The 144,179-nt window shown below is 43.7% G+C and overlaps 4 protein-coding genes and 1 non-coding gene across 8 annotated transcripts in view; 2 read left to right on the forward strand and 3 right to left on the reverse strand.

Moving 5' to 3' along the window:
- The window catches only part of cry2 (cryptochrome circadian regulator 2), a 27,543-nt gene extending 12,113 nt beyond the window's left edge, over window positions 1-15,430 (reverse strand). The window contains exons 1-6 of the mRNA XM_061772886.1: window positions 15,089-15,430; window positions 14,173-14,281; window positions 6,854-6,996; window positions 878-1,062; window positions 552-640; window positions 84-224 (exon numbers count right to left, since the gene is read on the reverse strand). Of these exons, the coding sequence (XP_061628870.1) occupies window positions 84-224; window positions 552-640; window positions 878-1,062; window positions 6,854-6,996; window positions 14,173-14,281; window positions 15,089-15,246 (825 nt within the window). The 5' untranslated portion in view covers window positions 15,247-15,430. The remainder of the gene's footprint in view (window positions 1-83; window positions 225-551; window positions 641-877; window positions 1,063-6,853; window positions 6,997-14,172; window positions 14,282-15,088) is intronic.
- A 2,903-nt stretch (window positions 15,431-18,333) lies between these two features.
- Window positions 18,334-18,405, reverse strand: trnad-guc (transfer RNA aspartic acid (anticodon GUC)). Its single transcript has one exon. It is a non-coding gene; the product is annotated as a tRNA-Asp (tRNA).
- Window positions 18,406-25,588: 7,183 nt separating this feature from the next.
- On the forward strand, window positions 25,589-66,629 carry LOC133478265 (C-Jun-amino-terminal kinase-interacting protein 1-like). 2 transcript variants are annotated; one of them, XM_061774123.1, is made up of 13 exons: window positions 25,589-25,844; window positions 46,305-46,380; window positions 48,192-48,776; window positions 50,032-50,613; window positions 51,177-51,425; window positions 51,919-51,994; window positions 52,070-52,236; window positions 53,328-53,431; window positions 55,826-55,936; window positions 56,694-56,764; window positions 56,886-56,984; window positions 57,406-57,487; window positions 65,396-66,629. In XM_061774123.1, exons 1-12 carry the CDS (start codon window positions 25,773-25,775, stop codon window positions 57,476-57,478), a joined length of 2,265 nt encoding a protein of 754 aa, XP_061630107.1. In that variant the 5' UTR covers window positions 25,589-25,772; the 3' UTR covers window positions 57,479-57,487; window positions 65,396-66,629. The 2 variants fall into 2 exon arrangements, with proteins under 2 accessions (XP_061630107.1, XP_061630108.1); XM_061774124.1 differs by lacking the exon at window positions 46,305-46,380 and having other exon boundaries at window positions 25,590-25,844.
- A 4,810-nt stretch (window positions 66,630-71,439) lies between these two features.
- cstpp1 (centriolar satellite-associated tubulin polyglutamylase complex regulator 1) lies at window positions 71,440-87,814 on the reverse strand. The gene is made up of 9 exons (XM_061773691.1): window positions 87,572-87,814; window positions 87,339-87,441; window positions 87,090-87,220; window positions 86,868-86,952; window positions 83,456-83,541; window positions 79,411-79,612; window positions 73,432-73,541; window positions 72,035-72,098; window positions 71,440-71,917 (listed from the first exon to the last, which is right to left on the reverse strand). The coding sequence occupies exons 1-9, from the start codon at window positions 87,624-87,626 to the stop codon at window positions 71,749-71,751; spliced, it is 1,005 nt and encodes a 334-aa protein (XP_061629675.1). The 5' UTR covers window positions 87,627-87,814; the 3' UTR covers window positions 71,440-71,748.
- Window positions 87,815-97,665: 9,851 nt separating this feature from the next.
- The window catches only part of ckap5 (cytoskeleton associated protein 5), a 112,638-nt gene continuing 66,124 nt past the window's right edge, over window positions 97,666-144,179 (forward strand). For all 3 annotated transcript variants that reach the window (XM_061772615.1, XM_061772616.1, XM_061772617.1), the window contains exons 1-20: window positions 97,666-97,777; window positions 101,720-101,816; window positions 107,949-108,142; window positions 110,829-111,035; window positions 111,282-111,453; window positions 111,539-111,665; window positions 114,143-114,243; window positions 114,360-114,473; window positions 119,268-119,372; window positions 119,884-119,973; window positions 124,147-124,311; window positions 124,389-124,517; window positions 124,615-124,761; window positions 125,704-125,805; window positions 126,286-126,396; window positions 126,597-126,689; window positions 126,832-127,017; window positions 134,167-134,261; window positions 134,427-134,610; window positions 134,709-134,848. In XM_061772615.1, coding sequence (XP_061628599.1) covers window positions 101,760-101,816; window positions 107,949-108,142; window positions 110,829-111,035; window positions 111,282-111,453; window positions 111,539-111,665; window positions 114,143-114,243; window positions 114,360-114,473; window positions 119,268-119,372; window positions 119,884-119,973; window positions 124,147-124,311; window positions 124,389-124,517; window positions 124,615-124,761; window positions 125,704-125,805; window positions 126,286-126,396; window positions 126,597-126,689; window positions 126,832-127,017; window positions 134,167-134,261; window positions 134,427-134,610; window positions 134,709-134,848 — 2,519 coding nt within the window. In that variant the 5' untranslated portion in view covers window positions 97,666-97,777; window positions 101,720-101,759. The remainder of the gene's footprint in view (window positions 97,778-101,719; window positions 101,817-107,948; window positions 108,143-110,828; window positions 111,036-111,281; window positions 111,454-111,538; window positions 111,666-114,142; window positions 114,244-114,359; window positions 114,474-119,267; window positions 119,373-119,883; window positions 119,974-124,146; window positions 124,312-124,388; window positions 124,518-124,614; window positions 124,762-125,703; window positions 125,806-126,285; window positions 126,397-126,596; window positions 126,690-126,831; window positions 127,018-134,166; window positions 134,262-134,426; window positions 134,611-134,708; window positions 134,849-144,179) is intronic.

The following is a 144,179-nucleotide window of genomic DNA, read 5'->3' on the forward strand; positions in this document are numbered from 1 at the left end:
CAAACAAGGCAGAGTGGAGAGACCGCAAATGTGATGCAACAGGTAAGAAAGCAGACCAAACTAGGACCAGTTATGGGTGCTACCTTCATGTAGAGCTCTCTTAGGTTGTAGTAGAGGACCCTGCAGGACAGGCAACCAAAGCGCAAGTAAGGACTCAGTCCTGTTGGACTGGCATACAGTGAACACATGTTCCCCCGAGGATGCTCAAAGTGAGCCACCCACACCTGCACACAAAGAAACAGTCAAAAATTGAAACATTGAATTTATATTTTCTTCTAAGACACGAGAGCCAGTAGATTTACTAGCCGGAAATACAGACAGAAAAAAAGAGAATAGCCACCAGGGTTGCATGATAATAGATTAATTGAACGTTGAAAATTTAGTTGGTTGTGTGGAATTGATTTTTTAATGTGTTTTGATGCCATTCGAAGACAGATTCTCCCATCACATTAAAAATAATATTAGAAAGGTCAAGGGAATTTAGTCAAATTAGGGACTGGCTACTAGTCACAGCAGCAATCTGATGTGTAAAATGTATGCATATAGATCACCTTTTTGTCCAGATGTTTGTTGAGTCTGTCCAATGCTTCGGACTCTCCTCCATGCCACACTGCTGAGGGCAAACCTTCGGTCCTGAAGCCTGGAGACATTGATGGCGACAGTTTGCACAAAGAGCAAAAAGTACCCCTTTACCATTCTATTATGATTGACTCTACTTCCTATAAACAATTATTGCCTGTCATCAGTAAGAATATTTAATGCTTTGGTGCACAACTAATAAACACTAGTTCACTCTAGATTTGTGGTATGGTAATGGATAATGTCATCTCTATACAACAGAAGGAACTTTCATCACTAATGTAACACATCTGTTTACCCAATTCTTCCAGTGAAGGTATACTGTAAAGCTGGTCATGGTTGTCTGTTATTTTAGTGTGACATTTGTCCATCTGCTTTTGGTTGATGGAAGGCAGTGGTCTCCTGGGCAACTCCAGCCTGCTCACAATGGTCTGAAACCGTTTAAAGGTCAGAGGAGCGCTGTTATTGTTAATCTCTATTATCCTGCAAGCAATGGGAAAGGGAGATAGAAAGTAAAACACATTAGCAGTCTTGTCACAGATAAAATATCAAAATATAAACTCCACAGACCGAGACATGCCCTACCGACAAGGCTGACGAGCAGTCTTGGGAGTTAAAAGATAATATAAACATACTTTATATGAAAACTGCAGTTTCTTGAAATGATTTTTTACATCACAGCATATTGCTTGAATTCTTTATGTTTGAGTTCTTCAATATTTTTCATTCTATTTTAAATTCTATATTCTACATTTTAATCTCAGAATATGCAGAGTTTAAATTTCTGACAAGGCGAAGAGCTTGCTTACAAAATGGCAGAACGGACAAGGAAATACATACATGTAATTGAGCATAATTATTTATATTCATACTAATGACAGTCATATTTTTATGAACACAAATATTCATGTTCTGGGAATTGTTGGTAAATGTCTCATTATGACGAGCTCACACATCATTCATCTACCGTCAGACTATGGTGACAAATTCACATTAAACGTACTTCACTACAATGAACTGCATTTTATGAACGATTAGAAATAATTATTAGACAGCTAAGTCACATTCAGAAGCTATGCAGCTAATGCAGCGTGGCTAGTAATGTCTCCTCCGAGTATACTGTGTCATTCGCTTTCCGTATAGTTAAGGTGTAGCCTATAACCACTCATATGTAATGCAGCAGTTCATCACTGTGAAGATGTTAGCTTAGTGTTTAAACATCCTTGTACGACAGCGGGTTTACAAAACACACAGGAGGTCTCGTCAATCTTATAAATAACCAGACGCCTTTTCCTCCACAGGGACGTGAGACGACAAACGTTTTCCACAAAAGCACACAAAATTCCAGAAATACAAGCCCAGTGCCAAAATGACAACAGTCGCAAAATGCAATTATAAAGTTTCTTTTTGAGGAATATGGAAAAAAAAGAACGAAAGAAAAAAAATTCAAATTCAAATAAAAAATTTAAAATGTAGACACCGTTTAATTTTGTTGTTCAAAATTGAACATTTTTGTTCATTTCCCAAATGTCAATAACTTGCATGTTCTATAAATAAGTGTCTTTTTGATCATTGCGGGCTTCTGTTTTACCTCAATCCTGCAAATTATGAGACGCCTAACTGATCATCATTGTTCCTGTGACAGTGACAATACAGTCATTTTCTATTCTATTCTGTTTGAGATACTTTGTTCTGTGCGTGTTTACAAATGTTTGGTGAGGTGTTTTGTGATGGTTGTTGTTGGTGTTTTTTTTTATTGGTTGACGTTAGGGTCTAAAGTCACTTTGTCGAAATATGTTCCTTCTATAAAACTGTTTCTAGATTAGATAAAGATGAAATATAGAAATGTATGCACCCTGTCACGTGGTCGGAAACATTTATTATAAAAATTTTTTAAATACCAGTCACCTTTAGAAACTGCAAAAACAGACATTTAAATAAAAAAGCAATTTATAATAGTAACATTCTTTTGACACAAGATGGCATCTTAGGAATGTAAATTGTCACGTCACCCTACGACACAACCAGCAGGAGCTCAGACGTGTTGCAATGTCGTCCTAGTTCCTAGGGCCATTTACCCCTCCAAATGAAGGGCTAAGGGGAAGGGCTGATTGGGATTGGCCCTTGGTCTGCACCAAATTATGAGATTCTCCCATTTTTCAATGTATTACTATAACACAATAATATAATTCATAAAAATGTTGTAAGTGAAGTTCCTGTTATTTGCATTTTAACTTCATTTCTTATTTATGTATTTCCACTGGGGCTGATGACAAAGCTGTGTATTTTTACCTTCCATCTTATACAACCTGTGTATATCTGCCAGTACTGGATCCAGGGTTGGGGGATTTGCATCAGACATGGCTTCCTATTGGTCACTTCACTGTGACTGCTCAGAATGATCACAGTAAGCACATGTGCACAAGCACTCAACCCCCACCAACCTGGTGCGCACACACACACACACAGTAAGCTTCCTTCAGTCTCATCCACATGTACGGTATATACCAAATCATTATGTAATAAAGAGCTTAACTGAGTGCTCTTCATGTAGCAGACAAGGCATGAGGAGAGAACCTGCATAAGGGCCATTTTCTCACTTTCACACACGCACTGTCTTCAATCTAGTGTCAGCATTTAAAGAGCAGTGTGACCTAACAGGAGCATGACATATTTCTTACAGGTACTTTATACTTCTAGGTTCTCAGAATTCTGTGCAGGTGTCAATAACCAAACAAAAAGAGAGCGAGTGGAATTACACCAATATGATTGTTGGCACACCAGCGACAATGTTGTGTTTTAGAGTGCAGTTTTGTGTTATCTCTTCAGCACACTTCATCTCTAGCTGATCCACCAATTTGTTTCACCAGATCAAACTGTTCAACCACTTTCCTCTATTTTTTTCCACACTCAACAATATTTGGTCCTTTTGTCAAGCACTCGAACATGCTTTACATCAACGGATATCGTGTGTGGCAGGACGGTGGACTACAGGAGGGCACATCTGTCTCACAGTCGAGAGGGCCATGGTTTGACTGGTTTACTGGTTTGCATGGTTTACATGTGCTTCCTGTGGTTTTCTTCAGGTACTTCAGCTTTCTCCAACATTAAAAAAAAAGCAATGCATGTTAGGTCAATTGATAGGTATAAATGTAAGTGTGAGTGGTTGTTTGTCTACAGTATTGTATGTGCCCTACGATTGACTGGCGACCTGTCCCCCCTGCCTCCTCCAAAGTCAGAGAGGATAGGCGCCAGCTCACCTGCAACACTAATGAGGCCATACAAAAATGGATGGACTGATGTCGTTTTTACTATTGTAAAACCACTATGCTCCGCTTCTGATTGGAGCACTAGATTCTAAAATGTTTTATCCATAACTCCCGTACCACTGAGGTTATGCTAAATAAACAGTTAATGTTCCCGTGTTTGTGTTAATTGGGAACTAACACACACAACTTGGAGAGGCGCTGACGTTTTAGGCAACTTCGCTGCGGTGGAGCGAGCTTTTTAATTCAACTTGCTAGCTCAATAGCTCGCAGACGAACTTGTTAGCTCAAAGGCCGGTTAATGACACAGCTGTCCAACCCTTGTCATCTCACTGGTTGATCCGCACACCGGCTAAACACAACAATTGCAAATTTATCAAGTCGAGAAAAACTATCGTGTCCATTTTATTTATTGAACGACAAGTCGATATAGTAATTATCAAGACAGGCCTACGGAACACGTTGACGGCCGGCACACAGTGTGTGTGACAGTTCAGAGTAAATAATTATTTACCATTAACAAGCAATGCCATATAGAGCACTGCTGAATATCCAGTTGAATTGACTGGGAGGTCATTTTCTTTCACACAGCCTACACTAATGGTGTGATAATCACATAGTATCATCAAACAACCATAAATATGAACTAATCAGAAATGTCAAAAAATACAGTGGGTACAGAAAGTATTCAGACCCCCTTAAGTGTTTCACTCTGTTATATTGCAGCCATTTGCAAAAATCCTTTTTCATTTTTTTCTTCAATATACACACAGCACCCCATATTGATATAAAACGGAATTCTTGAAATTTTTGCAGATTTATTAAAAAAGAAAAACTGAAATATCACACAGCCATAAATATTAAGAGCCTTTGCTCAGTATTTAGTCCAAGCACCCTTTTGAGCTGATACAGCCATGAGTGTTTTTGGGAATGATGCAACAAGTTTTACACACGCGGATTTGGGGATCCTCTGCCATTCCTCCTTACAGATCCTCTCCATTTCTGACAGGTTGGATGGTGAACATTTGTGGACAGCCATTTTCAGGTGTCTCCAGAGATGCTCAATTGGGTTTAAGTCAGGGCTCTGGCGGGGCCATTCAAGAACAGTCATGGAGTTGTATTTTAGCTGTGTGCTTAGGGTCATTGTCTTGTTGGAAGGTGAACCTTCGGCCCAGTCTGCGGTCCTTAGCACTCTGGAGAAGGTTTAGGTCCAGGATATCCTTGTACTTGGCCGCATTCATCTTTCCTTCATTTGCAACCCGTCGTCCTGTCCCTGTAGCTGAAAAACACCCCTACAGCATGATGCTGCCACCACCATGCTTCACTGTTGGGACTGTATTGGACAGGATGATGAGGAGTGCCTGGTTTTCTCCACACATACCGCTTAGAATTAAGGCCAAAACATTATATCTTGGTCTCATCAGACCAGAGAATCTTATTTCTCACCATCTTGGAGTCCTTCAGGTGTTTTTTGTTTTTTTAGCAAACTCCATGTGGACTTTCATGTGTCTTGCACTGAGGAGAGGCTTCTGTTGGGCCACTTTGCTATAAAGCCCCGACTGGTGGAGGGTTGCAGTGAAGGTTGACTTTCTAGAACTTTGTCCCATCTCCCGACTGCATCTCTGGAGCTCAGCCACAGTGATCTTTGGGTTCTTCTTTACGTCTCTCACCAAGGCTCTTCTCCCCCAATTGCTCTGTTTGGCCGGACAGCCAGCTCGAGGAAGGGTTCTGGTTGTCCCAAACGTCTTCCATTTAAGGATTATGGAGGCAACTGTGCTCTTAGGAACCTTAAATGCAGCAGAATTTTGTCTGTAACCTTGGCCAGATCTGTGTCTTGCCACAATTCTGTCTCTGATCTCTTCAGGCAGTTCCTTTGACCTCATGATTCTGATTTGCTCTGACATGCGCTGTGAGCTGTAAGGTCTTATATAGACAGGTGTGTGGCTTTCCTAATTAAGTATAATCAGTCCAATTAAACACAGCTGGACTCCAATGAAGGTATAGAACCATCTCAAGGATGATCAGAAGAAATGGACAGCACCAGAGTTAAATATATGAGTGTCACAGCAAAGGGTCTGAATGATTATGGCTGTGTGATATATCAGTTTTTTCACTAAAAGTATGAGTCCCCTTTAGGTGATTTGAATAATTTGACATGATGCACATGGTATCCAACGACTACCGGCATACAGTACCCACCCTAACTCAGAGGCCCCGGTAATTATGCCTGTTGCAGATTTTGCAAAATGTTCACAGAATCCTTTAGAATAGGGCAAAAGATAGTGTTTTGTCAGAACTGTCATCAATTTGCATAAAACAATAAAAATGGCGGAAAACTATTTCTTGAAGTTTTTTTCCTTTTGTTGATGGTGTGCGATACTGCATATTTTGTATCGATCCGGACTAGTATCGCCGACACTGATACTTTTCAATCATTAAAGTCGCTGGATTATCAAACTGTTAAATCTCAATTAACAGTAACAAAACAATTTTTCCCCGTGTCTGGATTATTTTCTTAAAAATTTCCAGTAAATGTATTCATTTAAATAACATTTCAATGGGATGAATATATTAGATCAAGGTTGTAACATAATTTATACTTTTTGAGTGGGTTAAAGTAACAAATGTACAGCTTCACTTTAAAAATTAATTGCTGGTGGGTTGGCGGAACCAAGCCGGCAGGTTGCTTGCTTGTTTGTTTTGTTCTGCTAAATCATGTGCCGGCAAAACATCGAAACACACGAGGCAGGAGGAAGAGCAAGTTGTGCCTGCTCCGTGGTGATACAGAAACGGCGAGTTTAACACTCTTTCAATATTTTCACACGAGTATCAATCGGATACAGATCCTGACTTGATATCAATATTTGCAGCAATCCGCCCACCACTACTTTTTGTGTCATTTCTAACCCGTAGACACCCACTCCACATATACAATTTGCTTCAACATAAAATTTGGCCTGGGTATGAATCAATATGGGCTTAACTGTATATGTGCTTGTGTCACAAACCTGTCCAAGTTGTAGAGGGTATGAGAGTTTCTGACGATAGTCTCCACCCCAAACTCTTGGGCCATCTTGATAATTGCGCTGTCCTTCTCCTTCCCATACGGCTCTGGGTCGTACTCGAACGTTAACCTTGTCATTTTCCATTCCTGTAGAGAGACAAGGATTTTTTTTTAGTATTTGTGTAATTCACATTAAAACTTATAAGAATAATGGGGGGGAAATGAGGTGATGTAGCTACAGCTGTTGACAGATGAGAAAAAATATATAATATTGATTGAAAGCATTCATTCTAACTATGAAGGTTGGACAAATGAGATACAGTACTCACAGTGTAGAATGGAATATGACTCTAAATGCGTGTTAATGTTGTTAATGTTTCTGTTTCTATCAAAGATTGTACCTGAGCATGTCGTTTCCATAATCATGCCATGTGAAAGTATCATATTTAATATAGACTCAATAAAAAGGAACAGTTAATTTTGGCACGGACACATTTTTTGATGGCCAAGTTATCTGACGTTAAAATAAATAAATAAATAAATAAAAGTGACATGGCCTTGTAGGACATGCAGTACTAACCTTGTGCCTGCAGCAATGCCTCACAGCTCTGGCTGACTACATTACCAAAATAATGTATCTATTCTTACATTACAAAACAAAATCCATTTCATCACAGTGTGATCATACGGTTGTTTTACAAACCCAATTCCAATGAAGTTGGGATGTTGTGTTAAACATAAATAAAAACAGAATACAATGATTTGCAAATCATGTTCAGCCTATATTTAATTGAATACACTACAAAGACAAGATATTTAATTTTCAAACTGATAAACTTTATTGTTTTTCGCAAATAATCATTAACTTAGATTTTTATGGCTGCAACTTGTTCCAAAAAAAGCTGTGACAGGTAGCAAAAAAGACTGAGAAAGTTGAGGAATGCTCAAACACCTGTTTGGAACATGCCACAGGTGAACAGGCTAATTGGGAACAGGTGGGTGCCATGATTGGGTATAAAAGGAGCTTCCCTGAATTGCTCAGTCACTCAGAAGCAAAGATGGGGCGAGGTTCACCTCTTTGTGAATAAGTGTGTGAGAAAATAGTCTAACAGTTTAAGGACAATGTTCCTCAACGTACAATTGCAAGGAATTTAGGGATTTCATCATCTACGGTCCATAATATCATCAAAAGCTTCAGAGAATCTGGAGAAATCATTGCATATCAGCGGCAAGGCCGAAAACCAACATTGAATGCCCATGACCTTCAATCCCTCAGGCGGCACTGCGCCAAAAACAGACATCAATGTGTAAAGGATATCACCACATGAGCTCAGGAGTACTTTAGAAAACCAATGTCAGTAAATACAGTTCGGCGCTACATCCGTAAGTGCAAATTAAAACTCTACTATGCAAAGCAAAAGCCATTTATCAACAACACCCAGAAACACCGCCGGCTTCTCTGGGCCCGAGCTCATCTAAGATGGACTGATGCGAAGTGGAAAAGTGTTCTGTGGTCCGACGAGTCCACATTTCAAATTGTTTTTGGAAATTGTGGACGTCGTGTCCTCCAGGCCAAAGAGGAAAAGAACCATCCGGACTGTTATGGACGCAAAGTTCAAAAGCCTGCATCTGTGATGGTATGGGGCTGTGTTAGTGCCAATGGCATGGGTAACTTACACATCTGTGAAGGCACCATTAATGCTGAAAGGTACATACAGCTTTTGGAGAAACCATCTGCCATCCAAGCAACGTATTTTTCATGGACGCCCCTGCTTATTTCAGCAAGACAATGCCAAACCACATTTTGCACATGTTACAACAGCGTGACTTTGTAGTAAAAGAGTGCGGGTACTTGACTGGCCTGCCTGCAATCCAGACCTGTCTCCCATTGAAAATGTGTGGCGCATTACGAAGCGTAAAATACGGCAACGGAGAACCCGGACTGTTGAACAGCTGAAGCTGTACATTAAGCAAGAATGGAAAAGAATTCCACCTATAAAGCTTCAACAATTAGTGTCCTCAGTTCCCAAATGTTTATTGAATCTGATGTAACACAGTGGTAAACATGACCCTGTCCCAGCTTTTTTGGAAGGTGTTGAAGCCATACAATTCTAAGTTAATTATTATTTGCTAAAAATAATCAAGTTTATCAGTTTGAACATTAAATATCTTGTCTTTGTAGTGTAGTCAATTAAATATAGGTTGAAAATGATTTGCAAATCATTGTATTCTGTTTTTATTTGTTTAACACAACGTCCCAACTTCATTGGAATTGGGTTTGTAACTGAAGCATCCTGATAGAAATAATTCTCCTAGTAATCCACTTTTACAATTATGTACTGTATTACAAAAGAACACACTCTCATTTACGCAGTGTCTCTGAATGTACCTCGCGCATTCATGCAGTTGCCGCATGTTGGGCGAGTTTCATTCTAAAGAGCGAAATAGGAAATGCAGCAGGGCTGCATGATATTTTGTTTGAGCATTGTCATCGCGATGTACATGTGCGCAACAGTCACATCGCAGAGTCTACTGCGATGTTGATGTACTCTAATACTGTGGAACCCCAATAAAATCGACCCGATAACGGATTTTGGATAAAACGGACCGTCGGTACTGAACAATATGTCCAAAAATAGTTTCCATTTGTCAATTAATATGCCATTGACAAAGTCTGTTATTTCCAAAATTGTCCGCTGTTGTTTACTAGCTTTATGGCGCAATGCAGGCAGAGAATGGGACTGACGTAAACTATATTGCCAAAAGTATTCGCTCACCTGCCTTGCCTCACATATGATATCATGTGATATCTCTTTCCAAATCTATATGGTTTAATATGATGTTGGTCTACCCTTTGCAGATGTAACACCTTAAACTCTTGTGGGAAGCCCATGTTGATAAATTGTGTAAAAATATCAAATTAAACTTCGCAAATTTTCATGCAATTTGGAATGAAATGTCAACTGAAGCTGCAAAAATTTACCTGCATTCAATGATTCTTAGTCACTTTAACTATTGCATAACCAGTTGGTCCCAAGCTGGTCAGAATGCAAAAAAACCATTGGAAGTTTTGTACAAACAAGTAATTAAAGTGATGGATAAAAAACCAAGGCACAATCATGACTGTGCAATTTAAAAAAAAATACAGTCTTTTAAACTGGGACAGTATCACATATTTGCAGATTTAAATTTGATTTATAAAGTACTGCATGATTTGGCCCCAGCTCCTCTGGCTGAGTTCATCAGCCAAAGAAACAGCTCTGAGCGTGTCACTCGAGGCTCTGTCAGAGGTGACTGTCTCATTCCTCTGCGCAGGAGCACTTTCAGTAAGTCAGTCTGGTCAGTGAGGAGCGCTGGTGAGTGGAACTCAGTACCTGAGGAGGTTAAACTGCTTAAAACATACAAGACCTTCACAAAAAAACTGAAAATGTGGCTAGTTAACACCTATAGCGGCCAACACTAAAAGAAAAGTATGTTATGTTGTTTTTTTGTTATGATCAAAAAAATTATGGTTTTATTCTCTCTTAATAGTATAGTTTGATTATTTATCCTGTATTATATTGTCTTGTAGATGTATTTTACTGCTTTTTTACATCATGGCCAGGGGACTACAGATGAAAACTAGCCTTCTGGCTAATTCTGGCTTTTTTAACCATGTGTACTTCATGCGTTTTATGAAATTGCATTGTCCCCTTTCAAAAATAAACTGATAAACTGAAGGGTTTCAACAACATTTAGAAGTGATGATACTGCATTATTTTTTGAGGTCACAGACTGATGGATTGGATGAGAGGGCCTGGCTCATTCTCCACTCGAAATCAACCAAAAGGTGTTCTATCGGGTTGATAGAAGTTTGATGTGGATAAACTTGACTGGCCTGCACAATCCTGACCTCAAACCTATGGAACAATTTTGAATTAATTAGAGCGGAGACTGAGAGTCAAGTCTTCTCTTCCAACATCAGTGTGTAACCTCATAAATTCCCATCGACCCTCCTAAACCACGTGGAAAGCCTTGCCAGAAGACTAAGATGTTATCATTGCAGAGGGTGGACCGATGACATATTAAAACCGATGGATTAAGAAAAAGATGTCACTTAAATTCATATCTGAGTCAAGGCAGGTGAGTGCATACTTTTGGCAATATTTCCGGGTCACAGATATACGAAGAAAATATATCCAATTCCAAAAGACGTGCCTCCCGTGCCTAACATGTTGAATTTGGGGCATTGACATGGAATGGAATGGACGATGTATCGGTCTGTCGTGGTGAAGAGGGAGCGAAGCTGAGCAAAGCTTTCAATTTACCGGTGGATCTATGCTGCTACCCACACCTATGGTCACGACCCACAGCTGGTGACCAGATCATGGATACAAGTGGCCGAAAGTAGTTTCCTCCACAGGGTGCCCAGGGACTCCCTTAAAGATAAGGTGAGAAGTTCGGCCATCCGGGAGGGCTCAGAGTCATTTTGACTGCTCAAACATTATTTGTATATAATTTGGATTATCATTAAAAAGATCTAAGAATAAATTGGTGGAATAGTTAAAAACACATCAGGACACTAAATGAAAACTATAATGATGGAGTTTTTTATTTATTTAATTGACGCAACATAACTTTTCTGCAATTACACATGCAAAGTTGCAAACTCGAACTGCATACATTTTTCTGTGGGGGGAAAAAAGTATCCCGCTTTCAAAATAGGTTGGTGTCATCATTAGACCTTGACAATGAAAATTATTAAATTGCATGAACATTCAAAATGCTGCGATGGCTGCCAGCCAGCTGAAGACACTGCTGTTACGATGCGAAGTTGTTTTGCATATGGCTCACAATCACTCACTGTCAACACAGGTAACCTGTACCTTCCATGTGCAGCTCCCACACATACTACCTTGTGACATTTGACACAAGTATCCTTTGCTTTGTTTTTCTTACACTTTCTTTGCACTTGGCACTGCCTTCTCCTCTCCATCTTCTGCTGCTCCAACTACGACTCTCGCACCATCATTTGTCTGGCTTTTGCTCTCATGTGTCCTGAGCAAAGTTCATTTGCGAGTCGCATTATGAAGTTCCTCCGTGACATCATCTCATTGATGCATTTCGGGAACAGCTGACCAAAAGCTGGCCAAGTCCAGGCCTTTTCCACCATGTGCACCATGAATGTAGATGAGCAATGAAGGCCTTTAGCTCATCGACAGTCATATCCCATGAACTTTCCTCTCTGACTCTGTGTGCCTCAGCAACGGTGCACGCCCTTATGTGTTTCAGCATAGCATCAGCAACCAAACACAGAAAAGAGGTGAGGGCATCTTCAGTGGTGCGTTTGGCATGTGCTGTGGGGCCTGCAGCTACTTGTAAAGTCACTGTGACTGACGCCTTCCGCTGTTTTCACCTGACTGTATTACAGTCCGCACTGTGCCATCTTTTGTGGTTTCCTGCCTAATAATAATAATGATGATAATAAGTTGTCAGATTCTTCCTCATCAAGTCTCTGAAGTAAGGCCAAAGCCTCCATAGCTGTGATTTTTCTTTTATTTATCATTTTTGTCTCTCTTGGGTTGAGAGTGAAGCTACTGTATAGCTAGCTTTTAGCATCAGAGAGCATGAAAAAAAAAAAAACAAGAGCAGGTGAAAGAGCGGGAAAATGTAAGTGAAAGAAATATGACACCCCCTGTAAAAAGCATGCAGACAATTTAACTGCTATGGTCATTTGAGGTAGTAATACTCAGATCTCCTTTGTGTTTTGACATTTTAATGATAAAACAATGTTAGAATAAAATATACACACATTTAGGAAAAGTCAGGGTCCTATTGGTACATTGGTTGTTGTTTTTTTTAAAGTTATGACGTTGCAAAATTTGAAAGCAGTCAAAATGACTGCCTTGGTAGTTCAAGTAAGGACAAAAGTCCTGTTATTTTTTTAATTCCTCATTTTAAAAAAAACACACCATTAAAGCAACAAATATTTCATGTTTTTGAGATTGTAGGGTGAAAGTTGCAGCTGCCAGAATTTTGAGGGTAATAACACATCATCAACATCCATCCATCAATCCATTTTCTGAGCCGCTTCTCCTCACTAGGGTCGCGGGAGTGCTGTAGCCTATCCCAGCTATCATCCGGCAGGAGGCGGTGTACACCCTGAACTGGTTGACAGCCAATCGCAGGGCACATACAAACAAACAACCATTCGCACTCACATTCAGACCTATGGGCAATTTAGAGTTGTCAATTAACCTACCATGCATGTTTTTGGGATGTGGGAGGAAACCGGAGTGCCCGGAGAAAACCCACAGAGGAACGAGGAGAACATGCAAACTCCACACAGGCGGGGCCGGGATTGAACCCCGGTCTTCGGAACTGTGAGGCAGACGCTCTAACCACCGTGGCGCCAATAAATAGATCAATAAATTTAAAAAAAGGAAAAATAAATAAAAATCGCAATGTCTTTTTTTTTTTTTTTCAAATATCATGCAGCCCTAAAAGCAGTTGTACAATCTTTTAATCTTTCGAACATTTGGACATGTTCGAAAGATTTTAATATTACTGTTAATTCACTGTACATTACAGTACACCAACTTGGCAGCAGACACTGCGATGTGACTGTTGCGCACATGTACAAGGCGATGACGATGCTCAAAGGAAATATCGTACAGCCCTAGTTAGCACAATATTTTCTGGTTTACAACGAATGACAAAGATGTTAGGGTTGGATGGATAGGACTCTACCATCCCCCCAAAAAAGAGAGAATAAAATATTCCACAATTTAGTATAAAGTTCAATGGAAGTTCTTTGTCAGTTTGTGGAATCTAACTTACTACCAAAAAAAAAAAAAACCCTAACAAGTTGCAATCAAAACAACAGCGCTCACACTCTTGCTTTCCATTATGGTGGCAGTAACTCAATGTATTTTTGAACTAACTTGAAATGCATAAAGACATTGCCAGTGGGATCAACATACTACCCAAAAAACTAACTAACAAATTGTGATCAAAACAATAGCACTCACACTCTTGCTTTTGGGGTTGGTGGCAGTAATTCATAATCTATTTTTGTACTAATATGAAATGTAAAGAAATTGTCAGTGGATAATTTTGGGGTATAACGCATACTTAAAGAGTAAATATTTGGATGAATAACACTTCAAAGCCATAAAAATTGACAATGAAATGAACATCATTATGTATGGCAGAAACTGAGCATGCTTTCTTTTGCCGCACAATGAGGTACTGTATTATTATGCCACTGCCACAAACAAATTCATTGCATGCCATATTATGGTACCATGGTGAGCACAATGCTGACATGAGTACAGAACAGACCTTAAAAAGTCTTGGAAAAACCTCCGCAGGCTGCCCTCTGACAACAAACAATCTGGAGTTGAGCTTCTTCAGACTGCAATCCAAGTCCTGCAGGGCCTCCAACAAAAACCTTCAGGCACAAAAAAGCCATTAGACAGGAATTGAATAAAACTAACCCCAATCATGTCAACTGAACTGAGACGTGATGGTAATATAACACGGCATAATAACATATTTTTACAAAATGATAGTTACTTCAGTTGTGCCGAATTAATTTATGTGAATCTGACAACAATAAAAGGGAGTGAAATGCAAATCTTTAAAAAAACAAAACGAAACACATTTACTGCGGTCTTTTACATCATTAAGAAGGCACAATTAAAATAATTGCAGCAAAGGTATTATATGTGTAATTTACGGTGCATGCAATGTTTATTTCATTAGGTCACACATTAATTACGCCGATGAGGCGGTTACTAAGCGCGATGAGGCGGTTACTAAGCGCGTCGACGGAATTCATTACATAAATCTAAAATGACATCATTTACACCAAATTCCAACCTCCACTACACGTTATCTGCTTTATATAACACAGTCACCGTAAACCATTCACGTAAAATGTGATTACCACAACAACAACAACAACTATATATATATATATATATATATATATATATATATATATATATATATATATAAACAAATCGAGTGCCAGTGAGACTTGTTCGATCAGTAATTTAAGACATCAGTGGAAAGAATATCTGTCAATATCTAGCCCCATTCTGAATTAGCATTAGCTACCTGACGTAAGGGGGGGGAGGCCCGAGCCTCAAATCCACACGTCCCATATCCAAACCACAACGCGGTGAAGCATACAAACTCCGGTGTGATACTTGACATGAATATATGCGTTGTAATCAACGAATACATAGCAAACCTCCATCGGTTGATTCCCACGTTGGCGGCGCCAGCAAACCACGGGTCTAGGATATAAACACAACGTACTGTATCAGCTCCATTGAGGGCCTCCTGCAACGCCGGATTATCGTGTAAACGAAGACATTTGCGAAACCAGTGCACTGAATTCACCACCATGATTCCTTCTCATTCTATCATAAGAGTAAATCGAGACGGTTCAGTCGAGAAGTAACCGTGAAAATAAATCAGTCAATAACGAAGATGACTGGTCTAAATCGGTCCTAGATGACGAGTCCTCGAAAGTTTACTCGCTTGTCAAGAGTTGACTGTCACCAGAGGCGACGCAGCAGCACAACGCAGGAGGAGGAGCCCGATTTCTGTCGGCTTCGTTGGTTGGCTGGTAGGATCGTGCACATCCATGTCATCACTGGATTGGTTCGTTGCGAGACATTGAGACATTGGCTAACTGTCGGGGAAAGCAGCATCATATAGTATTTTGAAATATCAAAATATTCACGCGAAAGTGCACACTGTAAACTACGGAATTACGGAAGCGTATTGCATTCAATTGGATTAAAAAAAAAAATTTACGATAAAGTTTAGCCAAAGGGGGAAAAAAAAAACGTTTTCTTTCTCTCCTCGTACGGGTCACAGTTGATTCCGACCAGCTGTTTCTAGTTAGCAATCAAGTAGTGTGAGGCCATACCCCTTAAAAGAGGCTCCCGGGGCTTGCCATTCTATTGCAGACAGGCTCCTGCGCAAGTTACTTGGTGGGCTCCTCGCAGGTATGCAAACATCTTTGTTGGGTCTTTTTTTTACTTTGCCTTAAAATGCTATTGTTTTCAATGTGGCTCTACATACTGTTTGCAGTCATATCCTGACATCATCACGCCTCCTCCAACATCATGATGTAAGTGATTTTTGCTTGTGACTTTTTTTTTTTTTAAAGGAAATGCTTGCATGTTGCTATCTATCTATCTCAACAGGATGTGGATTTCATGTCTGCTGATTGGAAGCATAATCTGTAATCTTTTGCAACCTGGTAAATTCTACCCTTTCTTTACATCAAAGGCAAAGTCACGTTGGGTCTCTCTTAATGATGGTGCTTTTTGTTTTAGATTATGGCTCTTATGCTGCTGCTCCTCCTCTGGTAGCTGACTCTGGATATTTGACAAGAGGCTACTTTAATCCATCCCAGTCACATGTTCCTCTAAGGGGCACTTTGAATGCGGAGCCTGCCAGTGATGATAGCCAAAATGTGGCTCAAGAATATGAGCTTCATAGTCCTAGTTTTGGGGAGGTTCCTTATTGGGGCCGTGACTATGAGGCTGGTGGATACGATGGTGTGTTCCCAGACAAGACTGTATTTGTGCCACCTCATTCGGATGAACAGTGGCGTAGTGCTACTGGCTATGGTGACAGAGATGAGCTGTACAAGCCAGTCTTTAGTCATTTGTCACCTCTGGAGCCAGTCTATACCTTTGACTCTGGCTCAAGATACAAACGAGGAAGAGTTGTGTTTGCTCAAACGCGTTACATCCCTGGGGAGCCCCGTTATCCCTTTTGGCCAGTCTACAGGCGTTTTGGCAGAACTAATTGGAGGAGACCTGCTAAAACGGCAAGCCCTGGTGGCTATTGAAAAGAGGCTGCCGGTAAGACTTGAAACCACTTGTCCAATGTGTTGCTGTCAGTGTGAATTTTCTTTCTTTCCCCGCTCTCTTCAGGTCTGGCATTCAGTGGACTGACTGCAGCTTCTGTTCCTTGGTGTACCAGTAAAAGACTAAATAAAAAAAAATCTATATATAAAAGTGAAACTTGACTTTCTTTCTCTTCCACACTGTGTTCTTCAAATGGAACCTTTGAGCTAATGGCTGTTAAGAGTGTGAACTGAGCAGTACTGTTTCCCCCTTCTCGTGTTCCTTTTTTGTTTTGTGAGCACCTGCACATTAAAAAAATAGACTGTATTTAATGCTCGTGTTGTGTACACTGACCAGGACATCTACTCATAATGGTGAGTCTCTTCCCTGGATCCAAAGGTCCGTTATGCTACCAACATTGTCGTTTTGACAAGCGGCACTGTTGCCACAGCAGGGCAAAGTGGTAGAAATGAAAGAAGCTAGGGGCTGACTCTTTACATTGTGAAGTCTTGTTTCCTTGTCATTTTGTGGTGGATGAAGGGATGCTTTGAAGAAAACTCATTCGATTTTCAAGACTACAATGCCAGTAAGGCTGTATTAAGGTGACTTGACTTCTCAAGGGACAGAAGTTGTGAAATGACTTCAATTGCATGTTCCTTGATCCTGTTTGTACTTTTTCAAACTATACTTTATTCATCCTGAAACTAAACTGGTTATATTTGGTCATTGTTATGGAGAAACTTTTCAGATAAACTTCCACAAATAGTCTAGTCTGACCTCAGATGTTGATTAAGCAGTGTCCTTGTATAAAGTTTGAACTGGGTGTCAAATACTACACTAGATGTACCTGTATCTATTCTGTGTGTACTTTATTGGGAACTATGTGTTGATATGCAGGCGTGTTGTCTGCTTATATATTCAATGTCAAGTGGGGGTGTAGCCAATCATTTCAGAAGTGGAGGGGGTAAGTTATTCAGTAAGATTTCATGAACAAGTGATCCTCCCCTTGGATTCAAACTGCTCCTCTCCCGAGTGTCCAAAGGAGTGTGTGTGTGCGAGATATATACACACACACACCATGAATTTATGGGTCCAGTAGAAATTCTGACAGGGCCACCACAATTTGGCTTATGGTCGACCTGCGGGACCACCACTCAAAAAAGGCTTAATGTCAGACTCTAAATGTGCAGAAACCTTTTTGCCAAATTCAATTTGTTTAAAAATGATGTAAACAAATAGAACTGCAATGATTACTGCGATTGGTTTGTGTTCACCATTAGTCCATTTTCAGATAAAAGTAAAATTACTTTTGATCTAAGTAGTGACACTGTCACATTGCAATGCCGATAGCAGATGCTGTCCACTGTACTAATAAGGAATGGTTTATTTAAAATTTTAACATTGAACTACAGACGTTCTGGTAACAGAACCGTTTTGGTTACGGTTACTGGTAGCAGTAACCGTTTTCATAGTGTATTGGTTATGTTTGCTTCACATGCGAAAACTACCCGGTTTGAACCTGGGTGGTAACCAGGCCTGTGGGCTGTTTTTTTTTTTTTCTTTTTCTTTTTTTCTCCTAAAAAAATTACTCCACGAAAAGCTGAAACTGACAAAAAAAAAAAAACACCTCCCCGTCGGGGAATCGAACCCCGGTCTTCCGCGTGACAGGCGGAGATACTGTCCACTATACTAACGAGGAATACATAACAAATTACAATGAAAGTATTGTGTTGTTGTCACGTATTGTAAACTAGGAAAGGCAGGGAGATGATTGCACGCGCAATTATTTTTGAGACAAACATATAACGCAGATTAGAGTCACACGTATAAGAAGCCCCTCCCTGCATCCGCCGAAGCCCCTCCCTCCATCCGAATCCAACAGTCTATGGTCCGACCCATCTGAATTCCCCAATAAATTGAACAAAGTGGACAACCAGCAGCCCCGTCATTAGTAAGTAAAATATAAGGAAATCACCTTCATCTCTCAGCAAGATACAACAAACAGCTCATGATTACAGAGATTGCGGAGACAGCAACACTGCCGCCTAGCGGATGGAGGGAGGACCTTCCCACTTGTGTTTTTTTTTTTTTTGTTCCCCTCAACTTGAAACTGCGCTACGTTTGTGACTTTGTCTCAAAAATAAATGCACGTGCCCGCTGATCCACAAACGCACCTTCAACAATTCACAAGCAAAATTTATTTTTGATTCTCACGTTCACCTCACGTGTGAAAAGTCCCCGGGTGGAAACAAGGCCAGTGGGTTATTTTATTTTTAATTTTTTGCCATTATTTTGGGGGTTTTATGGCACGTGCCCCTTTCCCCCTTGATGCCCAGAGCACCCTATTGTCAAAAAGAGGGAAAAAAGCATGTTTTTGTGTGAACGCCTGTCTATGGCCTTTCAACGCAAAAATGTTATTTAACGCAGAAAAAAAACAACACAATTTACATCCCGATTTAACATGTCGTTATACGCATTTCCGAGCAGCTCTTGAACATATCACCAATTGCGCGTACACAAGCAGGTTGCCAATGTACACGGTGACTGGTCGTGGTAGCAGAGCTGTTCTAATCTTTCACAAACAAGTCATGTAGAGCCGTTGATAAGGTAGACAATTTATGACAAATTGGTGTGAATGTTAAGGGACCACATGGATTGTGGGGTGAGTAGGTCATGAGGGTGAAGCTTACGCATGTCAAATAGAACATAAAGTAATATGGAATCAGCTACATTATTCTCATGATCAAGTTTGACATCTGGGTAAGCAAATGACATGCACCTTTGCTGGAAACCTCAACACCTGGTGTCCTCAAAGGGAAGTGTCATTTAGTCTGATCTGGTCAATCGCCTGCAATGCAAGGTTTTTCAGAATGTCTTTGCAGTTTATTCCCAGCCTAAAAGAAAATGAAAATCTTACCACGGTATCCCTCGCCGTCCATTCTCTTTAGCCGGCCTCGATACCTCTGCTTTACCGTTTCCAAAAAAAGGATCTGTCATGGGTGTGTGTTATTGTTGTTGTCTTCCCCCTGCCTTGTACACACCTGCTCCTGAGAGCATCTTCCCATGCCTCATTTACCCTAACTACCCCATGCATTTAACCTCGTGTCTCATTCTTTCTGGTCGCCAGTTCATTGTGCCTTGTTGTCACATTCCAGCGTTCCTTATTTCCATGTCACTGACTCATAGCAAGCCAAGACCCTGTTTTGATTATTGACCTTGCCTTTTGCCTCATGTTTTTGGATACTGTTGCCTTTGCGGATTGCCTGTCTAGGTACCGACCCCTGCCTATTTATTAAACTACTGTTTTTGAAACAGTCCATAGAATTGGAGTCTTGCATTTTGGGTCCTGTCCTTTGTTCCGTTCATGACAGAACGAATTGGCCAAAACATGGACCCAGCAGACTCAGATCCGGTGCGTAAAGCCATTCAAGCACAGGGTAAACGCATCTCGAAGCAGGATGACCAGCTTGCTGCCCTCCACCTTCATCTAAAGGAACTGTCGGAGCATCAGGACGCTATGATGAGACAGGTGGCCTCACAGTTTGAAGTTCTAATGAATATGGTTCAAAAGAGGGAATCAGCTGCCACAGTACCCGATGCCGCCACAGTACCACCATTTCCATGTGAACCAGTTACCATCCCGCCACCTGTCACCTCCGCTGCAGTCTGCCCACAGCTCTCGACTGGAGAGGTTCTATGGAGATTCCGGGAACATTAAGCCTTGCATCACCCAGCTGGCAGCCGTCGCCCAATGGTTAAGATCATCACCTACCATCGTGGGGGACCGAGGTTCAAGTCCCTGACTGGACCATCTGCCAACATCCCCTGGACTCATGGCTGTGGTGTCCTTGAGCAAGACGCTGATACCCTGAAATGCTCCCTGTGTGCTTCAGCTGCCCCCTCCTCCAGTGTGTTCCACTAACATGTGTTCACTGTGATGGGTAAAATTAAGAGAACAAATTTTGTGTGCATGCATGCATGTACATGACAATAAAAAAAAGGTCATTCTCCACTTTGAGCTGCAGGCAGCTGCCTTCCCCACTGAGCGGGCAAAGATCACCTTTGTCATTTCCCACCTGACTGGTCGTGCGGATGCGTGGGCTATTGCTGAATGGAGCCGCAATTCTGCCGCGCGTCATTCTTGGGCTTCTTTTGTAAAGACTGGAGCAAGTTTTTCAGTATTCCACACCAGATCGTGAGGCAGCTCGCTCCCTTGTCACCTTACAACAAGGCAAGTGCAGGGTGTCAGATTATGCATTTGCATCTTCCTAAAGTGACACTATGCTCTCCAGTTGAAGAGATTTATACTTCTGTATTTATTGACTCTGGTTCTGACGCAAATTTACTCCTCTCTCCTCATTAGAATGCACCTTTCAAATAAAATGCCATCGCAACGCTTATACTGCAGACGGCGCAGTTTTATGGGCAAGATCACTCACCGCACACAAACTCTCACATTGACATTTCCTGACTCTCACTCAGAACGCATTCGTTTTCATGTTTTTGACGCTATAAATTATGACCTTATTTTAGGAATGTTAAGGGATATGTTTCAAAGGAAATTTCACAGACCCCATCTGGGGATCCTGACTTGTCTCAAGTGCCCTCCTGTTACCATGACATAAAAGGTTTTTTTCCAAGACCAAAGCCAAATCCCTTCCATCCCACAGACCCTATGACTGTGCACTTGACTTGTTGCCTGGAACCACACCTCCATGGGGGAGGTTGTTCTATCTTTCAGGGCCGGAACACAAGGCTATGAAGGAGTATGTGGAGGAATCACTGGCAGCCGGGATCATTCTCCCATCTTCATCCCCTGTGGGAGCGGGCTTATTCTTTGTGGACAAGAAGGACAAGACCCTGTGACCCTGTATCGATTACCGGGGTCTCAATGAAATAACTGTGAAAAACGGGTACTCTCTTCCACTCATCTCCACTGCCTTTGAGTTCCTGGATGGAGCCAAGGTTTTCACCAAACTAGACTTAAGAAATGCGTATCACCTCGTCAGGATAAGGGAGGGGGATGAATGGAAAACAGCATTCAACACACCCACGGGACCTTATCAGTATTTGGTAATGCCTTTTGGACTAACTAACGCTCCAACTGTTTTCCAAAACTTTGTCAATGATGTCTTGTGTGACATGTTGAATGTGTAGGTTTTTGTATATTTGGACGATATTCTCCCCAGACGAGGAGACTCACATTATTTATGTTCGCTCTGTGTTGCAGCGGTTAGTTCAGAATGAACTATATGTCAAGGCTGAGTTCCAATGCGAGTTCCACAAGGGATCCGTTTCTTTTCTGGGATTTGTGCTTGCTCAAGGTGAAATCAAAATGGACCCTTGCAAAGTTGATGCTGTGATTAATTGGCCCACCCCCACGTCACGCAAGGACCTACAAAGGTTATTAGGGTTTGCAAATTTCTACAGAAAATTCATTACAAACTTCAGTTCAGTAGCCTCGCCTTTGCATGATCTTACCTCACCACACAGACACTTTGTGTGGAACTCGGCTTGTCAGTTAGCTTTTCAGAAACTAAAATCTAGCTTTACCTCCACCCCAGTCCTCACTCTGCCAGATCCCAAACAGCAGTTTGTTGTGGAAGCTGATGCATCTGATGCTGGAATAGGAGCAGTGCTCTCCCAGAAATGCCTCAAGGATGGTAAGTTACATTTGTGTGCTTATCGCTCTAAGAAACGTACTCCAGCCGAGAGAAATTATGACATAGGTGACTATGAACTGCTGGCTGTCCAGGTGGCTTTGGTGGCATAGAGGCATTAGCTAGAAGGGGCTCAGACCCCATTTTTGGTATGGACAGACACAAGAACCTTGAGTATCTTAAGTCTGCTAGAAGATTAAATGCGAGGCAGGCTAGATGGGCTCTGTTCTTCACTAGATTTAATTTCACGTTATCCTACCGACCTGGTTCTAGATGGTAAACCAGATGCTCTATCGCGTATTTTCTGTGAGGAAAGATCTGTGTCTGACCCTAAAACTATTTTGCCCAAGTCATGTTTTATTTCTGTTTTTGTTTGGGAAATAGAAACTGTGGTCAAAGAGGCTCTGAATAATAACCTTAGCCCTGCAGATTGCCCTGAAAACAGGCTTTATGTGGGCCCTTCCTTAAGGGGAAGGGTTATCCACAGGGCTCACACTAACAGGACTGTATGTTACCCAGGCATTGCCAAAACACAATCAGTCGTCAAACAGCACTTTTGGTGGCCCAATGTTAGAAGCGATGTTATCAATTATGTCAATGCTTGCCAGGTATGCGTTGCGAACAAGCCTTCTTGTCAACGTCTTTCTGGGGAGTTGCGACCCCTGCCAATACCACCACAATAACGTCATTGGTCAGACATTTCCATAGACTTTGTGACTGGATTGCCGCCCTCTAAAGGGAATACCACTGTTCTCACTGTTGTTGACAAGTTGTCTAAGATGGCACACTTCATTGTACTGCCTAAACTCCCCTCAGCAAAAGAAACTGCTTAGTTGATGATAAACATGTGTTCAAGTTTCATGGTTTTCCCAAGAATGTGGTATCAGATAGGGGCCCCCAATTTGTTTCACAATTTTGGAAGGAGTTTTGCAGCTTAGTAGGCGCAACCGTCAGTCTGTCATCTGGGTTTCATCCCGAAACCAACGGAAAAATGGAGAGGCTGAACCAGGACCTGGAGACTGGGCTCCGATGTCTCGCTTCACAAGAGCCACAATCCTGGACTCAGAAGCTGGTTTGGGTCGAGTTCTCTCACAATTCTCTCCCCTCTGCATCCACTGGTCTATCACCTTTTCACATCGTGCATGGTTACCAACCATCTCTGTTTCCTGCCATAACCCCCGAGTCCACGGTTCCATATGCATTGACCTTGGTGAGATGCTGCAGGAGGACCTGGGAGCGAGCCCACCAAATGCTGCTACGCAAAGGATAGTCCTACAACACTGCAGCTGACCGTAAGAGGACACCAGCCCCAAACTACAAGGTGGGTCAGCGGGTTTGGTTCTCCACCAAGCATCTTCCACTTTGGGTAGAGTCCTGGAAGCTCCCTCCCAGGTCCGTTGGGCCCTTCCCCATCACAAAAGGTCATCAACCCGGTCACCATGAAGCTTAGGCTCTCGAGGTCGATGCGGGTCAGCCTGCTCAAGCCTGCCCAGGAGTCCCCTCTGGTCCTGCCTTCCAGGCCCCCTCCTCCCCCCCGTTTCGTGGACTGGGAGCCCCGTCTTCACGGTCAGGCGGCTGTTGTCTCGTCGGGGGGAGAGGGGGTTGCAATATCTGGTGGACTGGGAGGGATACGGGCCTGAGGAACGTTTTTGGGTGCCTTCGAGGTTTGTCGTTGATGACTCGCTCATTCGGGACTTCCACATTACACAGGCTGAGGCTTCGGGGACATCTGGAGACATCCGTTAAGGGGGGGGGGGGTTACTGTCATGGGTGTGTGTGTTACTGTTACTGTCATGGGTGTGTGTGTTATTGTTGTTGTCTCCCCCCTGCCTTGTACACACCTGCTCCTGAGAGCATCTTCCCCACCTGTGCCTCATTTATCCTTTTACCCAATGCATTTAACCTCGTGTCTCATTCTTTCTGGTCGCCAGTTTGTTGTACCTTGTTGTCACGTTCCAGCATTCCTTATTTCCACGTCACTGACTCATAGTAAGCCTAGACCCTGTTTTGATTATTGACCTTGCCTTTTGCCTCACGTTTTTGGATACTGTTGTCTTTGCGGATTGTGTACCGATCCCTGTGTACCGATCCCTGCCCATTTATTAAACTACTCTTTTTGAAACATAGTTTCCACAATAACATTTTTTTCCATGTGCCCCCTTTTTACTTCAAGCACCTGCCCCTCCAAAGCTCTTTGCACGATCTGCAAGATGTCCATCGCATACGAGCTCCGTCGGGAGCCGCCATATTTACGCCGTGCGTAAACGACGACATCACCGTGCATTTACATTGAGACGAAGCATTCCTGTAAAACCGAATGAAATTCCATTTGGATTCGGCCTGTTTGTTTTGGTGGAGCATTTTTATTCCGTTTGGGCATCTAAACCAATTACATCCATCCATCCATCCATCCATCCATTTTCTGAGCCACTTCTCCTCACTTGGGTTGCGGGCGTGCTGGAGCCTATCCCAGCTGTCATCGGGCAGGAGGCGGGGTACACCCTGAACTGGTTGTAAACCAATTACAGTATAATTGAAATAGAAGGCTTCATATGAACCAGGCTGATCTTGCAGCTCTTTTATTTATTATTTGAGATTCAAGGGGATCCATATCACAGAGCAAAGAAAAACTATTTCGTAGACAAAACGAGGAAATTATAATAACAATACTGATTTAAAGTGGTCATGCTGTGGAGGGCACTACATCCTTGGAGTGGCTTGCTCTTCAACCATCCTGGACATGCACACCTTTGTAGTTCTGCAGTGGTGCCAAGCGGTTTTCCATTTTTCCATCACCTTCAGCCTGTTTGTTGCTCAACATCCTTACTAAGCCATATGAAAGTTATCAATTTGCGTAGGGAATTTTTCTATTAACACATTCTTTACGGTGTACGCTTGTTCAGTAGAGCAACTAATGCACACTCTTAGTGCTTTCTGCGAACAGGATGCCTGATAAACAGGGCAAAACCAGAGGAGCTGATGATGTCATGCCTTGTGATGATTGGTTGGTGACGACTTCCTTTCCTCCCCCTGTCTGCCTTCTTTGAAGCGTCCATCCTCATTCACCCCATCCATTTACGACATCATCCACCCACTCTTTCTCTCTCATCTCTCTCATATTACTGCTGTCTCTCTGTCTCTCCTCTCTGCTTTGCTCCTGCCAGGAAGATGATGGTGACGATGATGATGTGACAATGAGCCTGGCCAATGATCAAGCATAAAGGGAGTGCGATGGGTGTGTCCACAGTCTAGCTTGGGGCTGATTCAGGAGTCAGAGAAGGAGGAAGGACAGAAAGAGGGAGGTAGAGGAGACGGAGAACCTACACTGGTTTAAAAAGGGGTATACGAGGAGGAGGAGGGAGGGTGGAGGCTGTCACCACTCCACGGGGGCTCTATCTGTGCTGTCATGGAGAAATATCGGCCAAAGAGGCCCACAACGCTAGCTCTAATGCCACAGCGACCACAACCTGGCACCCAGGTAGGGATTATGGATGGCCCACCCTGGTGATCTGTATGTCATTGAAATGAGCGGTGGGAATGTGTGGCTGTTTTTTGTGTTTGAGAGAGTATGGGTGGATACTGTACTTAGAAGCACGCATCATTTGCCTATTCTTTACGTGTGTGTTTGTGTGTCCTGGGATCCTTTCTTCAGCATGATACAGCAATGGGTGTGTGTTTGTGTCTGTCTTTGCGGTCAGGTGGATGTGTGCACAGTTTCTGAAAAACATTCTAAATTTACCAGCAGTGTCCATTTAATAGGCATTGTACCTGTTTTGCGTCTGTTAGTATTTGTTAGCAAATTCACACAAATATAAATACATACCCTATCATCTCTGTAGCAGATCGGCGCACAATAGATGATTGGTTTGACACTGAATATGCTGTTTTGGTATCGTCAACAGAAATATATACAGCACAGTACAGTACAAGATACATACACGCAAAGCCAGATGAATCACAATTTCATGAAAGATATATAAACAAGCTTAGCATTTCTTAGTGTTCAGTAATGAGTCGTGTTAGGAGGCCAGACATTGCAGGAGCAGTATCCCTTTAAATGAGCTGCATCCTGTTTACGGTCTCAGTTCGTATCGGAGCCGAGTCATCTCACAACAGCATCCCTTTAGCATCAACATTCAAGTTTCTTAATAGATCATGTTCTGTCACTTCATGCAAAAACAGGAATAATAGACAGAATAACTTGTTTAGATCATGTACAAGAATGCAAAAGGCAGCGGTGGTTGTTCAATCTGTAAGGACTTGCCTTTAGACCAGTGGGCTTAAACCTGACACTATTGATTGACTTTTTTTGGTCAGTGGACACAGACTATTATTCATGCTAACATAGATAAACTAAAGTCTTGCATAAGTTGAAAAACTTTCACTTACATGTTAAGCTTGACATTTTCTTTTAGGCTACTTTTGCAGCATTATTATTTGTCCTGCAGATATACATGGAAACACAAAAGTACATAAATGTGTAGCTGGAGTGTTATGTTTATGTTTCCTCAATTTGTACATGGATAAATAGAGTTGTGTGTAAAAAAATATACAGATTTTGTATTGGTGGATGGAAACGATAAAAATTAAGGTCAACGGTTCAGTTGAGTGTCCCTTGACAAGAACTATAGGATGATGATGTGAGAGTAGATTCAGAAGGAGACTGTGATTTGACTTCATTACTGCAGCCCTGTTGAGAAACTGAGATCAATAGACCGCAAGGACAAAAGTATTGCCGAAACTACTGATATTATCTGTGACACAAAGAAAATTAAATACAGTAGTGACAAAGTAGTGCTGTACAACTGCAGAACAGTAGACTTTTAATGTAAAAAGATCCTTGTGAACAATATGGGTGAAAAATTGAGAGAGTGCAGTGCAACAATTATTTTGACCCCTGCTATTTTAAGCATCTTGGATTGAATGTCGTCAGTCGGGGTTTATATCATTCAAAATCAATAATGTTTTTGCACTGCCATGCAATAATCCCAGATTTTTTCGACCTTTGCTTTAAGAAAAAATGGAAAACCTGATTTACGTACATTAAGTACAAATACTGGGATTTACGTTTTAACAAATACATTTTTCACAACCTGATTATTGTCAGTGTCGTTGCAGTAGTGTAGAACTGCACTGCATCGTATTGGGGTGTGCTAATACCGTATTACAAACAATGATTTACTACCTATGTATTGGTTTATTTCGTAATTTAATCATTGGTCTTTTTAAATGTAGAAATGCATATTCTAAAAACAAATCTTTACATGCATTAACGATTTTATGCTAGACATGTTTATTTACACCATAATAACCCAATTAAGTGGTATATTACGCAGTTACTTCAGGGCTTTCTACTGGATAGAGTCCACCTCCAACTTCCTACTTGGCTGAAAGCTGTTTGACTGGCTGCTATAAACTTTTTCCTTTCTAAGCAATGAGCCAGCTGGACTGACACCAGGACCTGCATGAGCTAGATCACATGCAATACCACTTAACACTAACCAATGTAATACAGTACAGACTTCTTTGCAGACTGACAGTTTAATTTTGTGTGTAAATTAATCTGCCCACAATTTTGTAAAATTTGTGAATATATATATCCCGTTCCATATATATATATATATATATATATATATATATATATATATATCCATCCATCCATTTTCTGAGCTGCTTCTCCTCACTAGGGTCGCGGGCGTGCTGGAGCCTATCCCAGCTGTCATCAGGCAGGAGGCGGGGTACACCCTGAACTGGTTGTCAGCCAATCGCAGGGCACATAGGAACAAACAACCATTCGCACTCATGCCTACGGGCAATTTAGAGTCTCCAATTCATGCATGTTTTTGGGATGTGGGAGGAAACCGGAGTGCCCGGAGAAAACCCTCGCAGGCACGGGGAGAACATGCAAACTCCACACTGGCGGGACCGGGGATTGAACCCGGGTCCTCAGAACTGTGAGGCTATATATATATATATATATATATTGAGAGAGAGAGAGACGGCACGGTGACGACTGGTTAGAGCGTCAGCCTCACAGTTCTGAGGACCCAGGTTCAATCCCCGGTCCCGCCTGTGTGGAGTTTGCATGTTCTCCCCGTGCCTGCGAGGGTTTTCTCCGGGCACTCCGGTTTCCTCCCACATCCCCAAAACATGTATTAATTGGAGACATGTATTAATTGGAGACATGTATTAATTGGAGACTTTGTGAATTTGTTTGTGTGTGCCCTGCGATTGGCTGGCAACCAGTTCAGGGTGTACCCCGCCTCCTGCCCGATGACAGCTGGGATTCACAAATTTTACAAAATTATGGGCAGATTAATTTACACACAAAATTAAACTGTCAGTCTGCAAAGAAGTCTGTACTGTATTACATTGGTTAGTGTTAAGTGGTATTGCATGTGATCTAGCTCATGCAGGTCCTGGGGTCAGTCCAGCTGGCTCATTGCTTAGAAAGGACAAAGTTTATAGCAGCCAGTCAAACAGCTTTCAGCCAAGTAGGAAGTTGGAGGTGGACTCTATCCAGTAGAAAGCCCTGAAGTAACTGTGTAATATACCACTTAATTGGGTTATTATGGTGTAAATAAACATGTCTAGCATAAAATCGTTAATGCATGTAAAGATTTGTTTTTAGAATATGCATTTCTACATTTAAAAAGACCAATGATTAAATTGAGACCACTGCTACACTACGGTAAAAAAACGCATACCGTGCTATACCTCGTGCAGCCCTGGGCTCGTCTGATCACTGCTTAATTCACTTAATACCGACGTACAGGCAGCAACTTAAATGCGCAAAGCCTACAGTGAAAACAGTGAAAAAGTGGACCAATGAAGCAAAGATGGAACTTCAGAGCTGCTTAGACTGCACAGACTGGAGTGTCTTTGAAAATTCAGCTGGCAGCCTGGATGAATATACGGACACTGTCACATCCTATATCAGTTTCTGTGAAGATGTGTGTGTACCAACAAAATCATTTCACACATTCAACATCAACAAGCCGTGGTTCACTGCTAAACTTAAGCAGCTTTGCCAAGCTAAGGAGGATGCATATCAGAGCGGGGACAGGGCCCTGTATAATCGAGCTAGAAACCAGCTGACTAAAGTAATTAACATTGCAAAGAGGAACTATGCAGCAAAGTTGGAAAAACAGTCTAGCGCTAACGACTCTAAATCAGTCTGGCATGCATTCCAATCGCTGATTAATTACAAACAACGATCCCACCAAGCTGAGAACAATAGCACACTAGCCAACGACTTGAATACCTTCTACTGCAGATTTGAGAAGGACAGTTTCACATCCCACACCCACCCGGCCGCACCCCCGACCACAATCACACCTCTGACTTCTGCGTTAACCATCCATGAACAGGATGTGAGACGCATCTTCAAACAACAAAAGATTAACAAAGTGGCAGGCCCAGACCATGTGTCCCCGTCCTGCCTCAAAGTCTGCGCGGACCAGCTCACGCCAGTCTTCACTCAGATCTTCAATAGATCTCTGGAACTGTGTGAAGTACCATCCTCTTTCAAACGCTCCACCATCATTCCATTCCCCAAGAAACCTGCAATCTCGGGTCTAAATGACTACAGGCCTGTCGCTTTGACATCTGTGGTCATGAAGTCCTTTGAACGTCTCGTGCTGGACCACCTCAAGAGTGTCACAGGTCCCCTGCTGGACCCCCCTGCAGTTTGCCTACCAAGCGAACAGGTCTGCGGATGATGCAGTCAACATGGGACTGCACTTCATCCAAGAACACCTCGACAGTGCAGGGACCTACGCGAGGATCCTGTTCGTGGACATCAGCTCAGCGTTCAACACCATCATCCCTGAACTCCTTTCATCCAAGCTTCTCCAGCTCAACGTCTCACCTGCCATCTGCCAGTGGATTTACAGCTTTCTGACGGGCAGGACACAGCAGGTGAGGCTGGGGGAGGCCACCTTATCCACACCCAGCATCAGCACTGGGTCGCTCCAAGGTTGTGTCCTCTCTCCGCTGCTCTTCTCTCTCTACACGAACGACTGCACCTCAGCGCACCCGACTGTCAAACTCCTGAAGTTTGCAGATGACACCACTGTCATCGGCCTCATCAAGGACGGTGACGAGTCTGCATATCGACAGGAAGCAGAGCGGCTGGAGCTGTGGTGCGGCCGACACAACCTTGAGCTGAACACGCTCAAGACTGTAGAGATGATCGTGGACTTCAGGAGGCATCCTTCGCCACAGCTGCCCCTCACGTTGTCCAGCTGCCTTGTGTCAACCGTCGAAACCTTCACGTTCCTGGGAATTACAGTCTCTCAGGACCTGAAGTGGGCGACCAACATCAACTCCATCCTCAAAAAGGCCCAGCAGAGGATGTACTTCCTGCGGCTTCTGAGAAAGAACGGCCTGCCACCGGAGCTGCTGAGACAGTTCGACACAGCAGTCATCGAATCAGTCCTGTGTTCTTCCATCACAGTCTGGTTTGGCGCTGCTACAAAAAAGGACAAACTCCGACTGCAACGGACAATCAAAACTGCTGAAAGGATTGTCGGTACCCCCCCTACCCACCATTGAGGACTTGCCCGCTGCCAGAACTAAGACAAGAGCGTGCAAAATCCTCTCGGACCCTCCGCACCCCGGTCACCGGCTCTTCCAGCTCCTTCCCTCAGGGAGGCGCTACCGATCAATGCAAACTAGAACTAGCAGACATTCCAACAGCTTCTTCCCTCTTGCGATCAACTTCTTAAAAACCTAACCTACAATTTTCATTACAACATGCTGGCAAACTTGGTTTGTTGTCACATTTCTGTGGGGCCAATTATGTATTACTCGTGCACTCACTGTAGTTGTCTCGCCATGCTGCACTATTTGCATATCTGCTCCATTTGCACACTGATTGAGGAGTATCTGCAACATTTGCACAACCAACATTGTCCCAGACTATCGCACTACTCGTCACTTTAAACCGCATACACTCCTTGAAGTCACGGCGCCCTTTGCACAATGGTCATTGCACCGGACTATTGCAATATTAGTCATTCGAACTGCTCTAAGTGACGGACTAGAGGACTCTGCATTTTTTTGCACAATTGTAAAAAAAATAAAAAAATAATAAAAAATAAAAATGTACCGCCATTACCAGATAACTAGCAACACGTTACTGCTCAGTGACTTTTTTTTTTGTCAATGTCTTTCTGTCTCCAAAGTGTTCTGTAAATTGACTGTCTGTTGTCGTACAAGAGCGGCTCCAACTACCGGAGACAAATTCCTTGTGTGTTTTTGGACATACTTGGCAAATAAAGATGATTCTGATTCTCCCCGTGCCTGGGTGGGTTTTCTCCGGGCACTCCAGTTTCCTCCCACATCCCAAAAACATGCGTGGTAAGTTGATTAAGGACTCTAAATTGCCCGTAGGTGTGTATGTGAGTGTGAATGGTTGTTTGTTTCTATGTGCTCTGTGGTTGGCTGGCGACCGGTTCAGGGTGTACCGCGCCTCCTGCACGAAGATAGCTGGGATAGGCTTCAGCAGCCCGCAACCCAAGTGAGGATAAGCGGTAAATAAAATGGATGGATAGAAGAGAGAGCGAGTTTAATTTGACTCTACACAGATTTTAAAATTTAATATCCATCCATTGTCTTCCGCTTATCCGAGGTCGGGTCGCGGGGCAGCAGCCTCAGCAGGGAAGCCCAGCCCCAGCCACTTCCTCTAGCTCTTCCGAGGGCAAGCTGAGAGACGTAGTCTCTCCAGCGTTTCCTGGGTCGTCCCCGGGGTCTCCTCCCGTTGAGACGACCATGATATCTTCTAGCCAGAAGTTGAGCTGCACTGTGTTTGTTTACAGACTAGTTGTATGGCTAGAGCCTGAGGCAGTTACACTTCACACCTACAAAGATTACCCAAAGAGAACGGCAACGACTCATTCAGGAGCCCATAAAGCAACTCTGGAGAACTTCTAAAGAACTCCAGGCCTCCTTTGCCTCAGTTAAGGTCATTGTTCATGACTCAACAATAAGGCCATCCATGGCAGAGTTCCAAAGCGAAAACCACTGCTGACCAAAAAGAACATAAAGGCTTGTCTTACTTTTGCAAAAAAAAAAAAAAAAAACATCTGAATGATTCCCAAGATGTTTGGGAGAATATTATATGGACTTACAAGATGAAAGTTGAGCTTTTTGGAAGGTGTGTGTCACGACTGGAGGTTTTTGAAGGCATGGAAATGGAAGACCGAAGTGCAAGGAAGCGGGGAGGCAAGACAGAAGTCTAAAAAATATTTAATTCCAAATCAAAGGCAAACAAGGATCATGGAAAATGCGAACTAACCGAAGTCCCAAAACCGATAATCAAAGAAACACTTGAATGATCCTAAAACTGCAAACAAGACATGACGACTGAAACTGCAGGTGACTATGACGTGACACAGACAGTGACAATGGCAATGAACCGACAAGGGCTGAAAGAAACCAAGGAACTAAACACACACAAATTGACGAGACAACAAGGTACACCTGGACAAGACACAAATGGCTGGAGGGAGCTGATTGGTCGACACAAGGTAGGTTGACGAGAACAGGTGGACACAATAACTGAATGAGCACAAAAGACATGAAAAACATGGGACACAGGAAAATATTAAACAAAACAAAACACAAACCAAAACACAGACCATGACAGTGTGTGTCTCATTACATCTGGCAAAAATGTAAACAGCATTTCAGAAAAAGAACATCATACCAACAGTCAAACATGGTGGTGGTTGTGTGATGTTCTTTGGCTGCTTCATTCCCTCAGGATCTGGAAAACTTGCTGTGATTGATGAGTCATGAGTTCTGCTCTAGAACAGAAAATCCTGAAGGAGAATGTTCAGCCATCAGTTTGTGACCTCAAGCTGAAGCGCACTTGGGTTCTGCAGCATGATAACGATCCAATACACACCAGCAAGTCAACTTGTGAAAGACTTCCATCCATCCACTTTCCGAGCCGCTTCTCCTCACTAGGGTCGCGGGCGTGCTGGAGCCTATCCCAGCTGTCATCGGGCAGGAGGCGGGGTACACCCTGAACTGGTTGCCAGCCAATCGCAGGGCACATACAAACAAACAACCATTCGCACTCACATTCACACCTACGGGCAATTTAGAATTTTCAATTCATGTGCATGTTTTTCGGATGTGGAAGGAAACCGGAGTGCCCGGAGAAAACCCACGCAGGCACGGGGAGAACATGCAAATTCCACTCAGGCGGGGCCGGGGATTGAACCCTGGTCCTCAGAACTGTGAGGCTGACGCTCTAACCAGTCGTCCACCGTGCCGCCTGTGAATGACTTAAAAAAGCAAAATGAATGTTTTGGAGTGGCCTAGTCAAAGTTCAGACTTGAATCCGATTGAAATGCAGTGGCATCACCTTAAAAAGACCATTCGTGCTCGAAAACACTCAATTTTTGCTGAATTCAAGCAATTCTGCAAGGAAGAATGGGCCAAAACATCTCCACAGAGATGTGAAAATCTCATTGCCAGTTATAGAAAATGCTTGATTTCAGTTGTTGCTGCTAAGGATGGCCCAACGACTTCTTTAGCATTTTAAGTTCACATGGGTTATATTTGTCTGATATTTACATTTGTTTGACGATCTTAAACATTAAAGTGGGGAAACGATGTAATATTATAAGAATTTGAGAAGGGGCCAATACTTTTTCACTGCACTGTAAGCATCTTGGATTAGATGGATGTTTCATGGGGGAACCCTAATAATCGCTTCATTATATTACATAATTTCCCTGACATTTATAATTTTTCTGACTAGATTTTGGCAAAATTGTGACAATCTACACTGGCCACACAAAATCACATGAACGGCTGGATTTGGCCCGTGGGCCTTGAGTTTGACACCTGTGCTTTAAGGATTACACAAACAGTAAAACCAAGTAAAACAGTGTTAAGGTTGACAATGGGTCATTTACACCTGATTTACCCAATTATTTTTTGTATTATTACATCTAGTAGTTTCAGTGTAATCATGTAAGCAGTTTTTCATAGGTGTTATATATCGCAGAATTCTAAAACAATTGTTTTTGTTTCATTTTGATTTACATTAGGGATGCCTTATGTAAAACGCACCTTTCAGGGCTCTAGACCAATGGTTCTCAACTGGTTAGGCTTCAAAACCAACCATCACTGCTTATCGACAAGCCGCGGCCCAGATTTCAACATTTAATTTTAATGCAAATTTGTTGCAGCTTGAACCTGACATATTACAAAATATGACAGTAGTGCCAATGGACACAATATTTAAATTTAAAGATTAAAATAAAAATAGAGCGATGACTGGTTAGAGCGTCAGCCTCGCAGTTCTGAGGACCGGGGTTCAATCCCCGGCCCCGCCTGTGTGGAGTTTGCATGTTCTCCCCCTGCCTGCGTGGGTTTTCTCCGGGCACTCCGATTTCCTCCCACATCCCAAAAACATGCATTAATTGGAGATTCTAAATTGCCCGTAGGTGTGACTCTGAGTGCGAATGTTTGTTTGTTTGTATGTGCCCTGCGATAGGCTGGCAACCAGTTCAGGGTGTTCCCCGCCTCCTGCCCAATGACAGCTGGGATAGGCTCCAGCACGCCCGCGACCCTAGTGAGGAGAAACGGTTCAGAAAATGGATGAATGGATGGAAAATAAAAATAGAAGCGCTAATACAGAGGAAAATATTCCCTTTAACACACAAGTGGCTGAATATCCCAGCCATCTTCGGGCGAGAGGCAGGGTACACCCTGAACTGGTTTCCAGCCAATCGCAGGGCACATATAAACAAACAACCATTCGCGCACACATTCACACCTAAGGGCTATTTAGGGTCTTCATTCAACCTACCATGCATGTTTTTGGGATGTGGGAGGAAACCGGAGTGCCTGGAGAAAACCCACGTCGGCACGGGCAGAACAAAACTCCACACAGGCGGGGCCGGGATTTGAACCCCTGCAAACCAGTCACCCACTGAGGCGCAGACGGATTAATCAGCGTCATCCAAAAAATCGGAGGAGCAAATGACAAATGAGATGAGCCAGCACTTTCAACCTCCCGCACCCCTCCCTGCCCCATTGGATCCAAGCCCAACGCAAAACTCACTCTCTACTAGCCTAAATGCCATGTTAGGTCTGACGGACAGGGTGAAGGCTATTGTCAATATTGGAGTCCAGCCCACACCACGCCAAGATCTTCCTCCCATCCCCCCTTGCCTGAAACCACAGTCCACTAAGATGCAAAGGGCCCCACCTGTCATATACTGCCCTGCAGTTCCATTATAGTACCCTGGAGGGCTCTTTGCGTCCTCTCTCTCTCTCCACCCTCCCCTCTCTGTTTTCAGCACCTGTCTCCAATCAGCCTAATCAACACCGGTATTTAAGCCTGCCTGTTCCAGGAAATCCTCACCAAAGTATTGCAGCCTCTCCTAGCGGTACCACGGGCCACCGGACTGAAGTAAGCCACTCAACTACTCGCTCCCTTGTTAACTCTTGTGTCTCCTCGTTCCCAGTGTTCTTGACCTACGTCATTCCTGCCAGCCGCCTGTTCTGTCCACTGCCTGCCACCTGTCCACGCCGCCGCCTGCCAACACATCCAGAACCACCTCCATAACCTCTGCTCAATAGACTGTTCATCATTTTACATCAGCCTGCGCCTGCTCTTGGGTCCAGCTACTTCCCACACTTGACACCACCTCCACCAATGAAGAATCTTATCTGCGAATCTGACTGATATCTGCGGGGTCTTTTCCAGAATAAGTCAGACCCCTATGGAGATCAGGCATTTTTCATCCCTGTAATTACAAGGGACAGAAAGTTGGTCAAAGAAATATGGCACAAAAATAGTAGAACTAAAAACTTAGTGAGGTTAAAATGTGAATCGATTAAACCATTGGCTCCAGTTATCTCTGTGAGACGAGCTCTTTTCAATATCAGTTCACTGGGTAATAAATCAATGTTGATTAATGATATCATTATAACCAATGATATAGACTTTTTGTTACTAAATGAAGCGTGGTTAACAGAAAGTAGCTGTAATACCATTTAAAATGAGGCAACACCAGCAAATTTTTGTTGAATAGGCGGAATGGTGGACGACTGGTTAGCACATCTGCTTCACAGTTCTGAGGACCGGGGTTCAAATCCCGGCCCCGCCTTTGTGGAGTTTGCATGTTCTCACCGTGCCTGCGTGGGTTTTCTCTGGGCATTCCGGTTTCCTCCCACATCTCAAAACATGCATGGTAGGTTAACTGAAAACTCTGAATTTGAGTGCAAATGGTTGTTTGTTGATATGTGCCCTGTGATTGGCTGACGACCTGTTCAGGGTGTACCCCGCCTCTCGCCTGAAGATAGCTGGAATAGGCTCCAGCACGCCCGCGACCCTAGTGAGGATAAGCTGTACAGAAAATGGATGGATGGATGGAAGTGTCTAATAGGGGGAAAAAGCGGTGGTATTGCTGTTATTTTTAAGTCATTATTTCAGTGTAAAGAAATTATACTGGGTGATTTTAGCTCTTTTGAATATCTCTGTTTTTTAAAGGTGACGCAAAGGTTATTGTTTTAATAATTTATAGATAACAATAGAAAACGTGGCGGCACGGTGCCGACTGGTTAGAGCGTCAGCCTCACAGTTCTGAGGACCCGGGTTCAATCCCCAGCCCCGCCTGTGTGGAGTTTGCATGTTCTCCCGTGCCTGCGTGGGTTTTCTCCGGGCACTCCGATTTCCTCCCACATCCCAAAAACATGCATTAATTGGAGACTCTAAATTGCCCGTAGGCATGACTGTGAGTGCGAATGGTTGTTTGTTTCTATGTGCCCTGCGATTGGCTGGCAACCAGTTCAGGGTGTTCCCCGCCTCCTGCCCAATGACAGCTGGGATAGGCTCCAGCACGCCCGCGACGCTAGTGAGGAGAAGCGGCTCAGAAAATGGATGGATGAATAGAAAATGTATGGAGGATTTTTCAGAACTGCTGTCAGTTATTTGTACTGACTATTTTGTCATAACGGGAGACTAACATTCATGTTGACAATAACATGGGGGAATTTTTTTTTAAAGAACTCTCTGCTATACTAGACACATTTGACCTCTCTCAACATATTAAGCGTCCAACCCACACTTAAGGTCACATCTTAGACCTAAGGATGTTGAAATTCTATCAATTGACATTAAGGATATGGCTATTTCTGACCATATTTATGTATTCTTTGAATTAGAGAGTCTTCCAAAAGTTCAGACAACCTCTATGTCTATTAAGAAAAGGTACATAAATGAGAGTACCGCCACTAAGTATATGGAGACCATTGCACAAACTGTGAATGTTGAGACAGTTGATGAACGTTTGGATAATTTCCCCGGGAAAATCTCAAATGTCATGAATGCTGTTGCTCCTATTAAAACTAAGACAATCTTGAGGCGAGCTAGAACACTGTGGAGGAGCACTACGATGGTAAAGACCTCTAAATCAAAGTATAGGAAAGCAGAACGTAAGTGGAGAAAAACTAAACTCCAAATTGACTATGACCTCTACAGACAAAATCCTTGTCATTTTAACCAAGAATTATTCAGGGTTAGACAGCAAGAATTTTCTGAAATCATCAGTAAGAACTTCAACAATACTGTTTGTTGTGGTTGACAAGCTCACAACCCCCCTGAATCATATAGCCCCAGAACTCCTAACAGCTGATAAATGCAATGAATTTGCTTATTTTAGTGAAAAAATACAATCCATCAGGTTAAATATCAGCAAAATGATACTACATCGGAAGCCACCCAGGAAAAACTCTATTACCATGTCAGAATTTGATACAGTTGACCAAAAAACTGGAGAGAAAACGCTTCAGCAGCTGAAACCATCAACGAGCTGTCTTGACTCAATACCATCTGACTTTTTCAAAGCTATTGCAAATGTCTGTGCGAGCTGATTTTGAGCAAATAATCAATTGCTAACTTCAGTCAGGCGAGTTTCCTAAAGCTCTTAAAGTAGCTGCCATTAAGCCTCTTCTAAAAAATAGAACACTAGACGCTTCCATGTTAGCAAGCTTATAGACCCATCTCAAATCTCCCTTTCATAGCAAAGATTGTTGAGAAAGTTATTTTTAATCAACTCAGCAATTTCTTGAACTTAAATTGACTTTTTGACAAATTTCAATCAGGTTTCTGAACTCATCACAGTACAGAATCTGCTCTTATCAAAGTACTAAATGATATAAGGTTGAATACTGACTCTGGAAAGGTGTCAATTCTGGTCTTGTTGGATCTCAGTGCGGCTTTTTATACGGTGGATCATAATATACTGCTGAACAGGCTGGAAACGTGGGTAAGACTACCTGGAACAGTCCTTAAATGGGTCAGGTCCTACCTGGAGGAAAGGAGTCATTTTGTAACCATTGGAAGTGTTCAATCTCATCGAATGGCAATGACCTATGGGGTCCCTCAAGGGTCAGTTCTTGGACCCCACCTGTTCAGCCTATATATGCTACGCTTGGGTCAAATTCTTCAGAACTTTAATTTTGACTATCATAGCTATGCAGATGACACACAGTTATATCTAGCTGTGTCTCCAGATGACAGCTGACAGTTCAATTGAGGTGTTGTGTCACTGTCTAAAACCGATAAATAACTGGATGAGCCAAAATTTTCTTAAATTCAACCACAATAAAACTGAGATAATTGTTTTTTGGCAATAAAGAAAAGAGGATTGCTGTTTGTAAATACCTGGTCACTCATTAAAAACCGAAGAAACCTTGGTGTTCTGATAGATTCCAACCCGACGATGGCCAACTGGTTAGAGTGTCTTCCTCACAGTTCTGAGGACCGGGGTTCAATTCCCAGCCCCCCTGTTAATTGCATACTCTAAATTGCCCATAGGTGTGTATGTGAGTGTGAATGGTTGTTTTGTTTATGTGTGCCCTATGATTGGCTGGCAACCGGTTCAAGGTGTACCCCGCCTCCTGCCTGATGATAGCTGGGATAGGCTCCGGCACTCCCGCAACCCTTGTGAGGATAAGCGGCTTAGGGAATGGCTGGATCGATGGTTTAGGGCATGAATACATGAAAGAAATGCTAATGGATGTAAACCAAGTAGGGCTCTGAGATCGATAGACTCATGTCAAATAGTGAAGCACAGAGTCCAAAGCAAACATGAAGTAGCATTTAGATTTTCACAAAATTGGATTTACGCAATGCATACCATCTCATCCGCATCAGCGAAGTGGACGAATGGAAAACGGCTTTCAATACCCCCTTGGACACTTGGAGTACCTGGTCATGCCGTTTGGATTAACCAACGCCCCTGCCGTTTTTCAAACCATCATCAATGACGTTCTCCATGAAATGCTGAACCGGTTCGTTTTTGTCCATCTTGACAACATACTCATCTTGTCCCGCTCTCTCGAAGAACATCACCAGCCTGTCCGTGCAAGTCCTCTGTCGCCTTCTTGAGAACCATCCTTTCGTGAAACCTGAAAAAATGCGAATTCCGCCTCTCCTCTGTTCACTTCTTGGGATACATAATCACAAAAGGACAGTGACAACCCGATCCAGCAAAGCATTCATCAACTGGCCCATTCCACCCGCAAGGAGCTTAAACGCTTTCTTGGTTTCGCCAGTTTCTATCAACGTTTCATCCATGACTACAGCAAGGTTGCCGTACCTGTCACCAGTCTCACCTCTATGAGCTCACCTTTCCACTGGACCCCCGCCACATCACAAGCATTCAAATGCCTCAAAGAACTGTTCACCAGTGATCCCATCCTGCGACACCCTGACCCCTCCCTCCAGTTCGTCGTTGAGGTTGACGCCTCTGACACGGAAGCGGGAGCCTTCCTCTCCCAGGCTCCGAAAAACTTCATCCTTGTGCCTTTTTCTCCTGTCGCCTGTCCACATCCGAGCGAAATTATGATGTCGGGAACCGTGAGCTGCTAGCCATCCTTTGGGCCCTAGAGGAGTGGAGACACTGGTTGGAGGGGACCGTTACACCCTTAATACTATGGACTGACCACAAGAACCTGGCTTATCTCCGTTCCGCCAAGCAGCTTAATCCCCGGCAAGATCATTTGGCTTTATTTCTTAGCCAGTTCAATTTCTGCCTTTCCTTCCGCCCTGGTTCGCGCAATGGCAAGCCTGACGCCCTCTCACGGATGTATGCACCCCTCTCCAGCCCAACTGAATCAGAACCCTTCCCCCCTTCCTCGTGCTTTGTTGGAGCAGCCACTTGGAAAATCAAACACGTGGTTAAAGAGGCTCAGAAGACTCACCCGGATCCCAAGACCAAACCTCCTAACCGACTGTTCGTACCCGATTCTGCACGCTCTGACGTCCTTCAGTGGGCACACAACTCCAAGCTCACCTGTCATCCCGGCATCACCCACACCATCCATTTCATCCAGCAACACTTCTGGTGGCCTAGCCTAGTCAAAGACACCCGAGAGTTTGTCCTAGCCTGCGCAGTCTGTGCCCGAGGCAAGGCTTCACATCAACCCCCAGCTGGTCTGCTGCGCCCCTTACCCATTCCGTGCTGCCCTTGGTCCCACATCTTCCTGGACTTTGTCACCAGCCTACCCCCATCTGAAGGTAACACTGTCATTCTCACCATTATTGACCAGTTCTGTGTCATGAACGGAACAGAGGATAGGGCCCAAAAATGCACGACTCCAAAACAAATGGACAGTTTCCAAAAAGAGAGGTTTAATGGAAGGGCATAGGTCGGTACACAGGCAGGCAATCCAAGAAAGGCAACAGTATCCAAAAACATGAGGCAAAGAGGCAAGGTCGATAATCGGAACAGGGTCAAGTCTTACTGTGAGTCTGTGACGTGGAAACAAGGAATGCGACGACAAGGTACAACGAACTGGCAACGAGAGGGAATGAGACACGAGGTTAAATACAAGGGGTAATTAGGGTGAACGAGGCACAGGTGGTGAAGATGCTCACAGGAGCAGGTGTGTGTGTGAAACGGGGGAGGACAAAACCCGGAACACACACATGACAGTACCCCCCCCCCCCTTAACGGCCGACCCCAGACGGCCCTGGAGCCCCTGGATGCGCAACGTGGAAGTGCCGAATGAGCGAATCATCCATGATAAACGCAGACGGCACCCATGAACGTTCCTCAGGCCCATAGCCCTCCCAGTCCACCAGATATTGAAACCCCCTCCCCCTCCGACGAGACGACAACAGCCGCTTCACAGAGAAGACAGGGCTGGCTTGAGTAGGCTGACGTGAAAAGCAAGGTGGACCCGCATTGACCTTGCTTCACGGTGACAGGGTTGATGATCTTTGTGATGGGGAAGGGCCCAACGAACCTGGGAGCGAGCTTCTTGGACTCCACCCGGAGTGGAATATGTTTGGTCGAGAGCCAAACTCGCTGACCCACTTTGTAGTTCGGGGCCGGTCTCCTCCGATGGTCAGCAGCGGCTTTGTAGGACCGTCCCTGGCGCAGCAGCATCTGGCGGGCTCGCTCCCAGGTCCTCCTGCAGCGTCTCACCAAGGTTAATGCCGCTGAAACTGTGGACTCTGGGGCTATGGCAGGAAAGAGAGATGGTTGGTAACCATGCACAACGTGAAAAGGCGATAGACCAGTGGATGCAGAGGGGAGGGAATTGTGGGAGAATTCGACCCAAACCAGTTTCTGAGACCAGGATCGCGGCTCCTGTGAAGCGAGACATCGCAGCCCAGTCTCCAGGTCCTGGTTCAGCTTCTCGGTTTGGCTGTTGGTTTCAGGATGAAACCCAGATGACAGACTGACGGTAGCACCTATGAGATTGCAAAACTCCTTCCAAAATTGCAAAATGAATTGGGGACCCCTATCAGACACCACATTCTTGGGGAAACCATGGAACTTGAAAACGTGATTAATCATTAGCTCGGCAGTGTCTTTAGCTGAGGGGAGTTTTGGAAGTGCAATGAAGTGTGCCATCTTAGAGAACCTGTCAACAACTGTAAGAATGGTGGTGTTGCCTTTAGAGGCCGGTAATCCTGTCACAAAGTCTACGGAAATGTCTGACCAAGGACGTTGTGGTATTGGCAGGGGTCGCAACTCCCCAGGAGGACGTTGATGAGGGCTTGTTAGCAGCACATACCTGGCAAGCATTGACGTAATCGATCCCTCCTAACATTAGGCCACCAAAAGCGCTGTTCGACCACTGATTGCGTCTTGGCAATGCCTGGGTGACATACAGTTCGGTTCGTGTGAGCCCAGTGGATGACTCTTCCCCTTAAGGTCGGAACCACATAAAGCCTGTTTTCAGGGCAATCTTCAGGGCTAGGAGTGTCTTTCAGAGCCCCTTTAACAGCAGTTGTAATGTCCCAAACAAAAGCGGAAATGAAACATGACTTAGGCAAAATAGTCTTAGGGTCGGACAAAGAATTGTCTTCGGAGAAAATACGTGACAAAGCATCTGGCTTACCATTTTTAGAACCAGGTCGGTAGGATAACGTGAAATTAAATCTAGTGAAGAACAGAGCCCATCTAGCCTGCCTCGCATTTAATCTTTTAGCAGTCTTAATATACTCAAGGTTCTTGTGATCTGTCCATACTAAAAACGGAGTCTGTGCCCCCTCTAGCCAGTGCCTCCACTCCATCAAAGCCACCTTGACTGCCAACAGTTCACGGTCACCAATGTCATAATTTTTCTCAGCTGGGGTCAGTTTTTTGGAGAGAAAAGCACAAGGATGTAATTTATCATCCTTGAGAGATTTCTGGGAGAGCACTGCTCCTATTCCGGCATCAGACGCATCGACTTCTATCACAAACTGCTGTTTCAGATCTAGCAAAGTAAGGATGGGAGCGGAGGTAAAGCTCGACTTAAGTTTTTGAAAAGCTGCCTGACAAAGCAGGTTCCATACAAAAGGTTTGTGTTGCGAGGTAAGATCATGCAAAGGAGAGGCTATAGAACTGAAATTTCTGATGAATTTTCTGTAGAAGTTTGCGAACCCTAAGAACCTTTGTACATCTTTGCGTGACGTGGGAGTAGGCCAATTAATAACTGCATCAACTTTGCAAGGGTCCATCTTGACTTCACCTTGACCCAGGACGAAACCCAGAAAAGAAACGGACGCCTTGTGGAACTCACATTTCTCAGCCTTGACATATAGTTGATTCTGCAGTAACTGCTGCAAAACAGAGCGGACATGAATAATGTGAGTCTCCTCATCCGGGGAGAATATCAAAATTTCATCCAAATAAACAAAAACATAAACATTCAACATGTCACGCAGGACATCATTGACAAGGTTCTGGAAAACAGCTGGAGCATTAGTAAGCCCAAAAGGCATTACCAAATATTCATAATGTCCCGTTGGTGTGTTGAATGGTGTTTTCCATTCATCCCCCTCCCTTATCCTGACTAGATGATATGCATTTCTTAAGTCCAGTTTGGTGAAAATCTTGGCTCCCTCCAGGAACTCAAAGGCGGTGGAGATGAAAGGAAGAGGGTACCTGTTTTTTACCGTGATCTCGTTGAGACCCCGGTAATCGATACAGGGTCGCAGGGTCTTGTCTTTCTTGTCCACAAAGAAAAATCCTGCTCCCGCAGGGGATGAAGATGGGCGAATGATCCCGGCTGCCAGTGATTCTTCCACGTACTCCTTCATGGCCTTGTGTTCTGGACCTGAAAGAGAGAACAACCTCCCTCGTGGGGGTGTGGTTCCAGGCAGCAAGTCAACAGCACAGTCATAAGGTCTGTGGGGTGGAAGGGATTTGGCCTTGGACTTGGAAAAAAAAGTCTTTAATATCCTGGTAACAGGTTGGCACTTGAGATAAATCAGGATCCCCAGATGGGGTCTGTGGATTGTCCTTAGAAACATGACCCTGAACATCACATGGCGGCTTGAAACAGTTCCGGGCGCAATTGCTGCCCCATGACATAACCTGCCAGAGGACCAGTCAATGTGGGGGTTATGTAATTTCAACCATGGGTTCCCTAAGATAAGGTCATAATTCATGGCGTCAAAAACATGAAAACTAATGCGTTCCGAGTGAGAATCAGCAAATGTCAATGTGAGTGTTTGGGTGCGGTGAGTGATCTTGCCCATAAAACTGCTGTCTGCAGCATAGGTGTTGCGTTGGAGTTTTATGTCAAAGGTTCTAAGGTGCATACGTCTAACGAGGATGGAGTTGAGTAAGTTTGCGTCAGAACCAGAGTCAATTAATACAGGTGTATGAATTTCTTGATCAGGAGAGCATAGTGTCACTTTAGGAAGAACCCGTGTAGGGTCTTCCTTAATGAAATTCAGACTCACCTCTCCCGTGCCCTTGCACCGGCAACTTTGACGTGACAGTTGCTCACGGAATGACCCAACTGACCGCAGTAGAAGCACCGCCCTTCCCTCAGCCGGCGTTGACGTTCCTCAGGGGAGAGACGGAACCTGCCCAGTTGCATGGGTTCATCCGTGGGGACGCTAGCCAGTGGGTTGAGACCGGAACCAGGGGATCTGCCGTGGTTTGGTTGGTCACCGAGGCTCGTCCTCCAAGTGCGCTGTGACGCAGCCGTCCGCCAATCTCCATCTAGCTCGCAATCCAAAAGCCTCTTGTCGATTTTTACGGCGAGAGCGATGAGAGTGTCCAAGTCGGTCGGCAGGTCTAGCGGGACTAAATGATCCTTGGCGGCGGGGGATAGTCCTTGAAAAAAGGCATCGAGTATCGCCCGATTATTCCAATGACTCTCAGCTGCTAGAATGCGAAACTCAATCGCGTAATCTGACACCCTGCGCTTGCCTTGTTGTAAGGTGACAAGGGAGCGAGCTGCCTCACGATCTGGAGTGGAAAATTGAAAAATTTGCTCCATAGTCTTTACGAAAAAAGACCATGAATGACATGCGGCGGAATTGCGGCTCCATTCAGCAGTAGCCCACGCCTCTGCACGACCAGTCAGGTGGGAAATGACGAAAGCGATTTTTGCCCGCTCGGTGGGGAAGGCAGCTGCCGGCAGCTCAAAGTGGAGTTCGCACTGCGTGATGAACGGCTTAATGTTCCCAGAATTTCCAGAGAACCTCTCCGGTCGAGAGAGCTGTGGGCAGACAGCAGCGGAGGTGGCAGGTGGCTGCATGGTGACTACTTCACATGGAAATACTGTGGCGGTATTGGGTGTGGTCCCAACTGGTTCCTTCTCTTGAATAATTTTCATAAGAAGTTCAAACTGCGAGGCCACCTGTCTCATCATATTGTCCTGATGCCTTGACAGTCCCTCTTGATGAAGGTGGAGGGCAGCAATCTGCTCATCCTGCTCCGAGAGGCGTTGACCCTGCGCTTGAAGGGCTTTGCGCACCGGGTCTGAGTCTGCTGGGTCAATGTTATGGCCAGTTTGTTCTGTCATGACCGGTACAGAGGATAGGGCCCAAAAATGCACGACTCCAAAACAAATGGACAGTTTCCAAAAAGAGAGGTTTAATAGACGGACATGGGTCGGTACACAGGCAGGCAATCCAAGAAAGGCAACAGTATCCAAAAACATGAGGCAAAGAGGCAAGGTCGATAATCGGAACAGGGTCAAGTCTTACTGTGAGTCTGGGACGTGGAAACAAGGAATGCTGGAACGTGACGACAAGGCACAACGAATGAGACACGAGGTTAAATACAATAGGTAATTAGGCTGAACGAGGCACAGGTGGTGAAGATGCTCACAGGAGCAGGTGTGTGTGAAACAGGGGGGAAGACAAAACCCGGAACACACACACGACAAATAATTCTCCTTGTAATCCATTTTTACAATTATGTACCGTAGTACAAAAATAACATTTTGTTTGCTATCTTTGACCCCTGAATACTCATGGTTTAGCACCCGCAGATTCACCTATTTGCTGAATTTTATTTATTTATTTTTTTTATATATTGGGGGGAAAACAACCACAAAAGCGCTTATTGGCAGTTAATCCCCGCTTATTCAAAAATCTTGGGTTTAAAAAAAAATAAAGTTTTCACTCTTACATTACTGCTAATTTCTCATCATCTCTACCCAGGACACTATCAACAACAATTCTTTAGGGAAAAAGGACAGCTGGAAGGAATCACGATCTTCATCCCCACACATTACAGGTATGGACACTACATATGTGGAAAAATGGAAAGGGAATAGAAAGCAATAGTGGCTGATTTGTAACTCATCAATCATGGTGAGCAGAAAATTATGCCCAATTCATCAACTGTGAGAAAATTATGAGCATTAATCTTACATTACATATCAGTCCTTCTTTTCCTTTCGGCTTGTCCCTTTCGGGGTCGCCACAGCGCGTCATCCGTTTCCATGTAAGCCTATCTCCTGCATCCTCCTCTTGAACACCAACTGCCCTCATGTCTTCCCTCACGACATCCATCAACCTTCTCTTTGGTCTTCCTCGAGCTCTCTTGCCTGGCAGCTCCATTCTCATCATCCTTCTACCAATATACTCACTATTTCTCCCCTGGACGTGTCCAAACCATCGAAGTCTGCTCTCTCTTACTTTGTCTCCAAAACATCAAACCTTGGCTGTCCCTCTGATGAGTTTATTTCTAATTTTATCCAACCTGGTCACTCCGAGAGCGAACATCAACATCTTCATTTCCGCCACCTCCAGCTCTGCTTCCTGTTGTCTCTTCAGTGCCACTGTCTCTAATCCATACATCATGGCTGGCCTCACCACTGTTTTATAAACTTTGCCCTTCATCCTAGCAGAGACTCTTCTGTCACATAACACACCTGACACCTTCCTCCACCCGTTCCAACCTGCTTGGACCCGTTTCTTCACTTCCTGACCATACTCACCATTGCTCTGGACGGTTGACATCAAGTATTTAAAGTCCTCCACCCTTGCTATCTCTTCTCCTTGTAACCTCACTCTTCCCTCACCACCCCTCTCATTCATGCACATATATTCTGTCTTACTTCGGCTAATCTTCATTCCTCTGCTTTCCAGTGCATGCCTCCATCTTTCTAACTGCTCCTCCACCTGCTCCCTGCTTTCACTGCAGATCACAATGTCATCTTCAAACATCATGGTCCACGGGGATTCCAGTCTAACCTCATCTGTCAGCCTATCCATCACCACTGCAAACAAGAAGACCTTCTGACCTTCTGTGTACTTTTCCATCAACATCCTCAAGTCAAATAATGCATCTGTGGTACTCTTTCTAGGCATGAAACCATACTGTTGCTCGCAAATACTCACTTCTGTCCTGAGTCTACCCTCCACTACTATTTCCCATAACTTCATTGTGTGGCTCATCAACTTTATTCCTCTATAGTTCCCACAGCTCTGCACATCACCCTTGTTCTTAAAAATGGGCACCAGCACTCCTCCATTCCTCAGGCATCTTCTCACCCGCTAGAATTCTATTGAACAAGCTGGTCAAAAACTCCACAGCCACCTCTCCTCGATGCTTCCATACCTCCACAGGAATGTCATCAGGACCAACTGCCTTTCCATTTTTAATCCTCTTTAATCCTCATCTAACTTTCCCCTGACTAATCATTGCCACTTCCTGGTCCACCACACTTGCCTCTTCTACTCTCCCTTCTCTCTCATTCTCCTCATTCATCAACTCCTCGAAGTATTCTTTCCATCTAGCTCGCACACTGCTGGCAGCAGTCAACACATTTCCATCTCTATCCTTAATCACCCTAACTTGCTGCACATCCTTCCCATCTCTATCCCTCTGCCTGGCCAACCTGTATAGATCATTTTTCCTTCTTTAGTGTCCAACCTGGCACACATGTCATCATATTACATTACATATCAGTCCAAGTTATAAAATTGATCATGACCTTTCTTAAAAAAGTAAGTGAAAACCTAAAGAAAAGTTTCCTGAGTTTCCCTATTTCAACATCAGGTTACCTAATTCCTAATCTGATATTTTTCTTTGTGTTTAAGGGGATCAAACACAACCTGATAGCCAACCAAAAGCAGAGGACAAAGTCCGACCCTACACCCGCCGCCCAGCCCCTAAACCTCCAACTGCCAATGGGGTCATTAGCAGAGCCAGCACTCAAGCTGCAGTAGGCGACACGAGGGCTCGAGCACGGGAACGACAGCCACTCGGGGCCACGCACACTCAGTCCTTAAGCATGCCTAGAAGCCAACGGAGAGGGGGAGCAGTGGGAGCAGGAAGAGGAAGAGGGGGAGGTAGAGGAGCAGATGCGATGAGAGAGAGGAGATTGGGGGACATCAGAGGGAAGGATGGAGTGACATCAGGGAAGGAAGAACGAAGAGGTGGAAGACTGTGTGAAGACTCCAAGGGGAAGGAGAAAGCGAAAACCATAAATCAAAGCACAAAAGAAGCAAACGGAATTAAAAGCTTGGGCTCAGATGGGAGGGGAAAACTATGTACCAGAAAGGATAACCCGGGTGGAAGGGGGAAACCCAGTAACTCACTTCCTAACCAGGTTTACCTGACAGCCATGGTGGTCCCACGCACACCTGTAGCACCCAGAAAAGAGGACAAGACCCAGGTCCAAGGTAATAAATCACCTTTGACCTCAAATTGAGGATTGGCTCTACTCATGTGTCCTTGCAGTGGGAGCAAAAGGTATGTGAACACTTTGGAATTTCTTAAATTTCTGCATAAATTGGTCATTAAAAACATGGGGGAAAATGGTGATAAAATGTAGACTGATCTTCATCTAAATGAAAATAAGCAGAGTGTTTGAACTAATACCACCCAAAAATGTATGTTTTCATATTTTTGTATAGAGCATAATGTAAACATTCACAGGACAGGTATGAGGGGAAATATGTGCCAACAGGAATTGAATTTCAATTTATGAACAGAATTTGAAAAACATAATTTGAATTTGTCTTAACTGAAGTCCAGTAAACTTGAAAGTGAATGTAAGAATTTTTTATCCACAATGGAATTTCACGATATATTTTCACATTCAGTTTGATCATTTCAGATTCAGTTCGACAAATTCTGTTTCAAATTAGCTCTGACAGACATCCGGGAACTGTAAGGAATAGCAATCGATCGGTGATACACAGATCTCGTCTTCGGCCAGTCACCGCCTTTATTTTTTATGACGTGACATAGGGATTCTCCGGGAAGTCAAATCTTCTAACCGGCGACACTACTTTAACCTTTTATTCTTATTTACCAATTTATGCAGAAATTTAAAAAAATCAGGGTTCAAATACTTTTTCCATCCACTGTATACAAGACAGTTGTCGACTTTTTTTTTAGACTTTAAGACAGTTTCACTAATAATAATCGCTATATAAATAACTTAATAACAATTCATATTGCAATTTATTGTTAATTTCAATTTAGTTTTATTATAAAAGGGTAGCTGTTGAATTAAAAGCAAATACCTGTCAATATTTTTATTTATTTTTTTTAATCAGAACATTTTTATAATTTTTTAGGGGTATAAAAGAAAATAGTCACACTATAAAAAGTCATATTAATGCAGCTGCTACTATGATATTATGACAAATGATCTCTCTCTCCACCAACTTGTTTACTGCCACGACAGGCACCGATCACCTTAACTCCGGTTGGCCACCTTCACAATGGAGGTACAGGAAATGGCCACCTCGGACTCATTGTCCCCTGCCTCCCCCAGGACGTGGTCCGAGTTCTGCCAAGTGCTCATATGGATAAACTTGTGCTCGAACATGGTGTTCGTTATGAACAATCTGTGACAAGCGTAGAAGTCCAATAATAAAGCACCACATGTACATTAACTAATCTTTGTTTATTTGTTTGTTTTCTCAGGCCAAAACCATGACAGGAAAAGTCAAAATCCCTCTGTTCGTTCTCAGTCTTGCCATGACCGGGCATCCAACAGAATGTCCCTCGGTTCAGACACTGAGGGACCTCCACCAGAACCTCAGCATCCACCTGTATCCCATCGAGCAAACCTTGACATCCGCGAAGAAGAAGGGGATGGAGCATCTTCCACCCTGAAAGCCCATCCAAGTACAGAATCCTGCCCTGAAAATAATGCAAAATCAGAGAAGACCCAGTCCAAAGTGAAAACAGTGCATAGAAAGGGTGATAATGTGACTGAGGCTGAGAGCACCAAATCTGTCTCGCAGGGAGCTCTTGTTGGCACACAAACTGTACCAAAGAGTAAAGAAGCATCTGCAGGGTTAAATTATGACTCTGTTAAAAACACTCTGGTGGTTGATGAAGACACGCAACTGGAACCAGTCAGCGGTAAGGACTGCTTGCACAGTAAGAGTGGACACAATGACGAGAGTGATGCAGAGACGGTCTATCAGTCAGCCAAAGAGGAGGAAGACCCTGAGTATGAGGAGGAGAGGAAAAGGAAAGAAGCAGCAGCAAGGAAGCAAGGTGAGACATTTTGAATTCAAACTCGCAAGAGGGAGTGCTCATCGAGGAATTTTCATTCATCCTTCATATTTTGTTTTAGAATGGTTGGGTTTGAATGTTTTATTGTGGGGCATCTCAGTGTTCTCGTGGTTATCACGACTGCCTTACACTTTTGAAGTTTGGGGTTCACATGGCTATTCTAGCAAACCTGTGTGGGATTTGCATGTTCTCCCTATGCTTGCGTGGGGTTTCTTCGGGTATTATGGCTTCCTCCCACATTCCAAAAATACATACGTGATAAGTTTATTAACACATTCACAGCTGAAGTCAGCTGGGCTAGGTTCCAGCTCACCTTTAACCCAAATAAAGACAAGCAGTAGAAAAAAGGGATGGATGGATGTTTTCATGTGCTCTCCGAGCCAAGTGTACCAACAGAAAGCACAATTCTTTTGAGTAGTGCTGTCCTAGAGAATGTAGCGTAAAGTCCCGCACAGCTCATCCAGAGTCCCATTATTAGGATTTTGAAATTAACAGACCAAATGTGTTAAGTAGATCTGAACAGTTGCCGTCTTTTGTGCTCCAAGGGCGGAGGAAAGAAGAAGAAATGAGAAGAAAGGAGGAGGAGAAGAGAAAGATGAGAGAAGAAGACTTGAGGCGGCAGCGGGAGGAGGAAGTGAAGAGGAGGAGGGAGGTTGTGGCGAGGGTTAGCAAGCAGCCTAAAATGTCAACCAAAACATTGGACCAAGAGGAATCTAATGGAGGGAGAGCAAGCGTTCCCAGAAGCAAGAAGTTCCTCAACCTGTTCTCGTCTGACAACAACTACAGTTCCACTGGTTTGTTATGGATTGTATTGTGCTATTTTCTTCTTCGTGAATAAAATATAGGAACAAACCACATATTGTGGGTATTAAGTCCATTGAGAAAGGAGATAGTACTCATTAAATGTAAAAAAAAAAAAAAAAAAAAAAAAAAACATGTCACTGAATGACACTGGTCTGAATAAGGGATGGAGGGGGCCACAGTTTTTCCATCAGCCCCCCTATCAGGGGGCCACGTAGGACCGAACACTTCCAAGCCAGATTTATGACAAAAATGCATTTTCAAATATGGCCATGCAGAATGGTGGATGTGTATGGTTTTTGTGCTGGAACAGTTTTGCTGTGGAACTCGGGAGTTTAAAATAAATTTTAATAAAAAAAATAATAATTCTTGGCTCTCAACACAATAATACACTGTTCACATCAAGACCCCATGCGGGTTCCTATAAAAGGATAAATGTGGAGAAACAGAGTGACGGTGTGTATGATACAGATCAAAATGTTTCAGGTGCTGGCTCCTTTGGTGTGTTTTCATGTGTCATGGATGGAGTGGAGCAACAGCAGAGCCACAGAGCTGTATACAGGTTAACACATGTACTTGCTGACTTGTGTCAATGAAAACATTGGACTGAAATGCGTTGCCCTTTATCCGTGTTTAGGTTTGTTCCCCGTCATTCTGATGAGCTGTACCTGGAGACAGATGACCCAGTCTTAATTTTCAACCAGTCCGAGGATCTGTGGTGTCAGGGTTACAACATGAGGACCGGAGCTACTGGAATCTTCCCTGCTTACTATGCTGTCAGACTAACCAAAAATACTAACAAAGGTGAATAATTCAATAGAAATGTCAGAATATCAGTGTTGACGTGAGACAAGTATGACATTGGTGCAATAAGCGGTAAAGTCGCCACTGGTTTGTACTGTAGCCTCAAAGCAAGCAAGTGGCTTGTTCAAATGTCTACGTTCTGTAGGGAATTTATGTTCTCTCTATGCTGTTTGGGTTCTTCCTCCCACAGTCCAAAAACATGCAGGCCTATGTAAGAACAGCCTTTCCAGAGCCAAAGGATATATTTTAGATTAAATAAATCTCACTGCACCTCACTCAACTAAAATGTCCTAGAAAGTATATATACTCAAATAATGATGACCTCTTCTCAGTTGATGCACAAATGTGAATACTCCTTGTGAAATTGAATTGAAACTGTTTAGTTGAACACAAAGCTGTTATTCTGTTTTATGAATGGAATGCTCAACAGCTAGTTAGGTTAATTGTACCTTCTGCTATCTAGTGGAAGATTAATTAATTGCTCTACTAATAATACTGTATATGTCACTGGCATAGCAGAAAAAAGATACATTATTTCTAGTAAATAATCATTTTGGGATTTTAATTAAGTGAAATTCAATCATTTCCCACGGCACCCCTGATGATCTCTCACGGCACACTAATGTGCCGCAGCACATTGGTTGGAAATCACTGTGCTGGAAAACAAAGTAGTCATGAGGTCTCAGAGGTCCGTACCACAGTACTTGTTTATTTTTTTCTGAGTGACGTTTGCATTATGTGTGTACGTAAAGAGTATTGCACAATACCAATGATATACACGTGGACGGGGACTGTTATGGCTCACTTCTACATTTCCAAACAAAAAGAAATATATTTGTGCCTTAGAGGGACATAAAGGCTTAATGCTGGACTGGTAGAAGATATCCTGTTACTGGTCCATGGCGAGGGGGCACAAATACCTGGGCGCTGGCAACCCATGCTCCATCACTGTTGTTCTCCTCAACTGACTAAAGTTTATAGGGTCCATTCAACTCATGCTTGTCTTGAGTCCAGCCTCTCCAATTTCCTTTGGCTTCATAGATTGAATGACAGAATGTATGATTGTCTTTCTTCATCTGTTGCTCTCTCAGGACAAAAGGATGGTTCGATAGAGCAATTCCTGGTGCGATTCTTAGGTTCCGTTCAAGTCCCCATCCACAAAGGCAGTGATGTGCTGTGTGCTGCTATGCGCAAGGTAAACAAACACAAGCATAATATAACAATCTGTGTTAGTGTCATGAATGTTGAGGCTAAAATATCATTTTAAACGTATTAATATTGTATTTAAATTAGGAGCAGTAATATCAAAGCCACTGTGCACATAGTTGTTGATTTGTATCGACAAACGTCTGTTAAAAATACAACCAAAACAGTGATTGTTTTCATAGTTAGTATTAGAGCTGTGTGTCAGCAGAGATGCAAAAAAAAAACCAAAGTAATACTACATTATCTCTCACCTCTTGATGTCATTTTGTTGTCCACACAGAAATTTACTTGAGATTTGATATGTTTTTCTGATTGAGTTCAATTATCACTGACAGTGATATCTGCAGGCTCATCATAGGGAAAATAGTTTGATTCAGCATGGAATAGATCAGAAGATTTGGGTCATCTGATGCAAATTCAAGGCGTATTTGGACAGCAGTACTTGTAGCCAAATCCTCATGAAGGACATTGCGCAGCGCTGGACTCTTGGACTAGAAATGGTTTCGTCTGCATCAAATATGGTTAATTTTCCATTTTATAAGTGAGTCCAATTCCTTTGTTTTTGCTGTAAACTGATCATGTTTGAGTTTGACATAAAAAAATGAATGAGACAAAAGATGAAAATTTTAGCTTTTATTTCCATGCATTTGCATCTGCATCTAATATACAAATTACAACCTATATTCAGTTGAATACACTACTAAGACAAGATATTTAATGTTCAAACTGATAAACGTTTTTTTCAAATATTCACTCATTTTGAATTTGATGACTGCAACATGTTCCAAATAAGCTGGACAGTGGCATGTTTACAGTGCCTCTGTGTTACATCATATTTCCTTTTAACAACGCTGAATAAGCGTTTGGGTTTTATTTGATGTACAACTTCAATTGCTCATCAGTTAGGGGTCTCTGTTGTCGTATTTTGCGCTTCATAACGCGCCACACATTTTCAGTGGGAGACATGTCTAGAATGTTGGCAGGCCAGTCTAGTACTCACTCTCTTTTACTAAAACGCCACACTGTTGTAACACATGCAAAATGTAGCTTCACATTGTCTCGCTAAAATAAGCAGGGACGTCCCTGAAAAGGTTGTCGCTTGGATGGCGTTGCTCCAAAATCTGTATGTACCTTTCAGCATTAATGGTGCCGAGCTCAGACTACACAATTTTTCTTGTCATTTACGACAGTCGCTATGTCAGATTACAAGACACCGGTGTCATAAATTTATGCTGTGTCTTGGACCGGACGAGTGGCCACATTACAAGTATACACTGACCAGTCCCCGACCGGTCATCGCATGTGGTTGCCAATAGTACAGTCCGACAACCCAGTTTGTGGGCATGCAGGACCACGGAACCCAAGTGTGGGTCGGCGGGGATTACCAGAGTTTGGCTCCAGAGGAACAACAAGCAAATGGCGCGAGCTCCCGGCATCTGTTCCCGACATTTGCATTCCGCAGAAAAGAGCGACAGCGAGCGTGCACGGGCATTTTGGCGCTCCTTCACACTATTGCCCAGTGTCTATATATATATATATGTATATGTATATATATATATATATATATGTATATATATATATATATATATATATATATATATATATATATATATATATATGTATATATGTATATATATATGTATATATATATATATATAATTCTGTTGTGTTTTGCCAAGAAGGTACTGCATACGTATGCTGGTTTGTTGTGGAAGTTCCAACTGAAAGCTTATATTTGCCTCAAAGATTCATTAAAGGCCAAAATACAATTTAAAATGCAGCTTCTGCTGTTTCTATCAAATTGCACAATTAGAATAGGGTGTTTGGAATGGATATTGGTCGAGTGTAGCTTACTATTCTTAATAGTTGTATCGAAATCCTATTCATCATCCATCCATTTTCTTTACCGCTTATCCTCTCCAGGGACATGGGAAGCTGGAGCCTGTCCCGGATGACATCGGGCGAAAGGAGACAGGGCACAGATATAAATCCTGTAACACACAACTGTAGAATTGTTGTTGTCATTCAAAAGTGAGGGTTGGATCTACACGGTAGATGTGGTAGTCACATTTAATGAGGCTAATACTGTATTTCTCTCACGTTGTGAATGATCTTGTCATTGTCTTGATCTGATCTTCAAATTAATTTTGTTCTCATAAATCAAAGGAATTCTGGATCTGTTTGAAACTTAAGCTATTAAAATCCTACGTCGTAGCCATGCACTTGCTTTACAATTTACAGGGAACAAAAGTTTCAGCCTTGGTGAATGCGTTTTAAAAAAAATCTTAAAGGCTGAATTTTTACATATAGTAGCTTGTGTGTTTGCAACGCTGCTGGTGCGGCTCCTCAGACAAGACTGACCTCAGAACTTGTGCGCCAACAGGTTGCATATAACAGCCGATTAGCAGGCCAGCCTCCCTCAGCCTGTGTGCTAGAAGTCAGTGTGAGGGGTGTGAAGATCAGCGTCCAGGACCAGTGTCACTCTGCTCACAGGGTACGTGCAGAACTACAACTACTCACTTTTTGTGCATGGGACTTTGGTACAAACACACTGCAGAGCGAGGTGGAGGAGGAGACGGCCAATCGCCAGCAAGATCCTGCCCACTGGCCGTCAATCTAAGAAAAGCCAGGCTCACCGTTAGCCCAGCAGTTTGAGGGCTGACAGATCTGCCCCTAAATGAGATGATTTCACCACAGCAAGAAATATGGTAGAACAATAGGTCTATAATTCCTGAGCCTTGGGGTACAAAAGGGTGCTGCTTTGCTGCCTGAAATTTTACCGTCCCAAAACTATGCGCTCTGTCCGTCATTGGCCAGTTTTTCAGTCACTGTTCTTTCAATTATTGGGCAGTCTACTGTACATGTCATTAAATTGTATGCAGTGGCACTGATTGGTCGGGAAATCACTTCCATCAAAGATTACCGTTGACAAAGGATTAGGTGTTTACAGCGCAGTCGCTGGTAAGCAAATATTAGTGATTGTTGTTTTTTTTCTTTTAAGGAAACACTTTGAATGGAATGAACGAATATGGTTTGGATTGCTAATATTGGTAGGGATGAATTAATATTGGTTTCGGAGTCATCTGCAGTCAAATCACAAGGGAAAGGTTGTCAGGTGTATGACACATCAGCAGCAGGGCTCAGAAATTACAAAGTACTCCACCGCTTTCATAGTATTTCCAATCGCAGAGCATAACCGCATTCAGTTGCATTCCTATTCTTTTACATATTTTCCCTGCTCTCTCTTTAAGGGAGACCAGTGTTTCCATTTCTTCCATCTGAAGAACATCTCGTTCTGTGGCTGCCATCCAAAACATAGCAAGTAAGTTGAACTCAGGAGTTACCAGACCTACGTGACAGAAGTCATCAAGTTTTAACATTGTCTCTTCAGTGTCAATTGATGCCTATGCTCAATGCAAGTGACCCTGATTATCGTACCGCAGGTACTTCGGTTTTATCACCAAACATCCTGACCAACAGCGCTTTGCCTGTCATGTGATGATGGCAGATACAACTTTACATCCTCTGGCCATGTCAGTAGGGTAGGCTCTCTTCTATTCTGTTCTGCTCTTCAAGGTACTGAGTACTGAGTATGGAGTACTGTATTGCAGTCTATTTAAAAATAAAAATAAAAAGGATTTAAAGGTAAGATGCTGATATAACTCTTGTTTCCAGCTATGAAACCAAATGAAGTCTAATGTATTACAATGTATTCATTTTTGATAGCTTTTTTACCCTGACAATCCAAAATGACTGAGTGAATGCCTCACTGACTGCAACGTACTATACACAAGCATATAGTGATTTATAAAAACTGACTTTCAAAAATAATAACTGTTTATTGTTGTTTTGCTGTCAATCGTATATCAATAAATGTGCTTGTACATTTTAGGCACGGGATCAGACTTTTCTTTAAATCTATTTTTGTCACTTATCTGAACTGTATTCCCTCATGTTTTACAGGAAGGCCTTCCAGGAGTATTACAAGGAACACATTGGCTACTCTTGTCCCACTGAAGACATCTTCATTGATTAACACTTCACAGTATGTCCTAAATATTATTGATGTGCACATGCAAGCCATCTGTTTGTGTAGATTCTCAATCATCTACTGATATCAATCAGATACATGTTTTGGATGAAAGATCCTATAAAAAAAAAAATTATACAACCCGGCGGCATGGTGGAAGACTGGTTAGCGCATCTGCCTCACAGTTCTGAGGACCGGGGTTCAAATCCCGGCCCCACCTGTGTGGAGTTTGCATGTGCTCCCCGTGCTTGCGTGGGTTTTTTCCGGGTACTCCGGTTTCCTCCCGCATCCCAAAAACATGCATGGTCGGTTAATTGAAGCCTCTAAATTGCCCTTAAGTGTGAATGTCTGCGCAAATGGTTGTTTGTTTATATGTGCCCTGCGATTGGCTGGCGACCGGTTCAGGGTGTACCCTGCCTCTCACCCGAAGATAGCTGGGATAGGCTCCAGCACGCCTGCGACCCTAGTGAGGATAAAGCGGTACAGAAAATGGATGGATGGATATTATACAACCCAATTCCAATGAAGTTGGGACATTGTGTTAAAAATAAATAAAAACAGAATACGATGATTTGCAAATCATGTTCGACCTATATTTAATTGAATACACTACAAAGACAAGATATTTAATGTTCAAACTGATAAACTTTGTTGTTTTTAGCAAATAATCATTAACTTAGAATTTTATGGCTGGCACAGGGTGTCATGAACAGAACCAAGGATAGGACCCAAAAATGCACGACTCCAAAACAAATGGACAGTTTCAAAAAAGAGAGGTTTAATATACGGGCAGAGGTCGGTAGACAGGCAGGCAATCCAAAAAAGGCAACAGTATCCAAAAACATGAGGCAACATGAGGGGACACCCGGGCTGGCTTGAGCAGGCTGACGGGAAAAGCAGGGTGGAGCCGCATCAACCTTGGGAGCCTAAGCTTCACGGTGACAGGGTTGATGATCTTTGTGATGGGGAAGGGCCCAACGAACCTGGGAGCGAGCTTCCGGGACTCCACCCGGAGTGGAATATGCTTGGTGGAGAGCCAAACTCACTGACCCACTTTGTAGCTCGGGGCCGGTGTCCACCGACGGTCAGCAGTGGTTTTGTAGGACCGTCCCTGGCGCAGCAGCATCTGGCGGGCTCGCTCCCAGGTCCTCCTGCAGCGTCTCACCAAGGTCAATGCCGCTGGAACTGTGGACTCTGGGGCTATGGCAGGAAATAGAGATGGTTGGTAACCATGCACAATGTGAAAAGGTGATAGACCAGTGGATGCAGAGGGGAGGGAATTGTGAGAGAATTCGACCCAAACCAGTTTCCGAGACCAGGATCGTGGCTCCTGTGAAGCAAGACATCAGAGCCCAGTCTCCAGGTCCTGGTTCAGCCTCTCGGTTTGGCCGTTCGTTTCAGGGTGAAACCCAGATGACAGACTGACGGTAGCGCCTATGAGATTACAAAACTCCTTCCAAAATTGCGAAATGAATTGGGGACCCCTATCGGATACCACATTCTTGGGGAAACCGTGTAACTTGAAAACCTGGTGTATCATTAACTCTGCAGTGTCTTTAGCTGAGGGGAGTTTCGGGAGTGCAATGAAGTGTGCCATTTTAGAGAACCTGTCCACGACTGTGAGAATGGTGGTATTTCCTTTCGAGGCCGGTAATCCCGTTACAAAGTCTATGGAGATGTCTGACCAAGGAAGTTGTGGTATTGGCAGGGGTCACAACTCCCCAGAAGGACGTTTACGAGAGGACTTGTTGGCAGCACATACCTGGCAAGCATTGACATAATTGGTGACATCCCTTCTAACATTGGGCTACCAAAAGCGCTGTTCGACCACAGATTGAGTCTTGGCAATGCCTGGGTGACATACAGTCCGGTTAGTGTGGGCCCAGTGGTTGACTCTTCCCCTTAAGGTCGGAACCACATAAAGCCTGTTGTCAGGGCAATTTTCAGGTTTAAGAGTGTTCTTCAGAGTCTCCTTTACCGCAGTGTCAATGTCCCAAACAAAAGCGGAAACGAAACTTGGGCAAAATTGTTTTAGGGTCGGACAAAGAATTATCTGCGCAGAAAATGCGCGATAAAGCATCTGGCTTACCATTTTTAGAACCAGGTCGGTAGAATAACGTCAAATTGAATCTAGTGAAAAACAGAGCCCATCTAGCCTGCCTCGCATTTCATCTCTTAGCAGATTTAAGATATTCCAGGTTCTTGTGATCTGTCCATACTAAAAATGGAGTATGTGCCCCCTCTAGCCAGTGTCCACTCCACCAAAGCCATCTTGACTGCCAGCAGTTCACGGTCACCAATGTCATAATTTCTCTTGTCTGGAGTCAGTTTTTTGGAGAGATAAGCACAAAGATGTAATTTACCATCCTTGAGACATTTCTGGGTGAGCACTGCTCCTATACCTATACCGGCATCAGACGCATCGACTTCTACCACAAACTGCTGTTTGAGATCTGGCAAAGTGAGGATGGGAGCGGAGGTAAAGCTCGATTTAAGTTTCTGAAAAGCTGCCTGACAAAGCGGGTTCCATACGAAAGGTCTGTGTGGCGAGGTAAGATCATGCAAAGGTGAGGCTATAGAACTGAAGTTTCTCATGAACTTTCTGTAGAAATTAGCAAACCCTAAGAACCTTTGTACGTCTTTGCGCGACGTGGGAGTGGGCCAATTAGTCACGCATCAACTTTGCAAGGGTGCATTTTGATTTCACCTGGAGCCAGCACGAACCCCAGAAAAGAAACGGACGCCTTGTGGAACTCACATTTCTCAGCCTTGACGTATAGTTCATTCTGCAGTAACTGCTGCAACACAGAGCGGAAATGAATGACGTGAGTCTCCTCATCCGGGGAGAATATCAAAATATCATCCAAATATACAAAAACATACACATTCAACATGTCACGCAGGACATCATTGACAAAGTTCTGGAACAGAGCTGGAGCGTTAGTTAGTCCAAAAGGCATCAACAAATACTCGTAATGTCCCGTTGGTGTGTTGAATGCTGTCTTCCATTCATCCCCCTCCCTTATCCTGACTAAATGATATGCACTTATTAAATTTTGGTGAAAACCTTGGCTCCCTCCAGGAACTCAACAGCGGTGGAGATGAGAGGAAGAGGGTACCTGTTCTTCACCGTTATGTCGTTGAGACCCCGGTAATAAATACAGGGTTGCAGAGTCTTGTCCTTCTTGTCCACAAAGAAAAATCCGGCTCCCCCAGGGGATGAAGATGGGCGAATAATCCCGGCTGCCAGTGATTCATCCACATACTCCTTCATAGCCTTGTGTTCCGGCCCTGAAAGAGAGAATAACCTCCCTCGTGGGGGTGTGGTTCCAGGCAGCAAATCAACAGCACAGTCATAAGGTCTGTGGGGTGGAAGGGATTTGGCCTTGGACTTGGAAAAAACATCTTTAATGTCCTGGTAACAGGAGGGCACTTGAGATAAATCAGGATCCCCAGATGGGGTCTGTGGATTGTCATTTGAAAAATAGCCCTGAACATCACATGGAGGCTTGAAACAGTTCTGGGTGCAATTGCTGCCCCATGACATAACCTGCCAGAGGACCAGTCAATGTGGGGATTATGTAATTTTAACCATGGGTTACCTAAAATAAGGTCATGATTCATGGCATCAAAAACATGAAAACTAATGCGTTCCGAGTGAGAATCAGGAAATGTCAATGTGAGTGTTTGGGTGCGGTGAGTGATCTTGCCCATAAAACTGCCATCTGCAGCATAGGTGTTGCGGTGGCGTTTTATTTGAAAGGTTCTAAGGTGCATACGTCTAACGAGGAGGGAGTTGAGTAAGTTTGCGTCAGAACCAGAGTCAGTTAATACAGGTGTATGAATTTCTTGATCATGGGAGCATAGTGTCACTTTAGGAAGAACCCATGCAGGGTCTTCCTTAATGTAATTCAGACTCACCTCTCCCATGCCCTTGCCAAAGGCACCGGCAACCTTGACGTGACAGTTGCTCACGGAATGATCTAAATGCCCGCAGTAGAAGCACCGTCCTTCCCTCAGCCGGCGTTGACGTTCCTCGGGGGAGAGACGTAATCTGCCAAGTTGCATGGGTTCATCTGTGGTGACGCTAGCCAGTGGGTTGAGACCGGAAACAGGGGATCTGCCTTGGTTTGGCTGGTCACCGAGGCTCGTCCTCCAAGTGCATGGTGACGCAGCCCTACGCCGAACTCCGTCCAGTTCGCGAGCCAAAAGCCTCTTGTCGATCCTTATGGCGAGAGCGATGAGAGTGTCCAAGTCAGTCGGCAGGTCTAGCGGGACCAAATGATCCTTCACGGCGGGGGATAATCCTTGAAAGGCATCGAGTCGCGCCCTATTATTCCACTGACTCTCAGCTGCGAGAATGCGAAACTCAATCGTGTAATCTGACACCCTGCGCTTGCCTTGTTGTAAGGTGACAAGGGAGCAAGCTGCCTCACGATCTGGTGTGGAAAACTGAAAAATTTGCTCCATAGTCTTTACGAACAAAGACCACGAATGACACGCGGCGGAATTGCAGCTCCATTCAGCAGTAGCCCACGCCTCCGCACGACCAGTCAGGTGGGAAATGAGGAAAGCGATATTTGCCCGCTCGGTGGGGAAGGCAGCTGCCTGCAACTCAAAGTGGAGTTCACACTGAGTGATGAACGGTTTAATAGTCCCAGAATCTCCAGAGAACCTCTCCGGTCGAGAGAGCTGTGGGCAGACAGCAGCAGAGGTGGCAGGTGGCTGCATGGTGACTGCTTCACCTGGAAACGATGGTACAGTGGCGGTATCAGCTGCTGCGCCAGCTGGTTCCTTCTTCAAAAGCATATTCCTTAGCACTTCAAACTGTGAGGCCACCTGTCTCATCATATTGTCCTGATGGTCTGACAGTCCCTCTAGATGAAGGTGGAGGGCAGCAAGCTGTTCAGCCTGCTTCGAGAGGCGTTGACCCTGCGCTTGAAGGGCTTTGCACACCGGGTCGGAGTCTGCTGGGTCCATGTTATGGCCAGTTCGTTCTGTCATGAACGGAACAGATAGGACCCAAAAATGCACGACTCCAAAACAAATGGACAGTTTCAAAAAAGAGAGGTTTAATATACGGGCAGAGGTCGGTACACAGGCAGGAAATCCCAAAAAAGGCAACAGTATCCAAAAACATGAGGCAAAAAGGCGAGGTCGATAATCGGAACAGGGTCTAGTCTTACCCTGAGTCTGTGACGTGGTACAAGGAATGCTGGAACGCGACGACAAGGTACAAGGAACTGGCGACGAGAAAGAATGAGACATGAGGTTAAATGCAAGGGGTAATTAGGGTGAACGAGGCACAGGTGGTGAAGATGCTATCAGGAGCAGGTATGTATGAAACAGGGGGAAGACAAAAACCGGAACACACACCCATGACACAGGGTCATGTTTACCACTGTGTTACATCACCTTTTCTTTTAACAACATTCAATAAACGTTTGGGAACTGAGGACACTTATTGTTGAAGCTTTGCAGGTGGAATGCTTTCCCATTCTTGCTTGATGTACAGCTTCAGCTGTTCAACAGTCCGGGGTCTTCGTTCTCGTATTTTACGCTTCATAATGCGCCACACATTTTCAATGGGAGACGGGTATGGACTGAAGGTAGGCCAGTCTAGTACCCGCACTCTTTTACTACGAAGCCACGCTGTTGTAACACGTCCAGAATGTGGTTTGGCATTGTCTTGCTGAAATAAGCAGGGGTGTCCATGAAAAAGACGTTGCTTGGATGGCAGCACATGTTTCTCCAAAACCTGTATGTACCTTTCAGCATTAATGGTGCCTTCACAGATGTGTAAGTTACCCATGCCATTGGCACTAATACAGCCCCATACCATCACAGATCCTGGCTTTTGAACTTTGCGTCCATAAAAGTCCGGATGGTTCTTTTCCTCTTTGGCCCGGAGGACACGACATCCACAATTTCCAAAAACAATTTGAAATGTGGACTCGTCGGACCACAGAACACTTTTCCACTTTGCATCAGTCCATCTTAGATGAGCTCAGGCCCAGAGAAGCCGGCGGCGTTTCTGGGTGTTGTTGATAAATGGCTTTTGCTTTGCACAGTAGAGTTTCAAGTTGCACTTAAGGATGTAGCGCCGAACTGTATTTACTGACATTGGTTTTCTGAAGTGTTCCTTTGCCCATGTGGTGATATCCTTTACACATTGATGTCGATTTTTGATGCAGTGCCGCCTGAGGGATCGAAGGTCACGGGCATTCAATGTTGGTTTTCAGCCTTGCCACTTACATGCAGTGATTTCTCCAGATTCTCTGAACTTTTTGATGATATTATGGACCGTAGATGATGAAATCCCGAAATTGCTTGCAATTGTACGTTGAGGAACATTTTCCTTAAACTGTTCGACTATTTTCTCACGCACTTCTTCACAAAGAGGTGAACCTCGCCTTTTGCTTGTGAGTGACTGAGCAATTCAGGGAAGCTCCTTTTTCTACCAAATCATGGCACCCACCTGTTCCCAATTAACCTCTTCACCTGTGGGATATTCCAGACAAGTGTTTGATGAGCATTCCTCAACTTTCTCAGTCGTTTTTGCCACCTGTCCCAGCTTTTTTGGAACGTGCTTCAGCCATAAAATTTTTAGTTAATGATTATTTGCTAAAAACAATCAAGTTTATCAGTTTGAACATTAAATATCTTGTCTTTGTCGTGTATTCAATTAAATATAGGTTGAACATGATTTGCAAATCATTGTATTCTGTTTTTATTTATGTTTAACACAACGTCCCAACTTCATTGGAATTGGGGTTGTACATGTTTGATGATAATTGCTGAAAACGTGCAAAGACTGAGAACTATATAGTACTCACTTGTATATAGCACAATTCTCCATCTCAGTTTTATGAATTTCTTGGTTGTGCCTAAAAAGGGGGCCAGTGACGCATTTGGGCCTCAGCATGAGTGGCCCCTCCCGCACTATATAAGAATTTGCGCGCCTTCGTTCGCATCAGGAGTAAGCAAGCCAGCTATGCCTACACCCAAAAATGCATCTTGCCTTCAGTTAGTCCGCTGGCGTGGCCGATTTAGAGTGCCTCGTTGTCAACCTTGTTTTTTTTGTTTTTTTTAAAGAGTCTGACTTGATAGCCAGCATGTGGATCGGGCTTCGGGCTAGCATAGCCACTTTAGAGCACCTCGTTGTCGTCGCTTGGAGAAGCCCTGTGACAACCTGGTGGGATATATTCCAGCTGCCTGAGGTTTTAAGCAGATATTTTGTTTGTTTGTGTAGGCATAAGAAAGATATTAAATGAAGTTGCCTCTATTTCTCCAAGTCGTAGTGGTTGTATTCGATTGACAGTTGAGTCGGGCGTAATTATAGTGCATTCAGCAGACACGCCCATGGCGTTTGAGAGCGGAGAGAACCACTTGATTTTACACCATTTTGAAGCCTAATTTTATACACTTTTTTTTTTTACACACGTTTTTTTTAATCATCCAATTTTCGCTGGGTTGTTAACAACACTTCTCAGTGGTGTCAAATTTAGAAGACATTTATCTTCACTTCACAGGGACATTAATTTTGCTATCATTCAGCAACGGAAGTCATCCGCATCCATCCCTCCATCCATTTTCTTCCGCTTATCCGAGGTCGGGTCGCGGGGGCAGTAGCTTTAGCAGGGACGCCCAGACTTCCCTCTCCCCAGCTACTTCATCCAGCTCGTCCAGGGGGATCACGTGGCGTTCACAGGCCAGCCGAAAGATGTAGTCTCTCCAGCGTGTCCTGGGTCGTCCCCGGGGTCTCCTCCCGTTGGGACGTGCCCGGAACACCTCACCAGGGATGCGTCCGGGAGGCGTCCGAATCAGATGCCCCAGCCACCTCATCTGGCTCCTTCAAAACAAAAAAGTACGTCATCGCTTGTCATCAGTTTACAACTGTGTCCAAACATCTGTTTGATTTAGGGACTCCGAGACAGTTTGAACAGAAGAAGCCTTTTGGAAAACAGGGGAAGCATCTTCAACCACAAAGAAGTCTCCAGTTGCCTTTGAAGCAGTCTTGGTGGAGGGTTATGCCACAAACTGAATCGCCGCTATGACCTACAGTATGTGAGACTGCTTGCATGTTTGATTTCCTTTCTTGTCTACATCCACATACAGGCGACCTCTCTCGCCTGTAGCTACGTCACATAGAGATGTTCAGATGGAAGGTTGGACCACATGTGAACTGTCCAGAATTGTAACGTAACAGCATATCTGCCCTGAACCACACGTACTCAAAACAGAATATACTTTATACCTATAAGGTTAAAAGGACAACAAAATCATGTTTAGACGATCAATAGAGACAATTTAGTGACAAGAAAGGATGGCAAGATTCATCATCTTTAGATCAATGTGTTCCTTTAGTCAGTAAGAGAGATTTGACCCTTTAATCATGTATAAATAAATGAGTGACAGCCACAATAGAAGCTCTGTGAGCCACCTTATACTTGCCTATTTGCATACATATTAAAACTTGTATGACCTTGTCATGCAATTGAACAAAACAACATGTACCTGTTCGCATATTCTATATTTGTCTTTGCTTTTCAGTAATAAGATTCTTGAAAGCACATAATCGCAGTTGATCTTTGTTCAGAAAGTGGTAAAACTCAGCAAAGTAAAGGCAGGTCAAAGGTAAAACTTCTCCAAATCCTTGTGCCTCTCCTGTCATTAAATTATCTTCTTCATTGACTCAGCACAGCAAAGAAGGGCTTCTTATAAACAACTCCCAGCTGCTGTTTTAAAGTTAGCGCTTTAAAGTAGTGTATCATAAACTAATGGCCCTGCTTGTTTCTTTGCACATACGGAAACAGTGTTTTAAAAGGACATATAGAAAAGTATAACTTTTTATCTTATGACCCCAAGACAATCTATTGTTGTCCAACTGTTTCCAGAAGACTTAATTGCTTTTTTTTTTTTTTCCCACTAAAGTAGTATTCCCTACCAGGAGTTCCACGACTTCATAGTTTTTTCATTTGATGCTAATGTGACTAAAGTCGAGTCGACGTTGACCAGTGGTTGGTGACGTCCTTGATATTTTTCGGTACAGTACTGTAATTAAAAAAATAAAATAAATAAAAGGAGCAGGGAATGCTTTGCAATCTATAGTCCCCAACAATGGACAGCTCCAGTGGCGTGCAGAGGAGGGGGCGGCACTGGGAATCCAAATTGGGGGGGGGGGGGGGGGTGGCGGGCAACTTTAAAAGTGGGTGGCACAGTACTTTCGGGGGCACTTTTTAGTACTTCGAGGGCATTTTTAGTCATTTTTACTACCCGCAAACCAATGGTCGTGCGGGGGGGGGGGGGGGCTGATTTAACATATTTATCCCGAAAGCCAATCGCCGATGGGGGAGTACGGGGACGGGGTGCTGATCGAACATTTTCGGCCATCATCATACCGTTGCACGCCAACGGACAGCTCATACACTGAATTTACGCTGAAGACGTTTGTTACAACACAAAAGCATTGACGTGGGCTGGGCGAAGGTGCACCGTTGTCGCATGGTATTTTCAGCCGGAGAAAAAATATCCTATCTCTCTGTGTGCTTGCCGCTGGAATGGCCAAGAACCTTTTGTGCAACTTGGCCAAATGGGGAAACCTGTCCTTATTCTGGGCCCACCACAGCAGCGGGTTCTGCATGGTGGGAATTTGCAAATAATCACAGACCTCTTTGTTTGCGATGGAATAATTTCCCGCTCTCCTTCCAATTTCCATCCATCCATTTTCTGAGCCGCTTCTCCTGACTAGGGTCGCGGGCCTCCTTCCAACTTGATAGTGCGAAAAAATCGTTTAGAATCCTGTGTGAGCCTGGGTTTTTTCCCTTTTACTGGTTCTTACTTAACAAAGCCGCACATTCAGCAATAGAAGAGAATTTAAATCAACTAAGGTGCTGGATTTATTTAATTCAGCACACTCATCTCAACTCAAGCAGCTCTGCCTCCTTCTCACACCAAAAACGTGATTTACAAATAGCCGATGTCACGCCTTAAACGTCATTGTGGAGTAGTAAAGTCAACAAATCGACTAATCTGTACAACCCCTATTCCCGACATGTTATTTTCTTTCAACTCTGTGCAGTGAAAAGGCCGAGGTGTTCTGTGCAATCTCGTGTAAAGTTAAACCCTGCAGGCTGTTGTCATATCAGTCAAAATCACCCTCAGCTCACATGATCTTAGTTTGTTGTTTCCTGCTTAAATCTGATCACATCAGTGTGGCACTCTCTCAATTAAATATGAAAACATTGACCTCAACTGAATATATAAACTCATCTTTTCAAGCATCTCAGCGTATGAAAATCATCTGGCGTTCACACTGACCAGATCTGTACCCACCAATGTGTAGTGCTGCCTTATCTACAGTGACGAATCCACCCATCAGAACATGAACTCCATCATCTACTGTTACTGAGAACACAAGCTGCTTAAATATCAGATTTAAGCAGGAAATGGACATTGAAGTGTTTTATGCAAAAAGAGTGCCTATTTATTTTTTATATGATTATTTCAGTCTGTCTGTATTTACTGTTGTCTTCAGATGAATATTTGTGCAGCTTGGTATTAAATTCGGTTATATGGGCTGACATGGCTATGTCATGTGGAAAACATAAGTGGTAATAAAGTCAGCAAACCTCAGGTCTTAAGCTCCAGATGGAATTTTGGAATAAAATGGAACAATTAGAACACCTAACAATAAAGCTACAGAATTGATGAATTCCAAACTTAATAAATAAATAAATAAATAAATAAAAATTTTGCTTTTCATCTTTTCTATGCCATGTCTAGCTGCAGTGAAGGTTGTTTTGTCCAACAGAAAGTCTTATTTAATCTCTTCAGTTAAACATACTAGGGATCAACTGTACATAATTAACAATATACATAGAGACTGTATGTTTGTATAGAAGTTCTTATTCAATACTGGAAGTTTAAAAAAAACTGCATGATATTGATGTTGACTTATGCACAGACTGGAGCTGATGATGGTTATTCTTGTCAATAAAACACATTCACAGCTGCAGATATGAGCTCTTCATTTGTATGATTATGACATGCACCGAATGGCCACATTATAACCATTTGCACAAGCTAATAAGGTCCAATACAAGACTTAAAAAAAACAAAAAACAAACAAAAAGATAAAGACTGCGTTGGGAAGATTACTTTGAAAAGTTACCCTGTTGAAAATGTAATAATGGTGCAACTATTTCAAGTACTTTATCAAGGTAGTATAACAATTTACATTTGATTACATTTTGATTACTTTTTCTTAATTTTGAATGAATGCATCAACAGGACCCTGAGATGTTTCCTCAAAAAAAAAAAAGTGGATTAAAACCATGCATAGATCATTATTTTGGAATTAACCACATATTTGTTCTTCACAAATAAACTGATGACAAAATCAATATACATACTAAAAAAAGGTTTGTTGCATTGTGTTCAGCATGTGCAAAACCACACCATACCATACCATGTTGACCTAATGACAAATGTGCACAATTTAGACGACCGCTTCATATGACAACCCAGATAAGTGAATATTGCCTAAAAAGTCAATTTATAAAAAAAATAAACTGTTCAAAAGTGTAACTATGTTCAAAATCGATTGCACAAGGCGTTTGCTTCGAGGTCATATTTGGAAAAATATGTCATGTTTGAGACTACAGGACATGACGAGAGAAGGCCGATCGTAAGCGTCAACTTTAGAGGAGGAAGTGAAATGAAAATAAAAATCTGAGCTTTTGCAGCTATTTTTAAAATGTAACTAAAATTGTAATGATGGAAATTTCCAAAAGCAACTAGTTTAATTACCAAATTTATCACAGTAATATAATAGGTTACAATTACATACATTTTGTAATTAAAGTTCATAATATCATTATATAAAGTTATTCCCCAACACTATAATACAATATAAAGTAATTTGGATTGATAGCATTTGTCTTAGTGGTAATAATTTACCTTTTATTGTGTACCTAACTGAAATATTTGAAACAAGCTTTCAGTATGACAGTGAAGTTCTACACCATTGCAAAGCACAACCACAATAATAAATATTGTACACTATATTTCCAAAAGTATTCGCTCACCTGTTTTGTCTCACATATGAATTTAAGTGACATCCCATTCCTAATCCATAGGGTTCAATATGACGTTGGTCCACCCTTTTTAGCCATAACAGCTTTAACTCTTCTGGGAAGGCTGTACACAAGGTTTAGGCATGTGTTTTTTGAAATTTTTGACAATTTTTCCAGAAGGCCATTTGTGAGGTCACACACTAATGTTGGACGAGAAGGCCTGGCTCTCAGTCTCCGTTCTAATTAATCCCAAAGGTGTTTTATCAGGTGGAGGTCAGGACTCTGTGCAGGGCAGTCAAGTTCATCCACACCAGATGGACCTTGCTTTGTGCACTGGTGCAGTCATGTTGGAAAAGGAAGAAGCCAGCTCCAAACGGTTCCCACAAAGTTGGGAACATGGAATTGTTCAAAATCTCTTGGTACGCTAAAACATTCAGAGTTCCTTTCAGTGGAACGAAGGGGCCAAGCCCAGCTCCTGAAAAGCAACCCCACACCATAATCCCCCCTCCACCAAACTTTACACTTGGCACAATGCAATCAGACAAGTACCGTTCCCCTGGCGACTGCCAAACACAGACGCGTCCATCAGATTGCCAGATGGAGAAGCATGACTCGTCACTCCAGAGAACGTGTCTCCACTGCTCTAGAGTCCAGTGGCGGCATCCTTTAACCCACTGGGTGCTTTGCATTGCACTTGATGTATGGTTTGGATGCAGGTGCTCGGCCATGGAAACCCATTACGTGAAGCTCTCTGCGCACTGTTCTTGAGCTAATCTGAAGGCCACATGAAATTTGGAAGTCTGTAGCGATTAAATCGACAGAAAGTTGGCAATCTCTTTGCGCTACACGCCTCAGCAGCCACTGACCCCACTCCATCAGTTTGTGGCCTAATACTTCGTGGCTGAGTTGCTGTCGTTCCCAAACGCTTCCAAATTCTTATAATACAGCTAACAGTCGACTGGATTATTTAGGAGCGAGGAAATTTCATGACTCGACTTGTTGCACAGGTGGCATCCTATCACAGTTCCACACTGGAATTCACTGAGCTCCTGAAAGCGAGCCATTCTTTCACAAATGTTTGTAAAAACAGTCTGCATGCCGAGCTGCTTGATTTTATAGGCCTCTGACCATGGAAGGGATCGGAACACCTGATTCCGATTATTTGGATGGGTGAGTGAATACGTTTGGCAATATAATGTATGTTGACAAATACCTCTCCAACAGTGTCAGAACTGAACATTATCTTTGTCAGCTCCAAGACTGATTCGTGGCAAATGTGTTGTGTGCCAGCCTAAAAACCACAAGCTTCTGGCATTCAAAATTCTCTGTCTAATGAGGGGGAAAAAAACAAGCACAATAAGCATATTTGTTTTCAGCTTTCATGAGCTAATTTAGCATTTTTTGTTATTTACTTTACAACTTTAGCAAATCTATGAGAAAATTTTTTGATAACATACAAGTTGAGCCAACGCTTAAAAAGAACAAACCGGCTATTTTGTGTGTAGTTTTTTTTTTCTTTATGCCACGTTATCATTGGACAGTTTTTAATTGACAGCAAAAAATATTTTTTTCCTTTAGTATATTTGAGTTTTGAGTCTTTACTTTTGAGTACATGATTTGAATTATGCAGGTAGTGATACATGTTGCTGCCTTTTGATTTGTGTGGGTTTGATTCTGCGTCAGTACCCCCATGACCTGCCGGTCTCAAGGTCAGATAGCGAATGGATGGGTTGCGTCAGGAGTTGAATCAGTACTTATACTTTTACAAGTATTTTTTGGGGGACACAAGTATCTGTACGTTGACTGAGAGAGTGTGAGTACTTTAGCCTTTACACATGTCAATACTGTAGTCAGTTGTATGGGTATGACAAATCTCAGTCGAAACCAGTCTCACAGTTACATCTTTAATAGCTTGATCAGTCCAATACCCCAAAATAAATATATGGCATGATGTAATTCAGTGTATTGTTAAAGGACAGCAGATAAGAGGATAAAACCTTGTAGTCACTGCTGTAAAACAATTTAACAATACACAACATTTGTTCAGTTAGCTCTTCTTGTCATACTTCTTTCTTAAATTAGAGGTTCGAGTATTTGCATGCCACCACGCTACATAGGAATGAAACTAACTGGTGTGAGTTTACGCAGGCAAGAAAGTTTGTCGTCTATCATAACAGAACCATGATGGAAGGTGAAAGGTCAGTTTTCAGAAGAGTCAGTCTCCTCTGTAGAGCCATCACTCTCAACCTCCATCTTCCTCCTGTGGTGGATGTTCCTTCTGGGGGAGGCCTTTCTTTGCACCTCCTTCACCATCCCCACTGCACTGCCACTGCTGTTGCTGCTGGGGCTGACTGAGATCTGGGCGATGCTGCAGGGAGAATTGGAAATTGTTTGTGGCAATTTAAGGAAACAGAGCAAGGAGAACAGAAGGGAAAAGCCATGAGAGAGGAGTCATGATACAGAATACGGTCTATGCAGATCTCACAGTTTGTCCAGTTCCTGGTCCATCTCTGGATCATTCAGTACTTCTGTCTTACTGGGTAAGGCTCCTGTGACCAACAGGCAAAGACAAAAGATTAGAATTTTGAACGCTCTACGTATCCATCTAACTCCTTTTCATTGGAGTCACTGCTGTATGAAAGTGATGAATCTTATTCTGTTTGGTTTATTTCCACTTTTAGGATTTGTCGCTAGACGGGATCAAATGAAAAAGACTATCTGAACCATAATGAGATAACTCTGGATATCTAAAGACATGAAAACCACAACATTACTCTTTAATGATTGAGATTGATGAGACTTTTTGATGATGGAGAGTCAATGAGAGATTTTTGTTTAAAACCAATTTTCTGGTTGTAATTTGGACTGGAGTAGAGATTATGGGCAAACAATGGGGTGCATGCTCGTCGTGTGAAATTTAATACAATAATCTTTAATCTCTGGTAGTGTATTTTTTTTTCTTTTGTTGATAAGATCGTGAAAGAAGTCAATGATCAGGCCGAGAATGAGTGAACTTGTGTATTGAAAAGATTAGCAAGAGATTTACAGCGCAGTCGAAACCGTTGAACGAGTCTCGCCAGATGATCTGGTCTTCTGCCGCAATCTGTCTACTTTTATCTGTCTCACTCTGCCCAGAGTGTGGAAGAATTTCCATATCGAGCGAATTGGCACTGACCTGACATGTTATTATAAAATGGTTCATAATCTACCTGTCAGAAGGTAGTTGAATCCTTTGATAGTACAAAATGTGACGATAAGTGCTCAAATGATATATAATAATGCTCAAGTGATGTTTGAAGCAAAAGCTAGATTATCCAACGATACAATTATAATAAATGAAAGAAACATGCCATCACCATTAAGTGCTTATACAATTAACTTACAATTCCATTGTAACATGCTGCCAATTTTACATCGTTTGTGCACTCACTGTAGTAGTCTCGGCAACAACATAGCCACTCGTGCTTGAGGAGTATCTGCACCATTTGCACAATTGACATTGTTCCAGTTTATCATACTGCTAGTCACTTTAAACTGTTTCAATTTCCTGAAGTCTCTGCCCCATTTGCACAATGGTCACTAGCAGACTACTGCTCTATTAGTCATTTCAAACTGCTCTAAATTGCTAGAGGACTCGGCATTATCACATTACTGGTAACCTTTTATTGCTCAGTGACTCTCCATACTGTGTTTATGTTTTTATGTCGAAACTATTCTCTGTCAAATGGCTGTCTGTTGTCGTACTAGAGCGGCTTCAACTACCAGAGACAAATTCCTTGTGTTTTTGACGTACTTTGCAAACAAATAGGTTTCTGATTGCCTTTTCTTCTCAACCAATGAGACATTTGAAATAAATGTTGTGGGCATAAAGAGAATATTTACCAATAGTTTGGTTTATGGTTTCATGTTTAGCCAGGCTCATCAGTAAGCTGTAGTATGACACCTTGCCATTCTCTTCTAGGGCTTCTTGTAAACAGGACCTGGGAGGATGGCTGCACAAACCGCACGCACAGGCGCACACACGCACACACAGACACAGGCAGAGAGTTTTCGGTTAAGTAAGGCCCTCTTCTTGTGCCGATTGTACCCCTTCCCGACCAAGCACGTCAAACTCCAGACAATCTTATCAGACAGTCTTATAAGATTATCCAAGAAGATTGTCCTTAGGTCTGATGTGTGTTAAGAGTGGATTTGTCCTGATTTTAGCGTCTGAAACGGGTCGGGACTGACAATCTTAAATAATGAACGTGTTCAATATTTTACAACCGAATCGGTTCATGTGTGTGGGGAACGCTGACTTCTCCCGAGTCATGATGATGAGATGGTGACGTGAAACACAATGTAGCCAGTAAAAGAAGCACCCAAGACTGACGAACACGGAAGCGACCGTAAATGAAAACAAAAACGTCTTACCCATGTCGTTTTATGTAGAAAAGTGGCTTCCCCAGACGGCAAGAGGTATTTTTCAAAACAAGTCATTTTTTGAGAACATCACCATTTTACAAGGCTCTCGAGACCATTTTATAAGGCCTTCGGGACCGTTCGGGAAACATCGGCGCAACGCCAGAAGTGTTTCTTCTTCTTCGGTCTTGTGAGAGCACGCATGATCATGCAAGACTTCGAGATCGGGGGTGCAACAGAATCTTTGTGTGTGTGTGTGGTCTTCTGTATTGAGATTCTCGGAGCAGACCAACACACATGATGACCAAAACTGTTGAATGCCCAATTTTTTACGTTTATGTGTTGGGTCTGTAGCAGATAATAAAAAAAAATCTTTTAAGAGTGGAAAAATCTTGATGTGTGTACCAGGCCAAAGTCATCAACTTCAGAAGGTGCTTTGATGAGGTAAACAATCAGAAGGGGTGAAAGTTTCAGAGCATCTGCAGAAAACAAAAGTAAGGATTTGTTGACAAGCACAAAATGGAGAAAAGAAGGTATTGTATAACAAAGCTTCTGAATCCACACTTATGTGAAAGCCTTTGGGCAAACATTTCAACATTGTTGTCCCCTCATCTTCACTCAGTACTGGCAGAGCAAATTCAAAAGGAAAAAATACATATCCCATGATAATGTCATTCAATAGCATATTCCGATCTCTCCACAACTCATGCTCAATTCAAGGACATGCCGTGTTGCTTCTTACCCACCACCGGTTTAGGTGAGTGGTGCCTGGTTTCTGTTAAACACCTGCTCGAATTGAGAATTTGACAGCTTTTGACATAGTGTCAGAGGCAGAACACCGTCAGCCGTCACCAGAGTGTGAAGTTTAACATCAGAGACTCACTGTCCACAGCCTATTGTGTTGAAAGTAATTGTCGGTGACACACTGGTGTCATCACGCATCTAATTATCTGAACGCAGGATTCTGTCTCGGCTGTGCGAAAGCACACACGTTCCTAGAAACAAGCTGCTTCGGTGGGTGCTGTTCAAAAGGAACACATGAATACATCAACCACCCGCTACACGACACAGAACGGGCAGAAATATGGCAGAGCACGTTCGGCGGCAGGCTGCTGTCGCTGTCCTGCACAACGAAAAGATGAACATTCCTTCTGCCATATGGGTCTACAACTCCTCCGAAGATGATGGGAAGGCAGCCAAAGGTCACTTATCTGTCTCACCCATATTGCACAGACTGTACATAATTCTTCTGTTTTCACCATTGTCACTTTTACAATAAGCATTTCAATTGCACTTGATTTTTATTGTTTTTTTTTTTTTTTAAACTGATCTCTTTTTTTAATTATTATTGTTGCATACGAGCCTTTTAACCAGGCACGTGCACAGACATTTTCAGAGGCAGGTGCTCGAGCCATTGCCAATAATTACGATCAGTGTTGGCGCCAGTGCACATCCGATGGGAGGACATTTGATCGGTGTAGGGGGCACATTTTACCGCTCAAAAAAAAAAAAAAACACAGCGCCCTGTGCTGTGGTCTGAAAACGTGTTTCTCACAGTGGAGAATGAATTGTCGCATATTGCTCTGGAGGTGCCAATATACCTTATCAGACTGTCTTGTAGCTCAACTTAAGACCTAACTTTAATTTCAAACTAGAAACCAAATTTTGGTAGAAGATAATAATTGGTGAGGTTAGATCTGGGGGTGTCGCCGATCTTGTGAGGCCCTTTTATACAAATCAACTTGACGGTCGGCCTAATATTATGCCAATAAAATCAAACAGACAGCTTTTCCTATTTCTTAATCATTCTTCTGTATGCTGCTCTATATCAGAGACGACATAGAGAGAGAGATGTTTTACAAAACTACTTGGAAATGTAGAGCTCAAATGTTTTACTGTAAATGTTTGCATGAAAATATCTCCTTGAGTACATGTGACTTGACCAGGGTGCTTCTCCTGGCTTCCACCTCAACATAATTAAGAATTTAAATGAAATAAAACTGGTGAAATTGTTTCATTTGCAAAACTGTCTTTAAATTTTCTGCCTGACGGGTCTGTCTTTCTGTTTTTCTGCTGCAGCTTCCTGTACCTTCTCTCTTCATTAACATGACATGACAATTTTAAATAACGGATTTCATTAGTACAAAACCTTAAATAAGTTCCGTGAAAGGGGCTATATAAGATAAGCATTATGCTAGCAATAGATGCCTGACGAGTGTTGTCTGACATGCCACGCCCCTCCGCTTTTTTGGGTGCGTTTAGAAAATGGTCTAGTAGCCATGTCATATTTTTCATGGTGCAACAATCTTTTGTGTAGTATTGTAGTTAAGTGACAAACATTCCTTCTCAACTGTGCGGTCAGAGTCGCGGGAACTGCGAGCATGAGAGCCAAAAGGAGAGTGGGGAGAGGGGCAAGGTGGGAGCATATATGTGGCGCAGATCAGTGAGTTGGACAAGTCTCTCAGGAGTCAAATAAGTCCATCCATCCATCCATTTTCTACCACTTATCCGGGTCGGGTCACGGGGGCAGTAGCTTTAGTAGGGACGCCCAGAGTTCCCTCTCCTCAGCCACTTCATCCAGCTCTTCCGGGGGGATCCCGAGGCGTTCCCAGGCCAGCCGAAGGGCGTAGTCTCTCCAGCGTGTCCTGGGTCGTCCCCGGGGTCTCCTCCCGGTGGGACGTGCCCGGAACACCTCACCAGGGAGGCGTGCGGGAGGCATCCGAATCAGATGCCCTAGCCACCTCATCTGGCTCCTGTGAAAGAGCAGCGGCTCTACTCCGAGATCCTCCCGGATGACCGAGCTTCTCACCCTATCTCTAAGGGAGAGCCCAGACACCCTGCGGAGAAAACTCATTTCGGCCGCTTGTATCCGGGATCTTGTTCTTTCGGTCACGACCCACAGCTCATGACCATAGGTGAGGGTAGGAACGAAGATCGACCAGTAAATTGAGAGCTTCGCCTTTCGGCTTAGCTCCTTCTTTACCACAACGGACCGATACAAAGTCCGCATCACTGCAGACGCTGCACCGATCTGCCTGTCGATCTCCCGTTCCATTCTTCCCTCAGTCGTGAACAAGACTCCAAGATACTTGAACTCCTCCACTTGGGGCAGGATCTCATCCCCGACCTGGAGAGGGCATGCCACCCTTTTCTGACTGAGGACCATGGTCTCAGATTTGGAACTGCGAACTGCTCCAGTGCGAGATGGAGGTCGCCTCGGCTGCGCCTAGAAATTCTGTCCATAAAAGTTATGAACAGAATCGGCGACAAAGGGCAGCCTTGGTGGAGTCCAACCCTCACCGGGAATGAGTCCGACTTACTGCCGGATATGCGGACCAAACTCTGACTCCGGTCGTAAAGGGACCGAACAGCCCGTATCAGGGGGTTCGGTACCCCATACTCCCGAAGCACCCTCCACAGGACTCCCCGAGGGACACGGTCGAACACCTTCTCCAAGTCCACAAAACACATGTAGACTGGTTTGGCGAACTCCCATGTACTCTCGAGGACCCTGCCGAGGGTGGAGAGCTGGTCCACTGTTCCACGGCCAGGACGAAAACCACACTGCTCCTCCTGAATCTGAGATTCGACTTCCCGACGGACCCTCCTCTCCAGCACCCCTGAATAGACCTTACCAGGGAGGCTGAGGAGTGTGGTCCCTCTGTAGTTGGAACACACCCTACGGTCCCCCTTCTTAAAAAGGGGGACCACCACCCCAGTCTGCCAATCCAGAGGCACTGTCCCCGATGTCCACGCGATGTTGCAGAGGCGTGTCAACCAGGACAGCCCTACAACATCCAGAGCCTTTAGGAACTCCGGGTGAATCTCATCCACCCCCGGGGCCCTGCCACCGAGGAGCTTTTTAACTACCTCGGTGACCTCAAACCCAGAGATAGGAGAGCCCGCCTCAGAGAACCCACACTCTGCTTCCACTGGAAGGCGTGTCTGTGGAATTGAGGAGGTCTTCGAAGTATTCTCCCCACCGACTCACAGCGTCCCGAGTCGAGGTCAACAGCGCCCCATCCCCACTATACACAGTGTTGGTGGTGCACTGCTTTCCTCTCCTGAGACGTCGGATGGTGGACCAGAATTTCCTCGAAGCCGTCCGGAAGTCTTTCTCCATGGCCTCACCGAACTCCTCCCATAACAGAGTTTTTGCTTCAGCGACCACCAGAGCTGCATTCCGCTTGGCCAGCCGGTACCCATCAGCTGCCTCAGGAGTCCCATAGGCCAAAAAGGCCCAATAGGACTCCTTCTGCTTGACGGCATCCCTCACCGTTGGTGTCCACCAACGGGTTCGGGGATTGCCGCCACGACAGGCGGTTGGCCGCCTCAGCAATGGAGGCGCGGAACATGGTCCACTCAGACTCGATGTCCCCCGCCTCCCCCGGAACATGAGCAAAGTTCTGTCGGAGGTGGGAGTTGAAACTCCTTCTGACAGAGGATTCTGCCAGATGTTCCCAGCAGACCCTCACAATACGTTTGGGCCTGCCACGTCGGACCGGGATCTTCCCCCACCATCGGAGCCAACTCACCACCAGGTGGTGATCAGTTGACAGCTCCGCCCCTCTCTTCACCCGAGTGTCCAAGACATGCGGCCGAAAGGGTAACGTGGGTCCCCCTTCCCATGGGCTGATGACTAATAATAATTTTTAAAAAGGGCTCCATGCAAAAGGGCACTTTTCTCATCCAGGGCAAGAGGGACAATGCGGAAGCACCAGTAAGGGTCTATCTGTGCACATCCCCGTTTTAAACTTTTGCTATGGACTGTACATATGTACATACAGTCTGTGTGTGGTCTCTAACTGTTTGCCTTCAATAGGTTTTCTTGCTGTAAAACAGTAAGTTGATGTTCTACAATTACGAGCACTGCTACTGGATACCAGAATTTCATATGGGATCAATAAAGTACTTACATACCTCCCGAAATCAACAGTCACCAAGGTTGTTGTTCCTCTATTGCACAGTTCTGCTGATTTTTTTGGGGTAGCCTTGCAGCCTGTCTGTCAACCCTGTCTGTCTTAATTAAATTTACTGGACTGCATGCCTTACTTTTGCATTGACACAGTCCGTCAACTATAAGGACTTGTATTAACAATGTGTAATACTTGGTACTTAACAGATGTTGACTATCAAGGTGTGCCAAACATACTTGTAAATCTAAACTATGATGAACTGAAATATGTGGTCAGGAGTGTCACAGCAGTGGGTCTGAACACTTAGGTCCAAATGACTTTTTCTTTTGTAATATTTCTAATATTCAAAATTTTCTTTGTCATTTTGGGTTGCTGAGTGTTGATTTAAAAAAATATATATCATAAGGCTACAACATAAAGTAAAAACAAATGGAAAGAGAGGGTGAATAAACTGTTACTGTACTGTACTGTATATTCTGATGTCTCTTGTAAGTGCCCATTTCTGGTGCGTAGTATTGGTGAATAAAGACTAAAATGAGTCTACCTGTTTTTAATGCGGTCAATGAGTGGATCTATACACTCAGCCAAAGTGGATGCCTCCACCGCTGTATCTTGCTCCTTTTTATTTTCCTCTGTGGCCAAGCAAGGAAGCTGTTCGACAGAAGCTGATGTGGGGACAATGACGGTGTTTGGACTCTTCCCAGCTAACAGATCCTGGTAGATCAGCAGCACACTATCCAGGAATTCTAGAAGCAGAATTGGGAGTAAGGCAATCAATGTAAGACTTGTGCTTGAGTACAGTAGCAACACAGAGAAGAGATTAAATAATCTAGAGTGTGAAATAACTTTGTATTGTATTGTCCTGATTTTTAAACAAAAAAGACTGATTGAAGATAAATCTATCAATAAGTAAGGCTGTGTGCTCCATCCATCCATTTTCAGCACCGCTTTATCCTTACAAGGGTCACGGGCGTGCTGGAGCCTAATGGCCTTAAAATAAAATCAGATTTTTTTTTTCCACAAAAATAAGATTTCTGATTTTAGAGATTCCCCCTTTTGCTTATAGAAAAAAATAAATGACAATGGCATACAGCGGACCAGTCCGGATAGCAGAAATCTGCAGATAATTGACGCATTGCACCGGACTATTGCATTATTAGTCATTCAAACTGCTCTAAGTGCTAGAGGACTCTGCATCTTTTGCACAATTGTCAAAAAAATAAATAAATAAATAAAATAATGTACCGGCATTACCAGATAACTATTAACCCTGTATTACTCAGTGACTGTTTTTTGTCAATGCCTTTATGTCTCAAAAGTGTTCTCTGTCAATTGACTATCTGTTGTCGTACGAGAGCGGCTCCAACTACCGGAGAGAAATTCCTTGTGTGTTTTTTTGGACATACTTGGCAAATAAACATGATTCTGACATTATTATTGCATTGGGGGGAAAAAAACAAAAAAAACTTTTTGGAATAAATGGAAATTTTTGGGGTAAGTTCTTCCTCAAAAAAAGTAAAAACAAAAAAGAAAAACATTTGAAAAAATTCCACTGCATTTAAAAACAAGTTTTTTTCATTCTCTTATTTGCTTTCTTTCTCTTGATACCAAATAAGCTTTTGTTTTTTCTTTTTTTCCCCAAGCATTATTTTGCAACAACTCCCACATAAATAAATGAAAGAAATATGTTTTTCCTTACAGATAATGTGAAAACCCCCTCCTTGAGCCGTCACCTTGTCATGGTGGAGGGGTTTGGGTTCCGAGTGATCCTGGGAGCTAAGTTGTCTGGGGCTTTATGCCCCTGGCAGGGTCACCCATGACAAACAGGTCCTAGGTGAGAGACCAGACAAAGCACGGCTCAAAGACCCCTAATGATGACGACAAACAATGGACTTCGTTTTCCCTTGCCCGGACACGGGTCACCGGGGCCCCCCCACTGGAGCCAGGCCTGGTGGAGGGGCTCGAAGGCGAGCGCCTGGTGGCCGGGCCTGCACCCATGGGGACTGGCCGGGCACAGCCCGAAAGGGTAACGTGGGTCCCCCTTCCCATGGGCTCACCACCCGTGGGAGGGGCCTTAGGGGTCGGGTGCAGTGTGAGCTGGGCGGTGGCCGAAGGCGGGGACCTTGGCGATCCGATCCCCGGCTACAGAAGCTGGCTCTAGGGACGTGGAATGTCACCTCTCTGGCAGGGAAAGAGCCCGAACTGGTGTGTGAGGTCGAGAAGTTCCGACTAGATATAGTCAGACTCGCCTCCACACACAGCGTGGGCTCTGGTACCAGTCCTCTCTAGAGGGGTTGGAGTCTCTTCCACTCTGGAGTTGCCCACGGTGAGAGGCGCTGAGCAGGTGTGGGTATACTTATTGCCCCCCGGCTTGGCGCCTGTATGTTGCGGTCCACCCCGGCGGACGAGAGGGTAGCCTTCCTCCGCCTTCTGGTGGCGGGACGGGTCCTGACTGTTGTTTGTGCCTCGGCACCAAACAGCATTTCAGAGTACCCACCCATTTTGGAGTCCTGGGAGGGGGTGCTGGAGAGCGCTCCCACTGGGGACTCCATAGTTCTGCTGGGGAACTTCAATGCTCACGTGGGCAATGACAGTGAGACCTGGAGGGGAGTGATTGGGATGAACGGCCCCGCCAATCAGAACCCGAGTGGTGTTCTGTTACTAGACTTCTGTGTTCACCACGGATTGTCCATAACGAACACCATGTTCAAGCATAAGGGTGTCCACACGTGCAATTGGCACCAGGGCACCGTAGGTCGCAGCTCAATGATCGACTTTGTGGTTGTGTCATCGGACTTGCAGCCACATGTCTTGGACACTCGGGTGAAGAGAGGGCCGGAGCTGTCAACTGATCACCACCTGGTGGTGAGTTGGTTCCGATGGTGGGGGAAGATGCCAATCTGACCTACCAGGCCCACGTGGCGGCAATCCCCGAACCCATGTCCTGGCCGTGGAACAGTGGACCAGCTCTCCACCCTCGGCAGGGTCCTCGAGAGTACATGGGAGTTCGCCCAACCAGTCTACATGTGTTTTGTGGACTTGGAGAAGGCGTTCGACCGTGTCCCTCGGGGAGTCCTGTGGAGGGTGCTTCGGGAGTATGGGGTACCGAACCCCCTGATACGGGCTGTTCGGTCCCTGTACGACCGGAGTCAGAGTTTGGTCCGAATATCCGGCAGTAAGTCGGACTCGTTCCCGGTGAGGGTTGGACTCCACCAAGGCTGCCCTTTGTCGCCGATTCTGTTCATAACTTTTATGGACAGAATTTCTAGGCGCAGCAGAGGCGACCTCCATCTCTCACTGGAGCAGTTCGCAGCCGAGTGTGAAGCGGCTGGGATGAGAATCAGCACCTCCAAATCTGAGACCATGGTCCTCAGTCAGAAAAGGGTGGCATGCCCTCTCCAGGTCGGGGATGAGATCCTGCCCCAAGTGGAGGAGTTCAAGTATCTTGGAGTCTTGTTCACGACTGAGGGAAGAATGGAACGGGAGATCGACAGGCGGATCGGTGCGGCGTCTGCAATGATGCAGACTTTGTATCGGTCCGTTGTGGTAAAGAAGGAGCTAAGCCAAAAGGCGAAGCTCTCTATTTACCGGTCGCTGTACTTTCCTACCCTCACCTATGGTCACGAGCTGTGGGTCGTGACCGAAAGAACAAGATCCTGGATACATGCAGCCGAAATGGGTTTCCTCTGCAGGGTGTCCGGGATCTCCCTTAGAGATAGGGTGAGAAGCTCAGTCAGCCGCGAGGATCTCAGAGTAGAGTCGCTGCTCCTCCACATCGAGAGGAGCCAGATGAGGTGGCTGGGGCATTTGATTCGGATGCCTCCCGGACGGCTCCCTGCCACCGGGAGGAGACCCCGGGATGACCCAGGACACGCTGGAGAGACTACGTCCTTCGGCTGGCCTGGGAACGCCTCGGGATCTCCACGGAAGAGCTGGATGAAGTGGCTGGGGAGAGGGAAGTCTGGGCGTCCCTGCTGAAGCTACTGCCCCCGCGACCCGACCCGGATAAGCGGTAGAAAATGGATGGATGGATGGATGGATGGATAATGTGAAAACGAGTTTTTCCTTTTGGAAAATTGTCCCTTTTACTGAAACGCATGTAAAAACAATCCTAAATAAATTACCGTGACATTTAAAGGGGAATGGATGCACGCACTGTTGTACAAAAGTAAAATAAATGTCAATGTTAACTACAAAATCAATTAAGTATTTTAAATGAAGATTAAATGACAAGACCTTTTACTCATGGCAGAATATCTGTCTTGATAACCTAAAGTGAATACATGGTTAGGTGATTATGGATCATCCGGTATCCGAAGGGTCGCTGGTTCGAATCCCGGCTTCGACTGTTCGCGTGTCCAAGCGTCCTTGGGGAAGAAGACACTGAACCCCTGGCAGCGCCTTGCATGGCAGCAGCTGCCCATTGGTGTATGAATGTGTGTGTGTGTGTGTGAATGTGAGGCTTTGTAAAGTGTGCACTGTGATCGTGTAGATAAAGCGCTATATAAGTGCAGTCCATTTGCCATTTTATCATTTACCATTACCCAAAAGGCCCTGTCTTGATCCATCCAGACAACATGAAACAGTACCTTGGTAGTAGAATTGCAGCTGGAAGGCGTAAAGGAAGTCAGAGAAAGACATCAAGCAGTCTGTACCATCATCCATCAAAACAATTCTGTAGGGAAAAAAGAAGAGCATTTTATCACACTGTACTGTTAATGAGCTGAATGTACTGTCCACAAATTGTGTTAAATAACATTAATTCATTCATTCATTTTGGGTACCGCTTATCATCACTAGGGTCGTGGGCATACTGGAGCCTATCCCAGCTATCTTTGGGCGAGAGGCGGGGTACACCCTGAACTGGTCGCCAGCCATTCGCAGGGCACATAGAAACAAACAACCCTTCACGCTCACATTCACACCTACGGGCAATTTAGAGTCTTCAATTGACCTACAATGCAAGTTTCTGGGGTGTGGGAGGAAACCGGAGGACCCGGAGAAAACCCACGCAGGCACGGACGGGGAGAACATGCAAATGCCACACAGCCGAGGCCGGATTTGAACCCCGGTCCTCAGAACAGTGAGGTTGATGTGCAACCCAGTCGTTCACCATGCCGCCGTGTTAAATAACCGTTATATAAAAATACTGTATAGTGTACACCTACTATATGCACAATCATTCATCATGTGTTAAAACCAGGAGTGCAACGATACACAAAATTTACAATTTGGTCCGATACTTTAGTTTCACAGTTTGATATTTTCTTGATACAAAAAAAGAGAACGTTTCATGCCTTTTTTTAAATTTGGGAGTTTATTGAAACTACAAACAATTGTTTCAACTCAAAAGTACAGTTTTTCAATTAAATGTGCAGCTATGCCTGCCTCATCTTTTGCTGCACATGCTTACAAGTTAGAACCATAAAAAAACCAAAACAGTATCCTGTAAACATGATAATAAAATAAATGCATCTGATAAATCACTAATTTTATGTGGTGCATTGTTACCATTAGAGTATATATTAAAAAGAAATAGCTCTCTAAAGATATTTTGAAACACCCATCCATGCATCCGTACCGCTTATCCTCACTGGGCACAATCATTAATACTTTGAAACATTATTACAACACCAAATGCCAAACCAAATGCACTACTATTTGGGGTCGTGAATTTTTTTAGATTAATTTATCCATCCATGCATTTTCTGAGCCGCTTATCCTCACAAGGGTCGCGGGAGTGCTGGAGCCTATCCCAGCTATCATCGGGCAGGCGGCGGGGTACACCCTGATCTGGTTGCCAGCCAATCGCAGGGCTAGATTAATTAATTTTTTTTATTTTAGTTTTATGGTATACACTTCTTTAATATCAAAAAATATCAGAATCAGAATCATCTTTATTTGCCAAGTATGTCCAAAACACACAAGGAATTTGTCTCCGGTAGTTGGAGCCGCTCTAGTACAACAGACAGTCAATTTACAGAACACTTTGGAGACATAAAGACATTGACAAAAAACAACAACAAACAACAATTGTGCAAAAAGATGCAGAGTCCTCTAGCACTTAAAGCAGTTCGAATGGCTAATATCACAATAGTCCGGTGCAATGACCATTGTGCAAAGGGCACTGAGACTTCAAGGAGTGTATGCGGTTTAAAGTGACGAGTAGTGCGATAATCTGGGACAATGGTTGTGCAAATGTTACAGATACTCCTCAATCAGTGTGCAAATGGAGCAGATGCTACTCTGGCAGGAGTGGCCACTATATGCAAATAGTGCAGCACGGCGAGACAACTACAGTATCACTACACTCCAACTACAGTATCAAATGCAAAAAAAAAAATTCAGGTGCTGCTATTATTAAGACATTTTCTGCTGTGCAGTTTGTACTGTGAAGTGTACTGTTTTTGTGTTTGCATTGTTTGCAGCACGCATACGTCTTGTTTTTTTCTAGTTCCATTATTTTTGCATCGGGTTTTGAAAATTTGTGGTCATGTTTGTTGTATTCCCACCAATGTAGTTTAGCATTGTGATACACTTTGACATACTGTTGGTACTTTTGTCCGTGACGCGCTTGCCATCATGGTCCTACTTAGCACGAAAACTAAAGTAGTTCCAAAAGCCAGATCTGAAGGATGGTGGAGGAACTTCAATTTCAGCCACATTTAAGGCATTAGCCATGTGTGCAATGGGTAGCTTTGCATTTTCATGTCCTCGCTAAAGCGCATATCGTGTGTCCCTGAGCAAGACCCTTCACCCACCTTGCCCATGAATGAATGAGGTAGGATGTTTGGTGGTGGTGGTCAGAGGGGATGTAGGCGCAGAATGGCAGCCATGCTTCCATCAGACTGCCCCAGGGCAGCTGTGGCTACACAAGTAGCTTACCACCACTATGGTGTAACTGTGGAATAAATGAATAGTGTGTGCTGTAGTAAAGCACTTTGACCTCCTTGAAAAAGTTATATATAAGTGTAATAAATCCATCAATTTTCTGTACCGCTTATCCTCACTAGAGCCGCAGATGCGCTGGAGCCTATCCCAGCTATCTTTGGGTAAGAGGCGGGGTACACCCTGAACTGGTCGCCAGCCAATCGCAGGCCACATATAAACAAACAACCGTTTGCATTATTATTTCTTTTTTATAAATTATTATTAAATAAATGCATAATCATTACGATAATAATAATATAAGCTCTGAATGAATGTGGGAGGGGCAGTTTAGTGGATCTGCACTCCACAATAATAATGCATTCCACTTATATAGCGCTTTTCAAGTGACTCAAAGACGCTTTCATGCATTATTCATTCACTCCTCAGTCACATCGTGGTGGTAACCTACTTGCATAGCCACAGCTGCCCTGGGGCAGTCTGACAGAAGCGTGGCTGCCATTCTGCAACTACGGCCCCTCCGACCACCACCCACCATCCAGCAACATTCCTTCGTAGACAATCCGGGTTAAGTGTCTTGCCCAGGGACAAGACGACGACATGCACTCGGGCAGGGATACGAACCAGCGATCCCTTTACCCTCGCCATGCCACCCACAATGAGTAGACGAGCGCAGATCCTCAGCGTCAGAAACTGACAAAGTTTAAGGTAAATTGCATATTGTTGGATACAGTGGTCACGGCGTTTTAGCTGTCTGTCGACATTTTGGGCTTAGCTGATTTCCAATACAAAATCCAAGTTTGTCCCACAAGCCCATTTAGAGGTTAATGAGTACAACGGAAAGACTTGAACTTAGTTAACAGCCACAATTGAAAGAAAATGGATTTGAACATCTCGTAAATCTATTGTTCCATTTCAAAATATTGGTCAACTCTACACCAAGATTGACGTGGGCTAAGCAGTCGGGCAAGTGCTGACCGCAGCTGGAGTGCCCCAAATAGTGGTTAATGGTTAGAATTGTGAATTGGAGTCTCACACTCCCAGTGTACATGTCCAAAAGGATGATGATGAGGTTTTGAAATTCTGTGATCGATGATGTTGCAATGAACAGACCTGGCTGCACTCTTTACGATCTCCACTGGGAAGTCTGGACATAGCAACTGGAGCAGGGAGCTGTACTCCAAAATCGACAGCAGATCTGGAAGCAACAAACACAAGGTTAACAGAGGACTTGAGTTGGGACAAGTGGCAAGAGAGCTGCCCAGTTCAGATGCTCATTATGTCGTGCATTTGTTTGTTTGGTCTGATTGTTTAAGTTTCAAACGTTTCTCTCACCTCCACTCTTGCCAATCTGTCGGTAGCATCTCCAGAAGACTCTGATGAATGAGGCTCTGTTATGGGGAGTGGCTTTGATGTAGTTAAACTCTCTGAAGAGGACGTGGTTGCTATTCTTCACGCTGCTGAAACTACAGATACAATCAATCAATCAATTAAATATTATAGATATAGACGTTTGATTCAATTCTAGCCAAATGAAAGAGATGATATTACATTTTCTGTGGATGAGTAATAAATATAACATACTATTCAGCGAAGTAGCGGATAATGCCAAAATTGGTGTATTCCTCTTTATGTTCCAGCAGCTGGATCAGTGCATCACTCAGGTAGAACAACACGTTACTCTCAGCTGTGAAGCAAATAAACTACAATTAAATACAGGGGAGCGTGTTTCCTTGCAGAAACTCGAAAAACGACTTTGGCTGCCCCAAAATGTTCTCGCATTGGAAGCGCGAAGTAGTCTCGATGAAGGAGCTTACCGAGATATTCGTCGACCGTGACCGTTGGGTTAAAGCGATTCTTTCCTGACGTCATATCGGCAGAAAAAAGTCGAACATGACATGTAATCGTACTAAATGTACGCAGCTAGAGAACCAACACAGGGCAGTTCTTCGGCACAGGATAAATGTTTGATGCAGCAGTCTTGTAATTTTGCAAGGTCGTTTCTCCCTCTGCCAGGATACAGTGGTTTCCAGGATTAACCGGATGTTGTGAGTCACCGTTTAAATGGCGTTGAAAAACAAAACCCAACTCATTGTTCCTACCCTTTTTCTTTGGGAAGACGTATTGGGCCTCTTCTCAATTATTAATAAGTAATTGGCATAGATAATATTTTGAGGATTAGTCATGCAGATAGGTTAGTGAGGTATGAAGCTGAAATTGCTGTATAATTTTTTTAAAATGCAAATCAAATGTGGTAATGGTTAACTGTTGTGGTTAATGATAACATATACAGAACCTTGAACCTATAAATGTTTTCTATCCGTGGAAAAACCTAGCCGTTTTTTTGTGTGTTCTTTCTGTAATGCCTTAAAATGACACAAGATGGCACTAAATCCCTGGCGACTAGGAAATGGTACTACGTGTCAAGGAAGCGTTATTAGAAGTCCCACATAGTTTCTAGGCAGGACACGCCCTGCTCCAATATTACTGGCTCCAGGAAACGGGCACTATGATTGGCTGTTATATCCCTGTAGAGCACGCCCTACTGCTTCCAGACCTGAATAGAAGTGGCCTCGGTGCTGCAGTGTTAATGTTTCCCCTGCTTACCCACCCGAATCCTAACCTTAACCCATCTCAAACCGCCTTAAACCACAACCATAGCCATTTTTTTTTATTCCGTACAAATGTGATATATGTACATCTGCGTAGCATCCCCTTTCCCACGACGGAGGAGTCAATCATGTTGCAGTGGGGCGTGTACTTCCCAGAAACATTTTGGGAATCCTAATAACGCGTCTATGCAGTTTTTCTAGAGGGCAGTTTTAGTCCCCTGGAGTTTTTTACTATTTAAAAACATTGTAACGCGAGAATAAACTGACACTCGACAAGCACTAGGACCACACGGAACCAGCGCCCCCCCCCCCCCCCCCCCCCCCCCCCCCCGTCCAATTAGAGCAGTGCATTGGTCAACACTTCTAAAACCTGAAAAAAAAATACTTGGCTCTCCAAGTGCCACCACCATGACCAACATTAAAATACAGTAGTGTAAAATGAGGCGCAGTTTTATTGTTCATCCATTCATCTTCTTCCGCTTATCCAAGATCGGGTTGCTGGGGCAGCAGCTGAAGCAGGGAAGCCCAGACTTCCCTCTCCCTACCCACTTCATCCAGCTCTTCCTGGGGGATCCCAAGGTGTTCCCAGGCCAGTCCGGAGACATAGTCTTTCCAGCATGTCCTGGGTCTCCTCCCGGTGGGACGTGCCTGGAACACCTCACCAGAGAGGCATCCGGGGGGCATCCTAACCATATGCCCGAGCAACCTCATCTGGCTCCTCTCTATGGAGAGAAACAGCGGCTCGACTCTGATTACCTCCCGGATGACCAAGCGTCTCACTCTAGTTCTGAGGGAGAGCCATCCTGCAGAGGAAACTCATTTCGGCAGCTTGTATCCGCGATCTTGTTCTTTCGGTCAACCCACAGCTCGTGACCATAGGTGAGGGTAGGAATGTCGATCGAATGGTAAATTGAGAGCTTTACGTTTTGGCGCAGCTCCTTCTTTACCACGACAGACCGATACAGAGTCCGCATCACTGCAGACACTGCACCGATCTGCCTGTCGATCTTTCCCTCCATTCTTCCCTCACTTGTGAACAAGAACCAGAGATACTTTAACTCCTCCACTTGGGGCAGGATCTCTTCCTCGACCCGCAGAGGGCACGCCACCCTTTTCCGACTGAGGACCATGGTCTGAGATTTGGAGGTGCTGATTTTTATCCCAGCCACTTCACACTCAGCTGCGAACCACTCCAGTAAAAGCTGAAGATCACGGCTTGACGCAGCCATCAGAACCACATTATCTGTAAAAAGCAGAGACGCAATACTGACGTAACCAAACCGGACACCCGCAACTCCTCGGCTGCGCCTAGAAATTCTGTCCATTAAGACAATGAACAGAATTCGCGACAAAGGGCCGTACAGCCTGTATCAGGGGGTCCGGTACCCCATACTCATGGAGCACCCTCCACAGGACTCCCCGAGAGACACGGTCGAATACCTTCTCCAAGTCCACAAAACACAAGTAGACTGGTTGGGTGAACTCCCATGCACCCTCAAGGACTCTGCCAAGAGCTGGTCCACAGTTCCACGGCCAGGACGAAAACCACACTGCTCCTCGTAAATCTGAGATTCGACTTCCCGACGCACGCTCCTCTTCAGAACCCCTGAATAGACCTTACTAGGGTCGCTGAGGTGTGTGATCCCCCTATAGTTGCAACAAACCCTCCGGTCCCCTTCTTGAAAAGGGGGACCACCGCCCCGGTCTGCCAATACAGATGTACTTTCCCCGATGTCCATGCAATGTTGCAGTGGCATGTCAACAAGGAGAACGTTACAACATCCAGAGCCTTCAGGAACTTCGGGCGGATCTCATCTACCCCTAGGGCCTTGCTACTGAGGAGCTTTTTAACCACCTCTATGATTGCAACCCCGGAGATATGGGAACCTGGAATTTCCTTACCGCTGGTGTCCACCAACGGGTTTGGGGATTTCTGCCACGACAGGCACTGACCACATTACGGCCACAGCTCTGGTCAACCGCCTCAACAATGGTCCACTCGGACTCAATGTACCCCGACTCCCCTGGGACCTGGGCGAAGTTCTGCCGGAGGTGGGAGTTGAATCTCCTTCTGACAGGGGACTCCCAGCATACCCTCACAATACGTTTGGGTCTGCCAGGTTGGACCGGCATCTTCCCCACCATCGGAGCAAACTCACCACCAGGTGGTGATCAGTTGACAGCTACCGTCCTCTCTTCACCCGAGTGTCCAAGACAAGCGGCTGGAAGTCTGATGACATGACCACAAAGTTAATCATTGAACTGCAGCCTTGGGTGTCCTTATATCTGGAGGTGACTACAATCAGTAGCAAAATAGGCAGATTATCATTGCAACATTACAAACATACATTATAAAGAGCATATACAGCCAAGGTTTTAATGGCTTTCGAAGTGGCTACTGGTACTTAAAATTATTATTTTCCTTTCGGCTTGTCCCCTCAGGGGTTGCCACACCGCGTCATCTTTTTCCATGTAAGCCTATCTCCTGCATCCTCCTCTCGAACACCAACTGCCCTCATGTCTTCCCTCACGACATCCATCAACCTTCTCTTTGGTCTTCCTCTAGCTCTCTTGCCTGGGAGCTCCATCCTCATCATCCATCTACCAATATACTCACTATTTCTCCTCTGGACATATCCAAACCAGCGAAGTCTGCTCTCTCTAACTTTGTCTCCAAAACATCGAACCTTGGCTGTCCCTCTGATGAGCTCATTTCTAATTTTATCCAACCTGGTCACTCCAAGAGCGAACCTCAACATCTTCATTTCCGCCACCTCCAGCTCTGCTTCCTGTTGTCTCTTCAGTGCCACTGTCTCTAATCCGTACATCATGGCTGGCCTCACCACTGTTTTATAAACTTTGCCCTTCATCCTAGCAGAGACTCTTCTGTCACATAACACACCTGACACCTTCCTCCACCCGTTCCAACCTGCTTGGACCCGTTTCTTCACTTCCTGACCACACTCACCATTGTTCTGGACTGTTGACCCCAAGTATTTAAAGTCCTCCACCCTTGCTATCTCTTCTCCCTTCTCCCTTCTCCCATTCTAGCCTCACTCTTCCCCCACCACCCCTCTCATTCATGCACATATATTCTGTTTTACTTCAGCTAATCTTAATTCCTCTGCTTTCCAGTGCATGTCTCCATCTTTCTAACTGTTCTTCCACCTGCTCCCTGCTTTCACTGCAGATCACAATGTCATCTGCAAACATCATGGTCCACGGGGATTCCATTCTAACCTCATCTGTCAACCTATCCATCACCACTGCAAACAGGAAGGGGCTCAGGGCTGATCCCTGATGCAGTCCCACCTCCACCTTCAATTTGTCTGTCACACCTACAGCACACCTCACCACCGTTCTGCTGCCCTCGTACATGTCCTGTATTATTCTAACATACTTCTCTGCCACTCCAGACTTCCGCATGCAGTACCACAGTTCCTCTCTGGGTACTTTGTTATAGGCTTTCTCTAGATCTACAAAGACACAATGTAGCTCCTTCTGACCTTCTCTGTACTTTTCCATCAACATCCTCAAGGCAAATAATGCATCTGTGGTACTCTTTCTAGGCATGAAACCATACTGTTGCTCGCAAATACTCACTTCTGTCCTGAGTCTAACCTCCACTACTCTTTCCCATAACTTCATTGTGTGGCTCATCAACTTTATTCCTCTATAGTTCCCACAGCTCTGCAGATCACCCTTGTTCTTAAAAATGGGCACCAGCACACTTTTCCTCCATTCCTCAGGCATCTTCTCACGCGCTAGAATTCTATTGAACAAGCTGGTCAAAAACTCCACAGCCACCTCTCCTAGATGCTTCCATACCTCCACAGGAATCTCATCAGGACCAACTGCCTTTCCATTTTTCATCCTCTTTAATGCCTTTCTAACTTCCCCCTTACTAATCATTGCCACTTCCTGGTCCACTACACTTGCCTCTTCTACTCTCCCTTCTCTCTCATTTTCCTCATTCATCAACTCCTCAAAGTATTCTTTCCATCTATCTGGCACACTACTGGCACCAGTCAACCTATTTCCATCTCTATCCTTAATCACACTAACCTGCTGCACATCCTTCCGATCTCTATCCCTCTGTCTGGCCAACCTGTATAGATCCTTTTCTCCTTCTTTAGTGTCCAACCTGGCATACATGTCATCATATGCCTCTTGTTTGGCCTTTGCCACGTCTACCTTTGCCCTATGTCGCATTTCATGGTCCAGTCTTCTGATCTGAGAGCCTGTCTCACCTCTTCTTGAAAAGCCGCACAACACTCTTCCTTTCTCAGCTTCCACTACATGGTTCTCTGCTCAGCCTTTTCTTTCTTAATCTTCCTCCTAATCACCAGAGTCATTTTACACACCACCATCCTATGCTGTCCAGCCACACGCTTCCCTACCACTACCTTACAGTCAGAAACCTCCTTCAGATTACATTGTCTGCACAAGATGTAATCCACCTGCGTGCTTCTACCTCCGCTCTTTTAGGTCATCCTATGTTCCTGCCTCTTCTGAAAGAAAGTGTTCACTATAGCCATTTCCATCCTTTTTGCAAAGTCTACCACCATCTGTCCCTCCAAGTTCCTTTCCTGGATGTCGAACTTACCCATCACTTCTTCATCAGCCCTGTTTCCTTCATCAACATATCCATTAAAATCTACACCAATCACGACTCTCTCTCTGTCTGGGATGTTCAGAACTACTTTGTCTAGCTCCTTCCAGAATTTCTCTTTCACATCCTACCTGTGGGCAGAGCCACTAATTACATTATACATAACACCCTCAATTACAAGTTTCAGTCTCATCACTCGATCAGACACGCTTTTCACCTCCAAGACATTCTTAGTTAACTCTTCCTTTAAAATAACCCCTACTTCATTTCTCTTCCCATCTACACAATGGTAAAATAATTTGAACCCTGTCCCCAAACTTCTAGCCTTACTGCCTTTCCACCCGCTCTCCTGAACACACAATATATCAACCTTTCTCCCAATTATCATGTCAACAAACTCAAAAGGTTTTCCTGTCAGAGTCCCAACATTCAAAGTCCCCACATTGAGTTTTAGGATTGATGCTTTCCTCTTATTTTTCTGCCTAAGAACTCGTTTTCCACCTCTCTTTTGTCTTTGACCCACAGTTGCTGAATTTCCACCGTTGCCCTGTAGGTTAACAGCGGCGATGGCTGACGTTAACATGGGCCACGGCCGATCCGCTTCCGAATTCTTTGGCTGAAAGCTCATATTTGTTTGGCAAAGTATGAAGCCGGATGCCCTTCCACCCTCTGCATTTATCCGGGCTTGGGACCGGCCTACAATTTGCACTGGCTTGTACCCCCGAAAGGATTGCATTGGTATACATGGGTATCTGTCAATTACTTTAAAAGATAATTCTTTCATTTTGTAATCAAGAAAATATTTTGCAGGTAAAACCCCCAAGTTAGCGATTATGTCAGCAATACTCACCGTCGTGCAGTGACGTCAGTTAGGAAAAGTGGAGTTGAATACATTGGAAACAGTTGTACTTTTCTATGTTCGAAAGTAGTCAACTTTTCATCTCTCCTTGACCTTGACGTATTCCAACAAACGTTAAGGAAATGTGGCATAAAGGTTAGGAAATTTGACTTTCCGAAGCGGCCCTAAGATCTTTGTTTGTCGGGGAGAAGCTAAGTTTAGCCTGGGTTGTCAGCAGAAGTTACAGAAAGAAAGTCTTTGCTGCATGTGAATTTATTTGCTTTGCTTCAATTTAAAAGCTCAGGCTAACAAATGACCGAGGTCTATTTTGACAATTGCTATTTTTACGGGTTGCAAAGGCAAAAACGTGGGTACTGCATTTTTCTAAATCAAATATTCACCAAGCCATTTATTTTGGAGGGTCCTGTTGTAATTTTCATTGGAAATTGTGGTTTCTTTACAGTTTAAACTATAATATAGGCATCAATTACTTATGACTTATTTGTGGCTGGGCACTCCCAGAGACCATGTGCATTTGTGGTTCCAATTACCAAGAGATTTTAGATTCATAATGATGGGTTCAATAACAATAGTTCTTGAATAATTTGATGGGGATCTGTCCATGGTGTGCTTATTGTGCAAAGTCAGGTTGGATTGGCTCAATCAATTAAAAAAGAACATCTACATGATGTTAATATGTAGGAGAATAACAAACAGATGAAGAATGGTTTGCGGTTTGGAATTAGCTCAATGTAGCATGACTGTATTTACAGGTATTACTATAACATTCATTCTTATAGGTAAGATGATGTAATATTATTGCTAACTATAATGGCTATTCTGGCGGTACAGTAAATAAAAAAATAAAGACTCTCCACATCAAACTAACTGACAGTAAAAAAAAAAAACACACACACAAAAAAACAGACAGTTTATTCCAGATTGTGCTTAAGCAAAACTTAAATGGGGCATTTCTTGCCAAAACAATTTTTTCTCGCATTTGGGATGTAATATTGTCCCTATGGTGCTTCAGTAAATGTGAAATATGAATTAAAATCATCCACGCATTCCTGAGTGTTAGACGTTTTTCTGCCAAGAGGCCTGAAATCAAGTCATTCGAATTTCTCAAGCTTATTTACGAAACTAGTAAAGATCTCCGCCTACTTCTCTGCTCCCGAGCCACCGCGGTCAACATAACAAACGTGTGCTCTCACAAGTGGGTCTTCTATACGGAGGGAACCAATCAGAGGAAGGGGGGCGGTCTTAGCCAAATATGAATAAAGCGGATACAAACTGGGTCAAACAGAAGGAGCTGTCAGAGGGGCCTTTTCTGGACCCTCAAACCAAGGTGTTTTTTAAAATGAAATTGACATTTTGACTCTCCAAACATGGAGTTAGTATAAATCTATGGGGGTCTAAATAGTCAAAATAGGGGGGCTTCATGACATTTTCACACCGCTCTTGCTCAGTGTGAAAGGACCACGCATAACAACGACAAAGACCACAGCGTCCCGGTCCAGCATGTCCAAACTTGGAAGTGCTAATGTAGACATCTCACAGCAAGTAACATTAAGTTTTCCTACTGGAGAAGTGGAACGCACCTCTGCAACTTCGGCAATGTTTTTTTGCAAAAGAAAGCCCTGACGTTGCTCATTTTAAGAAGGAGGAAGAGGAGACAAGATGTCGAAAAAAAAAAAGAAATGGGTCCGCCACAAAGTAATGGCTAATCGGGACCTCGGAGAGTTTAGGCTTGTTCGTTTCCCAAGTACAAGTCTGCCCAAAAAAGCATACGAAAATCCCAGCCCCTCTCCCATTGGAGGACAATTCTGACGTCACCGCGATATCGCTCTCGAAATACAACTTCTTTCTATTCGAGGCCGCTCCATGGAACGCCAGCCTTCCTCTCCTGTATATTGTCACCCTCCTCTGCGAGATGGCAAAACGCGCTGTCCCCCCCCCTCAGCACATACACAATGAATGGGAAAGTCGCGGGTGTCGATCACATCACCAAGTGCGGTGGGAAAAGGCCTTTAAGTAGTCTCTACGTCCCCGTCTCACCACCCCTTGCAGATGAATAGGCCTAGACACCAACATGTAATACAGCTGTTGAAACTCATAGGGTAAATAAAACAACTGGAGAGAAACTGTATATATACCTGTATATACTGAAAAATACAAAATGATTTTATATTTTTCAATATATACAGGTATATAAAAATACAAAATGATTTTGTATTTTTCAGTATATACAGGTATATATACAGTATTAAGTGAATGCCCAAAACATTTCCCGCACTGGACCAGTTGGTGAGTGTGATAGAGTATTTTAAAAGAAGCTTTCTTATTTGAATGGCCAATGAGGTACGTATGTACCGCTTTGTGTACATTTTGTCCACAAGCATGTTTTTTGTTTGTTTTTGTTTTTTTGTCCACAGGTACATTCTAAATATTGTTAAGTATTGTTTTAAAAGGAATACAAAATGATATTAGAGGAGCCGGCACGGTGGACGACTGGTTAGACCGTCAGACTCACAGTTCTGAGGACCAGGATTCAATCCCCGGCCCCACCTGTGTGGAGTTTGCATGTTCTCCCCGTGCCTGCGTGGGTTTTCTCCGGGCACTCCGGTTTCCTCCCACATCCCAAAAACATGCATTAATCGGAGACTCTAAAATTGCCCGTAGGTGTGACTGTGAGTGCAAAAGGTTGTTTGTTTGTTTGTTTGTATGTGCCCTGTGATTGGCTGGCAACCAGTTCAGGGTGTACCCCGCCTCCTGCCCGATGATAGCTGGGATAGGCTCCAGCATGCCCGCGACCCTAGTGAGGAGAAGCGGCTCAGAAAATGGATGGATGGATGTTAGAGGAGTGTGTCACATCTCTAGTTGTGGCTCGGGTGAAAAGGACTTTTTTTCCAACATAAAATAGTTTTACATACAGGGTGTACCTCGCCTCTCGCCCGAAGATAGCTGGGATGGGCTCCACCACGCCCGCGAACCTCGCGAGGATAAGCGGCACGGAAGATGAATGAATGTACTGTTTAAATAGTAAATACTGCAGGTTTACATATTGTTGATATTAATAATGCAATATAGTTAAGGGGGTTAGGAATAGGAACAGATACTTCTTCCTACTCCTTTTCGAACATTTAAATGATCAGGTATGTTTAAGCGGGAAATTCATTACCTTTGTTTGTTCTGATTATTTCTATTTTCTAACTACATTTTTTTTCTCGCTGATCTTTAATGTTTAGTTTTTATTTCTTCTATGTTTACATTAGTTTATTATACTTTTGCAAGTAATGTACTTGTTTATTGTATATACATATTAGAAATAAATTTTAAAAAAGGAAAACCCCAGCGTTATATGACGAAATTTCAACAGTTAAAAAGTTCTTCAATTTAAAGTTACACTTTGGGGTGGGGTTTAGGTTCAAATTCGACCAATCAGTGTTCGACTCTGGTGATTTAGGAGAAATCCATGTCACTATCACAAACATGGAGAACATAATTATTAGGATAAGCGATACATTATATTCGCTAGGTTAAAAAAATGAATAAATATGAGTAGGTAATTAAAAAAAAAAAACCTCCGTCTCAGACTCTTCTTTCTCCGCCCGTGGAGCCGTTGCAGATTATTGAAACAAGTTGGATTTACCCAACGGTGACAAACCGGAAGTAGTGAATACATTGGCGCTAAATAATTCGAATTATTTTACAAAAAAACCCCACATTATATTCAAACATATTGTATAATCTCATAAACAAAGATACACTATATACAACAGAACTTAGTTCACCAGCAGACACAGGTACAGTGTATGGTTTTATTTTATACCGGATGTTGTATTTTCAGTCTTGGGTGTACGGATGACCGTTCTATAAGGCTTGATCGAGGTGATTGCATTTTCACCTACGCCTCACCACCGGACATCGAACATCGTATTGTCTCCAAGAGCCCTAAAAGGTATTTAATCAACAGAATTGCTGTCTCGTCTTGATGTATTCGCCCTACAAACATCGTGATGGGCTACCGTGTTTCAGTTAAGAGGCCGATGTGCATTGCGTTGTAGGCCTGTTTGTGTTGGCGCCGATGGTTAGCTGGCAGAACAGCTAAAGGCGGCTACCCTCCGCTATGAACAAAAAAAGCGTTTACCGTGGCAGCCGCCCGGTCGGCATATCAGTCAACGCCTGTTTACTATTTAACATGCATTGGTAATTAAATGAAACGCATAGAGCGCTTTCTTGGTCTCTGGAAAAGTCTTTAACCTGCACGAACGATGTAACGCGCTAGCTTGTCACTGTTGCTGTACAGCGCATGACGTTCACCCGCCTAACAAACCTCTTATCCTCACTAGGGTCGCCACCAAGTGTATGCTTCAAATTAATCATTTGATATTGCTCTGCTAAGTTCTTGTGTGATTTGCTGAGGTCTCACCTGATCAAAGTTAGTTTTGTGTGATTTCTTAAGCTTTTTTTTTTTTTTGGTTTTGTTTTGTTTTTTCCAATTTTTATCCGTCGACTACTGCGTTGTGCAGCTGGATGAACTCTAGAGGTTCCACAGTATTTGTATATTATTTTTGCATGATGGAGCTCAATCAATATACAATGGGAACCTAACACCCTGCCCTTAATGTGCATTTGTCAATCAAGTGCTAATGCTTTTTAAGTGCAAGGAGTAAATGCAAGCAAGAAAGAATGCATCTGAAGACATGGCAGTTTGAGTCCCATTGTGTAATCCTCATTTTGAGGCAAATATAACTGAAAAAGCAGTTAGTGCTAAAATTTGGCAACATTGCCATTTTCAATTATTATTTTTTTGGGTAGGGCAGGGAGCTAATGCAGTAATCAATCTTAATGTCAGTGATGAGTCTTTAGAGTGGTAACAAAACATGACTGTATTTTGAAATAATTTGATTATGATTTTGCCATCTCGCAAAGTTATGAACAAGTATGTATCCAGCACTGGTTCTCCAAATATTCTTAGAAAGGATAATTTTAATTCGACTTTACACCGATTTTATCCGATTGATCGGTATCTGCCGATATTTAGCATTTTATGCTGATCGGCTTTGTCATAATTTGCCAATCCGATCAATGACATAATTGATCGGCTCAGAAAGACATTTACTCCGTGTCGTCATCGTGCACAGTATGTTTGAATCCAAACGCTAGTTTATTTTGAGCCTCGTCGTGTGTCTTTTGAAGTAGTATTGGAAATATCTGACGGCCAATAAAGTTATTTAAAAAAAAAACGAAAAAAAACATGTCGGTGGTGTGGAACAGACAACACGTAATGCCCGGATCGGACTACAAGACAAATTTGCTCTTTCATGATTGCACTATGTCAGACTACTGCAATACAATCTTGTATTCCGATACCACCGCATCCTGTTTTTTTTTTTACGATCACTGGGCTTTATCTCGTCAACTCAAATGTGACTGGATACACTCGTTCACTTTGAACGCCCTTTTTACACCGATGTCCAGCGGTTGCAGTTCATTAATCCATTGCTCGAGTTGGTCTTCCAACCTGGGCCACCTCGCCGTGTTTCCTCATTTTCTTTTTCTTTTTTTTTTCCACACAAACTCACCTTCGTCTTCTTGACTTGGTGAAGCTCGTTTTCCTGCTTCCTCCACTCGTGAACCATGGCTTCGTTTATCTTGAATTCTCTCGCAGCTGCTCGATTCCAATGTTCCTCCGCGTAACTGATAGCTTGCAGTTTAAACTGTGCTTCGTAAGCGTGTCTCTTCGTAGGTGCAGTTTTCGACTGCGGTCAAGCCAGCCTCCACTCGTAAACGAGCAGTCAAGCTAGCTGCCCCTAATTTAGTTCATACTAGGCATTACGGAAATAGGTCGCCAACTCGCGGCGAAAGCCTCCTTCAAAACAACTACATTTTTTAATGAATCTCAAGATTCAAATTAACCTTGCTGGTTGCATTCCTTAACCGAAGAGCATTGACGTCCGTATTATTGGGAAGCTTTTATTTTCAAGGTGGCTTTTGCCGCGAGTTGGCGACTTATTACCGTAATGCCTAGTATGAACAAAATTAGAGGCGGCTGGCTTGATTGCTACTTTACGGGTGGAGGCTGGCTTGACCGGCGCCATATACCTACTGGGGGCGTGCCTTTAGCGTCCTCCTTCACGCGCACCCTTCCCCCTTTAGGTCCGCATGCTGTCCTTAGCCACGTCCGCTTTTCCTCTGTATAAGCAGCGCGTCGGCAGGAAATGCTCCGTCAGTCAGGCGGAGCGTTCATCAAACAACATTTATAGAGTTTGGAACTCTGTGCACACACATGGCGCGCCGCATTATAACGTGCCCCGTCCATTTTAGAGAAAATTTACGACTTTTAAGTGCGCCTTGTGGTCGTGAAAATACGGTAAAGGAAATTGACACTTTTATACGAAGTCCATGTTAGAGAGTCTCTCCGTGGAGGTCTGAATAGCCAGAATACAGGACCTTTAGGCTACAAACTATTATGAGGACATGTCTTGCATCGTCTACAGCTGTATTCACAGATGGTGAAAAGATTCCATATTTCAGGAGCAAAGTAAGCCTACTTCATATAAAATGGTGTGTCACCGTTGCAAGGTGAAGAATAGAGGTGTGGGCGCTGTGGGCAAACAAATCAAACCTGTTTTTATTTTATTTTCTGATAACAATAATTTGACAATATCCTAAAAAAATGGTGTAAATCTCTACTACTCCCTGCCAGGACATTTATTGATAGATGCAGCGTTTCAGAACAAAAGCTCTTGTTTATTTTGTAAAGTGCTTCATACATTTACTGCAAAATATTTAACAATGTATAACTTCAAGTTATGTCCAGGCTGAGTAAAGAATATGCCAAATCAGATTTGCGCAATAGTATATTAGTTAGCCTTTTGTAACAAAAAACAATTTAAGATGTCATCTAAATGTAAACCTAATAAAATATTTGAAACCAAATCCTCCAGTGAGTATATGATCAAAGCAGCACTGTCCATGGCTGCTTTTGAAAAGCAAGCGTGTACATCGAGTGGCATTCCTGTTGGCCGACTAAAGAAACTATACGTGCGTTCCATTGAGGTCCATAGCGACCACCTACTTGTTAAGCTGCTAAACATCTGCAAAGGTTGCTCGCAGTCGGCCCACTAGTTTGAGAGCAAGAGTGGCAGCCCCACTTTTGCTTGCCACGGAGTCACGACTGAGTCTTGACTGCTGATTTGCCATTGATTGTTGCGGACAAACTTCTTCCATCCATCCATTATCTGAGCCGCTTATCCTCACAAGGGTCGCGGGAGCGCTGGAGCCTATCCCAGCCATCATCGGGCAGCAGGCGGGGTACACCCTGAACTGGCTGCCAGCCAATCACAGGGCATGACAAACTTCTTGTTCACAGTAAAGTATTTTGCAAATATCATATCTGGAGCCACTGTCAATCTTAATATGAAACTATTATATGCCTTGGTCATGCTGTATCTCCTCAAAAAATGGTGCAACCAAATCATGTGCTGGTTGGTCGCACCAGTCCTACTAGTGCAAAAGTTAGTGTAGATCCCTGATTGTTATTAATGATAACGTAATTACATTTTCTAATGTTCTCAGTTAATGTTAATTCTGTTTGTACAAATCCCTTTACACACATATCTGGTGCTGCTCTGGTCACCACAGAGCCTCAAGTAGAAGGTCTGTGTAGCTACTGTACAAGGTGTAGTAATCATATTCAATCCTGTGTAAACTTCTTTAGATTGGGAATATAAGTAGTGTTTGCATAGAAAAAATTGCATTTTGTCTATCTAACGTATCATGATTTTTATTTTTGGGGGCGGAAACACCCCCTTGACATCAAAATGTCAATTTAGCTTTTGTTGGGTCACATTTTTGTATAGAATATAACTGTGCAAAATATTTTTTTCTTTTTCAGTTGAGAACCTTTGGGGAAGCCTGCCGCTGCAAGTGGCAAGATGGGGGACGATAGTGAGTGGATGAAGCTTCCCATCGACCAGAAATGCGAACATAAGGTACTTGTACTCTAATAATAATCCGGTCTCTTGATATTGTATTGTATACTATTCTCTCTACCTCAGGCCAGTTAATTAGAAAATCATGCTTAAAAGGGACTATTGAGTTTTTTTTTACCCCTGAGTACATCAAATATGTTGGAAGTGGTGAAAATGTGCAAAGAGTGAGAACAATTTAGAAATTGTTGCGATATAACTTTTAAAGTGCAACCAAACAGGCCAAAAAGGTGTCTTGTGAATTTGACACAGCACAGAAAAGTCTTGTTGTTAAGCGGAACAATGAATGAATGATTAAAAAAAAAAAGCACTGTATGTGACATCATGCTTCAAAACGGTCAAAAATTTAGACATTCTTTTAGCTTCCAGATGCTGTGGGCGTGTCGCTAAAAGCTCCCAAAATCTCTCTTCCCTCAAATTTTTCAGCTGTCAATCAAAGATGTGCCTCCTCTTATGGCTCTTCCTAAGTGGCAAAAGAAGAATTCACAGCGATTGCACACACAATCATGGGCCGCAGAAAGAAATTCTGGGGCTGCCACTCCTTTGTCTCCGTTGAAATTCAGCGGGCCGTTTATCGACAGCGAAAAGGGTTGTTAGCTGAGGAGGGAAGGGAAGTCATAGAAGCAGGGGGACTGTGGTACATGCACCCCCCCCTTCTCCTCTTCACCCCGTGACATTGCGCCGGACCTTCGGCTACATCTCCAACCGCTGGCAAGGGACCGCTGGGCGGCAGATTCCATCCGGTTTGCCGCTCCTTCGCAAAGCAACGCGGGTGGGGCCAGACCGCAGAGACAGTGTAGACCCGATGTCACAAACGCATTACATTACAGGGAAGATGTTTTTTTTTTTTTTGAGTTGTGGGCATAGTTTGATGGCCAATGGCATGTTATACTGTTAGTAATGGGTCAAGTTAATGAATGAGGAAGTGTCAATAATGCCAAATGTCCACAGCATGGAATAAGGGGGCTTGGTGTTTATATAGTGGTGAGATAGTGGTGCATGCTAGAAAGTATACACACTAGATCTCTGACATCAAGAGGCTGGTTTGTAGCTCTGCCCAAAAAAATCCGGTCAAAAGAGATGAAAAGTTTTAAGCTTACACTATATTGCCAAAAGTGTTCGCTCATCTCCCTTGACTTAGTTATGAATTTAATTACATTCTTAATCCATCCATATGTCCATTTTCCTCCGCTTATCCGAGGTCTGGTCGCTGGGGCAGCAGCCTCAGCAGGTATGTATCAAAGTGTATCCTTTAACTGCATTTGCAAACTACACTCTGGCAAGTAGAATCACATGCAATAACCTAGCTTGTTAGACAGTATGCTCACTATAGCTCCATTTAAGTCGATCTATAATGAATTTGATACAGACTGCACGTTAGTATTTGAAAACATTATTCTACAAGTGCTTATTTTTGGAAAAGACATCTCAATATTATTGGTACAATGTAATTTTATGTCAAAACAAATGGCAAGAAAAAAAAAATGACAAGCCACAAGATGCCCTTTTGTGTCTCACTCAGCTTCTATATATTACGTTGTCCCATTTATAAAAGAAGAAAACAAAGGGATTGGACTGAGTTTTGAGACAGTCATGTACAGTAGTCACATGACAATTAAGTGGTGATACAGAGTGAAGATGTCTACAATATCCCAGTGTAATAATGTAATGCAATGGAAATTTGCATTATCTGTCACTAATATATAATATATATTCCATCCATCCATTTTCCTCAGTTTAGCCGAGGTCTGGTCGTGGGGGCAGCAGCCTCAGCAGAGAAGCCCAGACTTTCCCTCTCCCCAGCCACTTCCTCCAGCTCTTCTGAGGGGATCCCAAGGCGTTCCCAGGCCAGCCGAGAGACATATTCTCTCCAGCATTTCTTGGGTCGTCCCTGGGGTCTCCTCCCGGTTGGACGTACCCGGAACACCTCACCAGGGAGGTGTCCAGGAGGCATCCTAATCAGATGCCCGAGCCACCTCATCTGGCTCCTCTCAATACGGAGGAGCAGCGGCTCTACTCTGTGCTCCTCCCGGATGGCCGAGCTTTTCACCCCATCTCTAAGGAGAGCCCTGACACCCTGCAGAGGAAACTCATTTCGGCCGCTTGTATCCGGGATCTTGTTCTTTCGGTCACAACCCACAGGTCATGACCATAGGTGAGGGTAGGAACGTAGATAGACTGGTAAATCGAGAGCTTTGCTTTTCGGCTTAGTTCCTCCTTCACCACAACTGATCGATACAAAGCCCGCATCACTGCAGATGCTGCACCGATCCGCCTATCGATTCCCTGTTACATTCTTCCTTGACTCATGAACAAGACTCCAAGATATTTGTACTCCTCCACTTGGGGCAGGATCTCATCCCCGACCCAGATAGGGCACTCCACCCTTTTCACGACCATGGTCTCAGATTCTGAGGTGCTGATTCTCATCCCAGCTGCTTCAGACTCTGCTGTGAACCGCTCCAGTGAGAGTTGGAGATCACTGCTTGATGAAGCCAACAGAACCACATCATCTGCAAAACCCAGAGATGCAATACTCAAGCCATCAAACCGGACCTCCTCTACGCCTCTGCTGCGCCTAGAAATTCTGTCCATAAAAGTTATGAACCGAATCGGTGACAAAGGGCAGCCTTGGCGGAGTCCAACCCTCACCATAAATGAGTCAGACTTACTGCCGGCAATGCAGACCAAACTCTGACGCTGGTCGTACAGGGACAGAACAGCCCGTGTCAGGGGTTCGGCACCCCATACTCCCGACGAACCCCCCACAGAATTCCCTGAGGGACATGGTCGAACGCCTTCTCCAAGTCCACAAAACACATGTAGACTGGTTGGGCGAACTCCCATGCACCCTCGAGGACCATGCCGAGGGTGTAGAGCTGTTCCACGGCCAGGATGAAAACCACACTGCTCCTCCTGAATCTGAGATTAGACTTCCCGATGGACCCTCCTCTCTAGCACCCCTGAATAGACTTTACCAGGAAGGCTGTGGAGTGTGATCCGCCTGTAGTTGGAACACACCCTCCAAAAAGGGGGACCACCACCCCAGTCTGCCAATCCAGAGGCACTGTCCCTGATGTCCACATGATGTTGCATAGGCGTGTCAACCAGGACAGCCCCATAACACCCAGAGCCTTTAGGAACTCCGGGCGAATCTCATCCACTCCTGGGGCCTTGCCACCGAGGAGCTTTTTAACCACCTCTGTGACCTCAACCCCGGAGATAGGAGAGCCCGCCTCAGAGACCCCAGCCTCTGCTTCCTCATGGGAAAGTGTTTCGGTGGAATTGAGGTCTTCGAAGTATTCTTCCCATCGACTCACAACATCCTGAGTCGAGGTCAGCAGTGCCCCATCCCCACTATGCACAGTGTTGATGATGCACTGCTTCCCCCTCCTGAGACGCTGGGTGGTGGACCAGAATTTCCTCAAAGCCGTTCGGAAATCGTTCTCCATGGCCTCACCGAACTCCTCCCACGTCCGGGTTTTTGCCTCAGCAACCACCAAAGGTGAATTGGTCCACCCGGTACCAATCAGCTGCCTCAGGAGTCCCACAGGCCAAAAAGGCCGATAGGACTTCTCCTTCAGCTTGACGGCATCCCTGTTGTTCCCTCACTGCCGGTGTCCACCAACGGGTTCGGGGATTGCCGCCACGACAGGCACCGTCTACCTTACGGCCACAGCTCCGGTCAGCAGCCTCAGCAGTGGAGGCACGGAACATGGTCCACTCTGACTCAATGTCCCCCGCCTCCCCCGAGAAGTGGGTGAGGTTCTGCCGGAGGTGGGTGTTGAAACTCCTTCTGACGGGGGATTCTGTAAGACTTTCCCTGCAGACCCTCACAATATGTTTTGGCCTCCTAGGTCAGATTGGTCCCAATCACTCCCCTCCAGGTCTCACTGTCATTGCCCACGTGAGCATTGAAGTTCCCCAGCAGAACGATGGAGTCCCCAGTGGGAGCGCTCTCCAGCACCCCCTCCCAGGACTCCAAAAAGGGGGGGTACTCTGACCTGTTTTTTCGTGCATAGGCACAAACAACAGTCAGGACCCGTCCCCCCCACTTGAAGGCGGAAGTAGGCTACCCTCTCGTCCACCAGGGTGAACCCCAATGTACAGGCGCTGAACCGGGCGGCAATAAGTATACCCACACCTGCTCAGCACCTCTCACCGTGGGCAACTCCAGAGTGGAAAACAGTTCAACCCCTTTCGAGAGGACTGGTACTAGAGCCCAAACTGTGTGTGGAGGTGAGCCCGACTATATCTAGTCGGAACTTCTTGACCTCGCACACCAGTTCAGGCTCCCTCCCTCCCTCCCAGAGAGGTGACGTTCCACGTCCCGAGAGCCAGCTTCTGTAGCCGGGGATCGGATCGCCAAGGTCCCTGCCTTCGGTCACCGCCCGCCTCACAATGCACCCAACCCATATGGGCCCTCCCACAGGTGGTGGGCCAATGGGTCGGGGGATCCACGTTACCCTTTCGGGCTGTGCCCAGCCGGGCCCTGTGGGTGCAGGCCCGGCCACCAGGCGCTCTCCTTCGACCCCCACCTCCAGGCCTGGCTCCAGAGCGGGGCCCCGGTAACCCATGTCCGGGCAAGGGAAAACTCAATCCAATTTTTCTTCTCATGGAGGTCTTTGGAGCTCTGCTTTTTCTGATCCCTCACCTAGGACCTGTTTGTCATGTGTGACCCTGCCAGAGGCATAAAGCCCCAGACAACTGGGTTTCTCAAATCATTGGGACACACAAACCCCTCCACTACGATAAGGTGACGCCTCAAGGAGGGAACATTCTTAATCCACAGGTTTTAATATGGCATTGGTTCACCCTGTGTAGTTATAACATCTTAAACTCTTCTGGGAAGGTTTAGGAGTGCGTTTATGGGAATTTGACAATTTTTACAGAAGCGCATTTGTGAGGTAACACACTGATGTTGGACGAGAAGGCCTGGCTCCGTGTTCGGTCTAATTGATCAAAAGGTGTTCCATAGGTTGAGGTATGGATGATGCAGGCAAGTCAGGTTTATCCATATCAAACTCTCTCATCTGTCTTTATAAACCTTGATTTGTGCACTGATGTACAGTCATCATGGAACAGGTAGGGGCCATCTCCAAACTGTTCCCTCAAAGTAGGAAATATTAGTCTCTGAACTCCAGTGAAAGGATTACCTCTTCCTGTTCCAACATTTCTGTGTACCAGTGCACAAAGCAAGATCCATAAAGACATGGTTGAGAAAATTTGGTGTGGATGAACTTTACTGGGCTGCAAAGAGTCCTGAACTCATAAAATATGCTCCTGGAAGAATGGGGGAAAAAGTCCTGTAAACTCACTCCTAAACCTTGTTGAAAGCCTTCCCACAAGTTGTTATAGCTGCAAAGGGTATACCGACATCACACTAACCCATATGGATTTAGAATTGGATAGCACTTAAAATCATGCGAGTCAAGGCAGTTGAGCAAATAATTTTGGCAGTATAGTGTATATCTCAATAATTCAGTACAATATTGTTTGGTCTTTGAATGTTTTCAGCACTTACCATCAAACAGATTTAATGTATTTTGGATATGAGTTTGGTTGCACTTTAGTGTCCCCACCCCCCAGTTTTTCTGTTTTCCTGGATTTTTGGGGCGAGGTTAACGAGCCCGCTGGTGCATACAGGCTGGGGGGGAATACTTTCTGGTGTGAGTTGGCCCTCCCCCACAATATAAGTACTTAGCGCAGTCATGTGGCTATGTCACAAATTTGAGTTACTTAGTAATAAAACTTTGGCCCAGTTAGCCATCTTGCTATGCCCTACAAGCCGAAAAAAATGTATCTTCTCTAAAATGTTATGCTACGCACAGCACACGGAGTGGGCTGATGGAGCGTTGGATAGCTCCACTGCAAATTGGTCTGGTACTAGCAGCTCGTAGCTATTGGACTCGCGGACGGGTGGACCGGCTTCGCGTCCCTCGAAATACTGCACAGCCTCGCTTCATACAGAGTGCGCGTTAATGGGAAGTTAACAGTTTATAACGTTTGCTAGTCCGTGAGCTATTGAGCTTGCTCGACCGCTGCAGGGTCATCCCAAATGTCAGCGCCTCTCTCTGTTGTTGTTGTGTGAGTCCCCACATATCAGACACTTAACCCTAACCCTCTGTTTTCCAGGTCTGGAAAGCCCGTTTGAATGGTTATGAAGAAGCTCTGCAATTGTTCCATAGGATAGATGATGAGAAGAGTCCAGAGTGGGGGAAGTACCTTGGACTGATTAAGAAATTTGTCACGGAGTCAAATACGGTTGCTCAGCTTAAAGGCCTCGAGGCAGCCTTGGCCTATGTTGAAAATGCCCATGTTGCTGTAAAGTAAGTCATGAAAACTTCAATTAATAATAATTAAAAAAAAATCATTAAATGAATTGACACACAATGCTGTTTAAAAAAAAATAACAAAACAATTGCACTGACTAAATTGATTCATATATCAACATTGAATATAAACGTACTAAATTGTCCCACAGTATATAAAGTCTCACATAATTTATACAAACAGAACTCATCATACCTCTTAATGTCCATGCTTTGCAAATGAAATGCCATAATTTTTCGCATATAATACACTCTCCAATACTCTCAAATCAATCCCAAAAATCAAGAAAACCCTTACCTACATATACAAATACAGACCAGTTTGCTTGGTAGGCAAACTGCAGGGAGGTCCACTGGTGGTGGTCCAGCACAAGGTGTTCAAAGGACTTCATCACCACAGATATCAGGGTGACAGGCCTGTAGTCATTCAGACCCAAGATTGCTAGTTTCTTGGGGACTGGGATGATGATGGACTCCTTTAAAGAGGATTGTATAGGAAAACAAACTTATCATTAAAAAAAGGTCCAATAATTGCAGTAGTAATTATTTATCCATGTTCTGTTTGGGACTATGATTTTAAATATGTAAATTGATTTATTTTGCTAGTAAATAATTTCCAATATAGCATGAATAATCATAAATGGTACTTTTATATAGTGGTTGTACACTTATGAAATCATTTTTACACGTATGTCAATCATTTGGATGTGGTAATGGTCAAAATGAAGTGGTTTCCCAGGGGAAGAGGGTTAGGACCACTTACCATAAGAACTGGCCCCTCTGAGTTGAACAAATGATCAAATAAAAGTAAAGCCTTTTGTTTTGTTTTTTTTAATTTTATTTAATTGACCTGGTCTGTCTGCCAACTGCTTGTTGCGGACAAACTTCTTGTTCACAGTAAAATATTGAGCAAATATATCTCTAGTCACTGTCAATCTTGATACGAAACTGGTATGCCATGGTCATGCTGTACCTCCTCAAAAAATGGTGCACCAGTGCTACTAGCGCAAAAGTTAGTGTATTAGTGTAGAGACCTGGTTTTATCTCCTAAATTCACATTGAGCAGCAAACTGTATTTTCTTGTCTAGAAATATTTTCAATTAGGCAATTTCAAACAAATAAAATTAAGTTTAATTTTATTTATATATATATTAAGAAAAAATACCAAGTTTAAACTTGGTATTTTTTTCTTAGCATTTCTTGTAAGTATAAAACATTTATTTAAAAAAAAAAAAAGCCTGTTTTGCAACTGCACTTGAGCAGCTAGCATTTTAGGATGTGACATAATACAGTAGGTTTGTGGCTGTGCGTTTAAGACTTTAGACCAGACTATCAATCCATCCATCCATTTTCTGTACGGCTTATCCTCACTAGTGGCGGGCATGCTGGAGCCTATCCCAGCTATCTTCGGGCGAGAGGCGGGGTACACCCTAAACTGGTCGCCAGCCAATCGCAGGACACAGAGAAACAAACAACAATTCGCAATCACATTCACACCTAAGGGTAATTTAGAGTTTTCAACCTCTCAGGCATGTTTTTGAGATGTGGGAGGAAATCGGAGCACCCGGAGAAAACCCACGCAGGCACGGGGAAAATATGTAAACGGCACACAGGCGGGGCCGGGATTTGAACCCCGGTCCTCAGAACTGTGAGGCAGATGTGCTAACCAGTCGTCCACCGTGCCGCCTAGACCAGACGAACTAAACTAAAATGATAATCAGGACACCTTTTTTAGGAAACTCAAATATTAACTTGCCACTTGCTATACCCCCAACCCCCTTCTCACCGACAGTACTTGACTCAAAATGTAGCCACTTGCAGATACAATGCTCGTACATTGGCTGTGTCTTAGACACACTTAAATCACTGAGCAAAACTGTCCCTTGACAAGCAACACCTGAATGAAGTCACGTGATAATCGGACACATACTCCTCGCCATTGTATAAACTGGCCACAAATTTGACGGTAGTCATAATTAATAGAAACCTTAACCTTCCGCAGGGCAGAAATTATGTTAGTGAATTGCATTAACGTCAAGCTCACTCATTTACGCACCGTTCATCTTAGCTCTTCCACCGCATTGTGTCTTGCTTGAGAGACGTCGCGTCACCGTTGTTCGCCTTTCTGTTCAGTCTGAAATGATCCCACACTTTCAAAATTTTGTCTTTTCTCACATTTGTCGTCTCTGACGTCATTGCCATCTTCTGCTTCTTTTGTGTTTAACGGCAGCTTACAGGCTACCGGGTAGTCGGCGTATATTTTGCGCTGCTTGAATAAAAAAAAGTACGCTCCGATTCTGCTTCTGCCACCATCGCTTGCGTTGATTCAGTAACTATGTTGTGCTAATCCGTCTGCTTCACAATTGAACTCTTTCCTGCCATTAACAACCAGCTACTCTGAATACCAATAATGTCAAACTGGGAGGGCTGGCAGTGAATGAGTTAAGCGGATCCCAGAGGCAGGAAAAAAATGTAGCTTTTTTTTTTTTTTTTTGTCCTCGAAACATTAGAGTACTCCTTGCAGCCTTTATAGTATAATCCGCTCTTTTGACATATTCTTGAAAACAATGCGCATTATACACAAGAAATTACGGGAATTTTAAACACAGAAAAAATACTTTGTCATGTCACATAAAAAATTCGCTGCATTGTTCTAATACCTGTTCATTTAAATTTTTCACAGGACAACAGGTGATGTTGTGTCGGGGGTGGTGACCAAAGTGTTCAACCAGCCAAAGGCTCGGGCTAAGGAGCTGGGCACAGACATCTGTCTGATGTACATCGAAATGGAAAAAGCCGAGGTGGTGCAGGATGAGCTTCTTAAGGGACTGGACAACAAGAACCCCAAAATAGTTATGGCCTGTATTGAGACTCTCAGGAAGGCTCTCAGGTCAGTGCTACTTTCCCCAATAGAGAAAACCACTGTAATGTAAATGCATTTATGAAATTCACTGGCAAAATTACTTTCATAATGGCCACTGCAAGACAAATTTGATTGAGATACTTGTGACTGTAAATTGAATAAACTTGGATCTACTCAGATTATGACTTCCACAGCAATTTATCACTTTGGAAAAAAAAATATTCTCATAACTGGCGTACATTGATCATTTTCATGTGGTCTTCTTTTTTTCAGTGAGTTTGGATCCAAGATCGTAACTTTGAAGCCAGTAGTGAAGATTCTACCCAAGCAGTTTGAGTCCAGAGAGAAGCCGGTGAGAGACGAGGCCAAGATGCTTGCTGTAGAAATCTATAAATGGATCAGAGATGCTCTGCGACCTTCACTGCAGAATATCAACTCTGTGCTGGTGGGACATGGAAACGTACATACAACCTGGAACTAGTTCATTAACAATTGCATTAAATGAAAGAGTGTCTGTGCTGCCTTTGCAGCTAAAGGAACTTGAAGAGGAGTGGATGAAGCTTCCTTCGACACCACCCAAGCAAAGCAGGTTCTTGCGCTCGCAGCAAGACCTGAAGGCAAAGTTTCAACAACAACAAGCACAAGGACAAGAGTCTGGTATTAAATCAAACAAACAAACAAAAAAAAATGAATGAATATTTGCTGAATTGTCCTGTACTTGAATTTTTATTTAACTGTAATTTAATTAATACAATATTACTATTAGTAGTTTTGTGAGAAATTTACTTAGTTTTTGCTATAGTCTAAAACAGTATTTGAAATTGTATTTAAAACAAACGAAAAAATAAATGAATACAAATACATTGCTGCCCTCTGCCGAGCAAAAGGCTGCCGCACACCAAGCGACAGCTTACAGCTAAATGCACAGAAGCTTTTCCTCAAGTTTCCTCAATAGATTTTTAATCGTGCTGCCGCGCCGACTCAAGCCAAATAAATAGAATATGAAGTGTAAAATATTGAAAAATCTTTTTGCATGAATACTTAACACATTCACTGCCATTGACGACTTTAGAAGTCAAAAATCCATGTTAACTGGGAAGGCTGGCAATGAATGAGTTGGCTATATTCATAAACTATAATATGGGTATGGATGAAAAAGGTTGTGTACCCAGCGCACGTTCAAATGAATGGTGTCAGCAAGACTAACACGCTTTTATTCTCACCAAAAGTCCTCTTTAGAAACCTGCTTCTTCCTTAACTGTTAATCTATGTTTTTATGGTTTAATAAATGTGATAATATGCCAAGTGTACAGTTTTCACCACAGTATCCAGTCAGAGCTGCGCAACCCAAAAATGACAAACTCGAGCTTCTTCATGCCCGTCATCTTCATTCTCATCTCCATTTTCATCCATCCATTCTCTGAGCCGTTTATCCTCACAAGAGTCGCGGGCGTGCTGGAGCCTGTCTCAGCTATCAACGGGCGGGTGGTGAGCTACACCCTGAACTGGTGGGCAGCCAATCGCATTGCTAGTTAATTCCTCTCTTTGCTCACACGCTGGCTCAAACTGAAAAAGCTGAACAGTGTTAATTGCTGCCACGGCTGCTACTGTAGCTAATGCTAAAAACACAGGCGAAACTTGGCATATCCCCTTTTGACATCACTACCCAGCGACACAAACAACAATGGCGATGTCTGTTTTGTAAAAAAATATAAACCTGGAAATTATTTTTGAAAGTTGTATCTTATTTTCATGTCAGTGGCGAGGTGTGCTGTAGGTGTGACAGAGGAGTTTATGGTGGAGGTGGGACTTGCTCAGGGATCAGCCCTAAACCCCTTCCTGTTTGCAGTGGTGATGGATAGGCTGACAGATGAGGTTAGACTGGAGTCCCCATAGACCATGATGTTCGCAGATGACATTGTGATCTGCAATGAAAGTAGGGAGCAGGTGAAGGCATGCACTGGAAAGGAGAGGAATGAAGATTAGCCGAAGTAAGACTGAATATATGTGCATGAATGAGAGGGGTGGAGGGGGAAGAGTGAGGCTACAGGGAGAAGATATAGCGAAGGTGGAGGACTTTAAATACTTGGTCAACAGTCTAGAGCAATGGTAAGTGTGGTCAGGAAGTGACGAAACAAGTCCAAGCAGGTTGTAATGGGTGGTGAAATGTCTCTGGTGTGTTATGTGATAGAAGAGTCTCTGCTAGGATGAAGGGCAAAGTTTCTAAGATAGTGGTGAGGCCAGCCATGATGTATAGATTAGAGACAGTGGCACTGAAAAGACAACAGGAAGCAGAGCTGGAGTTGGCAGAAATGAAGATGTTGAGGTTCTCTCTAGATGTGACCAGGTTGAATCAAATTAGAAATTAGCTCATCAGAGGGACGGCGAAGGTTAGATGTTTTGGAGACAAAGTTAAAGAGAGCAGACTTCGATGGTTTTGACACATCCAGAGGAGAGAGAGTGAGTATATTGATAGAAGGGTGATGAGGATGGAGCTGCCAGGCAAGGCAACTAGAGGAAGACTAAAGACAAGGTTGATGGATGTAGTGAGGAAGACATGAGGACAGTTGGTGTTAAAGAGGGGATGCAGGATATAGGTTTACATTGAAAAGGATGACGTGCTGTGGTGACCCCTAACGGGACAAGCCGAAAGGAAAAGTAGTATCTTATTGTCATGTTACTTACATCAAAAGAGATCATATAAACCATTCATTCATTCATCCGTTCCGCTTATCCACACTAGGCTCGCGGGCGTGCTGGAGCTGATCCCAGCTATCTCCTGGCGCGAGGCGGGGTACACCCTGAACTGGTCGCTAGCCAATCGAAGGGCACATATAAACAACCAACCATTCCCACTCACATTCATACCTACGGGCAATTCAGAGTCTTCAATTAACCTACCCTGCATGTTTTTGGGTTGTGGGAGGAAATCCGAGTACCCACGCAGGCACAGGGGAGAACATGCAAATTCCATACAGGCGGGGCCGGGATTTGAACCCCGGTCATCAGAATTGTGTAGCAGATGTGCTAACTAGTCGTCCACCGTGACGCCTCATATAAACCAAACGTCATTAAAATTGGAATTCTTTTTAAAATAGTCTGATGCGGTTTCCTCTTTTACCCACATTTTGCAGGAGAGGAAGAGGAGGAAACAGTGGCAGCAGTGGATCCTTATGAGCTCTTGGAAGCTGTGGATATTCTTACCAAGTTGCCCAAAGACTTTTATGATAAAATTGTGAGTGTAATAAGCTAAAGTGTGTGAAGTGATCATACACACAGCAAAATTATCAATTTTATCTAGTGAATTCTGTAACTACATTCAATTGTGAACCTTGTTTTCTATTTTTGCAGGAAGCTAAAAAGTGGCAGGAGAGGAAAGAAGCTCTGGAAGCTGTTGAATCTTTGTCAAAGAACCCAAAACTGGAGAGTGGGGACTATGGAGATCTTGTTAGAGCACTCAAGAAGGTACTTGGTCAAGCGGTTTGCGTTATTCATTGCGTCATTTGACCAATGTGTTCCTGGTGACCAATTGTGCAGTAAGCTGAGGGCTTGAGGGACCCTGGTGGATGCTAGTCACTTTCAGCTTTCAAATTTCTTTGCTTTTCTTTCTTTTGCTTTTTCACTGAAGAAACTGTGGCTAACATACAGTCCACTACAAAAGTATTGGAATGGCAAGATCACTTCCTTTGTTTTAGGTGTATACTGAAGACATTTGGGTTTCAGATCAAAAGATGAATATGAGACAAAATTTCAGATTTCCAGCTTTTATTTCATGGTACCGTAATTTCTCGTGTATAATGCGCACCCATGTATAATGCACACCCCCAAAGTTGACCAAGATTCTGGAAAACCCTTCAACCTATGTATAATGCATTTTTACAATCCATGATTTTGCGTCTACCATATGATCAAAACATGAAGTATTATCAGAATCAGAATCATCTTTATTTGCCAAGTATGTCCAAAACACACAAGGAATTTGTCTCCGGTAGTTGGATCCGCTCTAGTACAACAGACAGTCAATATACAGAACACTTTGGAGACATAAAGACATTGACAAAAAACAATTGTGCAAAAAGATGCAGAGTCCTCTAGCACTTAGAGCAGTTCTAATGACTAATATTGCAATAGTCCGGTGCAATGACCATTGTGCAAAGGGCGCTGAGACTTCAAGGAGTGTATGTGGTTTAAAGTGACGAGTAGTGCGATAATCTGGGACAATGTTGGTTGTGCAAATGTTACAGATGCTCCTCAATCAGTGTGCAAATGGAGCAGATGCTACTCTGGCATGAGTGGCCAGTATATGCAAATAGTGCAGCATGGCGAGACAACCACAGTGAGTGCACGAGTAATACATAATTGGCCCCACAGAAATGTAACAACGAACTCAAGTCAAAAAATTGCCAGCATGTTGTAATATAATTATAGGTTAGCTGTTTAAGAAGTTGATTGCAAGAGGGAAGAAGCTGTTGGAATGTCTACTAGTTCTAGTTTGCATTGATCTGTACCTACCTGAGGGAAGGAGCTGGAAGAGCCGGTGACCGGGGTGCGGAGGGTCCGAGAGGATTTTGCACGCCCTTGTCTTAGTTCTGGCAGCGTGCAAGTCCTCAATGGTGGGTAGGGGGGTACCGACAATCCTTTCAGCAGTTTTGATTGTCCGTTGCAGTCGGAGTTTGTCCTTTTTTGTAGCAGCACCAAACCAGACTGTGATGGAAGAACACAGGACTGATTCGATGACCGCTGTGTAGAACTGTCTCAGCAGCTCCGGTGGCAGGCCGTGCTTTCTCAGAAGCCGCAGGAAGTACATCCTCTGCTGGGCCTTTTTGAGGACGGAGTTGATGTTGGTCGCCCACTTCAGGTCCTGAGAGATTGTAATTCCCAGGAACTTGAAGGTCTCGACGGTTGACACAAGGCAGCTCGACAACGTGAGGGGCAGCTGTGGCGAAAGATGCCTCCTGAAGTCCACGATCATCTCTACAGTCTTGAGCGTGTTCAGCTCCAGGTTGTGTCGGCCGCACAACAGCTCCAGCCGCTCCGCTTCCTGTCGATATGCAGACTCGTCACCGTCCTTGATGAGGCCGATGACAGTGGTGTCATCTGCAAACTTCAAGAGTTTGACAGTCGGGTTCGCTGAGGTGCAGTCGTTCGTGTAGAGAGAGAAGAGCAGCGGAGAGAGGACACAACCTTGGGGCGCCCCAGTGCTGATGCTGCGTGTGGATGAGGTGGCCTCCCCCAGCCTGACCTGCTGTGTCCTGCCTGTCAGAAAGCTGTAAATCCACTGGCAGATGGCAGGTGAGACGCTGAGCTGGAGAAGCTTGGATGAAAGGAGTTCAGGGATGATGGTGTTGAACGCTGAGCTGAGGTCCACGAACAGGATCCTTGCGTAGGTCCCTGCACTGTCGAGGTGTTCTAGGATGAAGTGCAGTCCCATGTTGACTGCATCATCCGCAGACCTGTTCGCTTGGTAGGTAAACTGCAGGGGGTCCAGCAGGGGACCTGTGACACTCTTGAGGTGGTCCAGCCAGCACGAGACGTTCAAAGGACTTCATGACCACAGATGTCAAAGCGACAGGCCTGTAGTCATTCAGACCCGAGATTGCAGGTTTCTTGGCGACTGGAATGATGGTGGAGCGTTTGAAACAGGATGGAATTTCGCACATTTACAGAGATCTATTGAAGATCTGAGTGAAGACTGGAGCGAGCTGGTCCGCGCAGACTTTGAGGCAGGATGGGAACACATGATCCGGGCCTGCCGCTTTGTTAATCTTTTGTTGTTTGAAGATGCGTCTCACATCCTTATCTGTATTTTGTTAGTTTTTTCAAAACATTATTCTGGTTAAGCACTTTATTTGAACACATAATACTTTATTTTTATTTATTTGCTCTTACTTTGAAATTCACAGCCCTACTTTTATTTAGTAAATGAGAAAACACACAGTTATGCTCATATGTTTGATTACACAGGCAGAATTTTTAAGATGTGTACAATTCTTTTAAGAAAACATGAAGGACCAGGCGAAACACACCATTTTATTTTAATGGGATTCAAATTAAACTGTCAAGCATTTCAGAAAAGTATTATCATTAAACAAAACATAACCATAAAAAATTAATGATGGTTGTTATTCAGTCATCAGTCGTGTTTAAAAAAACATTTCACAAATTCTGCCTGGGTATGTAAACTTATGAGCACAATTGTACGTATATGCAGTCACATGTACCCCTGTCATATTGGAATGAAAGTGTAGTCTGCACCTTTTTCATAACCTCTAGGTGGCATACTAGAATGAAAGTGTTCAACTTTTTCATAACCTCTAGGGGATGGTGGCACATTGCAATGAAAGTGTACGGCTTTTTCATAACCTCTAGATGGCGGCATACATTTATTAAATGTGAAAGTCTTTTTTTCGTTTTCTCCTATACCCATGTATAATGCGCACTATTGACTTGACAATTTGTGGGGGTAAAAAATTCGCATTATACACGAGAAATTACGGTATTTACATCTAGATGTGTTAAATAACTCAGGGAAGATCACCTTTTTGTTTGAAGCTCCTCACTTTGAAGTGAGCAAAAGTATTGGAACAGACATTATTAAATGAACTTGGTGAAAAACAGTTGATACTTGCAATAACTGTATCAAACCTGCGACCCATTGACTTCACCAGACTGTTGCATTCTTCATTTGAAATGCTTTTCTTGGCCCTTACTGCATCCTCTTTCAGTTCTTCATTTCTGGGGGTTTCTCCATTCAATCTCCTCTTCAGGAGGTAAAATACATGCTCTATTGGGTTAAGGTCCGGTGATTGACTTGGCTAGTCTCAGACCTTCCAATTTTCCCCCCGGATGAAGTCCTTTGTTGTGTTGGCGGTGTGTTTTGGGTCATTGTCTTGTTGCATGATGAAGCTTCTCCCGATTTATTTTGGATGTATTTTTATGTAAATTTCCAGACAAAATGGTTTTGTAGACTTGAGAATTCATTCTGGTCCTACCGTCATGAGTTTACATCATCAATAAAGACGAGTGAGCCCTTTCCAGAAGCAGCAATGCAAGCCCAAGCCGTGACATTACCCCCACCATGCTTCACAGATGAGCTTGTGTGTTTTAGATCATAAACAGACCCTCTTTTTCCATACTTTGGCCCTTCCATCTCTCTGGTAGAGATTAATCTTGGTCTCATCAGTCCATAAAACTTTGTTCCAAAACTTTTGTGACTCATCTATGTACTACTTTGGAAAATCCAATGTGGCCTTCCGATTCTTTTTGCTGATGAGCGGTTTTCATCTTGTGGTATGGCCTGTATAGAAAGACTATTGAAGTCTTGTTCGAGCAGTGGATTATGATACCTTCACCCCTGCCCTATGGCGGTTGGCAGTGATGTCGCTGACTGTTGTCTTTGGGTGTTTCTTCACAGTTCTCATAATGTTTCTGTTATCAACCGCTATTGATATCCTTGGCCGACGTGTTCGATGTCTGTTGCTCAGTACACTCGTAGTTTCATTCTTTTTTTCAGGACATTCCAAATTGTTGTATTGGCTTTGCCCAATGTTTCTGCAATAGCTCTGATCGATTTTCCCTCTTCTCTCAGCTTCAAAATGGTTTGCTTTTCTCCCGTAGACAGCTCTCTGGTCTTCCTGTTTGCTGAACAGCAAATGGCGTTTTCACAGGTGAAACCAAAAGCCAAAAACAAGCTCTATCTAGTGTTTAAGCAATCAATCTAAAAGGCAAGAAACACCCATCAGCTACATTCAAATAATTTTGCTCACTTGAAAAGTGGGTGGGTTCAGACAAAAGGTGCTCTGTACTGAGTTATTACATTTAAATGTAAATACCATGAAATAAAAGATGGAATTCTGAACTTTCTTTCATTCCTATTTTGATCTGAAACCCAATTGTCTTCAGTATACAACAAAAACAAAGGAATTGACCTTGCCATTCCAATGCTTTTGGAGGGGACTGTAAATCACAGATGCATAATAAAAATTAGGCCAGACCAAAAAACAAAACCTTGCCTTTTGTTAAGGGAAAAATATGTGATTCATTCTGATTATTCTTAATCTCGGGCAATTATAGTCATAGATATTATCCCTTGTCATGAAACTAAATGCATTACTAAAGAACTGGCGTATTAATGTGTGGTTACTCATGAAAAATTAATAAGCAGGAACAAGTGTCTTGTTCAGTTTCTGCCTCGCTGGTAATATTGTGATGCTGGAGGATTTAGGATGACAACACAGTACTTTCTGACATGTGTCTTAGGTTGTGGGGAAAGATGCCAATGTCATGCTGGTTTCAATGGCAGCTAAATGTCTGGCCGGACTGGCCTCCGGTCTCAGGAAGAAGTTTGGAACATATGCAGGACAGGTAAGTTGTAAGAATATTCTAATTTTAAACTAACTTTTTGGCGAACCTACTTCAACCCACACAATTATATACCTACAATTGTTGACATTCAAAGACCACAGTGGATTTCATTCATTTAAAAAAAAAAATATATATTATTTTTTACACATAATCATTTTCTAGTTTATTTTGCATTTCTTTGGAGTGTCACTGTACTGCCATATTTATTTTCTTATTGTTGTATTTAAAATGTGAAACTAGAGACAGACATACCATTCTAGTAATAGACTTTAGGTTTGGAACAAAAGTTATTTTTAAGGCAACTATCCAAATAAATGGGAACTTCACCAAAAATGATGTATGAATAATTAAATATTACACATTAATGTTTTTAGTCGAGACTGAATTACGTTGCATTTGCCATGGTGGGCTCTGCAATGCAATTGGAGAATAAACCAGCAAGAATCTGGTGTATATTATTCAAAAGGTTTATCGTCCATAAATAAGAGGCGCATTATCCCTCACTCCCCAGGTTGTTCCAACTATTCTGGAAAAGTTCAAAGAGAAGAAGCCTCAGGTTGTCCAAGCCCTGCAAGAGGCCATCGATGCCATTTTTCTTACAGTAAGTATTCTCAGCATATAATTGATTAAATGTCTCATTTAATCACCAGAGGAAAAATAAGTATAAAAAGTAAAGGTAAAAAAAAAAAAAGCCATGCACAGTAGAAGTCATAAAAACAGGCAGACTTGTTATTCTGTCTTTTGTGACCTGTATTGAATTTCTCTGGCAGTCTGGTTTACTATGTGAAGGAGAATGTTTTATGAGTGATACACACAATGAGCTACGCTGAAGTGCTTATGAACATAAAAAAAACAATCTTCTGAAATATTTGTCTACCTACTTCAAACGGAAGCATTTCCTCACTGTATTTTACATATGCAGTACTATTTATGTAAGTGCTGACCAATTTAACTCATTTGCTGGAGGTGGGGCTAAAAGGGGAGCGCCTGGTGGTCGGGCCTACACCGATGGGGCCCGGCTGGCCACAGGCCAAAGAGGCAACGTGGGTCCCCCTTCCCATGGGCTCACCACCTTTGGGAGGGGCCAAGGGGGTCTGGTGCGCAGTGAGCTGGGTGGCGGTTGAAGCCAGACACCTCAGCGGTCTGATCCACGGCTACAGAAGCTAGCTCTAGGGACGTACTGTCGAATGTCACCTCTCTGCCCTCCCTCTTATCCTCACTGAGGACTCCCTTGTTCTGCTGGGAGACTTCAATGCTCACAAGGGCAATGACGGTGAGACCTGGAGGGGCATGATTGGGACGAACGCATTTAATTTGTGGATTTTTGTTCATCTTCTAGTAAGTTAATAAATTTTTTGAAATGGTATTTTTTGTTTTTATTTCACAATACAATAATCTTTTTTATCTCATACTCGACAAATACCCCAAATGGGTAAAAAGCTAATACTGAAAGTAATAAAACAAAGTGTTTAAAAAAATAAATAATAATAATAATCAAAACTAACAAACCTGCTCTAAAAACTAATTAAAAGTAACTGAATTTGAAAAAGAAAAGTCAAAATGAAATAAAAACTAACTATAATGGAAAATCCAAAACTGTTCTAACCCTGAGGATCACACTCCTCAGCCTCCCTGGTAAGGTCTATTAAGGGATTCTGGAGAGGAGGGTCCATCGGGAAGTTAAATGTTAGATTCAGGAGGATCACTGTGGTTTTCGTCCTGGCCATGGAACAGTGGAACAGCTCTTCACCCTCGGCAGGGTCCTTGAGGGTGCATGGGATTTCGTCCAACCAGTCTACATGTGCTTTGTGGACTTGGAGAAGGCGTTTGATCGTGTACCTCGGGGAGTCCTGTGGGGGGTGCTCCGGTAGCCTATGCTCCCGGACCCCTTGGTAATAAGGGCTGTTTGGCCCCTGTATGACAGGTGTCAGCGCTTGGTCTGCATTGCCGGCAGTAAGTAAGGATTAATTTCCAGTAAGAGCTTGACTCTGCCAAGGCAGCCCTTTGTCACTGATTCTGTTCATTAGCTATATGGACAGAATTTCTAGGCTGTTGAGTGGGTCCGGTTTGGTGACATCACTATTACGTCCCTGCGTTTTGCAGCTGATGTGGTTCTAATGGCTTCATTAAGACATGATCTTCAACTCTCACTGGTGTGGTTTGCAGTCGAATGTGTAGCGGCTGGTATGAAAATCAGCACCTCCAAATATGAGGCCATGGTACTCTGTCAGAAAAGGGTGGAGTGCTCTCTCCGGGTCTGGGGAAGAGATCCTACCTCAAGTGGAGGAGTTCAAGTATGTCGGGGTCTTGTTCACGGCTTGAGGGAAGATTGGAGGGGGAGAGCAACAGGCAGATTGGTCTGCAGTAATGCGGACTCTGTATCAGGTCTGTCGTGGTTAAGAAGGACCTGAGCCGAAAGGCGAAGCTCTCTCTGTACCTATTTATGTTCCTACACTCACCCATTGTCGCAAGCTGTGGATCGTCACCGAAAGAAGTTCACTGATACAAGCGGCCGAAAAGAGTTTCCTCCGCAGGGTGAGATGCTTGGTCACCCGGGACGTGCTCAGAGTCGAGCTGCTGCTCCTCTGCATATAGAGGAGCCAGACGAGGTGGCACAGGCATCTGGTTAGGATGCCTCCCTGGTGAAGTGTTCGAGACACATCCCACTGGGAGCAGGCCCCGAGTACGACCCAGGACACGCTGGAAAGACTACGTCTCTCGGCTGGCCTGGGAGCGCCAAGTCACCCCCGCGGAAGAGCTGAATGAAGTGACTGGGGAGAGGAAAGTCTGGGCTTCCCTGCTTGAGCTGTTGCCCTCTTGACCCGACCTGAGATAACTGGCAGAAAATGGATGGATGTGCTACACAATATTGGGAAAAAATGCAATTTTCTGTAACCCTGCGATATATATTGCAATGTTAAAAAATACAGGTAACGTGAAAATCTAGAAAAAGTATATGGTGTCATTTGTATGAAGACTACCTGTATTTAAAGTGAAGATGAGATGGTTTCCTTAACAAGTCAGCAATATATAGTTAAAAAAGCTATTCACATGATATCAGACGCATGTCTATTCATTCGTCGAGTGATGATAACTAAATCCACCGTCTGGGCATTCAAAAAGCCACCTCAAAATGTGGCTGCCATGTTGTGACGTCAGCGGTTGAATCCTTTCGCCAGAGGGAGTGGTGGCCGTCACTTGTAAACAAGCATGGACGAACGCGAGGAAGACTGTGCCAGTGACTTCAGCGACGAAATCAGGGATGTTTCCATTGAAATCGAAAGAGAACATGGTACTGGCAGCGATGATGATGTTATCTCCCTCTCTCTCTCTCTCTCTCTGAGCCATAAGAAATGGATCACAATAGTGAAGGCGCAGTTGAAGTTGTTGGAAACAGTAAAGAGTCTGCTGGCAAAGACATCGGCTGCTTACAAAACACTTGTGTTTGTTCTGATGGCTATAAGAAATTACTTCCTCTTCGGTTGTTGTTGAAATTAATGATTCAAAGAATGATTTGAGAAGACGTGATCATGATTTTTATCTTTTTTTAGTTCCTCGTGTACAAACGTGCACAGCTAGTGTATAAGTGGCTTGCAGTGAGTACATTACAAGAATGTACCCTATAATATCAATGCATAATTTCATCAATGTCCTTGGGAAATAAACGTGGTTCCACTGTGTCAATGCTTCATGTTCTTATGTTTGCTGAGACTCTATGACCAGGTTTCCAATTTGACTCACCCTGTGCTTTTTGAGATTCGCCGCAGAGATTCTGGTACGCTTTAAAGCTCCTGTATCTGCACTGGTACTAGCTTTACATTCCCATTCTCGCTTGAAATTTGTTTGTACTGTATCTTTTTTGAGCTTCCTTTTGTTCTGTACGCTAAATCCAAGGGATTCATGGCGTGCAGCACCGAGTAGGCTGCGGGATCGCGCTTGTCCTGCATTCTCGCGACTTGTCCATTCCCGCTTAAGTTGGGGGTCTTTTGGGAATTTAAACAGGCGAATGCTCTCTCCAGTCACGTTGGAACATCCCACATTACAGCTGATCCCTCTCATCTTCCCTTTAAATCCAGTGTAGTATTGAGCACTAGCCCAGCCAGACATGTAGTCATTTCTCTTCATGCAGTTATACTGTAGAGTCATGAAAACAATGCTAACACAATTAGTTTTTCATCAGTCATAACAACAACAACATGGATTAGTCTATATTTGAGTGCACTAGTTTAAGCATAACCCATTAAGTACAGCTGAAGTTTGTCACTTCAATGTCGTGGCTCTCGCCCCTCCCTCTGTGTTATCTGTGGTGACATGCATTCGTTCATTGTGAAGAGAGATACAGTAAATACAGGCGTGTAATTGCTTCCCGTGTCCTCATTATTAGTTATACAAAAAATAGGTATACAACACTGTGGGCTGCTCTTTGTGTGTTGTTTGGGCTATAATTTACCGTAACATCGGTGCTAATCTTATTTGCATGTCCAAACAGGCCCCTCTTCTTGTCACTCATTAAATTACAGTTGATTGACTGCATATCAGTACACCAACATTATGCAGGACCCTGCAATGTGACTATTGCGCACACGTACATTGCGATGACGCTGTTCCAATGAAAAATTGAGCAGCCCTAATCAAACTTTAAATGAGTTAATGAAAATTTATGGTGCATCGCCCATGTGTCTTTATAGTGCAATAGAAATAGTCTATATTTAATAATTTATTGTTAGAAATTTTTTTTGCATGCAATTTAATGTAATATGTAACTGTCTTCTAGACCACTCTGCAAAATTTGTCGGAGGACATCCTCGCCGTGATGGATAATAAAAACCCTTCCATAAAGCAGCAAGCCTCTCTGTTTTTGGCCCGCTCCTTCAGGCACTGCACACAGGCTACGCTGCCCAAGAGTGTACTCAAACCATTCTGTGCTGCCCTAGTAAAGGTACACATGTGCATATTGCATGAGGAAGGAAAATAAATCTGAACCGTTCATCATCTGTACTTGTCTTACTCCATCAGCAAGTGAATGACTCTGCTCCAGAGGTGCGTGATGCTGCCTTTGAAGCTGTGGCGACAGCCATGAAAGTGGTGGGCGAGAAAGCTGTGAACCCCTACCTTGCTGATTTGGATAAACTAAAACTTGACAAGGTGAAATATGATCAGTCTGACTGATAGAAAGCTCCCTGCTCAGTTGTGTGACCCCATAGCTTGTCACTTACTGTTGTTCTGTGTTGTTTGTTCATAGCTAAAAGAATGTGCTGATAAAGTTGAACTCCCAGGAGGGAAGAAGGGTACAGGAGGGGGAGGAGCTGTAGACAAGAAGCCAGCAGCTAAAGCCCAATCTAAATCCTCTGCCCCACCCAAGAAGACCCCAGGTGCACCCTCCAGCAAGGTAGCAGTTCAACTGTTTCATAGTTAAAATAATCTCTGGATCATGTAGTATGGCTTCATCTTAAATCACTACAGTGAGATATTACTGACAAACTATATTTGACAACAATGTAGGTTTGTCTATATTGTAAATTGTTCTTTGGTCTGCTATACATGTTTAAGCGATGTGACAAACAATGTTTTATGCCAAATTTATCATAAAGGGGGCATTTGCAATTTACAAAAGTTTTTTTTGGGTCATATTTGTTGAAACTGTCATTATGACCTGACAGTAGTACATAAAAGGATCTGGGCGATTAATTGAAATTTAATCATGATTTTGGCTTCTCACGATCATAAAAATGTTATGGAAGAAAAATGATGGTGCCGCGGCGCGGGTTGTGTACGCAAGTTCCTGCGTTGTAAACGCACCCTGAACGCACACTGTGTTGCTTGTAACAAGGGTGTGACGCATGTTCTGCCCTCCCTGAATGTGCTTTAAGCTGTTTATTTTATTTTTTGTGTGTGTCCTGTTCGGCTGTTAGGTCAAGCAGAATGGAGGCTCTGTATCCCTTTTATGCTGGAACGGTTTTACTGTGTCACAGTTGAGTTTTTAAGCTGCCGCTGTGGTTTCTTGGTATTATAATTTATATTTATTTTGAATCAGAGTCGATCAATCGAACAGAACAAAGTTTCTATAGGGGAGTGAGAAAAGAAGACAAAAGAGAGAGCACTAATTGTAAACAAGATGAGAAAAGTAAATCATTACATATCTCGAACAATGAAACATTAGATACGAGTGTTCACAGTTTCAACAAATATTAGTGTTTTACTTATTTTTGGGGAAATTGAAAACTTCCCCCTTTAAGTAAAATACATAATACGAGAACTAAATCTATCCAGATTATATCCCTTCTCAGGTGTATGAAGTTAACTGCCTGTAAATTGTGAATATCTTTTGTAGCAGTCTGCTGGTCCACCAAAGAAAGGCAAAATGGTCTCTGCTGCCAGTGGGAAACCCAAAAAGAACACGGAGAATAAAGACTTGACAGAAAGTGAACTGTCGGTAAGTCTACTAACACTTCTAGGGCTTTCTGGCAATCCATGGCCATAGCATCTTTTATTGTCATTGTCTAGTAACAACCTGATAGTCCAGTTTTTCAGGTGTTTGAATTGTAATTGATCTGATTTTCTGTATTATTGTGGCTAAATATCCAATGACATTACATTACTATTTGGGATAGAACTGTTTTTGAAAACTGTCAAAACTGTTCGGTTAAACTGTTTCGGTTCGGTCCGCGGTTCGGTAATTTTTTCCCCCTCATTTTACTAATGTCGCGAAGCAGTGAGGGAATCTGAGGGCAGCGCTAATACAAGCCAAAATGGCAGAGCGTATGGTTGCGGTGGTGTGTATAAGGTGTGTTTAGAAATACTATCTGACACCCCAATGCAGGGCTCGAGACTGCGTTCAACTGCTTTTGTTGTTGAGACACTGTTGCACTTTGACCCTCCTCAGTGATGTTGTCCTTTTGCATTTTTGTTTCAGGTTGAGGTATGTGAAGAGCAAGCGGCCGACGTACTTCCTGCATCCTGTCTTCAACAGCTGCACTCTGCGAATTGGAAGGAGAGACTCGCCAGTATGGAGGAATTTCAGAGGGTAGTCTCTTAGTTTCATTTAGGGGATCCTCACATTTTTTAAATAAATCATGTTTACCACAGACACACAAAAAGGACTTAAAACCATCAAGTCCTGTGGTTAATCATTATTTATTTTGAAGCCTTTTGTAGCCTGGAAGAAAAGGTGATAAGCCACAATGGTGGAAGGAACGTTGATTGATGATTAATATTTCTTTCTAGGCTGTTGAGACTATGGATAAGATGGCAATGCCATGCCAGGCCTTAGTCAAGATGTTGGCCAAGAAACCAGGCTGGAAGGAGACAAACTTCCAGGTAACGTTTTTTTGATTATGTTGACTAGAATTGGTTTTGAATTTAAATTAATAATCAACCTGTTAAAATGATTCACCATTTATATTCTCTAGTCTTATGTGATTTAAATTCATTGCAGTGTATTTGCCTGTTCTTTCTTAAGGTCATGCAGATGAAGCTACACATTGTGGCCATTATCGCCCAGAGGGGGCAGTTTTCAAAGACGTCAGCCTCAGTGGTTTTGGATGGTTTGGTCGATAAGGTTGGCGACATCAAATGTGGTTCAAATGCCAAGGATGGAATGACTGCTATTGGGGAGGCCTGCTCGCTACCATGGACCGCTGAACAGGTTTTTACCTTTTAAGCTCTCTAATCGTCTTTTCCCATGTAGAGCTTTCGATGTTAAGGCAAGGCAAGGTGACCTCAACAAAATATTTGTGGTTTAGAAGCACGCCTTAGGTAAAAGGTTTCCATTTCCAACATGTTGATAAATCCGTGCTTTTCAACCAATAAATGGGCACCTTGCTTTGGCAATGTTCAGTGTGATTGACTGTGATTGTCTGCCTTTCCCTGGGCTTCGTTCATGCCAATCACAAAACTTTGAAAATGTGGAAATGGTGCCGCTCTCTTTGTTTCGTAGCTGGAAGTAACTCGTTACTGTATATTTTTAAGAAGAAAAAAAAGGCTACGTTTACACTGATGGGTGAAACCCAATTCAGATTTTTTTTGCTTGGAAATGCGGCTTCTGCTGTTGACGGAACACCCATGCGCACAACTGCAGGCGACGTGTTTATGGAAGTAAATGCGGTTCCTTGGAGAGATCTCGTCATTTTTGTGGCGTGTCTGTTTGGTCGAACAATTTGGACGTTCGATGACTTAAATATCGGATGCGCACCCCCTGAGCGTCCATACTGCACTTGCGTCGGATACATATGATTTCTATCCACATATTAAAGAGGCCTGGGTTGGATATGAAAAAATCTGAGTTGTACTGTTCACATGAAAAAGTCCGATGCATGTCACATTGGGGGGAAAAAAAAATAATCGGAATTGACCTGCAGTGTGTGTATATAGCCATAGTCGCTAGTGGACTCGGGGAAAACTCACTAAATCTATCAACCAAATTGCTAAATTGGCTAAAATGATTTTGCCCTTGTAAAGTAGCTTCTCTTTGTTTGCAGCCATTCTGTTAGTATAAGCTGTGCATGTCAGCAGAAACGCAACTTCAACTACATAATAATAAATACATAATTATCCTGACAAATTCAAATTCATTGATTGATTAAGCACCCGGCTGCAGTGGTCAAGACAGGTCACAGCAATTGCAAACGCCACAGCAGAGCGACATTAATTTACAATGGAAGTGACCGCGGGACTCCCAACTGTATAATTCGTCTGGGTTACCGGGGACTCCTCTTGCTGTCGGACCAAGTGACGAAGTCTGAAAGTTTCATAAGTTTTAATGATGTAATATGATATTGATGATTTTATGACAATCCGAACGTAACGTCGACCGCTGCTACAAAACGATAGCTTACTTTCACAACTTCGTTAATTAAAAGATGTTTTCCACCTTAATCACTTTTTTCTCAACTTCGTCGTAGTTTACGCTTCATAATGCGCCACACATTTTCAATGGGAGACAGGTCTGGACTGCAGGCAGGCCAGTCTAGTACTAGTACTAGACTGACTCTACCACTCGTACTAGTCTAGTACTCGTTTACTACGAAGCCACGCTGTTGTAACACGTGCAGAATGTGGTTTGGCATTGTCTTGCTGAAATAAGCAGGGGCGTCCACGAAAAAAACGTTGCTTGGATGGCAGCATATGTTTCTCCAAAACCTGTATGTAGCTTTCAGAATTAATGGTGACTTCACAGACGTGTAATCTCCCCATGCCATTGGCACTAACACAGCCCCAAACCACCACAGATGCTGGCTTTTGACCTTTGGGTCCATAAAAGTCCGGATGGTTCTTTTCCTGTTTGGCCCGGAGGACACGACGTCCCGCAATTTCCAAAAACATTGTGAAATGTGGACTCGTCGGACCACAGAACACTTTTCCACTTTGCAACAGTTGATCTTACATGACCTCAGGCCCAGAGAAGCCGGCGGTGTTTCTGGGTGTTGTTGATAAATGGCTTTTGCTTTGCATAGTAGAGTTTCAAGTTGCACTTACGGATGTAGCGCCAAACTGTATTTACTAACATTGGTTTTCTGAAGTGTTCCTGATCCCATGTGGTGATATCCTTTACACATTGATGTCGGTTTTTGATGCAGTGCCGCCTGAGGGATCGAAGGTCACGGCATTCAATGTTGGTTTTCGGCGTTGCCGCTTAAATGCAGTGATTTCTCCAGATTCTCTGAACCTTTTGATGATGATATGGACCGTAGATGATTAAATCCCTAAATTGTACGTTGAGGAACATTCTCCTTAAACTGTTCGACTATTTTCTCACACACTTGTTCCCAAAGAAGTGAACCTGGCCCCATCTTTGCTTGTGAAGGACTGAGACATTCAGGGAAGCTCCTTTTATACCCAATCATGGCACCCACCTGTTCCCAATTAGCCTGTTCACCTGTGGGATCTTCCAAACAGGTGTTTGATGAGCATTCCTCAACTTTCTCAGTCTTTTTTGCCACCTGTCCCAGCTTTTTCGGAGCATTTTGCAGCCATAAAATTCTAAGGTAATGATTATTTGCTAAAAACAAAGTTTATCAGTTTGAACATTAAATATCTTGTCTTTGTAGTGTATTCAATTAAATGTAGGTTGAAGATGATTTGCAAATCATTGTATTCTGTTTTTATTTATTTAACACAAGGTCCCAACTTCATTGGAATGGGAGTTGTATATCAGGGTCCATTTTATCGAGGTTCCACTGTATTTTGACTGCAAAATGTGTGCAATTATGATTTGGTAGTTTCATTGCTTATTAGTGTATATATAGTAGATATAGTAAAAGTTGTTTTTTTTTGGCAAGTGACCATGGTATAAGTGGGTTAATGCCCTTTGAGGTCGAGTATACGTCATGGTAAATGCCAGACGAGGTGTACAATGATCGAGGTTGAAGTGACTTCATGGAACCAACCACTGCGTGTCGCTTCACGCATCCATGTCGCCCATTAATCCCTGATCATTGTACACCTTGTCAGGTGTAACATGACGCATACTCCTCCGATCTCATCAGGCTCTACACCAGGAGTGTCAAACTGATTTTTGTCGAGGGCCACATTGTCATTTAAATTTCCCTCAGAGGGCCGTTATCACAGTGAAACCATACCTCATCATATTCTTTTATATACGCAACAAATTGAGGGATAACTAGTTTGAAAATCAGAAGGATAATAGTTTGTAAAACTATTGATCAAGTTACTGTAAAAAGAGGATTGGTAGCAGAAAAATGCCATATCTCAACATTGTTGTTCATTACATATGACAATTTTGAATTTTTGTTCAGATTTCAGCAAGAATCATGGAAGTTGACGCACATGATTTATTTTTGCGGGCCACATAAAATGATGTGGTGGGCCACATCTGGCACCGGGCCTTGCGTTTTGCACCCATGCTCTGCACTAACTTTGGCACAAGTAGCACTACTGCAACCAACATTTTCAATTGGTCACACGAGCACATAATTTGGTTGCACCATTTTTTGAGGAGGTACATCATGACCATGGCATACCATAGTTTCGTATGAAGTAAAGATTGTGAAGAAGTGACTTGAGATATTTGCAAAATATGTTACTGTAAACAAGAAGTTTGTCCACAATAAGAAATAGGAAGAAAAACAGGTCAATTAAAAAAAGAAAAGAAAAACAAAGCCTTTACTTTTCGTTGATCATTGGTGTGACTCAGAGAGCTGCTCACCCTCTTCCCCCTGGAAAACAACTTAATTTTGAGCATTACCACAACTATATGATTGACATACATTTAAAAAGGACTGCATAAGTGTACGACCACTATATAATAGTAACATTTATTATTCACACTATTTTGAAAGTTTACTGGCAAAATAAATCAATTTACCTATTTAAAATCATAGTCCCAACCAGAGCATAGATAAATTATTACACTTTATTTTAATGATAGTTTGTTTTCCTATACAATCCTCTTTTTAAGGAGTGTGGGCTTTTTAACTTTGCACATACAGCACAGGACTCAAAGTTAACTAATGGCAAGTGCCCTAAAATGTTTGCTTGCCTCTGGCAAACTTCAACTTGCCCCGTTTGGTCATGGGCACTCAAATGTTTGCTATATATCACGGTTCGGTTTTATCGCGGTATTAATCTCACAGTTTTGTAGGAAGGTTGACAGTTCAGGTGGGGCGAAGAGGTAAAATAGGAATACCGAAAAACATCTTTCTTGCTCGCCAAATCCTTCTCAATAGGCTTTAGTAGTTTGTTTGTTTGTTTTGTTTCTGCCCAGGTTTTTGTGAAAAGGACATCTTCACATCCTATATTCTTGCACTTTTATCCCCGTCCATCCAATGTTTACATTTGTATACAGTGCTTCCAAAATGCTATTTTTCCTGTAACAATAATCAGGCTATGCTCCCAATAACAAAACTGTCCATTGAGAAATTTTCTTTTCAGTAATTTTAACAGAATTTGTCTTTTTTAATTTTTTTTTTATAAAGTTCTAACATTAGAAATTGCCGCTATTCCAACATTAACAATTACTGCCTACTAACTGATTTATTCAAATCAAGCAGAAAGGCAAGAACACTCTTAAAGGCAACGCAGGTTTAGAAACAGCCAAGTAACTAATATAATAATCACGAGCTTTCCCGGTGTCGGCTGCCGCGAGTCAGGACGCTGGCTTCACGAACCGGAGGTCCACGGCAACCGATCCCGGCCCATTGGTCTGTGTTTGCTGGGACAGAGGTTGGCGTGAACAGCAGTGTGCCTCTATCTCGCCCAGTCGATTGTGAAGCGATGCTCTGACAGGCGTAGTACGCCCTACAAGTAACGCTAACGTACTCCTCTCAACGCTACGGTCACGCAGGGCTGTTGGCCAGTCAGTGTATTTCTTTAGACGCACACACATGGTCACATGGGTTATGCGTCCAACGAGGAAGTGAAGTGCTATAGCAGTCTAGCTAAGTGGCTCGGCTTCGTATAGATGGCACAAATCTACATTTTAATCACAACTGCGAATTTTTTTTATGCCGAGACAAGGCCCCGACGATATCGTTGCACTTTTAATTTCGCAAAATTGTGACACCCCGACCTACGACAGTTTATTTTGCACGCTTGCCTGATCGGGAATGTTGTATGTTTTGCTAGCTTGTCCGTAAATCTTTTTGACTTGCCATGGGCAATCGGGAATCAGTAAACTTCGAACCCTGCAGTGTCTTCATACAGTCCCCTCCAAAAGTATTGCAGCGGCAAGGTCAATTATTTTGTTTTTGTTGTATACTGAAGACATTTTTTCAATATTTAAGTTTAGATAGATGGATAGAGATGTGTTGGCTTCATAACAAAGGTATTATATAAACTTTGCAAATGACTGTGTTTGTAATGAGTGAAATGAAAACGACGGATAAATTAAGCAGGCAATCTTAGAAGTTAGCGGTATGAGTTGAAGGCTCACACTTGTCATTTAATATATTGTAATGATGTGCCGAGTCTTCGAGGCGTATGTAGAGTAATGGAGAGGGCGTTTCGAGGCTTGCTTCATTTAGGGGCGGACCAGGAAGTGATGACGTCCGAAGCCTCGCTGCCTGGCTGTACCACATGACCGATTCGGGAAGCGCTTCAGGGTTTGCCGCCAGGTTTGACAGCAGTCTAAACCCCTCATGCAGGCTCCATTCAAAATGTGTGCAGTCAGCTCAGTTTGGATAAAGACTGTATAGTTTGTATAGGCTAATAGAGTTTGGGGAGTGATGACAGCAGAGTTTGGACATAGCTCGGACAGTATAGCGACTCACTCCTTGGAATCCTTAGAAAGAGGCTGCTGCCCGCTAACCCAGCAGCCAGGTCTAATGGCCGATCGATTGGTGCACTTGACTCTCAAACTGGGGTACGGTGGTCGCATGGGTTCGAACCCCAAGCAGGACCGCACCACATAAGGAGATATTACCTTTGCTGATCAAAAATTGCATTTTCCACAGTTTCTTATTTTATTCATGGGGAAAGTATTTGTGTTCACAGAAAGCAGGGTAAAATAAAACCTCACTGGGAGAGGATAAATTACTGTCCCTGAATTTAAAAAATCTTGCTCTTGAATGAATCACATAACACAAAAATGATGATAAACTGTTATATCTAAATAAGCACTTTCAAAATCCTCTGCCCTTTGAAGCCCATCCCATTTTCCCAAAGTGACAGAAAAACATTATATAAACTGCCAGTGATGATGAACATTTTAAGCACACAGAATACGTTCAAAAATAATTTATTTTACACTTTATGCTGGGAAATTACTTGGTCAAACATTGTTTTGTAATACAGTCATTCACAAGCGCCAAAAAGATGGAAAAATGCAACGAAGCACATACTGTATGTGGTAAAGATACAGCTGCCTGTGATTTTGCACATGGCCAGCAGGTGGTTTTGTGTGCAATGAAGCATCAAGACCATAAGTCAAACCAATGCCTGAAGTGTTACAATGCTTCATGAAGCTTCATCTGAGTATATTATACTGTAAGTAGCGGGCAGCGCCATTATAGGAACTTGGATGTCACTGGCCAGACGCAATAGTGTACTGGCCTGTCTGTGGCACGCTTATGTGATGTGCATGTACACGACGGTGCTGTTGAATATAGCTTTGGAAGAAGCAGTCAGTTATGTTACAGCAGGCACCCAATCATATTGCAATGCGTCACTTTTAACTCAAATGGAATTTATAACAATGATTGACAACAGCTCACTCTATCTCTCTCTCTCTCTCGCTTTCTCTCTCTCTGAGAGCGTGCAGGAGGAGGAGATTGCAGTGGGGGGAAAAAGACAACTTTCGACCATGAAAAACATAAAATCACTCAAATTTGACAAGATGAAATGTTTAATTGCACAAGCTGAAACAAAGGTCGCAAATGCAACCAATTTGGTCGCAGTCTCGAGCCCTGCTCATAATGGTTAGATCTAAATTCTCTGACAACTGGCTCATAAATTCCAAATATAAAGACTGGTTGGTGAAGTATCACTTGTTATCCTCCCAATGATCTCCTGGACATTATTTGGCAACATAATGACATATAAAGAATCAGAATGATGCACATTTATTCACTCAAATGTCACAAATTATTTTATTTTTTACCGAAAAGTCTGGAAATTTGGGTCTGGAAAAGTATGAAATTTTGTAGTCTCAAATGTTTAGTAACCCTGTGTTCAGGTTACTGTTGAAATGGTTTTGGTAACTTAAAATGCTTCCAATATCATTATTACATGTGATAATTTTAAATTTTGGTGCAAATTTTAGCAAGAGTCATAGAAGTTGACAGACATGATTTGCTTTTGCAGTCCACATAAAATTATTATTATTTTTTTTTTTTTACAGGTTGTGTCTTTGGCGTTTGCACAAAAGAACCCCAAGAACCAGGCAGAGACTCTCAATTGGCTGGCAAATGCCATGCAGGAGTTTGGCTTTGCTGGGTAATTAACATTTATCGTCTCTTTGTATACATGAATATTTGTGATATGAACCTTAGATAATTCTGACTATAAAATTGTCAGAACTGTAGAAAGTGAAGAATCTTTAGCAAGGGTAAAGTGAGAGAGAAAAAAACTCAAGAAATCTGACATTTAACCTCTCCTCAGTATCAATGTGAAAGGTTTTATCAACAATGTGAAGACGGCCCTAGGAGCTACTAACCCACCTGTTAGGACAGCGGCAATTACCCTGCTAGGGGTTATGTATCTCTACATGGGAGCGCCACTCCGCATGTTCTTTGAGGATGAGAAACCAGCTCTCCTGTCACAAATAGATGCAATGTTTGAGAAGGTAATTCTTTTTGTTATGCTCACAATGGTAACCATCCTTTTCTGTTTCTGTTAAAAAGTGAACCATGCAAACTATCATCTTTGTTATTTGCCTTATAGATGCAAGGTCAGTCACCTCCAGCTCCTACAAGATTTACCAAGAAGACTGGGAATGAGGATGAGTGTGACAATGGAGAGGAGCAAGACGTGGATGTTGGAGGACAGGACATAATGGACTTACTGCCCAGAATGGAGATTAGGTGACTAGTACTAAAAATTTAAGTTTGCAATTTTGAAGCAGTGCAAGTAGTAGTACAGAAATAACTTTAATCTGACAAAAGTAATAAATAATGTTTTGAAAATTAACAAATGAAAACCAGGCATTGCTTTTGAATTGTGGTTCAGCAGAATTATTTAAAAAAAAAAATAAAAAAATAAATAAATAAATAAATAAATAAATAAAAAACTCAAACAGGTTTGGACAAAAATGATTGGGGCCCTTATTTTGTTACACAACATTTTGAGGAAATCACTGCAATCAAATTATTTTTGTAACTTTCTATGAGACTTCTGCACCTCTCTGGTATTTTAGCCTGCTCTTCATGAGCAAACAGCTCCAGTTGTCTCAGATTTGAAGACTGCTTTCTCCAGACGTTCAATAGGCTTTAGATCAGGGCTCATAGAAGGCCACTTCAGAATAGTCCAGTGTTTTGCTCTTAGCCCTTCTGCTGTGTTTTAGCTGTGTTTTTGGTCATTATCCTGTTGCAAGACCCATGACCTGTGACTGAGACCAAGCTTTCTGACACATGTGAAACACATTTCTCTGTCGAATACATTGAGTCAGTTTCATCATCATTCAAGACTGGCTGTGCCAGCAGAAGTAGCAGAAGTAGCAGCCCTGGAACATAACCAAGCCTCTTCCATGTTTCACAGTGTTCTTTTCTTGATATGCTTCATTTTTCTATATGTGAACATAGAGGTGATGTGCCTTATCAAAAAGTTCCAGTTTTGTCTCGTCTGTCCATAGGACATTATCCCAGAAGCTTTGTGGCTTGTCAAATTGCAGTTCGGCAAATTCTAGTCTCGCTTTTTACAATTTATTTTCAACAGTGGTGTCCTCCTTGGTCATCTCCCATGAAGTACACTTGGGCTCAAACAAAGGTGGATGGTGGGGTCTGACACTGATGAACCTTGACCTTGGAGTTCACCTTTAATTTCTTTGGAGGTTGTTCTGGGCTCTTTTGTTACCATTTGTATCTTTCGTCTCTTCAATTTGTCATAAACATGGAATGGTGAATGCGGAAAGAGGCAGGGATCTTAAGGCGTACCGCACATGGAATTACCACAGTCACAATCTCATAGGGGCCAATGAAACGGAGGGACAGTTTTTTTGATTCTACCTTGAGTAATAGATGCTTTGTACTGAGCCACACTTTCTGACCAACCATGCAAGCGGGCGCAGGGATCCGGCGACAGTTGGCTTGTACCTGAGACATGGCATAGGACCGGAGAAGGGCAGCGCGGGCCTGCTTCCAGACCTTGGAGTACTGGTGTATCTGGGCCTGCACTGAAGGGACTGCAAGCTCATGCTCCTGCGATGGGAACAGTGGAGGTTGGTAGCCTACGGAGCATTGAAAAGGGGACATGGCCAAGGAGGTGCTGGGCAGCGAATTATGGGCATACTCAACCCAGGCAAGGTGGGTGCTCCATGAAGCGGGACGAGACTGGGATATGCAACGGAGCGCCGTCTCCAGCTGTTGATTGGTGAGCTCACATTGCCCGTTAGTCTGAGGATGATAGCCAGAGGATAGACTAACACCTATACCAAGCGCTGTACAAAATGCTCTCCAAACCTGCAAGGTGAATTGGGGGGCCCCTGTCAGATACTATATCAGATGGGATGCCATACAGGCGGAAAACGTGCTGGACCAACAGGTCGGCAGTCTCCTTGGCAGATAGAAGCTTGGAAAGTGCCAGGAAGTGTGTTGCTTTGGAAAACCTTTCCACCACAGTGAGAATGACTGTGTTCGCATTTGACGGGGGAAGCCCAGAAACGAAGTCCAGGGCGATGTGCGACGAGGGCTTCTGGGAATGGGAAGCGGATGCAGTAAACCAGAGCTTGGTTTAGAGGATGTCTTATTTTGAGCACAAAGTGTGCATGCAGAGACAAAGGACGTGGCAGAGGACTGGCGAAGGGCATCATCTTCTATGGTGGGCCACCAGAAGCGTTGACGGAGGAAGGCCAATGTTCTGCGGATTCCAGGGTAACTGGTAAGTCGCGATGTATGGGCCCACTGTAGCACCTGGGGCGGCCCGAATCAGTGACAAACGGGGAGTTCCGGGGAACCCCACCAGGATCAGCTTGTTCTTCCTGGGCCTCCTTTACCAGCGTTTCTATTTCTAATGTGATTAAGCCCAGAAAGCAACGGGGAGACAAGATGGGATCTGGATCATTCTTGACACACTCTGAGGCGAACTGGCGGGACAGGGCATCCGCCTTGGTGATCTGGGCCCCTGGGCGGTAGGACAAGGTAAAGGTGAACCGGTCAAAAAACAATACCCACCTGTCTTGACGGGAGCTCAGCCTCTTAGCAGAGCGGATGTATTCCAAATTCTTGTGGTTGGTCCACACAATGAATGGGTGTTCGCCACCTTCCAGGAAATGCCGCCATTCCTCCAACGCCATCTTCATTGCCAAGAGCTCCCGGTCTCCAATCCAATCATTTTTCTCCGCCTGAGACAACTTGCGAGAAAAGAAGGCGCAAGGGTGGACCTTACCATCAGTTTCGGATCGCTGAGACAGCACCGCACCAACCCCCGCCTCTGTTGCATCGACCAACTATGAACTGCCTCTGTGGATCCGGATGAACGAGGATAGGAGCTAAGGAAAAATGTTTCTTTAGCTCATAGAAGGCCATGTCGGCCTTCTCAGACCATTGGAAGGACGTTAGGGTTGATGTGAGTGCAGTGGAGGGTGCTGCCACCAGACTGTAGTTCCGAATGAACCGCCGGTAGAAGTTGGCGAAGCCAAGGAATCGCTGCAGCTCCTTTCTTGTGGATGGCCACTCAGTGCCTGCAGCTACGTTGCCTGGGTCCATTTGAAGCTGCCCCTCAGCAATGACTTAACCCAAAAAGGTGGTCTTTGGAACATGGAACTCACACTTTTCCGCTGAAAACAAAGAACTTGTTCTCAAAGAGTCTCTGAAGTACTTGTCAAACATGTCGTTCGTGATCTGCGACGGAACGGGAGAAAACCAGGATGTCATCCAGGTACAAAAACACATTTTCTGATCATGTCACACAGGACGTCATTGACTAGTGCCTGGAAGACAGCAGGGGCATTGGTCAGGCCGAAAGGCATTACGAGGTACTCGTAGTGCCCTCTATGGGTGTTAAATGCTGTCTTCCACTCATCTCCCTCCTAAATGCGGACAAGGTGGTAGGCCTGGCGCAGATCCAACTTGGTGAAAACTGTTGCTCCATGAAGTGGGGGAAAGGCAGATTCAATCAGGGACAAGGGGTACTTTTTCTTAATGATGATGTTATTAAGGGTCTTGTCTTTTTTTTCCACAAAAAAGAAGCCTGCCCCCAAGAAGAGGAGGACCGGATAATACCTGCGGCCAATGACTCGCTGATGTAGGTCTCCATGGCCTCCCGCTCTGGACAAGAGATATTAAAAAGACGGCTGCTAGGTAGCGGTGCAACAGGCTGTAGTTCAATAGCGCAATCGTAAGGCCTATGTGGTGGTAGAGAGGTGGTATGGTGTTTGCTGAATACTGGAGCTAGGTCATGGTCAATTGAGGGGACACCTGACAGGTCAGGGGATTTACTCCGACTTCGGCCACTTGGGGGCACCGCAGCAGATAGGTTACATAAATTGCTCCATGAGGTGATCTTGGGCCCGGTCCAGTTGATGCTGTGGTTATGGAGCCTCAGCCAAGGCAAGCCAAGCACGATTGTAACTTGAAGACAAGGGAAAACATGAAAACAGTCTCAAGATGGTGACCTGATAGCTTGAGGGAAACGGGAGCATTCTCTTGCTGGATATGGGTGATCAGCCGCCCATCAATTGCAGTGGCATTCTTGGGAGTGGTCAGAGCCTGTAGATGAATTCCCATCTGTTTAACTAGGCGGTGGGCAATCAGATTCTCGTCAGCTCCAGAGTCTACTAGGGCTAAAACGGGCAGAGACAGATCATTCCAGCAGATGGTAGCAGAGATCTGAAAACGGACAAAAGGAGGAACTTGCATTCTGACTCACCAACTCCTCCTTTATTGGCGAGTCTGCCAGTTTGATGGACATGTGGGACAGTGTGCAATGTAGTGACCCGCCTCTCCACAATACAAGCACAGATTAGAGGTTCTCCTGCGTGTTTTCTCCAAATCTGAGAGTTTTGTTCGGCCAAGTTGCATGGGTTCACCAATCTTGAGAAGCGGGGCTGGTGACGAAGTCTGCAGCTCAAAGGAGGATTTGAGAGTGGAGTGCTGTGGAGAAGAAAGCGGGGTAGGTGGATTCTGTGACCTCGAGTTGCGTTCCCTCCGCCGCTCACGGAGATGACAATCCAGTCTGATAGAAAAATCAATCATCTGATCTAGGGAGCTTGGCTCATCCCTGGTGGCCTACTCGTCTTTAATAGACTCAATAAGGGCCCCCCCCGAAAAACTTCCTGTAGCGCCATCATTAAAGCTACTCTCTGCAGCGAGAGTCCGAAAAGTGATCGCAAATTCAGCCACAATGCAAGAGCCCTGTCGGAGTGACATCAGCCGTTTAGCGGCCTCCCTCCCGCGCCCCAGGTGGTCAAAAATCTTCATCTCCATGGAAAAAGAAGAGTATGATGCACAGACGGCTGACAGTTTCTCCCATTCCGCCGTGGTCCACGAGAGCGCTGTACCCCGGAGACAGCCGATGAGGTAGGCAATTTTAGTGTTGTTGGTGGATTACGACTGCGGTTGCTGTTCAAACACAAGTGAACAGTGGACCAAAAAGTCGCGACAAGACCCAAGATTGCCGTCGTAAGGGGCTGGTGCGGGTACATACGGTTCACGGATTACGTGGGTGAGGGGGGCAGTGGGAGCGGTGGATGCTGCAGCAGACGGCTGTGTGCAAGGTTGGAGTGAGGCAAATTGATTTTGTAGAGATGTGAGAGCTTGTGAGAAGTCACGTACCTTTTGAATCAGCAGGGTGAGGGCTTGGTCGTGTTGCTCCAAAAGCATGCTCTGTCCGGTAACTGTTTGGAGAAGGGGATCCATCGCCGATAGGTCCATGACAGGTGAGACTATGCTGTCAGGATTCAGGTTGCAAGTTGGATGCAGAGAGGACAGGGGGGTGAGTTTATGAATAAGGGTTGCAGCTTGGAAGTGAACAAAGGAACTCCGAGAACTAAATCCGGGATTGGCAGGGTTCCAACGAGGCAGGGTTGGAGTCCATGTTGTCGGTGGGCCGCAAGAGGTGAGCACTGGTTTGCAGGGAGCAAGGGCAGATGTCAAACTGGGAACAAAGAACAATAATTAGGTAGAGGTAACTCACTAGGTCTTCAGGAAGCAGAAAGATAAGCAAGGTGGCGAGGCTATGAACTCGACGTAGAGCGTTGATAGTCTGGCGACGAGTTGGAGTCCCACAGCGTCTTAAGAGCAGTCTGGTGTAATTAGGATGACAAGGTGCAGCTGCTAGACTCCAACCGGTCAACCCTGCAAACACACACACAGACACACACGGGCTGTACTCAGGGTGCTGAAACAGCAGCCCTGACATGAGAGACTGTAATTCCCAGGAACTTGAAGGTCTCGAGGGTTGACACAAGGCAGCTGGACAGCATGATGGGCAGTTGTGGCAAAGGATGCCTCCTGAAGTCCACGATCATCTCTACAGTCTTGAGCGTGTTCAGCTCAGGTTGTGTCGGCCGCACCACAGCTCCAGTGTAAAGAGAGAAGAGCAGCGGAGAGAGGACACAACCTTGGGGTGCCCCAGTGCTGATGCTGGGTGTGGATGAGGTGGTCTCCCCCAGCCTTACCCTCTGTGTCCTGCCTGTCAGAAAGCTGTAAATCCACTGGCAGATGGCAGGCGAGACGGTGAGTTGGAGAAGCTTGGAGGAAAGGAGTTCAGGGATGATGGTGTTGAACGCTGAGCTGAAGTCCACGAACAGGATCCTCGCATAGGTCCCTGCACTGTCGAGGTGTTCTAGGATGAAGTGCAGTCCCATGTTGACTACATCTGCAGACCTGTTCGCTCGGTAGGCAAACTGCAGGGGACCTGTGACGCTCTTGAGGTGGTCCAGCACGAGACGTTCAAAGGACTTCATGACCACAGATGTCAAAGCGACAGGCCAGTAGTCATTCAGACCCGAGATTGCAGGTTTCTTGGGGACTGGAATGATGGTGGAGCGTTTGAAACAGGATGCCACAGTTCCAGAGATCTATTGAAGATCTGTGTGAAGACTGGAGCGACTTGTCCGCGCAGACTTTGAGGCAGGATGGGAACACATGGTCTGGGCCTGCCGCTTTTTTAATCTTTTGTTGTTTGACGATGCGTCTCACATCCTGTTCGTGGATGGTTTACGCAGAAGTCAGAGGTGTGATTGTGATCGGTGGTGCAGCTGGGTGGGTGTGGCGTGTGAAAGTGTCCTTTTCAAATCTGCAGTAGAAGGTATTCAAGTCGTTGGCTAGTGTGTTATTGTTCTCAGCTTGGGTTGATCGTTGCTTGTAATTGGTCAGCGATTGGAATGCATGCCAGACTGATTTAGAGTCGTTAGCGCTAAACTGTTTTTCAAACTTTGCTGCATAGTTTCTCTTTGCAATGTTAATTTCTTTAGTCAGCTGGTTTCTAGCTTGATTATATTATACTGTACTAAAAATACCCCGAAAACCTACATTGTTATATATATAACAAAGCTCATACTGTTCCATTTGGCAGGATCTTTGTGCCTTTGGATTATTTTGTCACTTTGTGACATTTAGAATGTCAGAAAATGAATAAAACTAATATTTTTCACCTGATTTCGATCAGCTGAATATCTGGGTCGATCATGTGATTGGATCGGGACATCCCAAATAATTTTCTAATCTCCTGAGACAACTCACTCCTTCGCTTCCTCTGGTCCAATGTTTAGTGTGGTACACAACATGTGGCCAAACAGCACAGTGATTACTTTTCACCCTTTAAGTAGGCGGACTGACTGATTATGATGTTTATTAGAGGACACACCTTGTTTGAACATGTTCCTGAGGTCTATTTTCAATCTTTTCTCAGGCTACCATTTTTGTCCAGGTCTTTTTCGAGTTGTTTTTTTAAAAATAAGTAATTCTGTCGAACCACAATTCAAAACAGTCTGATTTTCATTGATTAATTTTAATTAGATTAGATTAGTTATTTCTGTGACCACTGTGGGTTTTTCTTTCATTAACAGAGCGGTACAAACAGTTTTATCTACGTTAATATATCTGATATTCACAACTTGGAAGACAACATTCTCAGTTTAAATACACCCACTTTTATGTGATCAGAAGTATTGTAATATGTGACCGGTGAGCCCTTAATATAGTGATTCTTCAAACAATAAATAGCCTATAGTTGAGTTTTGTCGGTGAATTTTAGAGTTTTACTACTGAGGTATAACCAAGGATGAAAACCAGAGAGAAAAAGAAACCAGAACCATTTCAAAAACACAGCTAGCAGATACAAAACACTTATTAGCAAGAAGACTAGAAAGCCCAGGCTGGAATTTGCCAAAAAGTTCAGAGACGAGCCTCAAAAATGCTTGGATGTCATTAAATGGACTGATAAGACAAAGATTAACCTTTACACAAGTAATGCAAAGGCTAAAGTTGGGAGAAAGAAAAGGTCTGTTAAAGATCGCGAACAAAAATCCTCATCTCGTGAAACAATGAAGATAATTGCATGGCTGCTTCTGGGTTGGATGCACTAAGGGTCAATCCCACTTCTACCCCTTCGCCCCCCCCCCTCCCCCTTTCGTCTTAGACCTTGGTTTTGCGCATTCATGAGAACGAAGGGGAAAGACTAAGACAAAGGGGAAGGGCTAAAGGGGTTGAAACAATGCGTGTTCTGGGAGCTCACTTGAAAGTGAGTAGTATGGGACAGCGGGGGCAGATATATGTTCTTGTATAGAACATACAAGATGGCAGAATGGACAAGGAAGTACATAAATGTAAGTGAACAAAATTATTATTCATACTAATGACAGTCATGCTTTTATCAACGTAAATATAAACCATTTTTTGAATTATTGGTTAAACGGTTCGTTATGACTTGCGCGTATCTCTAGTCTACCGTCAGACTGGTGACAAATTCTCAGCAAAAGCGCTTCTCTACAATGTATGCAAAAACGACAAAACTGAAGCAAACATTTTTTACAGCTTTCCAGTTAAAATGTAGATACCGTATTAAAATGTTATGTTCTTAATGTTAGATTTCTTTTTATTTGTTTGATTTCTTATATACATATTTAAATTTTTTTAAATAAAAAATCTGCAATACCTGTATGTAAATAATCACATTACTACCATATCATATGGAAATGTTCCCAAATGTCAACTATGTAAATAAGTGTCTCTGTGATAGTTGCATCCTTATGTTTTACTGCAATGCTGCAAATGAGCTGCTTGAGTGATATTCATTGTTCCTGTGACAGTGACAGTTGTTTTCTATTCTGTTCTGTTTGAGAGTTTCTTTTTTGTGTGTTTACAAATGTTTGTTTTGTGATGGTTGTTGTTGGCGTTATTTATTGGCTGATGTTAGGCCATAGTTAGTCAAAATATGTTCCTTCTATAAAAATGTTAAAGATAAAATATAGAAATGTATCCACCCTGTCACGTGGTAGCAAACATTATAATCAATTTGACACATTTAAAAACTGCACAAACAGACACATTAAAATAAAAGCAAGTTATAAAAATCGTAATATTCATTTGACACAAGATGGCATCTGTGAAATGTAAACAATTTTTGCTTCTGCCTACTACACAGCCAGCAGGGGGTGTGGGATGTGTCTCCCAATTCCCATGGCCATTTTATCCCTTCATCTTGGCCCTTCAAATTGAAGGGGTAAGACAAAGGGGAATGCCTAAAGGGTAGAATTGGGATTGGCCCTAATGTTCATTGGCGTAGCACATGAATGAGGGCGCAAATAACTGAAGTCTGCAGAAACATTTTGTCTGCCAATTTAAAGATAAATACTAACAAACTAATTGGAAGTTCATCACAGGAAAGAAGTGAAATGTATTAGAACTGGCCAATCAATCTCCAGACTTAAACCCAAAAGAGCTTGCATTTAACATGCTAATGAAGGACTTGAGAGCGGCCCCAAAACAAACAACCATTGAACAAGGCTGTGGTTAAAGCCTGGAAAAGCAAAACATTGGTCATGTCAGTGGACCATAGGCATGATGCAATTATTGCAACCAAATGATTTCTGTGTAAATTTGAAGTCTTATTTGCTTTAATCTAGTTTATGTATCTGTTGCAATATTTCTGCTCACCTAAATATCTGTCAGATTACAAATAATGGTAATTTGAGTTGTTTTATCGAAATATGATAGAAATACCTGAAAATAAAAACTGAACGATTGAGCTTTTCTT

This window comes from Phyllopteryx taeniolatus, chromosome 5 (assembly GCF_024500385.1).
Source record: "Phyllopteryx taeniolatus isolate TA_2022b chromosome 5, UOR_Ptae_1.2, whole genome shotgun sequence".
NCBI classification, from domain to species: Eukaryota; Metazoa; Chordata; class Actinopteri; order Syngnathiformes; family Syngnathidae; genus Phyllopteryx; species Phyllopteryx taeniolatus.

Coding starts and splice junctions, on each gene's coding strand:
- LOC133478265 (XM_061774123.1), top strand. CDS start 25,773: ATGGAGAAATATCGGCCAAAGAGGCCCACAACGCTAGCTCTAATGCCA. Junction 51,995..52,069: donor AGCCACAGAGCTGTATACAG/GTTAACACATGT, acceptor ATCCGTGTTTAG/GTTTGTTCCCCGTCATTCTG. Junction 56,765..56,885: donor TGCCATCCAAAACATAGCAA/GTAAGTTGAACT, acceptor ATCGTACCGCAG/GTACTTCGGTTTTATCACCA.
- cstpp1 (XM_061773691.1), bottom strand. CDS start 87,626: ATGACGTCAGGAAAGAATCGCTTTAACCCAACGGTCACGGTCGACGAA. Junction 79,613..83,455: donor GCTGCAATTCTACTACCAAG/GTACTGTTTCAT, acceptor TTCTGCTTCTAG/AATTCCTGGATAGTGTGCTG. Junction 71,918..72,034: donor GACCAGGAACTGGACAAACT/GTGAGATCTGCA, acceptor TTCTCCCTGCAG/CATCGCCCAGATCTCAGTCA.